Source organism: Pelecanus crispus, chromosome 11, assembly GCF_030463565.1.
Source record: "Pelecanus crispus isolate bPelCri1 chromosome 11, bPelCri1.pri, whole genome shotgun sequence".
Lineage (NCBI taxonomy): Eukaryota > Metazoa > Chordata > Aves > Pelecaniformes > Pelecanidae > Pelecanus > Pelecanus crispus.
This window is the reverse complement of record NC_134653.1, coordinates 17,193,609-17,315,504: the sequence shown is the minus strand read 5'-3', so window position 1 is coordinate 17,315,504 and position 121,896 is coordinate 17,193,609. Positions and strand designations below refer to the sequence as shown.

Below are 121,896 nucleotides of genomic sequence, written 5' to 3'. Positions count from 1 at the left end.
GCATGCCTGCATTGTCTTTGGTGTGGTCTGGGTTACAAACTGTGTCCTGACAAAGGCCACAAGGACGTCAGCAGGAGCAGAGGTACCCCGGTGTCAGAAGGAGATGGTCTCCTCGAGGCAGTTCTTCCCACCAGCCCGTGGCTGCGACTTTATATTTTGCGAGCTGCAGATGACCCAGCAAAACTGTAAGCTTGTATACGCTGTGCATTCTGAGTGTATTTGGAAAGGAAAATGTCCTCATTTGGGGGAAATCTTACGTGTTGCTTCCTCGTGGCTGGACCCTGATGTAAGTGGGACTGCAGAAAAGGGGAAAAAATGACCCAATAATGTCTTGATGTTGCAGCAGGTGACTGCCCGGCAGGTTTGCTGCAGTGCTGTGCCATAGTTTGGATCAAAACTGAACAGTCTGCATGTGGAAGACAGCCATGAAGGGAACATTGCATCTTGTTCAGACCAAAATTTGGAAACTGTCTTGTCATTACTGATTGCAGCGTGGGGCTTCAGCAATTTCTGGCTGACAGGAAGGAAACCTGTAAAGTGCTTAAAACAAAAAAATACAGAATCACAACACCCAAATGCTGTGTTTGGTTTCCTAAAATGGCCAGTCAGAATCTGATTTCATCATTCTGTGAAAGATATAAACATGTTGAACATCAAATCTAAGTTATGCTATATTGCTAGAAATTTTCCAGGAAGAACTGGTGCCTGGTGAGATTACAAATGCTGTGGTTTGCTATTTTATGGGTGGAAAATGAGTTAAACCTTCCATCACACTGACGCTTAAATGGTTTCTGTCACCAGTTTTCATACCTCCGACTGTATGTGGTTCTCTGTGCTTGTCAGGCAATTCTAGCTGACTGGTAATGATAGTTTGTCTCTTGGATTTAGCTGTGGCTTGGCACTAACCACTTGCTGCACAAGTTTCACTGGTTTGATTCAGATCAGATTGTAAATCTGCGCTGTAGCTTCAGAAGAAAAGGAAAGTCAGTGCCCAATGAAGGTGAGTAAAGCTGTGTTTGTCCCGAGTGCAGCGTTGTTACTGTGGGGACAGGTTTTGATCGGAGACTGCTCGTAGCTTGTCCCGTTGCTGGGGGCAAGTAGCCTTTAAAGCTTGGGGAGCGACGGAAGTGCACACACCAGCAAAGTCGTATGGAATGCAGATCCTGACTGTACTGCAGTGCTTCTTGGGCTGTGTGGGTTCGGTTTGGGTCTGCTGCATGCATTTTATAATTATTTCCTTTTCTATGAAGTCTTTTTCCCATGTTTTCTCACAGTGAGGCCTCCAGTCCTGAAGCAGAGAGCTGGTGCTAGCTACGAGATCTAGTGCATGCAGTGTGTGTTAATAATGCAGCAGCACACGATCCTGTCATTGCATATATCCTTGCAAGGTGCCCAGATGTGTTAAACTTTCCAGTGAATTATTTTGTGTCCTCTGCCAGCAGGAGACAAAATGCCGGCTGCTAGAGGACAGTAAAATCATCTGAAATGCACACTATCATTTTCTGCTTGTCTTCAATTAAACTGATTACCAGACTTCTTTGTTGTTCAGAGCTCAGACCGTTTCACATGCTGCCAGCATGTACTTTGGCAACTGCGGGCGATGGGATTTCCTGCATTGTTTGAGTCTTTGCCATTGACCTTTGTGGTCATTGTTCTGGCACTGCCTCTGCTCTGGCAGGGGTGCAAAGGGCATTATTCAAACCCTGGAAGAAAAGAGAAAGAATTGCTTTAAAGGCATTGAGTGCTCTTTGTAATCCGTGGCTCCTAGGGTCATTGCTGCAAAAGAAGGGGAATTGCTGGGGCTGTCAGGATAATTACCACTTTTTTTATTGTTCTCATCCCAGTCTGGATGACAGTGGTGTGATTTATAGTGAGTCATAAAAATAGGCTTTCCATACAGCATTAAGATGGTGGCCCTTTTGGACTAAGTGTGGAGAAGCCTGGTTTTGGTTCTTTTCGGGAAGTCTCGTAGGTGCTGGAAGCACTTGGCTGTGCCCTGGAGTTTTCCCGGGTCTGCACTGGGGGCTGCGGACAGCTCTGCTGGAGAGGCCGGTGGGGTTGCGCTGGAGCCCTGTCGCAGCCCGTGCTGTGGACGCTGGTTACCGCAGTGCTTGAAAAGATCCACCTCTCCCTGCTGCTGGAGACAGGCACGCCAGACATACAACGAGCCATCTGCCTCATCGCAAGGGAGGCCACGTGACCAATTCCTGCTGCCGTCCCCATTGCTGTGACGGTGGTTGCTCTGCTCCGGTAAATCATTTGCTCAGCCTGCACCTGGAGCCTTGTACCTTGAACCTGCTGGAGGTCAGGTGCTTGGCTGGCTCCAGTAATGGAGCGGTGCTCAGCTCGCCAGCGTGATGGCCGGGATGGGGGGAAGGCTGAATGCACAGCTCTTCCTTTTCTTCCCCTTTCCATCTGGAGCCTTCCTACCCATATCTCCTCTGTCAGGTGCCTGCGGTTGGTCTGGAAACAGCTGGCCTCATGAAGGTGTCTCTGGTGTTACTGGTAGACTGATGTAAAGGGCAGATGAGGTCTTTGGAGTAAGGTCTTTGGAATAAGATATAACTTCTACATTATTGATTTAATTGTATTTGCATGGGATCGTGCAGCTTGAATTAAATTGTCTGGAGCGAGATCATGTACTCGATGTGCTGTCATAGAATAACTGCCAGAGTGCTCGGGTTGGAGTAAGTGCTTTGTAACTCCAGCCTTATAAGTCCAGCAGACACTGAGGTTAGCTAGGGAATTGACAGCAGCGTGCCAGGCTGTCCCACTCGCCCCATGCACTCAATCCCTGCCTTGCCGTAGGTCTGTCTCCCCTGTGAGTTGTACCCAGAAGAGAAGAGGCCTCTGCATCTCTTCCCTGCGGTGGGACAGGAACAGCCTGGGGAAGTGAGACCCCCAGTCGAGCCGCAGCTGTCTGAAGGAGCCTGGCCTCCCAAGGGTGACTCTCATCTTGTGTTTCTCTGAACCTGTAAATGAACTTGGGCATGAAACGTGAGACGTAACGAGCCCCGTTATTGTTGGAGTTGAAAGCCCAAGCTCTCTGCGTTGTGTGCTGGTGCTGAGTTTAAGCTATTTTCTGCTGGGGAAGTAAATTGCTCCAGTGGACAATCCAGGCATGTGACTGCTGGGGCACAGTCATGGAAACTTGGCTCAGTTGTCATGTTTATTTGCTCTGATATAACTTTTTATGACACTGCCATGCAGCTTTTTCCAAGGCTACTGGAATGTGTTATTCTTTATTTCTTCCTTTCCGCTATTTTTTTAAAGAAGCACTATCAGAGAAACTGTATGTAATACTGATTTTTATTGTTGTTGTGGGTAATGAGTTACAGGCTTCTGTAACTGACCAGGGCTTTTTTTTTTCCCTTTTATAACAAGTTAGCACAGAACCTCTCTGTTATTGTAGCTGTAGCTCAAGATTATGATTTATAGCAGGAAAAACTAAAATAGCAGTTGTTAGCTCTTCTTCCATTCTGATGAAATCAAATTTGCCACATTTTTGTCTCAGCTTGTGCCTTCTTTTTCCTCCAGGGAAGGAAGTAATCACTCTCTTGCCTTCTGCAGGGCTCAGTTGCTGAACTTAACAAGTGGTTTCTCCTCTGAGAAGGTGTTGAATAGCTTTGGTTTGTTCCTATGCAGAATATGCTAGTGTTTGTTTCTCTCTCTGTCTCCTGGGGAAGTTCAAGTGCTCATTACAGTAGGGAACGGCCTTATGTTGGGATATAAAGGTGAGGAGTGTTTCCTTTCACCTCTCCAGCCAGGAGTCAGGCTGACATACACAGGAGGTGGCAAGAAGTCTTTGCAGCAAAAGGAGCTTTTGGCATGTTTTTCTTGAGGGAGACCTATAGACAAGTCGGTCCTTTCCGTGTAGAAGCTGTAGCCTTCTTTGTCTGGGTCTAGCAGAGCTGATTTCTTCCTTCTCTGAAGAAATAGTGCTATTCCTGCATCCTGCAGTCTCTCCCCATTACTAAGTAATGGGAGACCTCCGGTACCAACGGTGCTTTGTATCCAGCTCTGTGACAATACGCTGATTTGCTCACCTCCCATTAAATGTTTCCAGCTTGGGTATCGGGTAGTAACAGAATATTTTTGTTGGTTTTTTTTGATACATTCCAAAATCTGTTTTAACTGCTCTTTCCATTGTTGCAGGTGAAAGGGAAGAAGGGTGTCTGAATCACTGATGAATGAGCTGCAATGGATAACAAAGACTCAGAAGCTGAGATCCACCCTCTGAAGACTGAGGATGTAAAAGCTCAAGAGAACCATGAAAACTCTGTGGAGAGAAGAATTGTCAGCAAGCAGTCATCACAACTGTCTCGGCTGTCCCGGTGGCGCACTGCTGCCTTCTTCATCTCATTATTTCTGTGTCTGATAATTGTGTTTGCTTTCTCATTTATCATTCCTTGCCCAGAGAGGCCAGTTTCAGAAAGAACATGGTTCCGGAACTACGACAATGCAGGTGAGCTTGCTGTAGCGGAATAAATACTTAGCAACAGTCCTTTTCCTTTGGGTGCCACGAATTTGAATTGTGGAGCTCTACCTAAGCACAATCTGAAGCCAGGCCTGCAGGGATGCTGCCCTTGGGAGCGAGAGCTGTGAATACCTGACCTGATTAAGCAGTGGCCCATCATAATTGGAGTGGCCTTCCAGGAGGTGTTTACAGGATCTGATGGAGAAATTAGATGCTGCTCTGAAGTGCTAACAAGGTAGCAGGTTGGCCTCATTTGGAAAAAAAAAAAAAGGGGGAAGGGTATCTGGGAATAAGTATTTGTTGAAGTTTGGTCTGTAAAATGTTCCCTTGAAGTTTCAGCTGAGGTTTGGAGACAATTAGGCATTTTTTGCTGTCAGTGTGACTTTCTAACGACCTTCTAACTTTTCCCCATGGCTAACAGAGGAAGGGCAGAAGAAGAATTGCATCTTGTTTTTTTTATAAATTGGACAAATTTATAGTTGCTTTAGTCGGCTCTTTAGGCTGGGTACTGCTCCCTGGTGGCTCAGCATTTGCTTCTGTGAAAGCTTTTCTTTAATCTTATGTGCAGCGGGTACATGCTGGTTATGCTGTAAATGCAGAGATAGTGCTCACCAACAGGGACTGAGCTTTGTGTGTTAATGCAGAAATCCCAAGTTCTGCTACTCTGAGCTGAAGAAGGCTGCTTTTAGCTGAGAGTGAGAAAGATGGAGTATCTGGGGCTGGGTTTCATGGGGTTTGGTTTTGGGTTTTGTTTTTTTTTTATATTTCAGGAATAGCAATCCCACACCAAGACCAGAGCTCTTCTTTGTTCAACATAGTTCAAATTCTGGCTGCTTGGCTATAAAAAAAGACAAATCCTCTGGGGGATAGCAGATTTAAAAAATCCTTTGGCACTAACTTCCAGTCCTTAGTACTCATGTAGACGGCTTTTTGTAATACAAAAGCCAATTTGTCCTGATGTTACACTGTCAGAGATGGAGGCGGTGAGTAGGTCTCTAGGAATTTGTGTTTTGCTCCAGCTAGCTCTGCTGTTGGTTGAGGCAATCCTCACCGGTGCCTGGCTTGTGATCTTTTTTACAGTGGCCTACCAGTTTCTTGCTATAGAAGATGTGAATGAAGACAAAGTGCAAGATGTCATCTTTGCTTTCAAAGCTAGCAACGGCAGCAGCAGCTTCAACAGATCCTGTCTGGATGAAGGTAGCTGATTCAGAAACAAACCCTTGTAGTAAGGGCTGTTCTTTCTCTTTTAGCTCTAATTAGTGAGGCTGCTTTGGGACTGGGAGAGAAAACTGGATTAGCTGGGTGGGGAGAGCAACGGGGTGAGTCCCAGGTCTTGGGTGGTGCGGAGCCGCAAAGGTAGGTGTAGGTAGTCCTCCCTCTGACATCTCTTCTCTTCAGGTCTGCCTTCTCCATGTGCCTTTGTTGCTGCTGTGTCTGGCACGAATGGCAGAGTGCTCTGGGAGAGGCCTGCTGGTGAGGAGATTGAGTGGATGGAGTGTGGCATCAAGCAGCTCGGGGGGGCTGAGGTCCCAGGATGCTTGGTCGTGGGGAAGCCGGCATCTCTTACGGCAGCTGACCTGCGGACAGGTGAGTGATGAGCAGAGTACTGCTGCCATACAGGGTTGGTGCTACTTGCTTTCCTCACCTGGTGACCTTCAGACCTCAGAGGCTGGGGACGTCAGCGTGACATGACTTGCTAGTACATGAACAATGGGCACAGGGTATTTATTATCCTGAAAACCTTGCCAGAGCCATTTGCTGGGCTGTTGAGAAGCGCCTGTTCTCTCAGCCTCTCTGTTCCAAAGGCTGGACTCTGATGTGGTGGCTTGTGCCAGCCACTGTATTATAAGAACAACTTTTCAACAGCTTTTGAAACAGGAGAAGCAGTCACTAGCTGTGAATGTTACTTTATACTCTCAGGGGTTGGATACAAACCTGCAGTGTTTCTCAGTCATTTGTGTGTGAGTGCTAGGAGTGCCTGCAGTGGCAAGAGGAGTGGGAATTTTAGGGATTTATGATTTTGAAGTCGTCAAGGAAGGCACTTAGGATAAGTACTCACCAGTTTCAGTAGTCCAGGATTTTGCCTGGTTCCTCTGGAAAGCTGCCTTCATTTCTGAACCTATAGGTGGAAAAATTCGTCATATTGCCTAACGTGGGGTGAGGGTAAAGAGTGCCTGTACTTCTCTAGGAACAGGGCAGTGACCATCTATTGCACCCTGAACTTTCCTTGCTGATGAAGCCTAAAATGCATTTCGGTTTTGGGCCTCACAGTTTCAAAGGTTCTAAGCAATGCATGTTCTCCCTTGGAAACATGCCTAGGATCCCATCCTCTGTGTCTGGTATTGAACCCCTCGCATCCTATTTTCCAAAAATTGGGAGAGGGAAATAGCAAGAGGTATAGCTCTAAGGAATCTGAGGAAAATCTAGTGTAGCTTTTAATTTCCAGTGTAGATGGAAAGCTTCTGTACCAGCTGAGATATCTTGGCACCGTTTCCCTCATCAGGCTTTAGGACAGGTTATTTATAGACTATTAATGAAGTAGTTGCTTTTAGGTCAAAGCGTAGAAAGGTGACTGCTGAGGCAAAGGCATGTAACTAAAGACAGCCATAAAGAAATAGCACAAGCAGAGAGAGAAGGAACCAGGCTAAGCCACAGGTCACAGCAACAGTATGGTAAGAAAACATTCCATAGATAAATTAAAAGCAAGCGATGAAAAGTTGTTTCAGATAGAAAAGTGAATAACCCAGAAGTTGACATATTTGATACCTTTTTGCGATTAAGTAGGTTAAAAGGGGTTTCTTAGCATGGTTGACTTTTACTGGGGGTTAGGAGGACAGATCAGAATAAAATGTATTTAAATAGGCTAAATGTATTTAAAGTGGCAGTCTGACATCACATTGTGCTAAAAACAGTAGTCAGAACAATCTTTAGCTGTTAATGATTCATCCTCGTGGAGGATTGGTGAGATTCCAGGGCTCTCAGGCTGCCTAGCCTCTGCCTGTAGGAAGATTGAAGGAGAGGTAGGCAGATTATCATCTGAAAGTGTCTTATGTGGTTTTGATCTTTAAATGCCATTAAAGTTAGTGCTCTTCTATCCGTTCCAGTTGTGTGAAGTCTTGCTTTCTTCGTTGCCAGATAAGTGACCTGAGCAAACAAGTGTAGGATTGCCTGCTTCTGTTTGTGTGGGACTTCTAACGTTCATGCATGTTTATCTTGCAAGCAAACTGGGACACCAGAGTTTAAGATTAAGGTCCAGGTCAAAGCAAAAGCCTATGTAGCTGGGTGTTCCACCTCTGCTGGTGCCAGATGCAGAGTCCTGAGGAGAAGAGGGCAGGAGTAAGTGTATTGTCACACCTTCTCTCTTTACCTCATCCTCCAGCAGCCTGCATTGTGAGCCTTGTGAGCAGTTCTGGTCCTCGCTGGTCTCCTAAGGGATATGGCAGAAAGGGGACCACGATGACCAGATGTATGAAATTGCTTCTGTGTAAGAAATCACTAAATAAACCAGAACTCCAACTTGGAGAATGTGTGACAGGGAAAAAAGTCTATAATTATGAGTGATAAGAACAGGGAGTGATGACTTCCTGTCACAACTCTTCATTGCTCCATGGTTCTTTTATCAAGTGATAGGTTCAGAAAAAACAAAGGGGGATACTTCTTCACATCGGGGGATACTTCTTCACATCCACTGTATGGTGGATGCCAGGAGCTTACAAGTGTTTAGTATACAAGTGGGCAGGGGCATGGGAGAGGGGTCTAACACTGCTCGGTAGAAAAGACCTGCCTTTAGCTCAGATAGCTTGTGAGCTGCAAACTGGGAGAGCACAGTCTTCGGATGTGCGTCTGGACCTCATCCAGCCTGAAGCAGGCAATCCTGCTTTGTGTCCTTTGCGTCTGCTTGAAGTGAGAGCTGAACTCTGCCATCTAAGTCCTAGTTTTATTATTCCTTCCAGACCAAAAAAAAAAAAACAACCAAAACCCCCAAACCTTTCACCCAGGTTAGATTTGCTGTCTAGGAACTTGTCTAATTTCCATCTTGGCTTCTGTTGCCATGCTTCTGCTGTGACCTTGGGCTCTGAGGAAGCACTGTAGCGTTCTGGATGTCCATCTCCCATTGATGGAGCAGGATGGGACTGGATTCACAGTTTGTGCTCTTTGGGCGTTGTGTTAGAGCATGAAAGCTTCTCAAGTCCTTTGTGTTGAATAGGTCTCACTGTTACCTGTTTCTATTAAGTCAGACTGCTCTTTTAAGAGAGTAAGATGCTTCCTCCAAAACTATATCCACTGTCTAACCAGCAAAGAATAGAGCCTTATGCATTGAAATGCAAATTTCATCAGCCTGGTCTTACTGTTGGACTGTGCTGAAGCCAGGATATGGTTATTTAAAACTTAAGTTCTCTCCTTCCTTTGCCTGCTTGTTTTCTTCGGGGGTAAAATTCTTTGCCTTCCCATGATTTCCTAGGGGCACTCTTCTACTTCACATCTGTTGTCATAGTAACAAATCCAAGTATTTTTTTCAGTGTTTCAGTAAAAGCTTTGGAGGAATCCTACAGGAAATACAGCCTGCCTTAAATTATTGCAGACAGTGTCAGGTAGTAATTCCTTGGCCTTCAGTACAACTGCCTTCCTGACAAAGAACAGATGATTACTTTGCATTCCTGAAATGGTAATTGCTGTCTGTGATATGGTTTTAAGGGGATGGTAAGCATTTCCCCTCTGAGGACCTAGCTAGTCACTTAAGTCTTCCTTAAAAAGAAAACCCCCCGCCCCCGGCCTTCCCGCCCCCCCCCCCCCCCCCCCCCCCCCCGGCAATTCCACTGCAAATTCCACTGGGCAGTGAGTGGAAAGTGGCCAGCAGCCCTGGGCTGTGTATGGAGTAAAGTCACCCAACTGGCCTGGAGCTGTTGAAGAGAAACTCGCCCCCACAACACCATTTTTCAAAAAACAAAGCTCTGCTACCTCTATTTACAAACAAGTTTGAACATGCTGTGCATGTTCTTTGAACAAGGGAGAGGTGGAATATGAACTGAGTTGCCGCTGGTCACATCAGCGTGGAACATCTGCAGGAGGCAAGTTGCAGCAAAAAAGGTTTTGTCAGGAGTAGCTGCAACACTGTGGTCAGAATTCATCTGCTTTATGGTCTTAAAATGTCTGTGCAGATTTAAGTACACAGCAGCAAGGTTTTAGATCACAAAAAAGGATTCTCCATGCCAAGCTGTTCTTTGTGCTCAGGATGTTAAGGTGCATTTGTGCAGGCAGCTAGAATTACTTTCCAATATAAATTGAAATTGTGAATACTGGGACTCATTTGAAATGCAGAAATGCAAGGAAGTACACCATGATGAGCATAAATGTGACTGGCTTGTGGTGCTGATGGGCTGTAAATGGCTGGTTACTGCAAAGTACTTCGAGGAGCAGGGACCTTAAAAGTCTTTCAACCTAAAGTGCTTTCAGCGAATGTTTCCCAATAACTCTGTCTTCTAGGGGAGGTTCAGTGGAGACAGTCCAGTGACTTTGAAGCTAATTATACTGTGCTGACTCCCGTGTCAGTGATTCCAGATGTGGATAATGATGGAGTTCAGGACCTGATAATCTTTATTGCTACAGGAGATAAGGTATGTCACTCTGAAGCTATGATAAACCCAGTGGCCGAACCACAGGGCATGGCGGAAATGTTACTTATTTTGATCTTGTAGTCTAAGAGGAAGTATCCAGAGTCCTCTGATATATGTGTTTGGGGTAGATTCTTTCCCACCCTGCAGAGATGTACTCCCAAATCAATGCAAGTGTTTTATGGTTTAAAAAAAAAAAAAAGAAAAAAGCTGGCCAGGAATCCCTTCCCCTTTTCAGTCTGCACTCCTCACTGGTTGTTCTTGGGCTGTGTGTGGAGTGAGCCTAGGCGAGATGAGCTTGCAGTTTTCTGGGACTTTGCTCAGAGAAGTGGAAGTGAACAAACCCTGACAGGTTTGGCTCGTAGATCAAAGCACAGCTGACAGCCAGCACTTTTGTACTACCACTGCCCTTTTCTGATACCTTTCATATCTCTGCCTGTGGTCTACTTTGCACGGCGCTCTTCCTAATATCACTGCGCTGGTTAATTCTGACTTGGGTTCATTTAGTGAAATAGCTGCTAGTTGTGTTTTTTGCTTTTCCCATTCCAATATTGCTTTTCCCATTTCTTAGAGGGTGAAACTCATGTAGCTAAAAGTGGTTTTATACTAAAAGATCTGCATCCATGATTGAGTGGTACAGCGTCATCTGCATGCGCAATCTGTCCTGCTTAAAGCATACAAAAGTTATGGTTCCCTGCAAGTCTGATGGGAGGAGTGGGAGCCCCTTGTCCTCATACCACAGTACTCCGTAAGCAAAGAGGGTTTTGCTGTCCGAGACGTTGTTGCCAGAGTCGTCAGAAATTCTATCCTCTCTGACTCCTACGGTTCTCTTCTGTTTTCTTTCCTCCTTGCTTTTGCTATCCCAGTTATCTCAAGCCTTTTTTTTTTTTTTTTTTTTTTAATCTTAGGTGGCCAAGAAATGTTTGAATGTAGTCTCTGTTCTTCAAGACTGCCTTTTGATTTGTTTTCCGTTTAACCTCTCTAGCTACCTTGGTAGGAAATCCCTTCCTCCCTCCAGACTTGGCAAGCACTCTGTCAACTTAAGTACAAGTACGTTCTTTTTTGAGAAATCATGCAAAATGCAGGAAGCTTGAGTGGAGCTCTGCAGCTTGGAAAAAGGCATGCCTGTTGGAAGGGAGATTCAGAACTTCAGTAAATTAGCTTTATTGCTAACAAGGGCTGAAGCTGAACATTACATTATACTGGTTTTTCCTGAAATGGCAGAGCTTTGAGCAGTCTGTGGGGAAGGGTCTGTGTGCAGCGGGTTTAGATGGCAGCTTTTTCTGAGTGTCTTATTGACCCCTGCCTGCTGCAAGCTTCAGCACAAATACATCCGGGAAAATACGACGTTTTTCAGGATACATTGCCAGTAGCCATGCATAGAGGTATTAAGCGATGCAGTGAGTAAGGTGGTGTGTATTCTCACTTGCTGTATGAATACCTTTGGCTGTTACTGTTCCCGGGGTAGCTGCTGAACGAGGGCTTGTGAGTAAAGGTGAAGCTGATCTACAAGAGCTGGTATGTGTCTCCTCCCAGTGCGGGAGGCTGGGAACAGCTGGTGGATGTGTTGCTCTCCCTCTCCAGCTGTGTTATTCATTCTCCCTAGCAGACTCTATCCCTTATTCACCTGACAGACTCTCCAGATTCACTTCGAGAGCAGCAGATTTCCTTCTCTTTCCCAGTCTCTCCCTGTCAAGGAAGAAGGAAAGATTCCTGCCTGACTCAGCATCTCTGGTGGATGCTGTTTGTCTCATTCTGATGTTTCTCTTTTCCGTAGTGTGCACTGCTCTCCCCAGACCATAACTGTTGCCCAGACATTTGAATCTGATCCGGGTTTTAGCCTTTATTCTTCTGGGTGAAATGTTTCTAGTGGATTCTGTTACCCTGCACAAAGAATATGAAGAAACCTGTCGGCTCTTTTATCTGCTTGGACTCATGTCAGCCTTAGGAGGAGTAGATTAGGGCACTTAAAATATTTAGCAGAGCTGTGTGTGAAGCCAAGTTTCCCCTATGTCCATATGCTGCTTTGTTTCTGCCTTCAGGTCCTCTCCATCATTGTCACCGCTCGGCAGGCTTGAATTGATCTTCACTGTCCTTAGCAGAGCTGGGACTTGCTGTTTGGTGTTCCCAGCCTGCAGGGGAGGTGGTTGGCAGAGGTAGTAGAATCTCGGGGCAAGTGGCTGTGCTGGAAGTGGTTTTCAAACTTGCAAAAGTATTCACAGCAGAGGGATCATCTAACTCCTGCCTATACCTCCAAAACCAGGGAGAGACTTTTCATCTGAGCCTATGCTGTTCCCATTCAGCTGCTGTTCACTACCAGCTGCTCAAAAGCTTTGGAAAACTCTCGAGGTGGAGCAGTAACGGTGCGATGCAGCTTTAACCATTTTTTTTTTTTTTAATCCCTTCCCTGCTTAGATTAAGACCTTCATCCATTCAGGAGAAAATGGCAAACAGATTGGCTCTACTGGAAGTCTGAATGTGGATGGGAAAGCTCGCTATATCAAGCTGAACCTGGACTCCTCCTCCTACTTCCTTTTCTATACAGGTACAATTCTGTTTGTGAGTTCAGTCTGAAAGAGTGATTATAACTGTGAAATCAGGATTACTAAACAGTTGTCTGAAAGAGCGTTTTGCTTTCTTAAAAGTTGTGTCATGCTTTCACCTAGCAAAAGAGCTATTCAAGGCCAAGAGAAGGGGAGGTTTCTGCTTAAACTAAGGTTTGTTACATGCTCTAGTAATTTTATTTGAAAAATGTTAAGAATGTAAGGTTTAAGTAGTCATTTATAGCAAATGATTACTGTGGGAACACTTGGATAATGAACAGATAAGACACTAAAAGCATTCAAAAGCAGGCTTGAGTCTCAAAATATCACTACAACTCTATGATGCAAGCCCTAAAAATATAGTTGATCTGCCAGATCTGGAAAATCGTAGAGTTCAGAGCAAGGGCAGGATAACTTATCTTCCTCATTCTTGCTTTTTTTGCGCAGAAAACTCTCTCTATGCATATTCCCTGAAAGATCTCTACAGTGCAGCAACTGGGATGGAAATCAAGCTTCCCAGCCTTGAGCAAGATCCTCAGTGGGAGAAGAACATTGACCACACCACGCACCGTTTATCCCTTCTCAGGTGTGAGATTATGTCTTGGTTGCTGGTGGATTGGAGGATAGTGGTGTTCCTGACAAGATGGCCTATTGTGGCTTTGTTCTTTCCTGGCTACGTGGCTTTTGGACTAGGAGCACATCCAAAGCTCGGGAAGAGGGCTGGTGTTGATGGCCTGGTCAGGGTTTCACAGGAAGGGAGGGAAAGCAGGCTGGGGTTTCCTATTTGTATTTACCGTGCAGGGAAAAAGCCAAAAACCCACAGTAAAAGCATCCACAGTCCAGAAAGAGTAAACATTTCTCTGCCCTTGTTCAGCTCTGGAGACATTCGTTACCTGGCAAAAATTCCTGGGCGATCACGGGAGAACATCTTGGTTGTGAACTCGGAGATGGCTACGCTGATCAATGCACAAAATCTTCAGACTTTGTGGACCCTCAACGTGTCCCGTGTTGTGAGGTAGTGTTACTGATGTGGGCTGGATGAGGCATTTCCAGGATCCCAGCAGCGGCAGTGTCCTGGCAGATGTTATGTTTTTAATTCATTTGAAACATAAAAGCCTGCACTGTGTTCATATCTGGATCGTGCTATTGTGTCCTCTGCTAGCAAATGTCAGATGCCACTTCAAAATGGAGGAGCCCAAATCTTTGATTCTTCATTCTGTGCCTGCTGCAGTATGGCTGTCTTAGGACTGGGCTCAGAGCTGGGAGGGGTACCAGGCTAACCTAACATAGCAGTCGAGTTCTTACAGGAGAGTTGTTGGGAGGATAGAGGCTGCTCTGAAAGAGCAAGGTATGCCCAGGTCTTCCTGGTGTGTTATGATCTGTCCGTTCTCTTTCTCTCCCTTAGTGAGCCACTGCTTGGTTACTACAAACCTGATGTTCTTGGCATTGTCCTCGAGAGTGAAATTGGACCCAACAGAAAGAAGGTTTGAACACTCTTCCTTTTAACTTCCCTTTTCTCTGCACATCTCAGGTCAAGCAGGCAGAGTCAAGGGCAGCTGGTGGGATGTTCCCTCTGGCTGATTTTAGGAAGTTTTAGACTGGGAAAAGATCTCTTTCAACAGGTTATTGAAGCCAGATCAGGCACTTTAATTCTCTTCTCAGCAAGAGGCTTCAATGACAGAGCTTTGAACCCCTTGAAATAGCTGCAAAACTTGTGACTTTAACATGGCCCACCCCAGGTCTCACAGCTCTGTGATGCTCAGCTTCAAGTATCTCCTCATCTTCCCATGTGTCAGATACTTTTTGTCATAGACAGTGTGGGGTAGAGACAGCTGACTTGACTTCTCTCTCATGGCTTGTTAGAGCTCTTTGGTATGAGTTCCTTTTCTTTCTTCCCTGCTAGGTTATGATTGTTGAGAGTGGATCTGGAGCAGTCCAGTGGGACCTGAAGCTGAACTCAAGAGCAGAGAGCCCTGGGCCAGCCACACTTTCTACTGCTGATCACCGGTCCACCTTCCTCATCTGGGGTGAATACCAGGCAGCAGGAAATGAAACGGTGAGTAGTGTTGCTGAATGGTTGCTGTTCTCCAGACTTTGGGCCAGAATTGGGTGGAGCTACTCCCTTTTCCCAGCATTCACATTCGCATCGGTCTGTGCCACTAACGCTGCGGCCTCCTGCACTGGGTGTGGGGCCACTGCCCAGTCAGGTCTGCTAGAAGCAGGCAGACCTCTGTGTGTGATCTGGTCTGTACTGGGTCCTCACAATGTCCATAGCAATGTCCCTGCTAGCAGCTGGTAGTGCACCAACAGCTTTTGTCGTCCTCAGCCTGGCTACGTAGAGAAAAGGGACTTAGTGGCTTTATGAACAAAGTCACTGGATTGCCCAGAGTCCTGCCTTAGTGTGATACTGTAGGTGAGGCGAGAGGCTGCTGGCTTGGTACCTCTGAAGTTCCTGCTGTTTGGCCTGGAGCCTCCCGCAGCAGTACTGCACACAGTGATCTCGCATGGCCACGTGAATATCCTCTCTCTGCGCCAAGGCAGCCTCTGGCTGCCTCAGTGCATGGCTCAGCTGCGTAATGGAGCCCTCTGGGGCAGTGGCGGGCCACGTTAGTGACAGGTTGAGTCTTGGAGGATGCCTGAGCACCAGCTGAGCTTCCTGTGCTTTCCTCACTGACTCTACCAGCCCTAAGGCAAAAATCTGTCTCCTGCCTGTAGCAGACAGGCATACTATTTGCAGGAAGCTTGGGGTGGGGAGGAGAGCACCAAACAATAAGCAAAATCCCAACACTAGTACTAGTGGCATCAGACAGGATGAGTTGGGCAGACAGGGACAAGTATCTGTCTGGATATATTCTGTTGAGCATGAGTAATCGCTGAGCCTGGTGCTGGTGTTGTCTCTGGGATAACATGTGGGTCCATGTCCTGATAGTGTCCTGTTGGTTGCAGAGATCCAGAGCTCCTCTCCAGAAGCTGTATCTTTTCCATCCTTCCTACACTAATGTCCTGTTGGAGCTCCGCAATAGCACAGACCAAATAATTGCATTCAATGGTAAGTCCTCTCCTTCCAGCCCTCCAGCGAGGACATGCAGGAGGACACTGGCCTTCTGGTACCTCCTGGACTCCCTGGGTGCACGGTGTTGGGTCTGGTGGCCAGTCTGAACAGAGAGACCTTAGGCTGGGCTTTTCTCTCTGCTCTGCGTTACAGCCACACTGTTCGAGCGGAGCCGTCATGCCTGCTATGTGTTGTTGACGGGGCCTCAACCCAGTGAGGAGCCAGGGTCAGTGTCTCTGATGAAGCGTAAGCTCAAAGAGGATGTCTCCGAGAGCAGGGTGATCTGGCTGAGCCAGGTGGCTGTGGACAGCGAGCAGTACGTCCGGGACCGCCTCTACAGGATGCGATTCCACAGCCGAGTGTGAGCTTGCCGAGGGATAGGGAGAGGCTGCCCTGGCCCGGGCATCTCCAAGCTGCCTCTCCTCTGCAGCTGTGCTCTTAGCAAATCCAGATCACGAATTCAAATGGGAAGCTGCCTTTCTCGATCTGCAAACCAAAGCGTGGCTGGTGGAGAAGCACCCCCAGTTGTCTGGGGTCGCCCAGGCTGCAGGGGCGGCTGCCAGTGCATCTGTCCTCAGAGGTGATAGGACTTCAGTGCTTGGCCACCACTGAGTGTTGTCAGCTCCAGGAAGAGGGCTTTCCCGTCAATCCTTCTGTGCCCGCAGAACTGTGCTGACTCAGCCTGTGTCTGGAGGAAAACACATGCTTGCTGGGGATGCCAGAGTTGATTATTTCTTGGGTGCTTGCGTGAGAAGTGGAGCTTCGATGTGTGGTGTTAGATTTCCTTTGAGTCAGCTCTCCTGGCTGTGGGAGAGGTGGATGGCTGCAGGTTGATTTGCAATTGCCCTCTCCTGGATTTGGGTCCCTGCTTCGGTAGTCATGGGGTGTGTGTAGTGATAGACCCCTGCTGCAGCTGATGATGTGGCTAGGTGTCACCCAGGCCAGCAGAGCACAGGTTAAAGTGTCATTCTACTTAGAAAATGATCTTTTCTCCTAAACAGCCCCATGTGCCCCACTCCTCAGTTGCAAGCCTACCTGTGTCCATCTCCTCTGTTGCTTTCTTTCCAGCCAGGCTGTGCAGTGTTCGTGACACGGAAAGGGAGCTGGTCTCCCCCCTGATTTATGCATCAACGTTCCTCCCTGTCCCCATTACAGATGATACGAAAACCACCCTGAGTCCAGGCTGGCTGGTCCCTGCCGGTGTGGACACCACCTCTCCTGCTGGTTTTGAGGTGCCAGGGGATCTAGGACATTTTTTCAGAGTAGAATTGCACTTTAACCTTGCCTGGGAGCTGGGCTTGCTGCCCTGGGGAGCCCTGTACCCGAGTGGCAATGCTAGCTCTCCTGCAAATACTCTTTCAGTCTTGCAGCTGCTAAGGAGCCTTCTCTGAGCACTGTCCCCTCTGCCAGCAGGTGGGCAGGCTGTAGGACAGGCATGAGCCACTTAGGGAGACAACGTAAGCTGTCTCTGCAGCACAGCTCCAGAGAGAGCTCTCTGCTCCCTCCCTGCCCTTGGAATTGAAGTGATGCTGGGTGAGGATCTTCAGGTGCTGTTCTTTCTGTCAGCCTGGTAGCCCAAGGGAATGGGATGGGTTGCTGTGTGAAGATGATGTCTCCCCTGGAGCCTTCTGTAGCATGGTGTGTATGCTCTGCCCTGTTCCTTGCTGGGCACCAGTATGGACTAGAAAAGAGGTGCAAAGCCTGGAAAACGGTTTGAATCGGCTGCTCAGTCCTGAAAGCTGCAGTCCCCACACCAGCCACACTGAGACACAAGCCCTGTCCTTTTGCTGCTGGGTGTCCATCTGACTGGTGAGAGGAAGGTGGACAGGAAACACACTCTAAAAATAACCTCTCTCGAGTTTTGTGGTGCTGGGAGGGGGTTTGGCCATTGCCTCCCTCCCTTGCCTAGTCTCAGATCAGGGTGTGTGTAGAAATACTGTAGGATGAGAAACTTAAGCTGGGTTGTGTAGGGTCGAGCATCAGTTCTCTTGTGACAACTGCTGAGCTTTAACCTGCTGCAGGGCAGCTCCTAGCTCCGGCAGCTGGCGTCACCCAGGCTTATGCTCATGCCCACAGCTTCAGGTCTCCCAGTCTTGCAGCAAAATGAGCTGCAGCATCAGCGGTCTGCCTGGATGCTTACCTCCTGCTTCCAGCTGGCCCGGTAGTTGCCTAAAGGGTGCTCTGGCTCCCTCTGTCCTGTGACCCGTAGCGCAGTCAGTCAAGGGAACCATGGATGATGAGTGCTGCTGGCCTCTGCAGAGCTGTGCTGCTGGCGGAGCACAGTCCTGGGGCGTCCAGGCTGTGCAGGAAGCTGGGGATGCTCCCAGGAGAGCACTCCACAACCCGCAAAGCACCGTGGACTCAAAAGTGGTGGGTTTCCCTGTCTGTTCCCTTTCCAAGCTGTTTTCTGAGTGAGTCTGGGGATGCAGGGAGACTCCCCTGCCATCTCCCCCAGCTTAAGTTGCCTCTTTGCACAGCACGATGAAGACCTGAAGCCTGGCAGCCTGCGCCAGTGTTGCAGGGATCACGGGCTGTGTCACAGCTGCAGAATCCGGGCTGTGAGGGCCATGTTCAGCCTGCCCTTCCGCCGGCTGGGGCAGAGCCGGGAGCGTGGCTGCAGGAGCCTGGCAGTGGGAGTCCCAGGCTTGCGTGCTAGTCTGATCTGTGTGTTGGATGCAGATTGTATCCCACTGAAATTCCCCTGGCAGGGAGCAAGGTGCCTGGGCCGTATTCTCACCACAATCGCAGTGTCTCAGCTCTCTCCCTTCTCTGATGCCTACCCAGACCTGACCTTTCCCATGGGCACACTAAATGTTCTTTCAGGAGAGCTGGATTTTCGGCTTTGGGGGGCTTTTTTGGCTTTAAGTTGTCCATTAATGTTTCCAGATACTTTGGAAACGCAGATTTCCCTGTGGCAGCTCAATTAAACGCATCAGTGCCAAACCAGCACCTTCTTAACAAAGCAAGTCCTTTTCCCAGCTTGTTTCCCTGTGTAATTGGTTTTTTGCAGTATTTAATGAATGAATTTGTGCCTTGATTCAATAACTCAGATGGGTGATGATGGCATATATCACTGTGTTATGTATTAGTGTGGTTTTTAACACTAAGACTGTTCGGTTTGGTTCTTTAACTTATTGCAAATTGTGCCCTATAAGACTTGGTCTAACGGGAATGGTTTCAATAAATCCTCTTTTGCATTGTTTGTAAATGGTGCCCTGCTTTTGTTGTTGCAGCTGAGGTTATGCAAGACTTCGGGATTTTTTTGGCAGCCCTTTGTGTGACTTCCCGAAGGCAGAAACCCCCTTTTTTGGGAGGGATCCAGGTGTCCTGGTGATGCTTTGATGGCTGAGCTGGCCACGGCTCTGCCCAAAAGTGCTGCTTGCTGCCCTGTCCCGCTGCAGGCAGGTGATGGACTGGGAGAAGGGAGCATGCGGAGGGAGCCTGGAGTTGGATAACCTTCCCTGCCCCCCACCTGGGGCTCCGTGACCTGGTTTTACACCCCGGATTCCTGCTGCAGTCCATCAGCGTGAAAATCTCACACTGGGGCTTGGATTTGGATCAAGCCGGAGGGAGCCGTGTGGCAGGCGGTGTCTTGTGGAGCATGGGACCATCTGTCGCTGCCCGGTGGCTGCCAGTGCTGAGGTCCCAAGCTCCATCCTGTGACTGAGGCTCCTGCAGCTTCCCCTGGCCCAGGGCCCCTCTGCCTCAGCACTGAGCTGAGAAAACCCCCCTGCTCCGTGCCAGGGGTCCTGAGCTCTGTGGCAGGGAAGGATGCTGCGGTCCCAAGGATCCCAAGCATCCATGGCGCTTGGTTGTTCAGGGGCTGGGGACATCCCCAGCCTGCTGCGCTGTGCGAGTCCCTGAGTACATGCAGGGTGGGCTGGGGTCCGAGGCTGAGCGCTGGCGGGCACCAGCCCCCCTCTCCTTTATATAACCGCCAGCATTAATCCCCTGCAGCTGGGGCTTGGCTCCAGGGAAAAGAATAATCCTGCTGCCAGATCCTCGGCCTCTGCTCAGATTAATGGGCAGGGAGAGCAGCTCAGCTGCCAGCCCGCGGGGCCCTCGCAGCCCGGGTTTGCTGGCCCGAGGCACCTCTGGCGCGGTTCAAAAGGCCTTTTTGTCCTCCGTCTTCCCTGGGGGCTGTATGTGGGTGCACCAGTGGCTGCAGGGGCCGAGTGCCAGCTTGGCCATGCCATGAGGGCAGCTGGGGCTGCCAGTGGGGTCTATTTTTGCCCCTCGGAGCAAGCAGAGCTGTGGGTGGTGGCTGCACCATGGGCACATGTGCCTGGGGGGCCTGGTTCCCCCCCCCCCCCCCCCCGGGGTCTGCACCCTTGCTGGGTGCTGCAGGCAGGGGCAGGGGTTGCTGCCAGCCCAGGGGAGCACAAGTCCAGCCAGGAGGGGTGGCCACCACCCTATGCACCCCCCACCCCACAGCCACCCCCCTGGTCACCCCTCCCTGAAAACCACAGGAGCCACAGCGTTTCCCCATGGGGGCTTTATTGTCTCCGTGGCTTGTGCCCGGGGGGGCAGGGGGAGGGGGTGGCCCTGCACCAGGCCAGCTGGGTGTGGGCTCCCCGAAGGAAAGGAGGGTGCGGGGCCGTGAGCAGGGGATGCAGCAGGGCCAGCCTGGCCCGGGGTGGGGGCTGCCAGTGGGGCATATGGCTTCTCTCCTTCAGTGCTACTGCCGGCAGGGTCCTGCGGCGGGGCCGGGGTGTGCTGGGCGGGGGGCTGCGGCTGAGCTGGAGGGCACCAGGCGGGGGGCTCCCGTGTCTGCCGGGGCCCTCAGCTCTCCTCCTCAGGGACGGGGGCAGCTGCGGGGCTCCTCTCCTCAGTGTCACCTGCGGGCAGGAGCAGGGCCGGGCTGGGGCTGGAGTGCCGCTGCTTGCGCATGAAGGGGAAGATTCTGTGGGCAGAAAGGGGTCAGCGCCGGTGGGGACCACCCCAGCACCCCAGGGGTGCAGCCCCTGCCCTCACCGCTTCTTGGTCTCTGGGGGGATGACAGCCTCGGCCAGGAGGTTCCTGTAGAGCTCCGACTTGAGGAACCGCGGGTAGGAGTCCTGGGTGAGCAGAGGCATCAGGCTCCTGCCCAACCCTGCCCTGCCCTGCCCAGCCCTGCCCTCACCCACCTTCTTCATCAGCATGTAGATGTGCATCTGGGCGTCATCCATCACATAGCGGTGGGGCGTCTTGATGCCCTCCAGCGTCCGCTCCATGGTCTTGCTGTCAATGTTCACCCAGCGCGTGGCCCCAGGAGCCAGGAACTGCCTGGGGAGTCGCAGCCTGTGGTGAGCACCTGGACCCACAGTGGGACGTAGCACCATGATGGCCTGGCCCCCCGCCAAAACCCTTGCCGTGCTGGCACTCACTGGTAGATGGAATCCACAATCTCAGGGATGCGGGACTGCTCCCCGTAGCGCAGTTCCTCACACGCTTCCCAGAAGCTCAGGTTCTCAGCTGGGGAGGGGGACACAGTGTTGGAGATGGGGACGTAGCCCCCAGGCCATCACTGCTGGGTCCACGGCCCAGCCAACTGTGGGGCCAAACCCCCTGGGATGAAGCCAGCTGGTGCAACATGAGGTGGTGGGTCCAGGGAAGCAAGGATGTGGTGGTGGGTCAGGGGGCTGCCAAGATAGCTCAGGCAAGAGGTGCTGGGATGCAGTGGTGTGTTTGGGGATGCCAGGACAAGGCAGTGGATTAGGCGGTACTGGGACATGGTGGTGGTTCTGGAGGCACTGGGACAGGCTGGTGAGTCTGGGAGGTGCTGGGGTGGAATGGTGAGTTTGGGGCTGCTGGTATGGGACAATGAGTCAGGGGGTGTGGGGTTGGGGCCACTCACCACTGAACTCCTTCTTGAGGAAGTCAAGGAGCTGTGCCCGGCCCAGGGGGTCAGTGAGGAGCTCACTGAAGTTGAAGCCCCAGCGCTCCACACGCAGCTTCGTGGGGGTCGGCACCCTGAGGGTGACACCGGCATTGGGGCTGGCAGCAGGCAGCCCATGGCTGCAGCACCCTGTCCTGCAGGTTGGGGTATTGGGGGGGGGGTGGGGATGCTGGCAGCCCCCTGCATGGGCTTACGTGGGGGCATTCATGGTCCAGTACGTGGTGTCATCTGTGATCCAGGGGTTGCTGGGCAGGCAGCCAGACATGATGGGGTCGTGGGGCACGTACTGCTCATTGAACTTGATGTACCTGCCAGGAGTGGTGGCTAGAGGCGGCCAGGGCCACCATTCCACTGCTGCCACCAGCCCCAGCCACCATGGGGACATGGCAGGGACATGCTCGGGCTCTGTGATGACCACGGAGCCTCGGCTGTGCTCTCTGCCGAGGGCGACAGCAGCACACGCGCTGCGGTGCCAGCAGCCAGCCGCAGGGATGCTGGTGCCCCATCGTGCTGACGGGGACCCTGCCCGTGGCTGGGGCAGCCGCCGGCCACTCACCCCTCAAGGCAGATGGAGGACTTCACCCTGGTCCTGGCCATGGCCTTTCTGCAGTACTCGATCTGGGGCCGGCCGCAGGGGAGATGTCAGGTGTGCTTGGCAGCCCATGCCCCCCGGGAGCTGCCCCCGCCCCTCACCCCACTCACCTCCCTCTTGTAGTAATCCATGTTCTTGGTCTGCAAGAGACGCACGGGGCTGGGTGAGGGCATGGCGAGGCTGGGACATCGTGCCCACCAGCCCTGCCCGGTGCCACCCTGGGCAAGGACCCAGGCACCCAGACCCCCTCCTCGCCCTGGCACCCCGTGGCCCGTCCACATGGCCTCCAGCCTCATCCCTACACCCCTCCTGGCTCAGCTGGCACAGCCTGTGAAGTGAACCCCAGCATTGACCCCCACCCCAGCATGGCACCGGCCATGGGTTAGTGACACTTACGTGGGCAGAGGACACAGCACATGGCGCAGAGAAGAGAAAGCAGGTGGTTAGTGAGGATGGGCTGGGCGGGGGGGCTGGGGCAGTGTTAGTGGGGTCACGACATGGGGAAGGGCCTGGCAGGGGCTGTCGCACCCCAGGGTGCCAGGACTCCTAGCAGTGTGGCCACCCCATGGGTACTGGGGTGCTGGCACGGAGGGGTGGCAGGTGCACGGGCAAACACATGGGGACCACACTCCCCTGCCCCTGGGTCAGCTGAGGCAGGGGGACAGGCTGGACACATGGATGTTAGCAGAGCTGGGGTTCCCCCCACCCCCAAATGTGGGCACAGCCTGGGGTAGGACAACCAGGCACCCACTGGGGTTGCTCAGCTCAGCACCCTGGCACAGGTGGGTGGCTGCGCCCTACGCCTGCCAGCAGCTCCGGGGTGCCCGTCCCCCCCACTCACCAGCTGGACGCGGGTGGTGTGGCAGTTCCTGCGCGCCGGGCCCTGCTCCAGCACGTTGGGGGCTCCTGGCTGCAATGAGAGCATCGGGCCAGGTGCTGGCAGGAACCCCTGTGCCCCCCAGCCCTGCTCCCCGGGCCGGGGTCGTGTGTGGTGCCAGTGCCCTGGCCCTCCCTGCCTGCCCAGGGCTGCACCCACCAGCCTGACACCCCCTGCCCACCCCTGCCCCATCCTCACCGGTGGCCGGTTGACGAGCCAGTACGCCTGCTCCTGGCAGTCGATGACGATGCGGTCACCCTTCCGCCGCTGCTTGGCTGCCCTGCCCGTGCAAAGGCAGTGGGGAGGCGTTGGCACCCTGCCTGCCCCAGCACCCAAGGGTGCTCTGTCCCCAGTGGCTCCCCAGGGTGCAGCGGTGCCAGGCCATGTCCGTACTCACCGGAGCTGCTCCCGTGCCTGCATCACCACGAAGTCCCACGTGTGGTTGATCCGCTTGTGCAGGAGGTTGTAGCTGTCCTGGGGAACGGCAACAGTGGTGTCATCCCCGTGGGCACAGCGCGACACCCATCCCCATGCCTGGCTCTGGGTCCTGTGGCTGCTCCAGCACAGGCAGAGCCGGTGCCACCCTGTGGGTGAGCCCCTGCTCCTTGCTGATCTGAGACCCCCCCAGCTCATCACAGGTGGGAGGAGGGCACCACTCACCTTCTCATGCTCGATCAGGTCACCCTGCTTGCGGATGTTCTTCTTGGCCAGGTAAATGGCTGTGAGAGGAGTGGTGGCACCTCAGGGGGAGCCAGGAAGGGGCTGCAGCCTGCAGCGGTGCCAGTGGCACAGTGGCACCTACCGTAGTCCAGCTCCGTGGCCGGCCACTTGGTGCTGGTCCAGAAATAGGGGGTCTGCAGGGGGAGGGGGGAAAAGGCTGAGGTGCAGCGCCCTGGGGTGCCGCAGTGCCCGCACTGCTGGCGGGGCCATACCTGGAAGCGGTAGGGCGACTCGTCTGCCCGCAGCACCAGGCTGCGGGGGTCTTTGAGGGGGTAGATGTATCCATGCTTCACGATGAGGTTGCCAAGGTGCAGCGACTCTGGGGGAGCGGGAGCGGAGGCTGCACAGGGGCTCGGCAGTCCCGGTTGCCCCAGCAGTGCCAGCTGCCCATGCCGGGGCACTCACCCTCCTCGGAGATGCCGTACTTCTGGATGAGCCACTCCACGATGTCATTCCCTGGGGACCAAGGCAGTTAGCAGAGTGCAACAGGGTCCCCCGGATCGGGCATGGGGAGGTTCCTGGGCTGGGGCACCCCAGCACGATGCAGTGGATGCCCAGGGGGTCACGCAGGGTGACGGGGCCCCTGCCAAGGACATGCTGGGCCGCCCGCCCCAGCGAGCGCCCGCCCCGCTCAGCCGATGCATAATTGATCCCAGCTGCAGTGCTGAGCACCCACGGGTGCAGGGAGGCGAGTGGCGTGGGGTGCCACGGGGCTGGGTGCTGGGTGCAGTGCCAGGGCTACCCGGACAGCACCCACATGCCTCCCCCACACCCCATGTGCCTCACAGGGTGCCCAGCTGCGGGGACCCACCTGTCATGGCATGGGGGATGACGGTGATGAGCAGGCGCTGGTTCCTCATCTTGATGCCCATGTCAGGGTCCTGCATGCTGACGATCATCCGCTCCATCTGCCGGGCAAGCGCCTGCCATGCTCAGCCCCTGGCTGGGGGCACCGGGCCTGGGCACAGCCTGACTCCCCCCGCCCCAACCCAGGGCACCCCGTGCTCGGCCCGGGGACAGCCTGGCACCCCGCAGCCAGAGCTGGGGCACCCAGCAGCCAAGCGAGCGTGCGATGCTGGAGGTGCGGGCACCCAGCCCTGGTTTTGGGGAGCGAGCTCTTGCCGGGGCTGTGGCAGTACCCCGGGCAGGGGCTGAGCACGTAGCTCCGGGGCGCTGCCCGTGGGTGTCCCCTTGTGGGGCGGTGCCGGCGTGGTGCCCGCTGTCCCGCCGTGCCCGGCGTGGTGCTGGTACCCGGTCCCCGGCGACCCTGACGCCCGTGCCGCCGGCGGTGCCCGGTGCCGGGTCCCCGATGCCCGCGTTGCCCAGCGCAGTGCCGGTACCCGGTCCCCACGGTCCCAGCACCCGGTCCCCTCGGTACCCGGTCCCCACGGTGCCAGCGCCCGGGCACCGCGGTGCCCGCAGCCCGTGCCGCCTGCGGTGCGCGGTGCGGTGTCCAGCGCGGTGCCCGCTCCCCGTGTGGCCGGTGCCGGTGCCGGTGCCGGTGCCGGTGCCGGTGCCGGTGGGGGCTCACCTTGCGCAGACAGGGCATCTGGAGGCGGGGGTGCCGGCCGCGGGGGCCGCCGATGGTCATCGCGGGCGCGCGCCCCGCGCCGCGCCGCTCCGCCCGGCCCCGCCCCAGCCCCGCCCGACCACGCCCCCCCGGCCCCGCCCCTCCCGGCCCCGCCCCGCGCCCCTCTCCCCCCCCTCCCCTCTTCCCTCCCCCCCCGCGACTGCCGCCGTCTGCGCCCGGCGCCCCGACGGGCACCCCGGAACGCGGCGCCCCCCGGCCCCGGGACCTGCCCTCGCCCTGCCCACGGGTCCCACGGACCGGCCCCGCCGGGACCCGGCCCCCGCAGCCCGCGCCTCCGGGACAGCGGCTCTGCCGGCCGGCTCGGGGGAGCGCGGGGCTGGCCCCGGGCCCCGGGGGGTGCCCTGGCTGAGCCGGTGGGCTGCCGGGTGCGGGCGGGGGGGAAAGGCTGTGGCTGTTGGAACGGCTGTGCGGGCAGGGCGTGGGCAGGGTGCAGGCAGGGTGTATGCGGGGTGTATGCAGGGTGCAGGCAGGGTGTATGCAGGGTGCAGGCAGGGTGCAGGCAGGGTGTATGCAGGGTGCCGGCAGGGCGTGGGCAGTGCGGAGTGAAGTGCGGGCGGGGTGCGGGCAGGGTGTAGACAGCGCGTTCGGGGTAGAGGCAGGGTGGACGAGGTGCTGGCAGGCTGCGGGCAAGGAGCGGGCAGGGTGCGGGCAGCGCGGCCCGGGTGCTTGCCGGGTGCGGGCAGGGAGCGGGCAGCGCGGGCGGGCGCTGCGCGGGCGCGCACGGCGGATGAGCTCACTGCAGTCTCGCCGCCCATGAGCGGCGGGGCTGGAGCCGCCCGGCGCCGAGGGGCGGGGGCGGGCGGGGGCGGGCAGCGGAGCCGCCGCGTCTGCGGGAGCCGCCGCCGCCGCCCCGCCGGGCAGCGCCGGGGAGCGCAGCGGGGAGCGCCGGGGGAGCGCGGCGGCGGGGAGCGCAGCGGAGCAGCCGGCACCGCCGAGCGCGGCGGCAGCGGGCGGGAGGAGCGCGGCCGCGGGCCCCGGCGGAGCCGCCGACAGCGGCAGAGCCGCGCCCCGGGCCCCGGCAGCGGCCGCCCCGCCCGGCCCCGGGGGCGCCGGGCCCGGCCCGGCCATGCTCGGCCTGGATGTGTGCGAGGCCGGCGGGCAGCTGCTGGAGCTGCTCTGGCTGGCGTTGTGCTACCGAGGTGAGCGGCGGCGGGCCGGGGGAGCGCGGCCCCGCAGCGGGAGGCCGTCGCCCGGGTGCCCCGGGGGCGAGCATCGCCTGGGGGCGGGGGGGTGGGGTGGGCATCGCCCCGGGGGGAGCCCGGCCCCGGCGCCCCGGCAGGTGAGCGTCATCCCGGGCACCAGGTGCGCTCCGGAGTGAGCCTCACCCCAGGCCCCGGGGCACGGGGGGGACCACCCAGCCGCCCCCCCTCCCCCCCCCCCCCCCCGCCACCTCGCAGCCCGGCCTGGGGCACCCGGCGCACACCGCCCTGTACCCTGCCACCCGTGCGGGGCTGGGCGAGCGCGTCCCTGGGCTGGCAGCCAGCGTGGCCGGCTGCTGCACGCTGCCGTGACAGCCGGGCACCCCGGGGTGCAGGGCCTCTGCCTTTGCTGGGGGCCCGGAGGTGCAGCAGGGCCATCGCTCTGCGCCCTGGTCACCGCCACTGCCCCAGGGACTGGCGCAGCTGGCCCTGCTGCCTGGGGGCTGAGCGTGGTGGCCCCTGCCCTGGGCTGTGCACCCCACATGTCCCCGGGGACGGGGTTTCCAGCGGCTTGGGGAGCACAGCGCTTGCAGTCAGAAGGGCAACAGGCATGGGGGGGCGATGCAGTGCGCAGGGCAGAGCCAGTGGCCGTGGGGACATCACCCGTCCCTGTGCCCCCCACAGCCTGGCACCCACCGGAGCCGCTCTTTGCCCCAGAGCTGTGCTTTTTTCCCTGCAGCCGCTGACAGTTTGGGTTTGGGGTGGGAGATGGGGCTGGTGGCTGCCCAGCGGGGCTGGAGGGGGCCACGGGGTGGTGACAGGGACCTCTCCAGGTGATGGGGCACAAAGGGTGCCTGCGGGCCGCAGTGGGCTGCAAACACCCCCCAGACTGTGCGCACCACGTAGGCACCATCTCGTCTCGCTCCATGACCGTGCGGAAATGCAGCCGGTGGCAACGCCTCGGGTCTCAGCTGTGCCACTGGCCTCTGGGGACACGGAGCCTGGCAGTGTCCCCACGTCCCTGAGCAGGGCGACAACTTGGCTGCCCCACGGGAGGATTGCCCACATCTGTCCGTGCCATGTCCCAGCTCAGCCACCCCCTGCCCACCAGTGCCTTTGTGTCACAAGGCAGGGGGTGTCCCCCAGGGTGTCCCCGGGGCGGCGGGACTCCCACTGCCTGTCCCCTGCAGACATCATGGCTGACAAGGAGGGGGTGACGCTGTCGCTGGAGGAGGAGGAGGATGCCGACGTGGCCCTGGCATACAAGACACCGGAGAAGAAGAGCCTGCAGGAGATCCAGGAGCTGGACCCAGGGGACGAGAGCCTGAGGAAGTACAAGCAGGCGCTGCTGGGTGCCATCCCTGCTGCTGTGGGTAAGGCTGGGGGCTGCCCGCTGGGGCTGGGCACCCTGGCACCCCGGCACCCCAGCCAGGTGATGCAGCCCTCAGCAGGTGCAAGGAGCTCAAGCGTCCCCAGCACCCGTGGGGCATCCCCAGCAGGGAGGGCGCATCCCAGCTGGCATCGCCTGTGGGTGTTGCCTCTGCCCCCCACCTGCGCGGAGACCCCGGTATCCCCCTGCTGACATGGCTGCCCGGGGACCCCGGTTGCCTTGGTTACGGGATCACTGCTGCAGTTTCCATAGGAACGGTTACAAGGGACCAGGAAATTCATTGGGATGACAGAGACTGAGCAAGCAGCCACCGAGGCCCGGGGTGGCACAGCTGTCGGTGCCCAGACGGTGCCCCCCGCTCTCCATGACACCCACAGCAGCCACCCCAGGCTGGTGCTGCCCTCGGTGTCTGTGGGGCCTGGGCCAGGCTGGGGTGCTCTACGGGCCCAGCACCCTGGTGTGCTGGCTGATGGGTGCATGACAGCTTGGGGGGATGGTGTGCAAGCTGGTGAGGTGGGTGCAAACCAGTGGGGTGCATGAGGCGTGCATGGCACGTGTGCACACTGATGGGGTGCAAGTGGGCTGGTGGGGGTGCAACCTGCTGATGGGGTGCAGGTTGGGCTGTTGAGGTGCAGTTAGGCCAGTGCCCTCCTTGATAGATCCTTTGCCTGCCTCCTCCTCTCCACCCACCCTTGGCCCGCTCCCGAGCCAGGGAGCATTGCACCCCGGGAGATACCTGTGGCTGGGTCCTTTTAAATGTGGTCTTACCCCAAAGGCGTCGATGCTCAGGCTGGGGCTGGCCTGAGATGCCCCTGGTCTCCTGCACCCTGCCTGGGCTGCCAGGCGCTCGCCGGCTCCTATCACCCCCACCATGGGCACTGTGGCCCTTCATGCCGTTTAGGGGGCGTGGGCAGCCCCAAAGTGCCGGTGGTGGTGGGCTGGGTGTGGGTGGGTAAGGTCTGCACCCTGCCGTTTGTCCCTAGATGCCAGCGTGCCTAACGTGCAGGTGACGAGGCTCACCCTGATGTGCGAACAGGCGCCAGGGCCCATCACCATGGACTTGACAGGTGAGCAGTGGGGGCACTGATGGGAGGAGGAGGAGGGGGAGGAGGAAAGGGTGCCAGGCTCATGGGTCATCTCCCCACGCAGGAGACCTGGAGGTGCTGCAGGGCCGGGCCTTCGTGCTGAAGGAGGGGGTGGACTACAGGGTGAAGGTGTCCTTCAAGGTGAGGCGGGCGCATGGTGCCCTGTGCCCACTGGCTGGGCACAGCCCTGCTACCCTCACACCCTGGGGTCCCTGCTCCCCATGGGTCCCTTTTCCCATGTGTCCCTATCCTGCGGGGTCTCTCCTGCCACCCATGGGTTCCCTGCTGCCCCAGGGTCCCTGCCACCTGGGGTCCCTTCTGCCCTGGAACCTTTGCCCCCCCCCCTTCACACTCGGGGTCCGTGCCCGTCTGGGAGTCCTGGCCCACCCTGGGGTCCCTGCCCTCCTGGGTCCCTGCCACCCTGGGAATCCTTGCTGCCCTCAGCATCACTGACACCCCAGGGTCCCTGCCACCCCGGGGTCCTTACCGCTCTTGGAGGTCCATGCCACCCCTGGGTCCCTGCTCCTCTCAGGGGTTCCAGCCACATTGGGTCCCTGCCTTTCCCAGAGGTCCCTGCCCCTTCCAGGGGTCCTTGCCCCTCTTGGGGGTCCCTGCCACCCTTGATCCTGCTCAATGCCCAATCCTGCCCAAGCAGCTGGATCGTGGGGGGTGTGCAGGATGGGGCTTTAGAGGTGGGTCCCCAGGGTGGGGGGCACCAAGCCATGGGGAGGACCCATGGCGCTCCTGCCCTCTGCCCGCAGGTGAACAGGGAGATCGTCTGCGGGCTGCGGTGCCTGCACCTCACCTACCGCCGGGGCCGGCCCGGTGAGTGGGGCTGGAGGGCCAGGGTGGTGGCGGGGGGGCTGTGCTGCCCCGGCCCCGCTCACCCATCCCCCTTCTCCCCTTCTCACCCAGTGGACCGCGACGTCTTCATGGTGGGCAGCTACGCGCCGCGAGCTGAGGAGTACGAGGTGGTGACACCGGCGGAGGAGGCGCCGCGGGGCTGGCTGGCACGGGGCTCCTACCGCGTCCGCTCCCTCGTCACTGATGATGACAAGACGGAGCATCTCTCCTGGGAGTGGGGCCTCTGCATAAAGAAGGCCTGGGAGGACTGACCCCCGCCACCCGCACCCCAGTTCCCCCCCCGCCAGCTCGGGGGTGCGGTGCCTGCCATCCCAGGGGACACCTCACCAGCACTGCTGCGCTCACCCCGGTCGTGTGAAGGGTGGTGGTGGGGGGTCCCTTAGTGGGCAGGTGCCCACGGTCGTGGTCTTCGCAACCAAAGTTATTTTTAATTGCTGTTTTTTTTTAAATACTGATGTCCGCCTGGTCCCTGCGGCGTCCCCATTGCTGGGGCCGGGGCCATGACCCTGCCGTGGCGGCACTGTGCTCAGCTGCCCGCCCGGTTGCAGGCTGTGCTCTTCCATCGCCATTAAACCCTACAGACTGGTCTCTTACTGGTGTGTCCGTGCCCCCATCACTTCTGCCCGTCCCCCCTTTTCCCTGTCACTATCCTGCTGACAGGGCTGGGTCCCACTGTGGGGATGGGCGGCTGGAAAACAGCCACCTGGTCCGGCTGCCTTATCGGCGGTGCTGAGCAGCCAGTAGCGGAGAGCCACGAGCCCCAGGGGACTGGCACCACCCGCCCTGGGGCCCTTATCTGGGTCCTCTCCCCCTGGGTGCCGGTTTTGGCGACAGCGGCAGCACCATGTGGGGCTGTGGGACCTGGCTGGTTTGGCTGCTGATGCTGTCATCGGCCTGGCTGGGCCCGGCATTGGGGGGCGAGGAGGAGGATGGGGAGGTGGTGGAGGAGGAGGAGACGCTCTCCGATGAGCTCAGGGAGGAGGATGGCATCCTGGTGCTCCACGAGCACAACTTTGCTCGTGCCCTGAGTGAGCACCGGCTGCTGCTGGTGAAGTTCTGTAAGTGTCCCCCTGACGTGGGCAGGGCATATGTGGGGCAGGGAATATGGGTAGGGGGTACAGGCTGGGGGCGTGCATGTGGGCAGAAGCAGATGCATGGGCAGGGGCACAGGTAGCGACATGGGTGCAGAATGGGCCACAGGGTGGGGGTGGGAATGGGGCAGGGGCATGGGTACAGGCAGGGGTAAGGCTGTGTCTCAGAGGGGCAGCAGGGGCACAGCACGTTGCAGGGCAGGGACATGGGGCAGGGGCTTCAGGCATGGGATGGGGGCAGGGACACAGGCAGAGGCATGAGGTGGGGGGGACACGTAGCAGAGACATGGGACATGGCAGGGACATGGGGCAGGGACACACGGTGGGGGTGAAGGACATGGGCCATGGCACAGGGGACACAGGCAGGAGCATGCACTGAAGCCCACCAGGCTTGCGCAGCATTTATGTGCCCTGGCCTCCTCTCAAGCCCACCCTAGGGACCAGGAACAGCCCAAAGCTGTCCCTACTGCTGATGCTGTCCCCTGCCTGCAGATGCACCATGGTGTGGGCATTGCCAGCAGTTGGCCCCCGCCTTTGCCCGAGCGGCCACCACGCTGAGGAATGAGTCCAGCCCAGTGCGGCTGGGCAAGGTGGATGCCACAGTACAGGCAGCCCTGGCCAATGAGTTTGGCATCACCTCCTACCCCACGCTTAAGCTCTTCTGCGATGGCAACCGCACCCACCCCCTCGCCTACACCGGTAGGGCTGTGGCACCATGCAATGGCCATGGCACCCATCATGGGGGACACTGTGACGGATGCTGGGGCAGGCTGGCGTGCAAGGATGGGTGGCAGGGGGTGATGGTGAGAGGGGTGGCAATGTCCTGATGGGGTTTGCAAGGTGGTGATGGTGGGCAGGTGACAGCACGACGATGGTGCATGGTGATGGCAGGCAGTGCCACGCTGGTGATGGCAGGTGGGTGGCCGGGGCTGATGGCACAGGGAGGGGTACCTGGCGAGGGGTGGCTGGGGTGATGGCGGGGGCCCCGTTCTGTGTGCTAGGACGCATGGACGCTGAAGGCATTGTGCACTGGATGCGGCGTCGGGCCGGCCCCAGTGCCACGCTGCTGCAGGACACCGACACCGCTGCTGCCTTCGTTGGCTCCCAGGACTTGGTGGTCGTTGGTTTCTTCAAGGTGGGCTGGGGCGGGTGGGGGCCAGATCCAGGCCGTGGCTGTGGCTGCTCATGGGGTGGCCCTGCAGGACCTGGGGAGCGAGGCGGCTCAGGTGTTTTATGAGGTAGCCAGTGAGGTGGTGGACATGCTTTTCGGCGTGGCTGAGGCAGCCGAGCTCTTCCAGGAGTACGGGCTGTCGGCTGACACCATCTGCCTCTTCAAGAAGGTGAGGGGGTGGTGAAGGGGTGGCGGGGCCATCCTGGTTCCCCACTCCCAGCCCTCACTGGCCCCTGCCCCGGCAGTTTGACGAGGCACGGACAGACTTCCCTGTAGACCTGGAGCGGGGGCTGGATGTGGCTGAGCTCACCCAGCTGCTCCGTGTCCACAGCCTGGAGCTGGTGATGGAGTTCACCAATGAGGTACAGCCTGGCTGCAGCCCTGTCCCATCCCTGCAGGGGCCATGGCCCCTGGCCCTCACCCTCCTCCTGCTCCCCAGACCTCCAATCAGATCTTCGGTGCCAAGATCCCCCATCACATGCTGCTCTTCCTCAACAAGTCATCGTCAGCGCAGCTGGCGCTGCGGGATGGCTTCCGGGCGGCTGCAGGTGCCTTCCGGGGCAAGGTGAGGTGGTCCCATGGTGGGGACATGGCAGGTGGCCGCAGGGCACCCTGGCAACAGTGCTGCCTGTACCCAACCCAGGTGCTCTTCGTGGTGGTGGATGTGACTGGGTATGGCGCCGACGTCCTGCCCTTCTTCGGCCTGACGCCCACTGATGCCCCCACCCTGCGCCTAGTCAAGATGGAAAACAACCGCAAGTACCGGATGGACCAGGACACCTTCTCGGGCACAGCCATACACACGTTCATCCAGGCAGTGCTGGATGGCAAGGTGAAGGTGAGTGATGCGGCACCGTGCCAGTCAGCACCAAGAATGCTGCCTTGTGGTGAGCAGTGGGCTGTTAACTCTGAAGCCTAATGATGGCAGTTGTGCGGTGGACACCAGCCACCTGCTCGCTGATGCTTGTGCTGCCAGGCCTGAGGATTTGGGGGGGGCTGTTATGGAAAAGGAGGCAGGAGACCATTGATGTGAAGATGCACAGAGCTGGGATGGTGGAAGAGGTGGCTCGAAAGGCAGCACAGGAGCACCCCTGGCTGCAGGCTGGGGGCCCCTGTCCCCATCCCGTGCTGTGCCCCATGGGGCCCTGGGACCACTCGCCCCAGGCTGTGGCCACCCCGGCTGTCCCTGCAGCCCCACCTGCTGAGCGCGGAGCCCCCTGAGGACTGGGACACACGGCCCGTTAAAGTTCTGGTGGGGAAGACCTTCGAGCAAGTGGCATTTGATGAGACCAAGAATGTCTTTGTCAAGTTCTGTAAGTGCCAGGGCCGCCTGTGACCCTCCCCGAGCTCTGCACAGGGCTCAGCCCCTACCCTAACAGCCCACAGCCCTGTCCCCAACCCCTTGCCCAGGGGATGCCACACCCTGGCCCCAGCAGAGCCCTGGTCCCCGGGCTTGTACTCCAGCACCGTGCCTCCCGCAGACGCACCGTGGTGCTCCCACTGCCAGGCGATGGCGGCTGCCTGGGAGGAGCTGGGTGAGCGCTACAAGGACCATGGGGACATCGTCATTGCCGAGTTGGATGCTACGGCCAATGAGCTGGAGAACATCACCATCAATGGCTTCCCCACCCTGCACTACTTCCCCGCAGGGCCAGGCAGGAAGGTAGGTGGGGGCACGTGCGGGGCCACCCCGGCTCTGCCAGCACTCCTCGTCTCCCTTCCATCCCGTGGCTCCAGATGGTTGAGTACAAGAGCACCCGAGACGTGGAAACCTTCTCCAAGTTCCTGGAAAATGGGGGGACGCTGCCTGAGGAGCCACCTGCGGTGAGTGAGGTCCCTCGACCCCAGGGCCAGGGACCCCTGCCCACCCCAGGGCAGCTTCCAGCCTTCGCTGGGCAGGGGGACAGATCCTGTGGGATGGGGACAGGCACAGGCTGTGTGCCTGTCCATGCCTCACTGCTGCCTTCTCCAGGTGCCCAAGACCCCTGAGAACAGCACAGGCAGGGAGGAGCCGAGTCCGCTCGGGACAGCCGAAACCCGGGATGAACTGTGAGCCCTGTCCGCCTCAGGCTCATGCTATAAACAACCTGGAAATGGTGCAGGCTCTGCTCTGTGTCTGTGGCTCCCCAGCATGTCTTCGGGAGCACTGTGCATCTTGGGGGCACAGCAGGGCTGGTGGGTGCCACAACAGGCAGAGCCCCCACGGCCAGCTGAACCCGGGGCGGGTGCTGCAAGGGGCCCGCTGCCTCCCCAGGGGGTGCTGAGCCAGCACGGCCCTGTGTGTGCCATGGCACTTGTCCTGGAAACTCTGCAATTACATGGCGAGGACATGGCTCTGGGGGGGACCTCAGCGGTCTCCATGCTGGCCCTCATGCCGGGCTGCCGGGGTGCAGGTGATGAAGGGACCAGTGACGGTCTCTCCTTTGTGGCTCCCAGGCAGCCCTCCTGCCCCAGGCCTGGGCTTCACAACCGCGTACCAGCCCCAGGAGATGCTGTCACAGCCAGGGAAGGCAAAAAGAGCCCAACACAGGGCTCCACACACTCCTCTTAAGCCTGGCTCACAGCCTCTGGGACCACCCAGTATCCCCTCCAACCCCTGGCACCATCTCCTCTCCCCTGGGCCTGCTGCTCCCAGACCATGGGTGATTCCTCCAGGGGCAATGCCTTGGTCCCTGTATCTGCCCGGCCACCCCTCGAGGGAGCCCACGGCTGCCGCAGCCCTGCCACGTGCCCAATCCTGCGGGCCAGAGCAGGGCCATTTGCCTGACCTGTCCCATCCTCTGGCTGCCCCCGCCAGCTGCCAGGGGCCCGGGTGCCTGCTCCGCAGGGAAGGAAGAAACCAGCAGGTAGTGGGATGTGGGGTTTTATTTCATTTTATCCAAGTACCTTTGAAAAGATCATTGTACAAGTCAGCACATGAGAATGCAGAGGAGACATCGCCGGGGCTGCGCGGCCGCTTTACATATTTACAGGGGACCCCCTGAGAAAAAAAGGGGGGGAGATGGCAATCCCAGGCATGTTAACAACCTCACCAGACACAACACCATCAGAAAGTAAAAAAAAAAAAGGGGGGGGGGGGGGGAATGCTCATAACGCTGTTCCTGGGCTGAAAACAATTGCAGATTTTGCTGGACTTCACGTAGTGTATAGGCAAGTCACAGAACCGTGTTTTAAAGGCACTCGGTGACACATACAACAGGCTGAGTTGCATCCTGGCGCGGTGCACAGGGTCCCCGGCAGCTCCAACACGCTGCTGCGGCTGAGAGCAGCGCTGGGCAGGTTGAGAACCCACGTGGAAACCCCCGGGCTTCGGGGGCCACCCCAGTTTCTGTGGTCAGGCGAGGGCTGGTCTCTGAAGGACCCAGTCTCTGCAGAGCCTCTGCAGAGCCACGGCTGCACCGGAGCAGGGCAGGGCCTGGGCTGGGGGACAGGCAGGGCCAAGGGCAGGGTGGTGGGAGCGCTGGCGCAGCCCCCAGCTTTCTTGCGTCCGAGTAAGCCCAGGAGGCTTCCCAGGGTGCCGGCTGCCCCGCTGGGTGAACCTGGCCCTACACGAGCCCCACAACCTGCCGTCAACAACCCCCCTGGCTCTTGGCAGTAGGCTGCAGTGCCTTCATGCTGCCTCCCCTGAGACACGGAAGCTGACAAAAGATGCAGGACTCATAAAAAGACATTTTTTTTGTCCTCACCTTTAGTGTCTAATCAGCTTCCTCCCCTACTACGTTCCTCTTAAAAGAGTCCCCTGACCAAAGCTGGAGCTTGGCACCAGGGGCCTGGGCACGTCTGCGCCAGGCACATGGGTGCCAGCCCTCTGCAGAACTGCAGCACCCTCCTAGGAAGCGAACCCTTCTCCAGGGCACACGGGGCAGGGGATGAGTGCGCAGGCCGTGGGATGCCAGCACCCAGCCTGCCGCCCTGGCTCCGAGCTGGTCCTCGTGCTGCAGGAAGCCCCCAGCCCCAAGAGCTGGGACCGACCCTTCCATCCCTCAGGGATTTACTCGGTTGCAAGAAAGCTCAGGAGGTAAATAAAAACATCCTACCACGTCCAGCAGCTGGGACTGCCAGTGAGGCGAGAGACTGACTCATTCCAAATGGCTCAATAATCTTCGGAGGTGAGCTGGGACCACAGCACCTCCAGAGTGGGGCTGCCCCTTCCACGCCGGTGGGGGGGAGAGTGGCTCTGCCCTGGCAGTGCTCCGAAGCCATCCACACCGGGGGGGCCAGGGCAGGGTGCCGTGAAAGCGAGGAGCAGACGGAGTCTGGCGGATGGCTGTACACTTTGGGCGAGTTCTGCAGTACCTGTGTTTTACATTTACATAAGAGCACTGTGACATTGGAAATATTTTCCTTTTATTACAATATATCAAAAATATGCAGCTTTAGTAAACAAGGTCATATTACACTTTCTAATGCACTGTACAATGCTACATTACACTTATATTCGGTATGGAGAGGGAGCCCAGGCTCCCACTGGCATGCTCATGGGTTGGTGTCCACCGCCAACCTGGAGCTTGCCCAGGTCCATGCTGGAGCAGGCTGCTGCCCTCTGCCCTGGGCTCGCCTGGTGCCCGTGGCAGTAGCACCACCAGCATTCGCCACAGGCCCTCTCCTCCGGTCCCAGAGTCTTTCACAGTCCTGTCCTCATGCCTCGGCAGCCCTGGAGCTTAGTCGATCTTCTCCACCTTCCCGATGATCTTCTCTTCGAAGATGGGCAGGATGGTGTCATCCTCCCGCACCTCCTCAAAGACCACACCACAGTCAAACTCGTCACTCACTTTTTTAAAGTAATACCTGAAAAACCAGAAACATGGGGGCAGAGAAGAAAAAAAAACAGGTGAATGGTCATGGGCACCACAGTCCCCAAACCTGGGTACAGGCCTTCCATGGCCATGAGGTCGTGGTGCATGGGGAGCTCCCCCAGACATGGAGGCAACTGGGGCCGCACTTGTGCCCCTGCCCTCACCCAGTGAGCAAAAAAAAAGTGGTCAGGATCCATGCTGGTACATTCAGGAGCTCCAGCCCTGAATCCAAGCCCATTCACAGCTCTGTCAAAAGCAGTAGCTGGAGGCACCCATGTTGGTGGAGCATTTCTAGGCAGGCTTTCCCATGACAGCTCCTACTTGGAAGGGGGAACGTGGAGAGCTACACACCCCATGCCTGGCTGCTTTGGGACTCTGGCTGGACCCAACCTCCCTGTCCTCACTGGAGTAAATTTTGGGAGGAGCCAAAATGGCTCTGGAAATTGGAGGGTTTCCCATAGCACCACTGAGCACCACCGGCTGATGCTGCTCCTCACCAGTCCAGGACCCTGCAGGGTCCCTGCAGGGCAGCTCAGCAGCTTCTGTTGAAGGTGCAAACCATGATGCAGGACATTTCTGCTACAAAACCCAATCTCCCTTGTCCCTGTAACCTGCCTCTTCAACAGCCAACCTTGGCTGTGCTGCAACATCCCCAGTGCAGCATGCCCTGTGGGAGCCCTCCTGGAAGGCTCCAGGACCTCCCTGACCTACCTCCACCATGCTCCTTCACCTTGGAGGGGGCAACACTGCTGTGTCCTGGCAGCGGCATCTGCCAGGGGTCACTGACAGTCTGCTGGCACCATAACCGCATGCAGGGAGCAGCCCTTACCTGTAGTTCCCTTTCTTGGTCAGCAGCTCCTTGAACTGTCCCAGTGTCACCACACGCCCTTTGACGAGGGTGCGGTAAGGGATGGGCTCTCCGCAGAAATAGTAAGCGACCACAATGTTCTCGCACGGCTGGGATGCGCCGCTGCCTGGTCTCTTCTGGGGCTTCAACCTGCCATGTAAAAATACAAGCGACCTGCTGAGTATCAGCCCACCTGCCAGCCCATCTGCAGAGCCTGGATGGAGATGCTGAATTAACACACAGGGCCCTCAGCAGCATCCTTTGCTCCAACCACCAGCTCTCTTGACACACAGCTGCATGCCGAGGCCAGTGAAGGAGTGAACAGCACTTGGAAAGACTGGATGGCAGCTACAAGGAAGGCGCAGGTTCTAGCTTAGCCCCTTTATGCTGAAGAAATCCGTCCCTAGGTTTTGAGAGGGGATGGCCCTTCCCGCAGCACCGCCAGCCTGGGGAGTCATCAGTAAGCTCTGGGCAAGGCAGAGCATCCCAAGCCCATGGCAGCAGCCCCACGTCACCATCAGCACACTCCTGGTGCGCACCGAACACGCAGGGCTGGATGCGCGCCTGGGGACAATAACGCAAACACTGCTCAGACTGCTCTGGATTATTGCCGCTGTGGCCAAAATAGCTCAGCGCAGCTTTCTGCTGACCTACATCTCCAGGGCTGTGCAGACAGGACTGCTCCTGCTCCCCGCGGCTTCCCTGGGCACCCCTCCCAGCTGTAGATGGAGGTTGGAGGGGATGGAGCTCCCAGCGGGATGTGCCCCAGAGGCTTTGCTGCCCGTCCCATCTGTGCAGGGTGGCAAGGCAGCCGCCATCCCCAAAACCTCAGTGACTTTAAATCTCCTGTGTTTTCCTGACTCTCAGGATGTTGGTCTGGTCTCTGCTTCCAGCCCACAGACCCGGGTTCTGCTACGTGGTGCCATCACTAGACTGAAAGCTTCAGCGCAGTCCTAACCCCATTTTCAGAGGTAGACAAAAGTAGCAATAATAAAAATCAGGGTACTTTGCTCTTCTGTAGAGCCTTTCATCTGGGGTGCCGTAAATGCTGCATAAACATTGCAGCCTACACAAATTGGTAATTTGGCATGTGTGGTCTAAGCCAGAGGCAGTCTTCTCTTTCAAAGTCACATAAAACAAATTCGGCAGCTTTAAAAAAATATTTAAAAAGCACGCTGGATAACAAAGATGATTTTGTATTTACGTGACTGGAAAGTTGCTATAAAAACCAGAATTTGCCAAGCACATGAGGTAATCACAGTTTTGGAAATGACTCTGACCCTAACCTTTAAACATTGGCTTGCGCGCAGAGCACCTTTTTAATGGCATGCCCACATAAACATTGGCATTGCAAACCGAGACCAGACACAATCTTTTCACCTCTTTCTAAAGGCATGAGAGGTCTAAAGTTCAACTGAACAACTCTCCTGGTGCCTGCTCTGCCTGGGAGACCTTTGGAGAAGATGCAGCATCCTAAGAAGCCAGGGTCCACTCCTGGTGCCAGCAGAGCTCTCGGAGCCTCTCCCATTGCCATATCAAAGCACAGGATGCCCTTTAGCTAGAAAAACATTAAGGAATTGAATCATCCTTGGGAAAAAAAAAGAGGCATTTAAAGGAAAAATGGGTCATAAATTCAGGCAAATTCTGTGAACCTTGTGAGCCAGAAGTTAATTGAAGGGGTTTGGAAAACCTCAAAGTCCCTAAGCTTCTCTTAATCCTGCTAGAAACAAGTTGTGACTAAGAGAGAGCTGCTGCATGGCTGCTGGCACCCAGGGACCTGGGGACACAGCTACGTGCCCTGTGCAGGCAGCAAAGCCAGCTCCCCTGGGGCTGCTGTTTTCCTTCACCCGGGGAGATGGAGAGGACACCCTCCCTCCTGCCCCGAGCTCTGCCACGGTAGAAGCAAGAGGGGGACCATGCCGGTGGCTGGGAGCCTTCCTCCTCCTGCCACATAATCCCTCCCTGAAAGGCCATTTCTGAACGTGCTCAGCCCGGCTCCAGTGCTCACCTCTTTCCAGAGCAGAGATGTACCCGAAAATGATGCCTGAAACAATGCCCGAAAACAGAAACTCTGCACTGCTTCACAGAGCTAGAGTTAAAAACAACCCCCACGGTTTTGGATCCCCTGCTTTTGCCATAAATCAAAGCAGGCGTGGATGGCTGCAGCGCCTCTGAGCTCCTGGGGCTGAACAAGGCTGTGCAGCGGGACTGGCCGGCCAGGAGCAGGATACATGCGCATCCCAAATGGCAGCCATCGGTCTCTAGCAGGCTGGAGGAGGGCTGATGAATAAGGAATCACTGAAAATGTAATTTTCCAAGAGTTTCTCTCAGGAGAGCAAGACAACACAACTGTCTCTGCCTTTGTCATTGCCAAGAGATCTCCTGAGACCACAGCTTAACCAAACAGGCCACCAGACCATGTCTGAGTTCTGCCTCATTAAAGCTTCCTCCTGCACCCATCTCCTGGGTGGCAGTGTGACCCAGAAACACAGCCAGGTACCACCACCCTTTTGGGATCAGCTCCCTTTGCTGCATTTGTCACATACACGAAATGTTACCTGGCAAGGGAATGGCAGCACTCATCTGACCTATTGCATCTGCACTTCACCACCCCGTTATTTTTCAGCTGTATAACCCAGTGCTGCCGTGCTAGGGAAACTAAGTCTGGGTTAGAGCACCAATCCAATCTTGCTGCGACGCAGAGGCAAAGTGCCCAGCTCACTCCAACTCAGCCCTGGGACTGGAGAGCTGTGGAAAGCCTGAAATGCACCCAGCAGATGTTACCTCAGGAGGTGTCCCAGCGGCAAGCTCTGCTCCTCTTCCGGGCTTGGCCCAACCCAATTAATTCCACACCAAGCTCATGCTAACGTTCTCACTGCTTGCAAAAATCTTTTCTCTGAAGAGCTGGTACTAATTACTTCACCCAGCTGCGAACATGAGTGAACTGTGACACTGAGCTACAGAAAATAGCTCAAAACCTGGCTGTGCATGGAAGAAACCTGACGGTCACTGGGACACCAATGCTGGGCACGCTGGATCTGCAGGTCATTCAGTACTGGACACTTAATCCTGTATTGCTTGCCAGCAACAGCCAGGTATTTATCTCAGAGATCCATGTCCCTCCAAATGCTGCGGAATAGGGAGAGAAAGGCTTTTTCTGCAATAGAAGTGTGATTTCTGGAGGAATATTTATGATTCCCCAGCCAGAGCAGCGGGCAGTTAGCTGGGGATGGCCACTGCTGGCAAGGGCTGTGCCGGAGGAGAGTGGCTGGTGAGCCAGGGAACCGTGCCGGCAAGGTCAGCTTGGCCATACAAAGCTGGCACAGTGCACTCTCCTCCTGTGGCCAGCTCAAGCCTGCACCTCAAGGATACCTCTGGGCTCACCTCCACCTCCCCTGCCCTGTGGCTTCCCCAAGGCTGCCGATGAACCTGGACACAGGCTCCAATTTCCCAGAGCTCTCCAGAGCTCCTGACTGAAATAAATGGTGTTTTCACATTAAATCCCCTGTTTCTCCTCAGCTCCCCAGCCAGCTTTGGGTAGCCTCTCTCTGAAGAGACTTGGGGTCTATTTTGAGGCAGGCTCCGGTGCTAACCATAGCAGGAGCTCTCTAAAAAGCTGCTAGCTCAGGCGTTCTTCAGCTGGAGCATCCAATCCTGTCAAAACCCAGCAGAGAGATTTCAACATCCAGAAACCCCTGGCTCCCTGGGGACCGCTGCATCCATTCTTGCTTGCTACTGAACATGGGCACGTTTGCTTTTCATGAGCAGTTCCCCCCAGGGAACATGGCTCCCTGGTTTTCCACGCATGGGGCAGGTTGGGGGGATCCCTGCATCACCAGGAGAAGAGTCGGACCTCATGGGGAGGCAGTGTAAGCAGAGCAGCCCAGCACTGGGACTGCTCAGCCTGTCCTCCCGTTGGTCTGCATGGCATTTACCACAATGCCATGGGGTTCCTACAAAAGCTGTGCTTACAATACATGCCAAATTATTATTAGAGTATTAATTGCATATGCATATAGCCCATGCTGGTGTTTCCAAAGTACGTATCTGCATCTAGACATTTCTGGGGAAGGTGCATAAATTTAGTACAACTACAAACGACTCTACCAATAAACCCCATTCAATTATACCAACTGAAAGGCAGATCAAATAAACTTGCCTTAGCCTGACTTGGGAGAGCCCTCTAACTACCTGGCTTTCAATCAATGCTCTGACATAAATATGCAGAAGTCTGCTACATGGTCACCGCAAGCAAAAATAATTGGAGCTCGGCAATTAAAAGAGCTTCTTTTTAAATTCTGCTTGTGTTTTTAAGGGTCAGACGCCAAAGTTTCAAGTTTTCAGAAGACAGCTATAAAGTGCTGGAGTAACTACACGTAATTCCCATTGTGAAAGGCTTTTAATGGACAAAGTGCTTTTAGCTGTTAGTAATTATCTAGCACTTCCAAAACACATTTCATCTGAGAGCTCTATGTGCCTTGCAAATAATCTTCCCTGAAAGATAACACAGGAGCAGAAGAATTAGCTCTGCAACAGGTATTAAGCTGAGTCACAAAAAGATGCAGTGACTTGGATAGGGCCGTGCAGCAAGCCAGTGCTGCTGCAGCGGGACTACAGTACAGTGCTCCCATCCAGATGCTACGAGCAGCCTTTGCCAGAAGACTGCAGGAGATGTAGATAAAGAGCAAATACATATTCTTCTTCTGCACTTAATTTTGCTGCAGCCTGCTGAATTCTGCTCCTGCACCAAACTTTGAAATCATTGTCCGAGTGTGAATGAGTGGAGAGTCAGCGGATACCGGGGGAGAGAGCCCTCCCATACCATGCCCCTTCTAGACAGGCTCCCCCTGCCCAGCTCCTCCTCAAGCTCTCAGCAGCCCCTTCCCCACCCTTCCAGAACCATTTCCAGCCTCTTCATCCACAAACCACAAGCCCAGGCCCTCAAGGTGAGTTTCGGCATTTACATCACCATGTCACAGGGACTGGGGCAGATTTCTCTGACCTCTATGCCTCCACCCAGTTGGTGCTGGGAGCTGGAGACCAGAGCACAGGGCAGTGGACATCTCCCTCAGCTGCCCACCTTCAAAGCAGTTGCCCCTTTCCCTCCCATGTACAACCAGACCCTATCACCATACCTTTGTTTAAGGGGGAGTTTTCCAGCCCTTTTTTCCTCCTCCTCCAACCTCCTGCGAGCTTCTTCCAGCTGGGTGAGAGGGTTGGGGGCTGGATTGGGCGGCATGGTGGGATCTTGGATGAAGGGATGAGAAGGCTGGACAGCGTTCCGGAGCTGGGCACTGACCCACGGATGCACTGCAACAGGTCGCTCAATGGAGAGGGGTCGGACCATATCATGGGACAGTTGCTTCTTAGCACCTGAAGAGCTACACACAAACACAAAGGTTTTACACAGACCGCCGAGCCGCTCTGGACAGGCACGCAGTCACTCCTAGATGGACCTACTGCTTCTGCAGCTGGACACGGACACCACTGGAAAGCTCCTTACAGCATGGCTTCCAAGGGACAGGGGAGCACCATCTACCTCTAGAGAAGATTTCAGGACAGCAAGTCCTGAGACATCGGGGTGAGCAACCCAGCCCTGACACAAACCCCACAGATCTGCTTAAGGGCTCTCATCAAGTCCACAATACATACAATAAAACCAGCAAAAGGCAGCTCCACCATTTGTGACATTCCCCGAGAAGATGCCCTCCCATGTGCTGCTGACATTCCCAGGCTGGGAGCCTCTCCAGGAACCGCTTTTTGGCATCTCCAGGAAACGGGATGTTGCAGGGATGTGCTCGTACTTCCCCAGCTCCAGCAGCAGAACCTGCTGCCTGACTTCACGGTGGCCTGGCAGTGCCCATGGCTCTGGCACTTGGTCTCAGCTGCCTGCAGTGCAACCCACCCTGGCCTCTACAGTCAAGCAAGAGAAGAAACCACCAGCAGTTTCAGCACTCAGCCACCAATGCAGATACGTCAGAGGGGACGAGACCCCACATCCCTCTTGTTGACACCTGGCAAGCACTGGTTTTTGCCAGAGACTGACCAGACCATGATTAAAGATCCGTGCCTGCAGGAGATCTGCTTGACTCCAGAGAGATTCCTGAGACAGTCATGTCCTTGGCTCCACTCTAGGCAGGTGATGCCATCCCAGAGGATGGTCCCAGCAAGCCGAAACGCTGGGCAACCCTGAGGCGTGCTAAACTGCTTACTCAGGACCAATGGCGCCAGTGCAGCAGGTCCAACATTTCCATTAGCACCTTGCAGGAGTAACAGGCATTTACATACAGCAAATGCTTAAAGGAAAAATGCTGCCTACTGTGTGCTGTGTTATCCGCCTCGGAACCACAGCAACAATTTGTGAGATTCCCCTGGGGCTGCAACTTCCCCGCCATGGCCACAAGTCATCCTTCAGAAAAAACTGCTCTTACAGCCCCTGAGCAATCCTTAGTCTCCAAAGGGTGTAAACCCTCTTGTCTGGTGGATTCTTGTCTTCCCAGGATCTCCAGGAACAAGGCAGACTGCCGGACAGCCTAGACACACATGCCCTGTGCAGGGCATGCAATACAACAGTGTGAAGACCCCTCGCTCTGCCAGCCCTTACCCATGGTTTGTTTTCTTATGCCTGCTGATCTCCTTCTCTCCTTCTATGATCCACTGAAGGATCTTCTGGTTTCTCTCCACGTCTTCAGGAGATCCTGGCATCTCATAGCTGGCACCATCACTTTTCCCTGAATCGGTCTTCTTAACATTTCTTTTTGAGAGCAGACTTGCTTTCCCACTGCAAGAACAAAGCTTGAGACATTAGCACTTTTGCCTAAGCCAAACCACTGCAGACCACGGCACAGGATGGACATGTCTATCTCCAGACATATTCAGCCCTGCTGGGGTCTGGTGCTGCCTGCAGTGCAGACGTGGCCCTGGCTGCCTTCCACAGCCCCCTGCCTCTACCACAGCTCAAGCCAACTGTGCCACAGTTGAGGCTAAGAGCAAGACTGGCCAGACCTAGGCACAGCAGGCTTTTCCGTCCAGCCACCTGCGAGGAAAGGAAGCTTCTCCTCTGGTCAAATGAGCCACAGCAACATGGCAAAAAGCCCAGCAGATCTCCTGCCACATGAACGGCTGTGTTAAATCCCTGTCTGTTTGCTCAGAGAAGGAGGTTCATCCTGGTGCTGCAATCCATCATTCTGCCTCTCCATGCCAGACCACTGCTTGAAACCTGAGCCCTTCCCATCTCCCCCAGATTCACTGACACCCCAAACTGCTGATTTGCCAGGCCCAGCATTTGCTCCTCACACCGATTTGAACCAAGGCTTCACATCATGGTTGTAGAACACATCCTACCAGGGTGGGCTGCCTTCCACGGGCTCTCACGCACTGGGAAGCCCAGCCACCTCAAACACTGTAGCCGGACGGATGCCAGGCAGTAGCTGACACTCTGGCTATGCTTATGGCTGCAGCAAAGGCTCCTACAGAAACCCCACCGCTCCTTGCCCACATCCATGCCCAGGTGCCCAGCTGGGCAGCCCCATGCTCATGAAGCCACACAGAGTTCACCCATGCTGAAGTATCATTGCCACAACCTGAAATTTCATGGGACCCCCACCATCCTAATCACTCACTCGCTTTACTCCATAGGACCTCCCTACTTTTGCTTCTGTGCGCTCACTAACACACATAGGAAAAATAACCTTAACACCACAGAGGAGTAACAGGCCCTCAGACAGCTTTGCTGATTTTCTGGGGAAAAAACCTGGAGAGGGGTTGCTGAAAATCTACAAAGCAGGGTAAACTGACAACTTCTCCGCTTCTCCCTACACGAGGACTAGTGGGTATCAAATGAAATTCTCCAGCACCAGGTTCAGTGCAAACAAAAAAAAAAGCCTTTTTCTGCAGGTTGTAATCAATCTGCAGACATGGCCGTGGGGGCCTGGGAGGATAGCAGCCCGGCTGGGTCAAACAAGGAGCCAGACAAGCCACTGCAAGAGACTGCTGGCTGCCAAACAAGACTGTTCAGATACAATCTCTTGTCTTGTGAAGCTCCTAACCCAGGGACTGTCAGGAACTGGGAGTCTGTGCCAGAGGAAGGACAGCTCTGAATATGCCCTCTTATAATCCCCTTAAATATATGCTGTAGTCAGTGCTAAAGAGAAGTCCTGTGTCTAGATGGGGCTTTGGGTTGACACAGCATGGCCATGCTCATGCTCTGTTGAAGCAACAACCCTTTCCCCATAGAAACAGGGCAGATTTAAGTGCTTCTCCCTCCTGGAGAGCAGTTTGCTTTGGCTGCCTCTGTACTCTGCCTCCCTCCTGCCAGCCCAGAAAGCTGGTCCTGCTCACTGCAGACCCAGCCACCTGCCTTCACTAAACATCCCACCCCTCGTACGCTGCAAAGCAACACCCCAAACCCACAGCCTTGGGGAGCCAGCCGCGCTCAGGGTGAGCACAGCTCTCCCCTGTGGCTGCTCCATCACCATCCCTTATCCCGGGCAGCCCTGAGCTCTGCTCTCATCTTTGCAGTCATCCAGTAACAGGACTAGCAAAACCCACCACAGCGGAGAAGGAGCTTTGCCCTCTCCCCTCAGCATGGGGGGGATGGAGGAATTCAAACAGCCAAGGGAAGATGGACAAAAGCCTGCAAGGCAGCAAAATGTCTTTTCTGGGCACAGGGTCCCCTACGCTGGAGAACGTCCCCTCGGGACAGGATGCCACAGCAGCACCGCAGCATCCATCGCTTTGTCAGGAAGAGAAAGGAGTCCTTCTGGTGAATGGGTTAGGCCTTGCAATAAGGAGGGCTTTTTTGTCCTCTCATAATCACCTTAGAAGACCAGTTTCTGTTACCCAGACCCCAAGACACAGCCCTATACTTAGCAACTACTGATGCATGGGGAAGTAGACCAGCATCGGCAATTTCTAAGCACCTCCACTGCTTTAAGGAGCAGAAAACCTACTTTATAACCAAGGCCATTAAAAATCCTGATTAGAGGGCGTCTTTCATCACCAGATTACAGAGGTGAAAAGGAGTCTGTAAGGTTATCAGGGGGCTTATCCATTTCTTAAGGGAAAGAGCAGTGGGAGACCCTCAAACCATGTACCAGCACAGGCTTTCACAAGAAAATGTAGTTCAGCCACTGTTTCACCAACATGCTACAGTCCGTTTATGAAAGAGCTTCCTAGAGAAGCCATGGCTCTGGGACTCCTGTTGGGTGTGGCCTTGACTCACCTGTAGCCTAAAGAGTCCAAGGGGACAGGGGCCATGCCCAAGTTTTCAGTGTAGTTTCGTGACTTTGTTGCATAGTTATGTGAATCTACATTCCAAGCAAAGCTGTTCTGCACTCGCTGTGTGGCCTCAGCCTCAATCTGCTCTTTTGGTTTCATCACACTGTGGTGATGGATGTGGTGGTAGACATGTTTATGGTGGTATAAGTTAGCTGCATCCAGTTTCATTCCTGATTTTGTTGCGTGCTTGCCATGCCCTGGAGGAATTGTTCCTAGTGTCCCTGACAGCTTTCCTAAGTGGCCGCTTTCTGGGGACCGTGGCTTAGGAGAGTGGCGGCCAGGTCCTGGAGACTGGCAGCCTGGTGTTTTCATCACACGCTGTACGTGTTCATCGAGGATGCTTTCTGGGTTTTCTTCATGGGCATCTCTCATCTGCATCCCAGCACAGCCCATCTCAGAGTAACGAGGAGCAAAGTGATGAAAGGCTTGGGCGGAAGGCATCTTGTGGCTAATGACCGAGGGACCAGAAGAGATATCTGCATCCTCACCTTCTTCTTCCTGCAAGAAACACAAGGACAATGAGAGAATGACAGCAGAGTGGTGAAAGGGGTCCCTAGTCCCACCTCCCACTTGCAGCAGGGGCTGCTGCCAACCCTTGGGTCAGGCCTGGTTTAGTCCAGCCAGACCTTGAAAACCTTCAAGACGGAGTTCTGCCACCCCTCTGGAGACCTGTCCCAGACTACGCCACCCTTCTGCAGAAAATTTCCTAATGCTCAACCCAAGCCTGTGCAGTCTTGCTGCCACTGAGCAGAGCTGCTCAGGTCTCTGCACCTGTTTTTTGAGCGCCCATTAGCAAGGGTCTCCACACATTACCCAAAGAGACCAAGGCAACCTCTGACAGGCAGCCCACACATCACAACCAGGGTTTACAGATGCAGCTTTCTGACAAGCCTAACAATTTAATCAGATGTATGATTGGGCAGAACCTTACTAAAAAAGCTCCCTAAGTCCCTTGATGGTGGTTCTGTAACAACCAGCAGCGGAAACACAACTTACTGCACTATACTTACGACTTCCTATGAGCCTTCGATAAGACACTGCTTCAAAGCCCATCAGATAAAGTCCAAAGTTACAGGATTGTGGCAAAACATTTCTTGAGTCAGGCAACACCAAGGGGGTTTCTCACCCGAATGACTATTTCACAAGGCAAAGCCAACAGCGAGCTTGTAACAGGAGGGAGCGACTGAAGGTCGACAGCAGCAAGAATGGTTTTGAAAATCAAACTCATTTATTCCAGGCATGCTAAGGCTGGAGTGAAACACTTCACGCAGATAAAGAAACGGGTTGGAACTAACTGCTTGTTCTTGTAGTTCACAACGGTCTACAACACGCTGTTAGCGACTCTTAAGTCCTTGCCAGGAAGAATAAAACTCCTCTATGCTGACAGCCACAGTTTTGATGCTGACAAACTACTTTATGCTCCAACATAAACTCAGATATTTATGAAGTTTCTTTATTGGAAGTCAGGATTCCTATTTTTTTAATTACATAAGCAGGATTCCAGCGAGTCCTTTAATCCCTCTCTCTTCCTCCTTTGGCACAGTAAAGGAATCAGTTGCAGCACAGGGTATCTCTGCCCTGCCAGATAAATGCATCTGCTAGAAAACACTGACTCCCATCAGCTTTGCCTGTCAGATGTCATCATCCATCACTTGCTAACCAGCTGCCAACCACACAGCAAGAAAGCAAATAACAGACTTCCTCCCAGTGTCACACCTGGGGGTTCAAACCTGAAGCAGGGACAATGCCAGGCTTTGAAAATGCCAAAGGCATGGGCGCTGCAAGCCTGGGGGTGTGACACAATGCCCACATCTGGAGGGGACACACCACTTTAACTAATCGCTTTGAAGAACTTCAGAGGCACCGTTCATCTACAGCCACAATGCTGCAGCCTGCCAACTGCTGTCCCTGGGCACCTAGCTCAGAGACAAGAAAAGATGAAGCATGTGCTGACTAAATCCCTACCACTGGGGTAAGCATTTATTAGCAGTTTATGACAACTCAATGACGTGCTCAGCACTTGGGAGGCTTTTAGGTCTGGTACCTACTTTCCGGAAAATTCATAGGTTTAAACACCAACTAACGTGCAGGGCAAGATCTGACCCTAGCACAGACCTCTGAGCAACGGCAGCATGTCCCTTCTCCTCAGAGCCCAGAGCTCCAGCAGTGCTGTCACACCAGAGCAGGGTGGCATGAGAGTGACAGTCCGGGTTGGTACAGCCAAACGGGTGCCTGGGATCTGGGAAATCGTCTGGCTGCCTGGAACTCTAGTTTGCTGGGACCTGGTACTTTGCTTTGCTCCAAGACTGAGATCAGGGTGGGTTAAGGACAGGAGAGGGATGCATTGACTCTCAGTTTGCCTTGGCTCTCCTCATCTATGTCACTGAGCAGGAGATCTGGACCCCAAGCAAGTCCTCAGGCAGGAGCAAGTGCTGCTGGGGTTGCTGGTGTGCAGGCAAGCCCTGGGCAGCTGGCTTCCCACTCCCTAGCACTGGTCTAAGCCTTGCACCAGGTAGGAAAGCCCTAGCAGTGAGAAAATGGCAGCTAATGAAGGAACTGGGGTGCCTGTCCCAAGCTGCCCTCTCCTTGAGCAGGGCAATTCAAGTCAAGGCTGCAGATACCAATTCTGCTCCATCTTCTCACCATGCTCAGTCTGCAGTGAAAAAAATGACATATGGCATGAGGCTGGGGCAGTCCAAACTGGGATTTTAACACAGGACTTTGGATATGGCAGAGTCAAGCCTTGGCTCAGCTGCAAGCACTGGTGCATTGCAAGGTGCTCCTTGCCGGAGTTACCCGGTCACAGTCTATGCCTGGCAATGCAGCAGCAGCACCCTTCCCTCCCACCCAAACCTGCCCGCACCCAGCTTGCACAAGCCTGCTGCCTAACTTGCATCCCTTTACCCACGAAGCACCCTCACCCTGCCCATGGCTGGCACAGGCAGAAGAAAGGGAAGATGAGACAATGACACAACCAAGGAGGCACAGGCAAGAGGCAATAACTGCAGCGTTTTACACTAAAGAAACCCGCAGGTCTGGGGAGCAGCCTACTCCATGGGCTCAGCTTTCCTGGACACAGGTGGCGTGGGCTCTGGAGCCATGTTTCAGCATCTCGCTGCGGTGAGCTGGGCAAAGCTTGGCGGCATGCACAGCCTCTAGCCAGGCAGGGAAGCCCTGGGTGCCATAACCACTAGATGGTGCTTTGTTGACATAATATTGTCAGAAACCTCTTCCATCAGCTCCCAAAGGCAGCAGTTAGAGAGGTGAAGGCTTCAACTTTGCTGCCTGCCTGCTGAGCTATTTTTACTCTCCAGCAAGGCTGGGGGTGCCCGTCCCTTTGAATTAGAAGGCTGAGATGTGCACTGATGAGCTACGGGAAACGGACACCTTGCTGCAAACCTCCTCCTCTGCCTTCTCCCAGTCCCACCCATCAGGCTGCTGCTGGTCGGTAGGGCAAAATAGCTCACCTAACCACAAGTGCATTTTCGATCATCATGCAAATTATTTCCCTCTCTAGTTAGGCAATGTTTTATATTCAAATAGCAAGAATCTCAGAGGTGGCTTTGCTTCTCCTGGCTTATTTGCAATTCGCTCAGTTCAGACAGAGTGATCTGCATGATATGATACCAATCTGCATGATATGATACTGCAGCTTCCATGCACAGACATGAGGCTGAAGTGGCTCAAAAAGGAATAAGGGAACACGCGTATCCTCTAATCCTCTCCCATGTTGCTCAGAATAATTAATGAATTCAGAGTCTGGTTTTTTTTGAAAAACAGAAATCTTATAGTCTTTTCAGTAAAAGGCATTTGGCTTTAAATCAGATGCCTCTTCTCAATGTTACTGCATGATGTGGCTTTGAAAAGGAACCTGCAAGCAGCTCAGTATGGGGGAGAAAAATTCTTTTTTCCTAGCTTTTGTAGCTTCTCTGCTACGCTGATAACTGCCTAGTGTGACTAACGCTCACGATTTTCCCTGTGTGGCTGTTCAGTGAGACATGCAGACCTGGTAAGAGGTTACCCCGTAGTCCTGGTGCTCAGGTCATAGAAAAAAGCCCTGTGATCTATCAGGATTCAAGCTCTCCTCTTGCTGATACCAGCAGCTCCGGCACCTTAAGTGCTGACCTAAAAAAGCTACAATTGCTTACTCGGAGTTTTTCCTGAATGGCTAATGCCAGATGCCAGCCAGTCAATGAAATACATTCTGAAGACAGCAAAGAGGTTTAATACATAGCATTAGCAGGAGTCCTGGGCTTAAAAATAGATTGTCACACAAAAATGTGTTTAAACAGACTTAAAATTATTCTCTGGCACATAGGTATTTGCTGATTTTATGGTATTGCTACTGGCAGCTTCTTCAAGGAGGCAGAGGGCTGGGATAATGTAGTCTGTCTAGTACAGGTGGGGGCTGCAATGGAGCCACTGGAGGAGGGAGGAAGAGTGCTTAGGACTGCGTTAGCAGAAAATGTTGCTGGTTACATTGGCTTTGTCTAGAAAGCAATAGGTACCAGACAGGAAAATAGAGGAATCACAAAAGAACAGGAATCCAATCACAAAATAGCACCTTGCTGGCCTCTTCTGGATGGATGCTGGATGCAGAGGTGCAGGGAGTTTGCTGGACAACGCTTGAAGCTGGGGGGAACCTCACAGATCCTTCTGCCTTCCTCACTTCTCTGCATTTGAAATGCAGATGTGATTTAAAGCTAATACTACAACCTACAGCTGTTTTCTGTTTAAAGAGCTACTAGATGAACATTTAAAAATACTCTAATGGGGCTGAAGGGTCTGCCCTGGAGCCCCAGAGGTTCCACTTCTCTGAAAGCACAGAGCTAGCCAAGACAGGCACCAATACCTCTGCTTTAAGGGAGAGCTGCAGGTTACTAAGCACAGAGCCTTCACCTCAGGGCCACGGCAGCTATCAACTGCAGAGACCCACAATTTCATCACACAGGGCTGTAGTTATACTGACACTGGTGATGTTCAGTAACGCTGTGGTGTCCTCTGAAAACTCTCTTGTATCCCCAGCACAAGATGTACAGGTACCCATGAGATGCGGTATCTCAGAAGAAAAGATATGGTGTGAATACCGTTGAACAGGGTGCCTCACACAGGTAATACTAGATGACCAATACCTCATTCTCTCCCTTTTGGACCTTGTGGAGCTAAAGGCCTTGCACGCTTCCCTTGGTTCATCTACCAAGTCTTTGAGCTCTGAAGGGCCCTGGTGGTACCAGGGCTCACAGCATGCAGTGCCACGGGCTGGCTTTCCCCAGCCACCCACCCATGTGGATGGAGTCAGTGTGTTTCTCTGCTCAGGAGAGGGTTTTTGGATGCTATACTTGATCAGTTCCAAATTTTCCAGGGATGTGCTAGGCACTGATGGGCAGAACCCTTTTGGCTATGGTGGAGAGATGCAGACACACCTCCAGGCATAACATCACCTGCCATCCGGTTACCATTTGTGGGGGAAATAGGGATCACACAAATCCCCACAAGGGAAGGCGAACCCCTGTTACATAGTCCCCATCCTCGCATGGAAGGGACTGCTCACGAAGTCAGGAGAGAGAGGGTGCAAAACAAGATGACAGAGAGCATCCACAGCCTCTAACTGGTGGCAGAAGTGGGCACTGCTGTGCCATAGCTGGGATCTTACAGGGAGGGAGTGCTGGAGGTCACACAGCCCTGCATGGATGGGGGAACAATACCATGGCAGCTCCTGGGGCAACGGGAGCCTTCAGGAGCCTCTGTGCAAGTTATGACCATGGCTGTTGGAGCAGGGAAGTGGTCACCCCGGTGGCTTCCACAGCAGCCAAAAGCTCCCTGTGATGTACAGTACGCAGACAGACTCCCAGGCTGGTAGAGAAGGCAAGGAGGTTACTAACCGCTCGAACACGTTTAAGGCGCTCCTCTAATTTCTCCTCTGCTTCACGTTCCTTTTGTACTTCTTCCAAACGATTGATCAGTTCTGCAGCAAACTTCTCTGGTTCAACGTGGATATCCTTTGGCATTCGGTATGTACGCTGGAGGAAAAACACACCAGGGGTTAGCAAAGATGCGTGAATGGATGGATGTGCTTGCTGTTCTCTCAATGTACACAGAGTCAACAGGAATATCCTGGTCTCAAAGGGTAGGAAAAGGACATACGGACAAACCTCTCAAAAATCATGCTTGTAGTAGTGGTGTTTTCTCTTTGATAGAAAGGAGGACTCTTACACACACTTACTCAGCTTACCGCAGGTGGATCAGCATATGCCAGTCGATCTCTGCAAATCTAGCCCATAGCCACAAAAAGGAGTGGAAATCCTGTCACCTCTAAGACATCTTACTTCCCCCTGTCTTCTGCTACAACCCAACCCAGCCCAGCCACAAAAGGCCACGATTCCCATAAAGCATCCTCTCTTACTAGAGGAATCTGCAGGATCGCATCTCGGCTCTTCGGAGCTGTGCAACGATCCCTGCTTGCTTTATCAATACATCAACCTTACAAGCGCAGAGATACAATTTTTCTGCTTGTTCTGGGTGAACAAATGAATATTTACGGAAGTTCAAGGGCATTCTCGGTTCCTTATGCTGAGTCACTTTGTCCCTAAATTCCTGAGCTCTGGGATAAGAAGTTTGTGTACTGAAGTATGAAGCTATCAGCCGCTGTATTTTCCCCCTCATTTTTATCCATTCTGCATTATTTTATTAAAACAGTAGAAAAAATAAAATGACACAGCAGAGATAAAAATTTAATTTGGAGGAAAAATATATGGAAAATTCAACAGTATAAAAACCTGCATTCAAATATTCCAATACCAACATGAGAGAAATATACACTTAATAGGACCAGAGATAAAAATAAATGTGAAGACATGAGACAGTTCACAGAAAAAGAACCAATGCAGCACCAGAAGCAGTCATCGAGCTTGAAATCTTTAAAGCAGGATGAGAGACCACCTGGATTTACCCCAGACCAGCCAAGAGATCAATGTAGAAGACTAAAATAATGCTTTGCCTCAAAACCTGACAAAAGTATGCAAATCATATTGTTTTTTCTCTGTCAGCTGCCAAGTGGAAGGCAGAGGAAGAAAAATAGAGGCAGTAAGTATCCTACTGATGGCACCGAGAAGCTGGAGACATCTTTTATGACACCCAAGTTGGGTTGTAGAGGTCTCAGTTAAAGCACCGCTTGTTTTGTTTGCCAAGAGCAAGATCCAGCCAACCCTGCCAGCAAATCTCAATTCCAGTGCTCACTGCTGTTGCCTTCTCTTCCACGCTGGATGGTGCTGGGCTGCAGCATCCCTGGGGACATCTGCAGACACAATGCGGCTTTGCAGGCAAAAGGACTGCCTGCTCTAGCACTCACTTTCTGTGACAAGCAGAGGTACTGACAGCTCCACGTGAAGCTGTCCCAGGCAGGACTGACCCATCCAAGCTGGGAACAGCCCCAAAGAACCACCCTCTTCATCCAGGGATGCAGCTGCTGGAGAAGGCATAACATGGGGGAGCTACCAGGTGGCTCCCACCCTGGGATGACAGTCTTTGCTGCCACCAGGACCTCCAGACGTGCAAATCAATGGCCTATATAAAAAAGAAACACTGCAGAAAAAGATTTTCATCAACAAAAATGATGTTTAGTCTTGAAATACTGGCACAAGGGCCAAAGTGGCATGCTTCGTCTCAGCGCTTGGACCTTGTGTTGTGCAGAAATGGGCCCCAGATGTGCTCCATCATGGGGGATGACGTGGCAGAGTTGTTCCCTGCTCTGTTACTCCCTGGGGAGCTTCTAGGATCCAAGTGATGTTTCCCCATTCCCCCCATGTAGCCCAGGGGAGCATTTCTGGCTAAGGAAGTCTGCTTTCATCAGAAACCTCAAACCCATGACGACCACCATCCATCTCATGAGGCAGCACCAGCGACTCCCGAGGAGGGATATTTCTTTCTTGCTTGACAAGTCGCAACCTGTCAGGTGATGTGTTCACTCCCTCCTGCCACCTCAGACATGCCAACTCTCCCTGCGGTTGTTTATATGATGGCAGCACCAAGCCCTGCTCCGTTAGAAACTTAATGAACCTAATGAGAGGCAGCTCAGCGCTCAGCAGTTACAGTCTCGGGTCTCCCTGTTGCAGCTACTGCAGCGGCTTTGACAGAAAAGCAGAACCGGGAAAGAATTTCCCTTTATTTTAATAGCCTTTGATGCAATGCAGCATCCCAAACCAAAGGTTCTCCCGAGCCCCCAGCAGCAGCGGGTGTAAAGGTTGAAGTTTGCTAACCCGCGTGCTCAAGTCCTGTCAAAATAAGGTGGTTCCCTCCAGGCCCAGCAATGCCTGAAGACCACAGCTCCATCTCTAATGAGGATCTGAAGACATTCAGGGTCACTGCTGTATCCAGGGAACTTAAGATGAGACGATTTTAGTCTTTTACAACTAATACTTCAGCATGTTTACCCACAGTCTCTCAAAGCCTGGAGGTGACTGAAGCTCAACTGCAGAAATGAAAATAATCGAACCCAAGAATCTTTAGGATGAACTCATTTTCCTCTCTCTTTGGTAAACTGCTGCATCTACAAAACCCACTGCCCCGTCCTTGGAGCTTTCCCCTCAGCACAACAGCTTGCAGAGGTCCTCAACAGCCTGTTTGACGGTGCAAGATGCAGTCCTCTCTGTGAAGGCATCTCTGCAAGGGTCTCCCTGACCATCCAAGTTCAGTGCAACTGAAATAAACCTCACTTCACCCCACGGATACCGGTTGCACGTGCCCTATGTTGTCCTGGCGGGTACCCGTAATGGTGACTCACAGAAAGCTGGCAAGCAGGATGATGCTCTGAATATTGCCATGGGTCTGACTTTATTCCTAGCTCAAAGGATGAGCTACACAGACTTCCTCAAAACTAAGAGTATTGCGGAATAATGAATGCAAATTCCCCATGCTGAAATAATATAGATAACTGCTGAGGGCTCTCTCTGTCTCCCTGGACAGCAAACATGGACAGCATTGACCTGGTTCAAAAGGCTTAAGACAACAAAGTGTTTGAAACTTTTATGAAATGATGAGCCTGACTTTGGAAGGGAGACATGCTCCATCAAAAACCAGCCAGGCTGAACCTGTGCCCAGAGGAGAATCCTTCAGGGCTTCAGGATTTTGAACCTGCCCCTGTCTTCCCATAGGCATACAGAGCCCTACCAAGGGAGTCGTAAATAAGCTGTTTATTGTTCTGAAATCAGAATGACTCCAAATGCTTTTGTTCCAAGTAAAGGGTGCAGCACTCTGTGAGAGCTGGCTGGTTTTGGAGGATCCAGCCCTCTGGTCTGGACCAGAATGAGATCTCTGGCCATTCTGGGTCAACAATTCAGAAAGGAAGCACTTCATTTTAAAGAATTGTTTTATCTATAACTGTTTTACCTAATGTTTTATTTAATTACCTATCTGCTTGCATTTAATGCCACTAGTTCAGACAGGCCTGTCCAGAACCAAACCATGCCGAGTTGGGGAGGTTGCAGAGAACAGTGAATGGGAAGCTGAATGTCAGATGGGTTGGCAAGAAAGAAATTGCTTGAACTGGTCTGGATGGAACAATCTTTCCTAGTGACAGCTGTGAGGAAGGATTTCTTGGGGTACCTATCATCAGAACACTGTCCTCTGTCCTTGACATGCTACATCTCTGAAGCTCTGGTACCTTTGGGAAGAAGCAGCCTGCTAAGAACATGCAAGATACACAAGGTCTCCAGTAGTTCCATTCAGCACCTGCTATCACATTTTCTCCTTCAGGTCTTGAGTTTTGATGGATTTCACCTTCCCTGAGAAACTGAGGTTTGAGGATCAAAGTTGCACATCAGAACACACCGGCATCCTAAATGTGTGGTTTTACTATGATCTATACGTGAAAAGGCTGAAAGGGAATAATCTCACTGCAGCTTGCGGGCTCCCCTTGGGAAGAATAAACCTCAGCTGCTCTGAGATGAAACAGTAAGTTTTCCAATATTATCACTGGGTAGAAGTCTCTAACCAGTCCCAGGGATCCATGGGTTGGGCTGAACCATTTCTGACAGATCTGACTGGTCCAAAGAATTCTGTGTTGGTAAATCTCCCTCTTCTACAGCAGGTTTGATGCCTCCGTGGTGCCTGAGTGGCTGATGTTAGATCAAAAGTCAGTCTAGGAGATGAAATGAAGATGGCAGGCTAGAGAACCCAAGTGAAAAGAACTTCTGAATGTCCACGTTTCCAAGATTAATAATGCATTCTACTGCGACATATATTTTTAAAGGACAAATGGTGTTTCCATACCGGAAACACTTATGGCAGAGCTCATGGATAGCTGGATTTCAGCATCCACTCTAGCAGCATTCAGGGATTAGCAAGGAGTCCCACTGCTGCAAGGTGTTTGAGGAAAAAGGCATAAAACAGCTGATCGGAATTCTGAGCAGGTTCCAATCTCGCAGGAGCAGAAAGCTCATTTAGCTGTAGTTATCCAGGCAGCATGAGACCAGGGCTCCTCCTGTACCCTTCTCACTTTTACAGCATTGCAGAGTGGTCACTCAAAATCTTCTGTTCCACTCAAGAACACTATGGAAGCCACCTCTGCACAGAGGACATCCTTCTGGGAAAGTTCAGCAATCAGCTTGACCCACTCTGCTGCTGCTTCTACTTTTTTTCTTCTCACGTGGGAATATTGTAAAGAGCTGTAGCTTCCTTGACTGTGTGGCAGGACAGGAGAGCTCACACCTGGTGATCAAGCTACAGCAAGAACATAAAAAAATGGCTTCTTTATGCAGTTAAACAAACAAACAAACAAACAAAAAGGAATCCCAAGTCTTAATGACTGAGGTTGGATTTTTCTGAATTTGCTGGGAAAAAGGAGCATCTCCCATCCTCTCCTGGGGACAGATGAATGCCAGAGCCGGGGTAAGTACAGCGCAATAGCACAGGTATGGCCCTGCATTCTCTGGGTTTTCACCCTTCCTTTGGCAACTTCCTTGCTCTTTCCTTCCTTGGTGCTCCAAGACTCTGCTCGAATCCAAGAGAGAGATGGAAAACCACATAAAAAGCAACACTCACCCGCCATGTAATGGGTTCCTGTGAGAGGCAGAAAACAAAGGTCTCATTGCTTGCTAGAGACTGTCACCCACTGCATTCCTGGGCAGAGCGCCATTTCACAACACACAGCTTTTCCCAACTTAGAGCATTGGTGAGTTTGTAAGTGTGTTTTAAGTGTGCAGAACACAGCCATGCATGCACCAAGATCTCCTGCTGCATAGCAGGGCACCCTACATAACCATCACATGCCTTCATTATTTGGAGGCAGAGTGGCTGTTGAAACTAGCGGGCAGTCTCCTATGAACATATAATCACTACAGTTTATAGCTTCTGGACTTTAACTAAAGTGCTGCTATTAAAAGCAATAGTTGTTCTTCCAGAATTTTGCATAGTAGCCCCATAACTCATTTGTAAGGGAATGGTTAAGGTCTCTAAAGGACTTCTGAAATGACTTTTCGGAAGTAGGAGGTTCTCTGCTATCACTAGGAAAACATGCCATGCATTCTGCAAGCACTATCAGTATGGACTCTGGCTACACTGGTTAGATATGAGTCCATAAAGACCTTCACTCAAAGGCTGCAATTTAGTAATTGCTACACGTTTAAAAGCATGCTAACCACCAGGTCCAGGCAGCTGATGGAGACTGCTTTAGCTACAGGCTGCGAGATATCCTAACCACTGGCTTTGGAAAGCAACACTTGAAGAAACATTTGCATGGCTCCTTGCTAATTGGGGAAGTTTAATTCAGTAAGCGTGCAGTTAAAGGTGATTTTAAAAGACTAACTTAATAATATTTCACACCGGTGTTGTCAAAACATATTGTCTAATTACCTTCTCCTTTCTTGGCTGATTGATAAGCGAGGGCAGAGCAGTGCCTCTCTGAAGTCAATGCCAATTCTGTGTCAGTAATTGGCTGGCAGGAGGTGCCAGAGTGTCTGAACTAAACTTTTATTCCCTGGAGAAAGTCTAGAACTAACTCGACTTCTTGGTCCTCCGCTCCCATATAAATATGCGTCAAGATGCCTTTTTCCCTGGGACTTAAAATTACAGTGCAGAATCTAATGGGAACAGTGGATGTTTCACAGAAAAATCCTTGTGAAGCGTCTGTGTGTAGTTTAGGATGAATATGTAATTCTAAAAGACTGTGTAGATAAGTAGGAGAATATAAAAATTTATAAGCAGCAGGTGGCCAATTTAAACCTTGGTTTTTTTCTCCCCCTTTTTTAACTCGTTTCCAAAAAGGTCGATAAAATTTAATGCTAAGTAAAACTAATTAGCCTGCAAGGAACTGCTGCTGGAATGACACTTATTCAGTTCAACAAAAGAAATGTTTGGCAGATGGAAGTTCGTTAAAGCAGAGCTCACTATACATATTTAATGCTCCATACTCTGAGTTTATAACCTGCAGTTCATCGAGGCATTGCCAGTGCACACGATCAACAGAAAGCCACTATTATTTTTATCCAAAAGGTAAAGCCATTGACAAGCTTTGAAGTCAGAGAATATTCACTCAGTAGTTCCCACTGTTGGGGAACAGCAACAACAACAACAACAAAAAATAAAGGCCAAGCTTTCAAACTTCAACTCTAACAAAGCCATGCTTACAGTAAAAATGGCATCAAGTGAAATAAAAAGGCACCCAGCCAGCCTTTTCAACAGCGACCACACTGTGAAAGCAACTGTGTGAAAAGAGAGGTGACTGAGCAAGGATGGCTAGTGAGCGTCCGCAGCCAGGGCTTTTATTGTCAACCCAGTGATCAAAGCACAGGAGACCCTCTTAAATCTAAGGAAAATAATCTAATTTAAAAGGCAAAACAAAGAGTCTTTTTTTTTTTTTTTTTTAAAAAAATCAGATTAAAACAAGGGCGTATTTCTGCTGGTATTGTGCTGCACTGAGCAGGCAGGATGAGAACAGCTGCGTCAAGTTTGAAGGCACTTCTGGAAAAAGCAGATGGAGGCTTTTTTTCTCCCTATTTGATTTGTGCTGGAGTCCAGCTGTCCAAAGGGGAAAGAAGCACCTTTATTCCCTGCTACATATTAAATGTCACCTGTAACTTCTGACAGAAAGAAAATAATAAGCAGAGCTGCAGATGGTGGTGCAGAGCCCTGGCAGGTATGTTTATCTTCCAAAGCTGTTTGCTTACCTGGAGCAACCGGGGAGACGGTATCAGACAAATGAAATACTTACACCTGCACCTTCTTTGCTCTCCTGCCTCGTACCCCCAGGCAGGCTTCGCCAAGTCCTTGACAACAGGTTACAGCTCCTTTTGGTTGCCCACTGAAGAAATACTGCTCAGGACAGCTGCCTTTCTCCCCAGCTGACCCTGGCTGAGAGCTACATCAGCCTCCATGTCCAATGGCCTCCTACACCTTCCACAGACACCTCCAGCTCACCCGAGGGCATGTAACCTCCTTGCAGGTAGATGCCAGCCAGTGCTTCCATTCTCATCCAGGAGAAACAACCGGCTACTGACTGAGCGGTTAAGAAAAATCATGCATTTTGGGCAGCCCTGCACGATGAGTTTGGCAGAAGGCTACCAAGCCCTTTCTTAGCATGGTGTATTTCCATCTTGAAACATCCCCAAATGAATACAGCACTAAGGGGGGGGGGTTAAACTTGAGCAAGCAGAGCAACTGTGTGCTAGAGATCTCACATATTTTGCATATTTACATCTGGGGAAGGACACAGTGCTACTTACAGGAATGTGAGGTAGTGGCACACGTCCATTTGCTTTGGCACTTTCTTGCATCTCTCTGCGATGCTGCTTTCGGAGTCTGTACGGTGGGATCCCATCTCTGCCAGAATAAAACAACAACATGCCCTGTTTTATTGCCTTCTTCTGATACATTACGTTCATTTAAGCCTCACCACTGCAGAGTGGAAGGTAGGAAACCCCTTTACATTTGAGAAAGGCTTTGCACACCCAGGACGAGCGCAGCAGAGCAAGAGGAATCCGTGTGGGGAACGATGCTCGCCCAGGTCCCCGCACCAGCAATGCTCTGGCACTATGTGCTGGGGGGACTTACATGGCACCCGCGGGGAGTAGAGTGAGGCAGGACTCCTGCGACTGCTGCCCTAGGCAGAGGGCAGGGAGAAGGACTTGGACCACATCCTGGTACCTTTTATAGTTGGTTGCTTTCTATAAATGAGCCTGTAATGTACACAGTAAACCACAGGGCAGGCTAGGAGCAGGGGGAGGAGGAGGAGGAGTGGGAGCTCAGTGAGCATCTACACCAAGGGGAACTCGGTCAGGGAACAAGGTATATATTTTTAAGAGAGCGTGACATCTTCTCAAATGGCTTATCAAAGCGAAGGGGTAGGCTCTGCTGCTCTTAAGACGATCCCTAGCTTAGTCTGAAATTATGGGCTTGATACTGGAGTTACTGTGTGGAAGAACCTAGCCCTTGCCCCAGAGGAGGCTGGACGAGATTAGGAAAGGATGCCACAGGCAGTGACACCCAACTGAACCAGCTCTGCTCGGGTTTGTGCCCTTGCTGAAAAAGCTGGTGACGGAGGTCTCCACAGAGGAAGGAGACAGTGGTGGCAATGATCCTTGGTCCTGACAGACCAGGAGCCGGGTCCGTGGTTCTGCTGTGAGCTGGGGGATGGTGTGGACCTGCTCTGCCAAGCCGCACACAGCTCTTCTGCAAAGACAGGGGCATGGGTGCACGGTGGGTCCCTGTGACGGAGGTTCAGGGGGGTCAGAGCCACCAGGCTTCGCTAAGTACCCCTAATGGCAAAGCATCACTGGCTGAGTATGACTTCAGGTGAAGAAAGGAAAGACATTTTTGTTCTCACCATTGTGACCACCCTGCTTACACCTGGGAACAAGGAGAATGTGAGTGAAGTGGAGCCCAGTTATGAGATAAGGACATGGGCCCATCTCCTGGTGACACCAGGTTATTTTGAGAAAAATCAACAAATGCAAAAAGAAATGCCAGCCTGGAGCTTGGCAAATTGGAGCTTTCATTTTTTGTTTTACACATTTCCCTGATTCAGTAAAAGTAACTGCTCGGGAGGGCCATGCAATGCCACAGAAATGGGTAGAAATGAATGGAGGGATTTGGTTAGTCCAAAGTACCAAATAACTTCCATGCACACGTGCTGTCTCCTTCCAACCCCGCACCATGCAGAGCAGTGTAAACGAGCCAGTCCCAACACATCTCACAATGACAAGATGTTTGCATAAGCCAAATGTACTTAGCACCTACCCCCCTCCCCAACTGCCAAGCACAGCTGCTTCCCGCGAGCATAAACCAAACAGTTTAACCAGCAGATTTTTTAAAGTGCTATTTGGCAAGGGAAACACAATTTACTGCGGTGTTTTGCCTGCAAACCTCCCAAGTTACAAGCATCAGCCTGTGCAAGGATGGTCATGATCAGCTCTCCCATTTCCATCGTGCCTGCTGCCCTGCTGGCTCCCTGGAAATGTGGGTACAGGCAGAATCGCCACCAAATTACATCAGAAGAATGCAATTTCATGCAGTAACCCAGGCATTCAAAATTAAACACCATTAAAATAAAATAAAACCCATGATTAATGACAAGTGCTTTTTAGTACGAAGACAAATGAGAGAACAGAAAATTAGCCAGGCTAATTACAGCTCTGGCTAGTGGCTGCAGGTAATGCGGGAGGAGGAAGAGCGTGTCTGGGAGCATCACCTCTGCTGCGCCCGGCAGTGACACGTTAGGGGAGCAGAGCAACTTCCCCAAGCATTGCTATACCAACAGGCAATTACGATAGCTTTCATTAGGCAGCTTCATCTTCTTTAATGATGAACTTCCATTTGAAAAATAACTTAAGAGTCACAACAGTTAAAGAGTTTCATCACATCACGACACGGCTTTTTCCGGACTGGATGGCAACAAAACAACTGGCCATTTTTACAGGGGGATAAAAAAAAAATCTGGGGGATTATTTTAGCCATTGCTGGCTGGCATCAATAGACAACATTTCAGCTTAACTGCCGCACAAAATCCGGGCGCCAGAACACAACTCACACGCTAAAGCCACCCGGCCATTCGCGGGGAAAGTGGCATTATATTAGAAGGTGCAATTTTTCTTTCTTTCTCTCTTTTTTTTTTTAATTCTCCCCAGCAGCAGTCCCAGCGGAAAGAGCGACTTTTGTTCCCAGCACAGTAGCGAAAGGCTGATAATGGCCTCTAATCTATCCGGCTTCAAACACATGTTCAGCCCCGCTGTGCTGCCTTTGATGTCATTTTAACTAGATTCCCCAATGCCACCTCTGAACTTGGAACATTCCTTCATTCAATGTACTGTGCCAACTCAACCAGAGGAAGCAAATTCAAAGATAAGCACTTTAATTTTATCCCAACAAAACCTTATTCAATAGATGGGGGGAAAGCAAGGAAAACCAATACCGTACTTTTGTTTTCCTTTTGTCAGGTATTGCTTTGACATATTTTCAATAGATAGAGAAATAATATCTATATATAAAAAAAAAAAATCAAAACTTTTTTAGAGCACATCTACTTTTAAAATAAAACTTTCCCAAACTGTTTTTCCTTGTTTCATCACGTGATTTTCTCTAGCACCAGAAAGCTCTGTGCTGAAATGCAAAGGGGGGAGCAAGAGTATTTCTATTGTTTATTTAATGATAATGCAATTGGTTTGCTACTGGGGAAATGTGGGGGCTTCCTCGCCTCTCCAAACTGACCTGCAAGAGCCTCTGGTGAGCAGGGAGGTTTTGCTGTGGCTCTGCAGTTGGACTCTTCTAATAAGGGCTGTCTTTGCGCCTCCGTAGACAGCCTCCAAACCCAACCATTAAGCCTAACAAGTTGGAAATCATCACTGAGGATCTTTTAAATTAAAAAGCTGTTAAACTTGTTTAAATATAGCAGAACCCAAGGTCATTCTGGATCACTGGCTGTAGGAAAGACAGGAAACAAATCCACAGTGAAGCTGATATTTTCTACCAATTATTCTTATCAAAGCACCACTGTCACCAAGAGACCTTTCCCACATGAAGAAGCGCAATGGGAAAATCACCAGGCATTTTGGCCAAAGGCCAGCCATCCGAGGAATAATATTTAATCTGCAAGGTTTTTAGAAGGAGTAACGAGTGTCCTAAACCCCTTTGCTCTGAGGAATGTCCAGCCTTACTCTGGGGCAGGTTTGACTGGAAGTGGGAAAGAGCAGGCATCTCTCTGGCACAGCCTGGAGCCATGGCCCACCCAAGCCCACAGGCACCAAGGGCTTCCCAAGCACCCAGGGGAAGGCCAAGCTCCTCTCCCAACCAAGATAAGCCAGGACACATGAGAAGGCCCAGAGGAAGTAGTATTGTTGTTTAGTTGGACCACAACACTGGGCTAAAAAGGGGACATTACCTCATTTACCCATCTAAGCTTTTGCAGAAATAAAGACAGACATGGACTTAAGGCGTTTCTATGTCTGAACTGGACTATCACATAGCGATTTAATGCATTTCAGCTTCTGCCTGTTGCCTTCCTACCTAGATTTGCCTTAATTTCCCTTGAACATCTGTGTTGTGACTACCCCTCCCACCCAGAGGCCATCTCCTCTGCTTGGGAAAGATGCTATCCATATGCAGGGTTATCTGCGACAGCAAGAGCAGTTCAGGACTGCAGGGTAAATGCTGCTGCAGGCCTGGGGCAGCCTCTGAGCAGCTTGGTGTGAGGCAGAGCCCCAAAGCCCTGACCCACCCCCGAACACCAGCAGCGAGCGACTCAGCCCCACCTGCGGCCACAGCACGCTTGCCGGGCCAGCGCTCCTTGGAGCCTTTCACTGTGTCCTCTCCAGACCCTGCCTCCGCATAAACCAGCTAAAACAACACAGCTGCCGGGCCGATTATAAAAACAGGTTTCAGCAGAGAGGACCAGAGCTGTTTTGCCTACAAGGGCAGAGGAATTTGTATGACACAGGAAGACTGAAAAATAATTAGCAGAGCACAGGCATTTAAGAGCAATGTTTTTTAAGCCACTCAAAAAGCAAACTCCTTGAACAACAGGGACTGAAAACATTTGTTATATAAATTCAACCCATTACAATAATATTTACCAGTGCTTGGAAAGACATTCTGTTGAAAGGTTGTCTTTTAGGCAAGTGTGCTTGTAGCTGCTACCACAGAAATGACTTTTAAAAACACTTAGGTGAGCTGGGCGCTCCCAAAAAGCCTGTGCCTGCTTCCCTTCACCCCAGCTCAGGAGGCCGGACAGCCAGAGCATCGCCCAGGTCTTTGTTAGCAGCTTTGCATAGCTGAGCTGTGCATGCAACCACATCCAAACCCCGCTTTGCCATGATCAATACAACATCAAAGCTTGGACAGGAGCTGGCAACAACTGCAATACATCAGAGTACAAGCTACTGCTCAGTGTGTCTGCCTTCTCCATTGACTTGAGTTGGCCAACACTGGAAGACCAACCCTTGCATCAAGCCATGCTCTCTGTGCGCCTGCCTGCTTTCCTGGTTTATAAGCACTCCTCAATTAGCCAACGTTTGCATCCCGATTGTCTGGACACATTCTTCTCTAACGGAGGGTCAGGGAGGTTTCTGCCTTGGGATCACACCCTGTTCAAGCACTGCCTTGGAGCAGAAGCCAGATTTTTTCATTATTGAGCTTGACTGCTGTATGTAAACAGCAGACATAGGGAAGAACCTTGCTCATCAGCAAACGAGGCTTTTATTGCCATTTTCCTTAGAGAAGGCCTAAATTCAAAGCACTGAGACATGCAAGTCTTGTCAAGCAGCAGGAGTCTCTTCTTTAACTTGTGTCTGGTTGTTCTTAATTTTTGCTCCCTTGAGCAATTCTGCAAAAATTCCTTTGAAACTCGGGAGGCAGATAGGTTCAACAATGCCATGTAAAAACCGAACAAAACCTGGTACTGGAGTTTTAAAGGACATAATGAAGAGCAAGTGTTGAAAGCAGACAAGAGTCTTTGTAAGCCAAAGGTCAAGGCTGTATGTCCAGAATCCTAATCTGAGGATCAATCTGCATGCATCCAGTTTGAGATGCACAGAAAGGAAGATCACAGGTTTGCCCTTATGATTTTTGAGACTTACTTAAAATGAACCACTGAGATTGGGCTAGTTATTAGCAGACGGCAGTGCATGTATTGGCGGTAATTAAAGTCCTAGAAGCAGCCTATGGTGGGCATAGAATGGATAAAATGCTTAAAGGAAAAAGGAGCAAAGAATAAAGAATGCATAGCATGGTCAAACAGAAATTATTCTGCCTGTGAAAGAAATAAATTATGGCTACTGAAATAAAAATTAGGAGGGTGAAGAACTCTGGCATAAATGATCACAACTTATTGCAGGTATAACCATCAGTGCAACCCCATGAGCCCACTGGACCAGTGGAAAAGGAAGTGCTAAAAGCTAATTAATTTTGAAAAGTTCTTACATCTGTCTCTCCTGATAACAAGAAGTTACATGACCCCTGCTAGCTTCAGAGTACTCCTCCATATAAATTGATGAATATGAAGAATTGCAGAAGGACGTGGCAAAGCAGCTGGATTTGTACCAAACTGAGCCTTTAATTAGCAGTCCTCTACAGCTTTCTGTCCCAGGAGCATCCTCTATCTCCCATGCCGCTTTGGCCAATGTCTGCCTCTTCCATTTTGCAACATGACGTGGATAAGGTGTAAGGAGCTGGTGGCACTGAGTGGGACGGACTCAATAGCTGCTCCTAAATGGCTCCAAACCTCCACAGAACCAGAGACAAGCATGCTACCGGCTCACATAGAGCCACCACAGCAGACACAGAAGACCCCTTACCATGTTGCACATTCACCAGCTCACTGTGTTAACTGAGTGCAGGTAGAGAACTGTTGCAGCACCCATTAACAACATCCATGACACAGATTGGAAAGTTCCTCCAACAAGGTCTGACAGCTCCTGACATTCACACTGACACTAAACGAGCCTCTTGGAGGACTTTGTGTTTACAGCACTGCCATTAATAAAACCCTCTCCTAATTCTGTAAACCTGTCATCTTTCACTTGAAGAATCAAAGGGTTTCTGCTCTACAGAAACACACTTTGCATTTGCACTGGTAAAAGCCAGACCAGACACTGAACATCTTCCCCCAAATCCTTTTTTTTCCATCACAGAGATGCAGTCACAACAAAATCTCATAATCCCTTTTTTCTCCCTTTGCAGACCATCTTTAAGCAAGGTATCTCATGGGTGAGATACAGGGTGCTGTCAGGAAGGTAGGAACTAGAAAAAAGCAAAAAAGACTTGGCGGGGGCTTATTGGTACAAGCTGCATTAAGGTACGGTGGTCACCAGACATAAACTAGAACTTGTCAGTCACCAATCCTACTGACAGCAATTGCAGACTGAGCACAGTTTGGCAGCAAAAAACCTCCAGAGGAGAAGTACCCAGGTAAGCAGAAAGCTCTGTCTGACATTCAGAAGATACTACATCTCAAATCACTTACTACAAAGCCATCCAATATTTGCAGTATTTCTTGCACCTGGCAAGAAACATTGCAGGAACTCCAACAGAGCATTGTTTATTTTAGTTCACTCAAACCATTTGATGTTGCAAATGTTCCCAAGACCAGCAAGGCTGAGTAGCCTGCACAGTGACAAAACAATCCCGCTTGAAAAGAAAGCGAGAATGATCATGACCGTGGTCTAGTCAGATATTCCCCCCAACACCAGCTGTGGCAAAGCCTCCCCCAGACCAACACACTAGCAGCACCACTGCTAAATAAACAAACACACTACTGTCCCACTTATTGTCCCACCAGACTGGAGTTACTTACACGCTGCTGTCTGTCAGCGACATCGTATCGGCATCGCTGGACATGCTCTGCTGCTCGCTGTCATTGGCACTGGTTGCTGGTGCCAAAGCGTAGCCTGTGTTGACATAGTAGGGGTTAACAGGCTCTCTCCATGACCCATGCCTGCAATAAAAATGAGAGAGTCAAATTAGGAGGACACAACCTTGACCATACTCTGCATCACTGGGCAGAAGGACTCTGCCTGGAGCCCCAGCATTGGTGACAGGCTACACAGACTAAGCCATGTTAAGTTGCACTGATAGAACCGCAAACAATTTGACTCATAACTGGAAGCAAAAGAGAATTCATGGAGTAATGAAGATGATACTATTAGAGTTGAAGAAGAGAGGGAACATGACTATATGGAAGAAGTCCAGTTCCCATCAGGATTTATTGTGTCCATCGGCTAACTGCTTAGCATTGTCATTCTATGAGCAAGGCAGGACATCCAAAAGCAATACCCAGATAATGACAGCATTTTTCTTAGTCATACCAGGCTTCTTTCTACTCTTCCAACTGCAAGGGATGTGTAGCATGGCTCACCCATTCTATGCTTGCATTTACACCCCTCCTTACTTTACTCCAACACATTTGCCAAGGGAGGGAGGTAAAGCAAGAAATGGCTGTTGCTTACAACGCAGTACCTAAAGCTGACCTTGAATGTCACACTCGGGTACATCAAACACTTGCAAATTCCACGAGGAAGGACCATCTAATCGCACTGGCTTTTCCAATGGACAATCTGGCCATGGATGCAACCACATGCCTTGTCCTGCAGACAGGTTATTCAAGTCCACATGTGAGCAGGCCAACCTCCTTCTCTTAAACAAAATGGTAGAAGAGAGAGTGCCTGTGTGAGCTAACTTGGGAAGCGAGTTCCTTGCTCAGGAGGAGACCTGCATGCACTAACAGTGAAGCAGCCTGTGAAACTAGCAGGCAAGCAGCTCCTTCACACTGACTCTGCCACTGGCATAGAAAAGCTACTGCTGCCAATGCACCTCCAGCTCTGCTATACCACAGGACAGTCAGGCCACGCAGGCATCTCGTTGTCACTGCAAGTCATTTTGCAATTTGCCAGAAGGAGGAACAAGCTGAAACATTCACACCAACACAGCAACACAGCATCATTTAATCCCCCAGTCTCGCTGCCTACCCCTCTGCATGAAGAGCAGCATTTGTAAGATATCTTGAAGTTGACAAATTCCTGGGTTTTCCAAGCTCTGTTACCAGCTCTGAAAACCAGAGTCCTGTTTTAATTCGGACCACAAAGCTCATCAGCATGATCTTTTATTTAGTAACTCAGTAACCGGCACCTAGTTGATGCAGTTTGTAATGGACCTTGAGCAAACACCTCCAAGGAGGGCACATCATGCAATTTGTGCTTCCCTGTTCTGCTGTGAAAAGCTTTTCTGGCTGTACTGCAGTGGTCCAAGTCCTACAGACAACAGAAAACAGTCCCTGCCCTGATGAGTTTACATTTAGATAAGACAAGGAAACCCATCAGAAACGCACAGATGGAAGGACTGGAGGCGAGGAAGACACCAGCAAAGGGAAAAGTTGGCAGTTTCTGCATATTTGCACAGCGTACAAACGCAGGATAGCCGCTATGTGAACTGGGACTAGCTGACAATCCATTTAAGGTAGAGGTCTTCAGAATGATTTATGTATAATATAGTACTCGGTGTACAAGGACGGAAGCATTACCAAAGTATTTTAAAACCTGAATTCGACAGGGCTATAGCCTTCAGCTAGCACACTGCTCATAGAGCTCCTATTCACCATGCCCTTCTGCTCCTAGAAACAGAACCATTACAATTTTCCTTGTAATGCAAGGGGTCATGGATGTTTGCTGGTCACTAAGAAAAATCATATTGTTTTAGGTCCATTATGGGGTCAGTTAGAAACAAATTACCCTCCTATTCTCACAAAGAGAAAAATAGTATTTTGCTTGCCACAAACCAACAAAACCTCCAAGCTATTTCTCCTCAGAGGACAATGCTCACTGTAGTTGCCGAGTGGTGCAAAGAGCATCCAAAACTGAGTCAGTTGAGGTTTTTCATGACTATTTGAGGCAAAGGGAGCCTTGTGAGGTTTCTCCACACTTGGGTGCAGTACAGAGCTGGTTGGGTATGAACACTTACGGGCACCTTGGGATGGCGAGTCACCACGGATGTCATCTAGCACACAAACTTTCTGTCTGCCACTGTAAATGTGCACTGGAGCAACCTTATTTCTATATTCCATCAGATTTCAGAACAGCTTTCTAGGGCAAATACTCATAATTTGAACAAGTTTGCCCTAAAAAGTAAGCCATAGTAAGTGAAAACCCTACCAGTCCCCCTTCACTGGTTCTCCCCTTGCATAATGGTCAGTTCTGAACATCAGACGAGTTCTGTGCAGTGCAACCCTCCTGCCAAATCCGATATGACAGCTGCATGATGGAGGCTGATACAACCTCTTAAATTGAGGCAGGAATGATGCATAGCTCAGGCCTTCCCTGCGGGCAAAGAGAAGGATGCTTTTTGGATAACCCAATTAAAATATAGCACCAACTTCTAGTGGACCTTCTGCCAGGACTCTCTGGAAGAGAAATGGATTATTCTAGCAGTATATTAAGAAAGCACTATGATATATAGAATAAAATGTACAGATCAATCCACTTCTCCTTTCTATCTGCTGATACAAAGACAGAGCAGCAGAGAGCATCTGAAGAATTTGTTGGATATGGATCTGAGATGGCTGAAGGAACCAAGAGCAAGTAGATGGGTGCCAGGTAGTCCCTGGCCCCTCGGAGGAGTCAGGATGACGGACTCTCTTGCAGCACTCCACAGCTGTGGGCTTCCCACTGAGGATGCAGGCAAGAGTTTGGTCACAGCTGTTGTATTTAGCTAAAATTACGCACTTAAGCATGTATACAACAGGGATTACTTCCATTTTAGCTCTGCCTCTAATACATCAATGCAAATGTAAACTTTTGGTAAGCATAAGTAGATGGAAAGGGTATAGGATTTCAAAGCAATCATAGCAGGTTACATTACTTTTGAGGAATCCATCTGTATTCAATCCTTCTCCTAATGTTCCCGCTCCCTGACAACTCTCTTCAGCTGGCTCGTATCACTATTTGAATGTTTTGTGCCGTGCCTCTGAAGAACGCTTTCAACATCTATTAGGAGGAAAACATTAAAGGAACGTGGAGTCTAACAAAAACCCCTGGTCACTTCTGATCTGGGAGGGGAGGCTGCTTTAAAAGGGATACTGGCACACTCAGAGAGATTTGAAATGTCAGCTAAAAACCTCACATACAGAGCTCTATGTGCTGATAAGGGCGATAAAAGGAAAGGTGAGCATTTAAAGTTAGACTTCACAAAAATTCCTGCAGACTTCCGGATTTTTTTTTCTTGATGGAAAGAGCAATGACCAGTTTTGAAATGAACAGAGAACATTTCACTCTGCAGAAATAAAGCTGCATGTCTCTTCGGCAGCTCTCAGTTGCTCAACCCTCAAAATAATCACATAGGGAACAATTATAATAGAGATCACAGTGACCCAAGTAAGTCAACCTGACCAGATGCCTTTTCTTTGCATCAAGCCCTCCACTGATCCCTGTCAATTCTGGTAACGCTGACAAGGGCCAAAACTGTTGTAGAAAACCAGCAAGCATCTCCTTAGGGCTTTCTTCTACCTGTTCAGTTTATTTTGCATGTTGTCTTAGCTGCATCCCATCCCCAAATCTCCCACTCCTCCAGCGAAGACCAGCACACAGCACTCTGAACATTAGCACCGTCAGATCTCAACTTAAGTGAGAAAAGAGGTGAGGTCCTCTTCGGCCCTCTTGCCCTAACTGGAGTTCCCACTGCACCGTGAGTTCTTAAGGGCATCCTTCTCCTTCCAGCCTGGGATCCCCAGTCTCCTTCACACAGGTCCCCACTGATGGCTATTTAAATTTTAAATCAAAGATGCAAAATCCCCAATTTTTGCCAAACATGCTACTCTTTGCTCTTTGCAAAAAGAGCATGCTCTGGCTGGCGTGCTCTAGGGAAGCATTGCACCACCTTCAGAATCCACAACAGGAGAAAGGTCTCACAGATACTACCTGCAAACCAAAATCCACGTGGCACTCCCTTTGGTTCTCAACAGTTACATACCTCCTTCATTGATGTTTTTCATGAAGCATGGAAAAAAAAAACTAAGGCAAGAAGGAAACTTCCCTGGAGATGAAAGACCCGTAGGCAACTAATTTCTGTAGAATTTAAATTTTCACTGGAGGGAATAAATTGCACAACACTCTATTGGCAGGTCTGTGAGACATGGTCTTCCCAAGTCTGCTAGCAGTTCCAGTGTGGCTGGAGCAGCTCCCAGTCTAAGAGGGAAGCTGATCAGATCCATCAGTTTTCATTGGTACCATCTCCTCCAGCTCTAGCACTGAATTTTTATGACACTAACATTTTCTGGAAGAAAATTTTAACTCAAAAGCATTGTACATGTGATAGAAACCAGGCAGGCTGGCAGTCCTCCTCTTGCAAGGGTCCCCCACCCGCCTGACCCTGAGATGAGCGCATCCCCAAACTGCCTGGTGGCATGGTGAGGCACCTCCAAACCCCTGTAACTATCAAGGAAGCAGCTGTTTGAGACACTAGATCAGTTAACCCAAGAGATAAAGACTCAGCAGGAAGCTGACAACCACAAAACCCCAACACATTCTGCCTACATTCCCCCTAAACAGCTCTTCCAGAAGATTTCCTCCCTGGACATACTCTGAACCTTTAGTCACCAAGGTTTGGGCGAGCAGCTCGTTTTTAACATGGGATAAATCCCATTTTCTAGACAGCCTGAGCCATGAGGCAGCTGATAATCACCCAAACTTCATGAGTTGTCTTGGAAAGCTCTGAGCTGCAGGAGAAGTGGGGCCGGGGGTAAGTCCCAGGGAAGGACACCCCAAAATGGGCTCTGCAGAGACTCAGGATCTCTCACCACAGCTGCAACACCCTTCGTCCTGCACAGCAGTGAGGAGCCTCATGGCAGGACGTGATTCCTCCTTTCCTCTTTTGGTGGGCCACATTTGAGCTGAGGGTTGGTGCCCAGAGACCACAGAGTAGGGCTGCAATTCAACAAGACCCACTTACCGAGTCTCTGTGCTCCCACCCTACTTTTTCACACCAACTTCTGACAACTTAGTTTATAGTCCTGTGTTTTTAAAGATGACTATTTCCAGAACTACATTTGCAGGAGGGAACCAGAACTAAGCCCTACATTTATTTGGTGTCTCTAGTCATTTTGTCTTTGTGATTAGGAGGACGCAGTCTAATGGTCAGACATCCTTCCAGCTCATTATTTTAACATCTCCCATTTATTCAGTGTGAAAAAATTAATTTTTAGTTTTAAAAAGTTATGCACTTCCACTCAAGAAAAAAGCAGCTTTCAAAATGACAGCTCGCTGAGTCTCTGGCTGGCCAGACATGATCAGAGCTCTTACTTCCCATACTTACATCTACCAACAAGCAGGTGACTGTTACATCCTTCATGTAACACCGCATTTCATTATCACAACCAGTCAATCAAATGAAAAGGTGCGCATGTTAGTTTACACTGTATGAGCCGAAGCAAATCCCCTCAGCATATTTAAATAGCACATGCTGACAACAGTGTCCGAGCAGCAGGGTCACCTTTAAATGAGAGACTGGAAGAGCATACACCAAAAAGTCTGACTTACAAGATTACATTAATCTACCACCTGAACAGAAAAGTCTCAGTTTCTAATCCACAGTATCAACAACCATCGCAAAAGTTGCACTGTACTGGTTATAAAACTATGAGAAATGTCCCAAAGCATTCACAGCGTTCCCCAATACATCATTATGGGTATGTTTTGGAGCTAAGAACAAAACGCATGTGAAGATGCAAAGCTGAAAACCTTTACTCCTGACTGGATTTAACCTGCACTGAAGATGCAAAGTCTGCTCAAGAGGATAAAATTGAGGATTTAGCTGATAATTTGATTGCAAATCCTCGGGGTTGCTCCACTTAAAACTCTTCCCAATTACCACAGGTACTCAGACACTGCTGTGCATCTCAACTTTATCACTGCCAATGTCACATGTGTCCCAGGCAAGGGCAGCCTCTTGAAAGATCACATCAATTCTGGGCAAGTTAATCTGTTCTTTGAGGTCTCCAGATGGCTCTCGCCAAGAAAGTTCACTTCCAGCCCTGCAGCCGGCGAGCGCAGCGGCCCTGGCGCTCTGCAGAGCATTACAAAGGAACCAGATCAAAGTTGTGTCTTACAGAAAAAATGAAATCTGAAGTTTGAAAAGCAACAGCAGCCTGTCACTTGTGGGCTTAAAGACGACTTCTGTATGCTCCAGCTATCAGGGAATTTATGATTACAGTCTGGCTTTTAAAAGCTGATGAAAAAACCTACGCTCTTTAGCGCTCCTTGCCTTTGCAAATCTGTATCTTCTTCCGTGCTTATTCATCCTCCTACGCTGGAGGAAGAAGGGAAATAAATAAAAACTGAACTAGAAGTACAGATAAGGGCTCCTCTTCTCTTTTATTCTAAGGCATTCAATTCCATTTTAGGAGCACACGGAGATTATTTTATGGGGAGCTTGGGTAATTATTGTGAAGTATTAAAGTACAGTTACAAAAGCTAAACCCAAGATCTACCAGTCTTCAGTTTCCAATTTCTCACTCCTTTGCATTTACCAAGGACATACTACTTCTCAGGCAGGACTAAGGAACAGAAGACGCATTCATTGAAACCAATAATTTAGATCATAGGATACAGCAAGTGGGTGAGAAAAGTGATTTAGAATTTGTCAGAATCTAGGAAGGAAGCTAAAACACAGGAAATAATTTGTTTGCCTTAGGAGGCAAATAAAGACTAGATAGGCTAAATATTGTGGCTTTATTGCCCTATCACCATACTAACCTTCTTAGGAAAGACTTTCAGACAGCAGGATGCAACCACTGTGTTCCAAGGAAACTGCAGAACAAGTCCCTCAACATTTCATCTGACTGTGCATCTACAAATAAGCCCTCCCAGCTCCTCCTTCCCAACAGAAGCAAGGCTGTGCTCATTCATCACCCCAATGTAATACTGTATTTTGTCTGCTACTTATAGATTTAAAATCCAAACTGTAAAAATCTAGTTTTGCCACACAGTAAGTCAAGTCTTTTCTAAAAACAATGCACATCTTCCCTAGAATGCAACCAAAAGCCTCATTTATTTAATAGCTCAATACACAAGAAATGAATTAAAGATAAAATATGGGCAACACAATTAACAGGATGCTTCGATCATCTTACTGAAATAAAGCAAATGTCACAGAACATTTTGTTCTGTATCTAACAGTAACAGGTATTTGCTTAGACTCATTTCAACATATTAGTCTGAGTTTACACAACAACAAAGTTTGGTTCATTTTTTTTTAAAAAATGATGACCCGATTAATACAAATCCTTATCCATTATGAAAGGTTGATGTTAAAATGAGGAAATTTTATATAAAGTATACAGGATATCTGACTGCATTAATTGTGATTGAACAGGAGCCTTACTGCTTTGGAGCAGCCTGGCTCCATCAGTCATTCAAAAGCCTCTGTAGCAACTTAAGATGCCACAAAACCAGGGCAAAACCAGCATCCCCTGTGTGCATTTTGGATATCCAGGATACACTGCTCCCACCCATAAGCCACACTTGCCTGCACGCCATAGCCTTTGTCAGACAATACTCCACAGGAAAAAAAAGTATTTTTAATATTTTATTGGAAGGGACAGAATCAAACTTGCACAGGGATGTGCTGAACAACCACACGTTACCAGAAAAAGTTGCCTTAATATCTAAATTTGTGACTGACATTAAAATGCATCCCAAATGCAGTGAGAGGACCTTGACCCTGAGGACCAAATCCTCCTGACACCTCCAGAACAGAGACAGGACAACATGCATAAGGAGGAATGTCAGAACAGAAGCACCAATATGCTTTAAGGTCATGTTTTGCATTAAACCAAATATAAACCTTTTCAAATCATAGGGCCTGTCTACATGAGCCTTGCAGCGTGCCCAGGAGCTCGGGTTCCCATCCCCAGGCAGTGGATGCCGTGCTCCAGCATGCTCCCTTGTGTGTTCCAGCTGCCCAAAGGTTTGGGTGAGAACCAGCCCATGGGAAACCCTCCCGAAACAAGTGGGACCCCAGTCCTCACTCCCCACTCTCTGACCCTCCCAGTGTGTTCTCCTTGGGCCACGGGGCTCGCTAGGGTGGGCACAGGCAGTAATGTGGTCTCCTTTCCCCTCGCTTAAGCTGAGAGCTGGGGAAAATTCAGCAACAGGCTGATAGGCAAGACCCTTCTGCTCTGCTAATTGGCTTCTCAGAGTGAAATGACATCTATGTTTAATATGGCAAGTGATTTTTTTTTTAATATATATATATGCTTAACTGGATGAACACACACAGTAGCCATTTCAGACAGCATGCAGCAGTGCCAGCTCCCACATCTCTGCTTTCCTGGGTGATTCTCTCAGATAAATTGGGGCCGGTGGAGAGGAGAAACCCTCTGCAGAGAGCTATGGGGGTCTCTGCACAGGCTCCTGTGCCTTTTCCCTGTGGTTTCCCTTCCCTGGTGTCATGGTTTAACCCCAGCCAGCGACTAAGCACCACGCAGCCGCTCGCTCACTCCCCCAGCCCTGGTGGGATGGGGGAGAGAATCGGAGGAGTAAGAGTGAGAAACACTTCTGGGTTGAGATAAGAATAGTTTAATAATTGAAATAAAGTGAAATAATAATAACAGCAGTAACAATATAATAATAATAATAGCAATAATAATATACAAAGTGATGCACAATGCAATTGCTCACCACCCGCCGACCGATACCCAGCCAGTCCCCAAGCAGCGATGACTGCCCCTCGGCCAACTCCCCCCAGTTTATATACTGAGCATGACATAAGCAGTACTTAGCAACAACTAAAACATCAGTGTGTAATCAGCATTATTCTCATACTAAATCCAAAACACAGCCCTATGTCAGCTACTAGGAAGAAAATTAACTCTATCCCAGCTGAAACCAGGACACCTGGGAAGGCAGGCAGGGCAGCTGGGAGACGTAAAGGAGTCGCAGAGGAAATGGTTCTTCCCAGAAGGGGCAACACAACTATCACATTGCAGATGTAAAAATACCAGCGAACCCTCCAACCGTTCAGAGCCTTCCATGTCACACCAGGCGAGTGACCATCCATCCCTTCCTCCCACCCTGCCTGCAGCCCAGGATGCTGCTTCCTCCGCAGATGAAATAAGCAGCTGAAAGCATCTCCCAGCTTTCCAGCCGTGGGCTGGCCATGCAGACACCCATGCAACACGGCTTCCAGCCCAGAGCATCCCCCTCACCCGCACAGCGAGGGCCTTCATGAAACAAATTACTTCCAAATGCCTGTCTCTGAGGTGCGGGGAGCAAGGGAAACCCAGGTTTTATACCTGGGTCTGCTCATAACCTAAAGAAGGCAGCAGTTCCACTTAAAAACAGCACTGCCTGCAAAATATCAAATTTATCCCGCAATTTCAACAGCTTTTCTTCATTATTTTTCATCTCAACCAAACCACAAATTTACTTAATGACTAAACCAGGCAAGCGAGTACTTTGTTTTCCAGACAGCGGGAACCTTTCTAACGGGATCCAGGTTTTCAGAAAACACGTTTACCTAACATCAGGCGAGGGAGAGGGTCCATTTCTGAGATGTGTTTGATGCTTTTTTTAATTTCCCCAAAACCACCAGCATCGTAGTCAGGGTATCTCTGGGTACCAAGCCCAAGGAGAGGCGTTGAGCAGGGTGAGAAGGAATACAATAAGAACACAGTGTTCCAGGAATGACTGAATAAAGGCAAGAGCATGCTTTTGGCTAGCAGGATTCAGCGCTGTAACTCCGTCTGCTGCTTTTCTTCTCCGTCTGAAGCAACGTTGTTTGTCCATGCTTCTCTGAAATGGAAAGTATTTCCTCTTGCCTGCTCGTTCCAAGGAAAGATCTGAGGAGGCCTGGTATAACCAGGCAAAACTGGGGATTCTCCAGTGCCTCGACTCTTCTTTGCCAAAATTTCTGCTTCACAAGAAAGGGCTTACAAGAAAGAAATTACGAGCAGATTTCTCTGCAAGCTCAGTAACTTAAGACCAGGGCCTGTAGGATGAGTAAATTTTTGGACGGGAACAAAGCATGTAGCTTTGGCCAGTGACTCCAGACCATTCCACTCCTTCCTATGCACCTACAGAGCCTCTGGAGTGTTCAAGAACATGGGACAGGGCATGGGCATCTACAGGTACGTGGACCACAATGGGAATGGCAGCCACTGGAATCAAAGGGCCAATAAGACTGCCTGGGCTCAGTCCTTAGATCACCGACGCTTTTCAGGAAGGCATAAACCCCAGCGCTGCAATCCATTGTCTGTACTGCTTTCAGGGATAAATTTCCTGATACTTGAATCAGTGGTGTTGCTGATGGCTGAAATGAAAGGGGAAGATACGCAGCTCAAGGGGGCTCTATCTGATAAAGACAAGTTGCAGCTTTGAAAATGAACTGCTTGCTTGTATCACTGGGCCATGTAACATAGGCTGAGCCACGCAACTGCAGACTTGCTAGTCTCACTTAAATCCTCACTGAAACAATGGCATGAAACTCAATAATAATTACGAATTTATTGCCAACAAACTTGGTATTTTAATGAAATCACAGATTTGGATGGCAGAAGAAACTGGCTGATGTAATATTTTGAACATCTATGAGGCACCTGACTTGGTGCCTGAAAACAACCCAGGTTTGTTCCCAAAGACATCTGACGAAGCCCTACTAATGATGAGGTGGGTGGGATTACTGAGGGACGCATAGCAATAATCCTGCACAAAAAAAACCCAACTTTGTTTCACTGAATAAGGTCTGGCTCACCAACACACATGAAACGAAGAGGTCTGCCTCCAAGCAGAGTTGCTTGCTCATGTCTTAACTCCTACAGAAAGGATCCAAGAAACTCCCCCAATTGAACAAGAACCTTTGAGGTGACCGAACTCCGACCTCAGCTGGTAACAAAACCAAAAACACGGAGGGCTGGCAAGACCTGGCAGAGATAAAGCTGAGAGTCAGGATTTAACAGTGCTCCCAGAGGGGAGATTCAACTGATTAGAAACATCCTAATCTTCTCTCTCAGTGTATATTAAAGGTCAAGAAGTGGGATCAGATATTGGCAGCACATGAAAAAACAACTCAGTTGAGCAAAAGACCTTCACAAAGACGTTTCATACCTTCGCATTAAAAAATCCTGCAAAGCCTTATTTAACTTTACTTGTAATAGGGAACACATTTAAGTTTAAAGTCAAGAGACCGTTAGATCAGGACAGAAAAGAAGATTCCCCTCCCCCCCCGACTTCTCCAATCAGTACTTTATAATGAGCAGGAATTCATAAGCATCAGTTGACTGCAACCATGATGGATAAGTAGGTCTCAGAAGTACAGCACCATGAAACAGAGCTTCTCCAGCAGTCCTCTGGAGTCTCACAAGCTCCCCAAATGGGGTCATTAAAGGATACTTGTTGGATCATGTTAACAAGCGGCATGCTGTATCAACAACAAAATACTGGCAAGCTGCAAAAAGCTTTTAAACTTGCTCTATCATTTACTGCTCAGCTCTGAAGAGATGTCAGCATCACAGTAAATGTATGAATCATAACTCGGTCTCCTGGTCTCTACTGGGAGCCCGTAATCTGACATTCCCTTCTCAGCTCAAACTGACCTGGCTGATATAATACAGTGGCTGGGGCAAGATGAGGGTGGACTGAGTCATGCTATCCTTCTGGCAAGGTCCATTGCAGGCTGACAGCAATGACAAGTCCCCAGAAGAACTGTAATAACAACAACCAGAAGGAATGAACCATGCAGAAACTGTGTCTAAGGGAGACAGATGCTGTTAAAAAGGATCTTTCCTTTTCTAGAGATACTTATTTTTTTCCTCTTTTAAGAGTTTAGCAGACTAACAGCACATAACTTGCTGCTGTCCCCAGAAAATAGGCATACAGAGGGCAGTTAGTCTTGTGAAGATGCTATAGACAGCCTTCCTTTTAAATAAGGACTAAAGTAACTTTTCCTTAGATGGTGCAGAACGAAGTCTTCACTCACAGTCCTAGTTTTGGGACAGTCACCGAACCTTGCACCTCCAGCAAGACCTGGAAGCCAAACCATGAATCGCTACATCAAGGTCACACAAAGTCATATTTAAAGATAATGAATGAAATCAGCTGATTCAGTTTTTCATTTCTTGTGGCTGTAGTTTTACAAATGGATCTAAATTCAGTGGCTGACTGGCAAAGCAAAAGCAATGAATTCAGTGGTGAGAAAGACAGCAATCAGCATCTGAAGCCGGCTGACACAGGTTGGTTAGCAATCCCTCTTTACTGCATATACCTTGACCATAACTAGAAGGACCCCGCTGGGCATGCTCCGCTGCTGAAAGTGACAACATCTCCAGAGGCATCACTAAATAGTTTGAGGTGCAAGAACCAGTTCACCTCATTTAAATGGATATTAAAATGTAGTGAAAAACAACTAAAGAAGGTGGGGAGTCGGGGGGAAGAGTTGCTCACAAATTGCACAGGAGCTCACACGGTAGCTCCTGGGACACTGCAATACCAGAAGGTCTGGCTAATCTCCAGACCAGAGAGGACATGAAATACCTTTAACTGTAGCGCAAGAGTGTTAGGGAAGCTGTTGGGAAGCTTATATTGGGAAGCAGTCTATCCCGTTACTATGCCTGGCCACTGCTCAGGGAAGTCCAGTGCTTGCTTCTTCTCAGTGCACTCTACAGCAAGTGAAACTTGCTTGTTGTTATTTTTGCCTTACGCAATTTTCCTGTTTTGGTTCTCATCCATTAGAACAGGCAGATATATGGGCTTTTACCTTTATTACACAAATTCCACAGTATCTTTTCATCTGGTATGCATTATTCTGGGGATATATATGAAGTACCGTGTCCATTTAAAGTGCTGCAAAAGAGCTGTTTGAACTCTCGTTCCATTCCTACGTATCTTTATACAATTAAAACCAGTTGATGGTTCCATTTAGGAAAAACAAGTGACAATGCAAGTAATGTGCTTTTTGTTCTAAATAAATTAGCCACTGTTCAGATAAAAGACAGCTGTATTTTTACTTCAGTTTCTTAAAGACAGAAGGCCAGGTGACCAAAGTCTGTGTGTTTCTGTTGATCTCTTTCTACTTCCTCCAGAAATTCTGAGTACAAGGTATTTGCTGACACCCAACCAAATTCAACAGGGGAGGGAGGCCCCAAAGACACTGCGTTAATTAGTGAAAACAGGAAGGTGTGGAGAGACTCTTAAATGCTCTGAATAACGATGAGGCTGTGGCCAGTTCTCAGCAGAAAACCTACATGGAGAAGAGATCTTACAATTGCCTCAAATGCAAACAAAGTTTCAGGTCCAGCTGATGCTTTCCCAGACACTGAAGTCAGCATGGGCCCATTGTAAAAGCCACATTTTGGGAGCCCCAGCACCAAGACCTGGTTTAATTCTGCATTTTGGATGGCCATGGATGGGCCCCAAATCACCACCAGTTGACATGATGCTACTGTTTTCTTCTTCTACAGCAAGTGGAGCCCAGAGCAGAGCACCACGGCTAGTCTGACCCACTGCCACACGCTGCAATCATCCCAGCCGCCGTAATTAGAAATTAAATCCTGCAGATGAAGGAAAAGGCTGGGTTTTGTGTAGGGCTTGGAGCCCAAGAGCTGTGAAACACTGAAGCCCATCTGCATGACACACACACCATCTGTTACAGAATGCGTATGTGCCGTACTATACATACAGGATTTCATTGACCATGTAGGTAATAGAAAAATGCCTCATTGCTTTAGATGTTTTGTCCTTAAGACAGCAGGGAAAAGCAACCTACAGTTTTGAAAAAAAATTATCTTCTACTCACCTCTCTTGTGCCCATGGATCACGCTATCTATTACTGATCCTGTACTACCTCTGCAGAACTTCATCAGCTCAGGGCACAGGATAAACAGATTGATATCCTTATTTTCCCCCTCTTTGTACTTTTATGTCACCCAAATCTTATGCTGAATGCAGCATTATTCACTTGGTTGGAGATTCTTCTATGGTAATTTTCAGAAGTGAATCTCGTATTTATTTGTGATGCTATTCTGGAGGAAGGAAAAGCTATTATTCCTCTTATGTACAAAAAGCCAACTGCAATGTTGAAATAGTCAAAATTTTCTCAAAATGTGGATGCTCAATTTGAAATGCTCTGGGTCGAATACTCAGCATTTTTGTAAGACTTCTGCTTGATGCATGCTCAGCACATGAGTAAGACTGACACGGGTCTTAAGTTGCACACAGAAAAGCTAAGCCATGTACGACGACTCTCTCCCAGGGAGAAGAGCTGTCTTACAGGTTGTCTCTCGCAGAAACCAGCACGGAAGCACCTGTGTTTTTCTGCTTCCATCTTCTGCCTCTTCCACTGCAAGGCATTTTAATGATGCAAGAGGTAGTGCAGGTGCCCTGTGCACCTTCCTCCCTACCTGCTCTGTTAGTTCCCCCAGCACTGTTAGCCATCTCATGTACTGAACAAGCAAGAGTCCTAAAGAAAAAGAGTCTATGATCACACATCAACAAATAGCTGCAAGAGTAGAGAAAGATATGAAATGCCACGTGATAGCATCATGCATCAGACTTACACTGTCCCATGTCTACATGGGGCAAACAACGCCAGCCCCTGTCTCCTGTTCAGCTATATGGGTTCAGCCATACAGTTCGGGTCAGCTCGCAGCCCTCCCCCTCGGAGGCGAACAGGGTTTCTCTCCTCTAACCTGCCATTCATTTGCACAAAAGGGAATTTTATCCCATTATCAAAACTGGCTGAGATTAGTGGATAAGCAGTATCTTTCTCCTGCGTAATGGGCTTGAACTAAGGCTGAACAGGCAGCTTCAGCTGTAGCACCTGAAAACTCCGGGAAGCACTGGAAAACCCCTTTCCAGTTTTAACATTCTGGTACAGCCTTGTCTCTTGCAAGCTCCCAAGATCACCTGCTCACCATTGGAGGATCTCACCCTCCTCACCTCCTCCGTCACTGCCCAAAAAGCCTTTTTTTTTTCTGAGTTCCTTTCTGGAGGATGTGAGAAAAGAGCTGGCTCACCTAATAATGAGCGTTAGAGACTCCAGAATCATCATCATCAACAACAGGAATTGCAGTTTCCAGTCTCTGAAGTCTTAGCCATGAGCATTGTCAGAGCAAATACACTTTTCAGATACTCTGGAAATTTTAAACCATCTACTAGAGAGTTTGTGCAATTTTCACAAGCTTATAACTTAATCAAATCGGACAGATTCTCACATGCAAAAGGTATGTTCAAGCTGCCAGCGCCCCTCCCACCTCCAGCAACCCACATGCCAAATGATACATCCCTGCTTCAAAGTAGGAAAGCTGGAAGGTTATCAATGAAAAGTAAATTGTAAGACTCTGACATGAGCAAAACAATGTAATTTCCTCCCCCTCTGTTTTTGCTAAAATTTGCCAAAACAATTCAGCCTTAGGCAGAATCTCAGAGTGGAAGAATACCAAACAACACAGTCTGATAAAGATATGAGCAACTACAAAAAAGTTTTATATAATGGGAAATGTTAGGCAACCATGACTACAGCCATTGCTGCCAGCTCCACCTATATAGTAAATGAGTGATATTTTAACATCGCTATTAACTTCCCCCCCCCCCAAACTACAACCGAGTCTGTAACATGAGTCATAATATCCTTGGCATACATTTTGATCGCAAAGTTGATGAAAGCACCCGTCCCTGAACCTGTGTGTGAAAACCATAGATGAATTAATCAAAACATGCAGCAGCTTGTGACACTGATGTCTGAGCCTGCACATTTGCATCTGCAGTTGTGAGACTCTTGCATGACATGACGTGACAGCACAGAGACTTGGCTGCCAACTTGTGCTGCCAGTACCTTGTCACATCCAGGGAAGAGAGAACGATATTTGCCAGTGGTTCTTATTTTAGGACTGATCTTTCTGGACTATGTGTATATCCACAGTACGATGTAAAATTCACACCGTGAATAAGTGAGCAAAGAGAGACTCATCCGTTTTGTGTGTGCATGTTGCTAACACAGCAACTGCTCAATGGCATCATCTTCTGTGCTCAAGATGATAACAGATATCTATATGTGCTGCAGACATGCGTTTGTTTTGCAGCTTTAGGCAAATGATAAATGAATTTATGACTATTGCCAACTTACGGAGATCCTCCACGTGCAGGATCACTTCATTACTTGCCTGCGGGCGGCAGGTTGACTGCATGGTGGGATTGCCTGCTGAAGGGCCATAATTCCTGACCTCCAAATCTTCCACTTCACAACTGCTCTCAGTCTCACCACTGGAAGTCTACCTCAGTCCAGATGAGCAATGAGAATAAGTAATCAGGCTGCTTTCTCCAGTAGAAAGAGGGTTTTCCCAAGCATCTATTTCCTGACACTAACCTCGCAAATCTCCCCCTCCAGGAAATGTTAGGGAACAGGTTGGGACAAAGAAATATCTGCACATTTCCTTGACTGGGGCCAACCCCAGGAGATCAGGAGGCCATGCATGTCTGTGAACGGCTGTCCCTGGGATCAGGAAGAAGAATCTTCATTTACTGTTGGAAATGCAGTTGCACCCAAACAACCTTTTGGGGATTTTATTCGCTGCTGCAGGCTGAGGAGATATGGGGCCACAACAGCGCTCAGGACACTGCTCACGAATACCTGGGCTTCATTTTCAGGAAGAATGCCATTGCTGAGGAAGCATTCTGCCTCCCTGGTAGTTTAGGGCAAGTTCATGAAATGATAAAACACTGACACTGACCTTCACTGAAAATGTGGTAAGAATCCAGAAGAGTGAATATACCCCCAGAACAGTGCCTGCTCAGCTGCTAGTCTTAGAGAGGAGATGTTTCCATCAGTCTTAAAGAGGACCAAGGAGTATGATTTGATCAGCAGGAGAGGATGTGTTGGTGATCAACAGACCCTACAAAATCTTTGCTGATCCTCATCGCTGTCACTTTCCCAAGCGATGAGGACTAGCAGGCCAAGGTGACCTGCCTGGCTGAAATTCAGCCCAGGAAGGCTGGTTGGACAGTGATAAGAAAGAGGTCTCTTCAAACAGAAGTCTGAAACGTGTGGAACTTTTAGTTCTAGAGCAAGAAAAGATTTTGACCCAGTTTCAGATTTTAAGTCCATCTCCTAAACAAAAGCAGCTGAAGTTTAAATGAGCCAATTATGCAGATCATTACGCTGCTATTACACAATTCCTTCTAATCCCTGAAGTGTGGAAGATGTGCCAACGCCAACCCAGGCACATCTTTGTCATTTCAGCTGGACTTCTAGCCTTTCCACTAAGGATTTCATTCTGCTAAACCATTCTTGACAAACGCCAAACACTAAAATCTCCCAAATATTTATTGTAATTTCTTTGGCCACACTATCACAAGTGCCTAAATTCCCCTTCTCAGTTGGAGAGCTATCTAGACCAGAGGTCTCCAAATCTTTCAGCCTAATAAACATCACAAAGGCTCATGAGCCCCTATGAGTAGTAAGGGAGAGATTGTTTGTGCCACAAAAGGAACAAAAATGACCAGCCATCCCCTGCTGGCTATTCTCCTCCCCTAAGAACTTGGTCTAATCCCCTCCACCCTAGAGCCCTTAAAAAACAATGTGCCAAGGAAAGGGAGCAACTGCTATGCATACTGATTCCCTCCTCCAGCTTGGACGTGTCTCTTGGAGGACCACTGCCAGCCAACTGCTAAGAGCAGCCCCCTCTGAGATGCTGTGCTAAGACAGAAGGTTGCTTTTCATCCCCCCCTCCCCGCCCCCTGTCTTAGGGACTGCCCAAAGAAGCTGTTGGGCTGGTTGCAGCTTTCCTGGGCTCATGCAACAGCAGAGCTCTTCCCACCTCTTTGGGTCTCCAAAGCCCAGCAGATAAAAGGGCTGTAGAGCAGCCACAGCTCCCACAGCCACTCTTGGACCCTCCTCGAGCCAGCCCAAGAAGCAACTCAGGCTCAGTCAAGCATTTTGGGGAGAAGACAGAGGATGCAGTCCGAGGAGCACATTTCTATTTCTCTTCCAACATTCAACGTGCTAACACAGCACCCTTTAGGTGAAGAGGTACACAAGCTCACTGACAAGCCATGCAGGGAGCAAGAGCCCAAGGTACCAAGGGAAAGGAGGAAGATGTGCCAGAAACATGGGGTTATAGCAGCTCTCAAAGCCACCCCTGTGTGCTCAAGAGTGCCAAGGCCAACCCTGGAAGTACTGGTGTCTCGAAAAGAAGCCACAGTTGAGAAGGTAATATTATAAACCTATAAAATAAGGTTTTACTGCTGCTGACTAGCTGGGACATGCAGAACATGTGTTGCAGGGAACATAGCCTGATTTTATTAGCAAACACAAAGCCATTCATGCAGAGTGGCCCAAACAGAGTGGGTTGAATTAAGAGAACAATAGCAGCTCATCAGATGGCCCTTTCTTTCACATATGTCTTCAACTTACTACGCTAGCAAATACTTAAAGCAACTTGGAAATACATTTTCATCTGAAGAGCCTCATGTTATTAACACATTAGATTAAAATCAAAATAATTGAGAACGTAACCTATTCCTGATGCCATTCATTAAATGACTAAATCTAAACCACCAGCATTCAGTCAGCCTCCCCCTCTTTTGGAAACTCACTTGCAATCAAGGATTATTTGCCAGATGTAGCCCAAGCCAGCACTTTGCAGCTCTGCTGAGACTAAACGGGACAGTCTTTCGGCACTAAACACAACACTGCCTCACTGCCTGAGTGCGTGGGTCACAGGAGAGCTGTGGACCCCTCAAGTTGTCCAGGGGAAGATGTGCTCAGGCTCAGACCAATCTGAAAGGAAAAAAACCCCTTGTTGCGTCAGAGGCTAATGCTAACCACGTTTAAATTCAATCATGGATTCCAGTTCCCCAAATAACAAAACAATAGACACCAAAGAGGAAAAGTGGAAACTGCTGCTTGGAAGGAGGCTTGCCACGACATGCTGGCTGGAAGTGTGCTGGGACTAAATCCTGCTGCAGCTGGGCTGGGGCTGAGCACGCCCAGGCAGCCCGCAGGAAAGGCAAGGCTGGCTTCCCCCTTTCGGAGCTGCCTGCTGGTCCATCTGCCTCCCTCCCTGTTTTCATCTCCAGTTCTCCTTGCAGTGCCTGGTCGATGCACAGTATTTATGCTGCTCACACACCCCAGGGTGGGAGGGATGAGAACAGATGAGCAGAAGAGACAGGGGACAGCATGGAGATGGCCTTGGGAAGGACGGACTTCATAGTCACACAGCAGGCTCTGCTCTGAATGTCCTTGCAATGGGCACCCCTGTAGTGACTTTAGGATCTAGAGCTGCCCTGGTCTTGTTTTATGCCTAACCATTTTTTAAGGCTTTGCTTTGCAGAACAACCAGGTAGGTAAGCAGAGATGCTACTGCTGCTTTAAAGCTAGTGTGAGGAACAGCCTGCCTACTGTTCATGGCTTAAATTACAGATTTGCCACAGGACACCAGTACAAATGATAAGGCAGCGGCACCCTGGCTTAACCTTTGCCAAAGAATTCCTAATCTTCTCCAAGATTAGACTTTTGTTCTTCTTAACTGCCAGCCCAACATGCTACTAGACTGCATGGGGCCAGGCCCACAAACACAAATTAATTACATCAGCTGTAATTCACACCTCTGGAGGCTTTTGAGGGGACTCGTAAGTGCTTTTGTGCAAGACAGTTGGGGGAATAAAAACTAGTAGTGTATCACATTGAAATACAGATTTGTGTTCTGGAAGGAGCACCACATGGGTTAAACCCTAATATCCCAACTGGTGAATTCAAGCAGATGCAGTTTGTTTCAGTGCTGGTCTGTGTGTCTATCAACAATAGAGAGTCCAGTCGGATGCCTCTAGGATCTGCAGGAGCAGCAATAAAACGGCTGTAACATGAGCTCACCTCATCATTTCATCAGTCCGCACCCCAGAATTCAGTCCCTTTCCCCCACAAGGGCTCAGAGACAGAGGAGCTTCCTAGCTGCTGCAGACAGCCGCCCCTGCCCACCATCAAGCCACGCCAAAAGGAAGCTGAAAGTTCACTAAGGAAGACACTGTTCCTTGAGGGCTGGAAAATCCCATCCTAATGCAAATTGTAATGCCGTCATCCCCCCACAGACAAGCAAGCAGGGGCCTCACAACATGACCGCTGTGCAAACAATAAACAAGAAGTGTTTCGGCTACAGCAAGTTTTCAGTATGACCTTGAGGCGAGCAATGGCGAGCCTCTGGAGAGCAAGCTCGGTATTACCGCTTTGGCCAGCAGCAGCAGACCTGCGGGTAGGACAAAGCCAGGTAACTGCGCAGTTGTTCCCACTGCTCAGCACCGCGCAGGGAAACTCTGAAAGATTTAGTCAATCCCAAATTGGTGCCGCACAGCTTTCAAGGGAGAAGGACAAACTTATTTTCCTATAATTCACTGTAAAGAAATTGCAGAGCAGCTCAGTTCGCTTAGAGAAAGACAATTCCCCATGGCACAACGTGATGGCTGCAGCAAGGAGGAGACCCAGCCGTGCCTGAGCAGTCAGCATTGCTGAAGACATGCAGATCCAGACCCTAACCCACGCAGCAACAACATCCAAAGGGAAATCATGCTTCAGTCCTCTCCCTGCTTTCTTCTTCCTCCTTCAACTTGGGGACTACAGAGAGAGAAAACCACCAGGAGCTTAATGATGGATGGACAAAAGCTTTTCATGTATCAGATGATTGCTACCTGGAGGCTGATAAGGGAGACAGTGACCCTAAGCTCATCCTGCTGTAATGGCACATCAATGGCAGGACTGGGCGTGGGAGACAAATTTTAGCCATTTTTGCAAGCTTAGTATTCCTACAGTGACCACATGCTGCACAAGAACAACCTCCAAGCCAATTAGAAAATTAAAAAACCAACCCCACACTAAGGGCTAATTGCTTGAGATAAAACCACCACTTATCTCCCAAATGATTTTCCCTGACCCTTTGGTGCATGGCAGTTCTCCTCTGAATAAAAACGTGAGCTATTTACCCAGGGTGGGATTTTCATGAGGGCCTGTAGGCGTGTCAAGGCAAGGTCAGTAAGGAGAGAGGGGTTTTTTTAAGTTTAATTTTTTTAAGGACAACAGTGACAGCTTGGAAAAGCTAGCAAGCAAGCTTTCAGGCCCTCAGATTACCCTCCTGGTCTGCAAGAGAAGCAAGAAACTGAAAGTCAAACACAGGCTGAGAACAAATGTTCCAAGTTAAATATGTTAATCAATTAGATAATTGGAGTGAAAATGCTGCTCAGTGCCCCTGAAGAGGCTGGGAGAGTTTAGTGGGGGGAGATGTGGCAAAGCTGCAGAGGGAAGAACAGCTGTGCTCCACGAAGTGCTGAGGTTACATGGTGGTGAAGCATTAAGGCATGTCAGAAAACAAATATCCTTTCCTGAATTTGAAATTTTTAGGAGCAAGCAGGGAAACACAGCTCACAGGCCCATCTTCAGAGGCACCTTCTAGGTGTCCACTGTGAATTGGAGCCAATTCTCAGTGCTTGTCCCCCAGAAATACACAGTTTGCATCCTGGAGCAACAACTGGGTGGGTCCCCATGGTCTACCTCCTCCAGACCTTCCAAAAGCAAGCTGCTTTCAACGGAGGGGATTCTTTGGGATGGCACAGAGCTCCAGGCGTGCAAGGATCCTGCAGCTCCAAGCCTGGGCAAGGACGGCGACCACCTTTCCCTGCAGACCCTGCCCATGGACCATCGCAGCTAGAACAACACGATGACTCTGCCACAAGGCCAAACTCTTTCTTTGCATAGCCTGGAAAGAATCCCAGCAATTTCAACGACGGTAATCTCCCTGCCTGCCATCTCCTGCAAATTTTCGGCGCGGCTCCTTGACGCTGCTGAATGCTGGCTCAATACCCTGCACGAGCAAGTTATTTCAAACATTTTCAGCCTCTGGTGTTGTGTGCTGAGGTAGAGCTGGGCATGAAGAAAGCATTCGTTAACTCTGTTTTACTCGGCAAGTGGAACAAATTTCATCACCCCCTACAAGTCCATTCTGTTTTCTATTTATATCGCAGCCATTTGGTGCAGGACTCAGGAGCAGCAGGAACAGGTGATGTAATGCACTGTACAAACAGCATTCTGTTCATACAGTGGGAAAATAAAATGCATTCTCTTGGTTTCTTTGATCACGCTTAAAACAATCAGATTAGAAGTCACAGATAACCCAATACATGCTGGAGATGAAAGGACTCTGGAGAAATAAATCACCCGAAGTTAGATATTAAGCAAGATTTCTCTCTCAACAATCAACTTATCTGCGGAGAGAGGAGGAATGACCATGTGGTTTCAAAATCCTGCCAGGCATTTTATTTATTTTTATAATACCATAAAGCTACTCCACCCACTTTTTCAGAATGAACGTTGCATTACACAACAGATCAAAGGGACTTTATGGCCTAAATTAAGCAATAAAATAGTTGAGATTGTGCGTTATGCTGAAAATTGGCCGACTCCTGGTGCCTGATGAGATGGGAGGTGAACACTGTGTGTTCACAGCACCTGAAGAAAGCTCGGGGCGGCATGGCCTGAGGTATCAAAGTGTGCAGTGCTTGCATTTAATAGACCAAAGTGAAGTTCAAGGCCTTCAGTGCCCATTGTAACCTGCTCTTGCCCAGGGGACGGTACCAACCCAAGGCATGACATGGGATATCTGTGCTAGCACGAAGAGCTGGTGCATTAATAGGATATGGTCCTTCATGCCCATGACCTTTAAGGTTCAGTTTATAGGCAAAGCTCCATCAGAAGCTGTGGGCTTCATGGATGTGGTTCCCCATCTTCAACAGCAAGCCATGCCTTGGAAAAAGGAGATGGGAAAACCCAGGGGAAAGCCATTGGTAGGTCTGCAGCATGGAACCAGAAGATGGAATATGTAAGAGTGGTGTGTTGGTGCTAAGTGTTTATTTTCCAGCTCTGTCTCACATCCTTACACAGAAAGGTGAGAAATGAGAGGCTATCAAGACAGGAGAAAGTTGGCAGGTCCATCACTCCAGAGCAGAGCAGGGGCTGAGTTTCCACTGGAGCAGCTCGGGAGATGCAAGAAAAGTCAGCTTGCAATGAGACACGAGCTGGCAGGTCCCACACACACCCCGGTGCATGTCCTTCCCTTCCCACTCTCAAAACACTTTTTTAAAAAAAAAAAAAAAAAGACAATTTAATTAATTTGGGCCCTATCATGATTTTCTGTAGCCTGACTCATCGTGTTTGATCTCCCAATGCTGGTGAGAGGTGTTTGAGCTTGCCCTTGGAGCCCCTGGCACTCCAGCCAAGCACCAACAATGACTAGACAGACTTCAGTGCCACTCCTTCCATCTATCAATAGAGTCACTGTTGGGCAAGCTGACTCACCGCTCTCCCCGAGAACTGTTCGGCACCGGTTCTCCATCAAAAGAGCAAAAATAAAACTAAATAATTCTGTGTTTGCGGAAAGTTAGTTTAGCAAGAAGAAGGTTCTTATTTTAAGGTTTTGTTTTTAGGAGGTTCCTCCAAAGGAAGCTTGTGCTGCTGATTTTGGGCAGCAGAATCAGCCAGGCGCTCCTGGAGGACACTCTGAAGCAGCTCCTGCGTCTAAAGTCATGCTCTAAAGGCACAGTGAGGAGGATACTTAAACCTACAAACTGCACATAAGGAAAACACATGTACACAAAAGTTCTGGAAACCCCCAGGTATGGGAGCAGAGCTGTCCATAAACCAGCCTGTCTTGGCACAGCATCTCCCAGGGCTGCATCAGGGAATGAGAGGGCTTTTCATTTTCCCTTGACATTGCTCCACCCCCTTACACCAAATGTAAAACCCCAGACTAGCCATGTCAATCTATGTTACATCTTCCTCCACCGCTCCCCAGAGCTGCGCTTGGGCTCAGCACAGCCAAGCCTGGGTGGAGACGAAGGAGGGATGAATGTACCCTGCCTGACACTTTTGTTGCTGCGAAACACAAAACCCACCCAGAACTACAACAAAGAATTTCCCAGTAATGTCTAAGTCAATTAAGTAATAATGTTCAATGCCCCACCAAGGACAGATGCAGCTTGGGAAGACGACAATGAAAGCTTCAGCATTAGCAACCATGACACAAACCTGGGGAGATGCAAGTTTACAGGTAGACATTGGTCATGCAACATACCCCGCAGCCAAGTCATCCCAGCATCGCAGACCCACATTCCCAGCCCATGCCCTGGTCCTAGAGGAATGCCAACATGACTGGGTCAAGGGCAGCTGAGCGGCAGCAGCAAATGGGACATGAGGACCAACTCCCTGTGTAGACATGTTGGACTGGGTAAGACATACTTTCAGTCTGCAGTAGATCCAAGTTTGGTATGGCCATTCAAGACCTATTCGCTGCTCTGCATCCAGGTACCATCACACACCAATGAAAACTGAGATTCTCTATATCTATCGACTTCCTTCAGGCTGCCAAGCTTTAATCAACTGATTTCTCTATGGTATTCATGAATGTCAGCAAGCTCTACCACATCATCTGATTAACTGCATTTAAGCAATTAATTCCAATTCAGCCTATTCCTCCTGAAACTTCATGCTATATGTCAGAATGAAGAGATGCCACCACCTTGCTAAGAAGATGGTAGCTGTTTGAAGACTGTTTTAGGAAAGTACAAGCAGACTTCTGCACGACAAGACATAAAGATGGTATTTAAGGCTTCTAGGTTCTTTGAAGGCCTCCAAGGACTTTACAGGAGAGACCAGTCCCAATACAAACAAGTCACCTGATGCAATTACAAGTCATGGTGGAGTCCCCAAACTTATCTCAATCAGACACTCTTGATTTCCTGTTTGTGGCATTGACAAATAAAAAGCTCTACATTACATGTAATTATACTTCACAGAGGACAACAATTAAGAAATAGCCAATTACGTTTTACAAGCTCAGGATAATCAAAAGCTTCCTCAAATATCTAGAGTTGCAATAAGCACTTAGAAATGGCAACTCCCAACAAATTGCAGGTAATTTAGAGCAATTTACACAGATGACATATTTCCCTATCTGTACTTAAAACCTTCAAACTCAGTTCTGAAAAATACTGCAGGAGTTCCTGGAATGTATCACTGCTGATTGCTAAAAATAGTGCATTGCCCATTCCCACCTTCACTGGCCTCAGAGGCCAGATGCAGGACCTCTGGTCACCACGCTGCAAAGAGAAATTCACCACCAGGAGAACAGATTTTAGATCAGGTATTTAAAAACATGGGAGGATCCTAACATGCGTACCAACAAACACCACCAACAAAACCCCCACTCCTTCTGTTATTTGAAAAATATGCTCAATTTCAATACTGCATAATTTGATTTAAGCCTTATAGTTTTTAAAGGAACAGTCACCTGATTTATTTGTAACCCAATGCTGTAGCTCTCACGCAATCGATGCATGAGAACCAGGATCAAACAGCAAATTAAAATCATTAAATGATTGAGAGGAAAGGAAACGTATCTTTCTCATTTTTGAAGCTTAACCTTTTAGACAGCAGATTTAAAAACACCCCTAGAGGTGCAGAGGAGGAGAGATGAACAAGGATACGATCTAGTGTATATGGCTGTAATAGTATGGCAGTTTCATCCCTCACTTTCAATGCGTATTTTTTGGAGGAAAAAGAAATTATTTTCGTTGCCTATGTGGCTTGGGTTGCTGGAGCTGCACTTTTATCTCAGAGCAGGGCTCTCATTGTATTTCATGATTCTTTCCAGTGATGGCTCCCTGTCTCCGAGCCACCAGTCCAGCTGTTAGTGCCATTTCTTCAGTTGCATGAGTATATGAATTTCTGCAGCGCTCATTTCATAAAAGCTGATGAAGTCCTTCAGCCATGCATGTGACAGAGGAGGATCTGCTTGGCAGTTAACTACGAACTAAAATCACAGTGGTATGGGTTGAAAGGGACCTCTAGAGGAGTAGAGTAGTCCAACCTCCAGTTTGAAGCAGGACTACTGTCAACACCAGGTCAAGTGGCCATAGCTGATGTACTTATTAAGAACATGCGTATTTTAAGAAATCTGGTGAGAGAAGTAGAATTATGATCAGCTATGCTGAGATACTAGAACAGCCTTTTCTGATCTTGCATCATAGGGACCACAGGAAGAACAAGGAGGAGGGATTAATTCAAGGAAAGCCAACAATGTGCTTGAAAGAGCCTGGGACAAGCTTTAACACACTTCTCTCCAAGAAATGACGCATGCCTGTTTTGTCTATATGGGAAGCTGGAGATAGGAAGGCCAGTAAAGCGCTAATAAGGCACTCCTCCAGGACTCAGAGGGCACTCTGACCTCAAACTGCTTGCACGGTCAGCAGGTCCCCAGCCAACACAGGGCCACACCATCTACTCTCTTCTCTATTCCACCTCCTCAAGCTCGGATCGCTGCAGGTCGCAGATTGCAGGCAGTACCTCCCCACCACCCTCCCCTCCTTCCCTGCTACGGCACTGCTGCTCTGATGCTCCCCATCTCCACGCTCCCCTCAGCACCTAAGAAGGATTTCCCATCCCTGAGGTCCCCACCACTGAAATCCTGCTCTCCATTTCCAAATTCACGCTCAAAATACAATAATACAGAGGGAACTGATGCACTGAGTGCTAGGATAGTGAAAGGTGAAATCCAGCAGCCTAGCACAAATATAAACCATGGTTGCAACGTCAGCTAGGGAGGGGGAGTCGGTGCAGAAGGGTCCCTGGTATGAAAGGGAGAGCTTGTGAAAACTTTGGCTGTTTAATACACAGTTTAGATCTGCAACACGAACAGCTCACCCTAAAAAGAAGGAAAAATTTATTTTCAAACTCTATCTCCACCGTAACCACACTGGCAACAATATGGTTAGAAAGAGACCTCTCTACCATGCTCCAGGACTGTTTCACTTGTCGTCTATGCCAAACACAGAGTAACCTGATGTTATGAATCCTGTTCACACTGAGCTATCGCTCAGGACTGCATATAATCCCATTTGACAAACCTGCCTGTTTTATTAACTTGCTAAGTACATGAGTTAGATAATTTCAGATGCTTGCTCTTACAATCCTGATTTTGCCTACTTGGCATATCAATGTATGTATGTTCAATTTAAAAAGAAAAACTATTTTTAAAATTTAAATTTGAAGGGAAGCAGATTTTTCTGGAACAAGAGGTTTGGCTCCAGTCCCACACTCTTTCCTCAGCTCAGGCTTCCAGGATGATTTCCAAAGCTGGGAAGTGAGAGGATTATGCTACTTCGTGCCACCCGAGGCAACACACTACACCCAAGTGCACAGCCCAAGATGGGCTACCTGGGAGGGTTTCTGACATTGCTGGTGCCAAGCCACAGGCAGCAATTAATAAAGAAAAAGGGTTGCTCGTAGCTTGACTGCTGGCAATGTGGTTGATGGCTCCAGACAGAAGAACCTACATGAGGCGAGAATGGGAGCAATCCACGTAGAGCTGACTCAGGGCGTCACCATCAGGGACCAAAACCTAGATGACCTTGCTGAGCCCAAGCAACCGCTGCCTCTCAAGTGTATCCTACCATTGGGGAGGCAAAGCCAGTGAGCTGTAGAAAAGCATACACCCTTCTCAGCATGTGGAAGAGCTGCGGGCAGGCACTGGAGGACGGCAAGGCCAGCATCCTCACTATAAAATCAGTGGGATATCGGCTCACTCGCTACAGCTCCAACGAGCCACCTCTCCCAGGCTGAGAGTGCCCAAGTCAATATTTGCAAGGGGCAGCCGTCTCTCAAGGAGAGGAGCTCTAGCACTGCATCAAGAAAGGAAAACAGATCAACATGGGGCCAGCTGACTTTTCTGCCAAGACTTCTGCAGGATCAGAAAAGCCTCCTTGAGCTCTTGATTAAAGCTGCAGCTGCAGGCAGCAGGGCTCAGCAGGAGAGGAGCTAGAACAAGCGCTGGCGTTTCTGCCTTCCTCAAATTTGCTCATCTCTTCCATCCAAGCAGCGTGATAGAGCAGTGGAGCTTGACTGGTGAACTGTCCCAGGGACTGAGGGCACCCTGCTAATGTCTGGATCAGAGATGCAACTCATCAGTCTCAGAGATCCTTCCTGTCCTCTCCCTGCTCTGCTGCAGCGGAGCAAAGCAAAAGGAAGCGCAGGCTGCAGCAGGCGTCTGTGCTGTGCCATGCCTCTTGCTGGAGGAAAAACGCACCCTGAGCCTGATGAAACTGCAAGGCGTTGGTTGCTCAGCAGTGACACCCACTGCAGTGCCGGCTGGCCTCCCGGCCACGTGGGCAAGAGCCCTGCCCTGCACGGATGCTTATCTGGGCCGGTGAGTCGGGCAGAGTGCTATGTTAGCATAAAAACAACAACAACCCCGAACAATTTTCAGCCAGTTCAGTGTAGCACATTCCCAACTTCTTGGCAATCACAGAGAAGCATGTGAAAAATGCCCCTCTTTCAGCACAGGCTACCTTCTCCTGAATACCGCAGGGCTGAAAATAAAAATACTCAGTTTTGCCCAGTTGGGCATGAAACAGCAGCACCTGCAATGACACGCCACAAGGACAAGCACTGTACCTTCCAATGCCCGTAAAATCAGATGTGGTCAGTCTGCTGCATCCCAGAGGGACCATCCAAAGGAGCTTCCCTCCCTTCTTCCCTGGACCGCTACAATCCATACAAACAGATACTGCTGGAGGGACATAAAAAGAGAGCAGACATAGCCCATAGCTTGGCTGCTGTGGCTGCAGGCACACAAAGCTGCTCCCCAACCACCTCTCTACCAGTCCCATCAGCGTATTTGCATCATCCAGCTGCTACAACCTTTGCCACCCAAACCTACAGAGAACAAATCTGCATGAAACAGTTATTAAAACGGTGTGAGCCTCAGCACCCTCCCTGTCCTAGTGGCAGCCACTGCTACAACTGGTTCCACCTTACCAGCCAAAACTCTGGAGATGGAAGGGCCAGCAGAGACGAAGGTGTGCTGGGTTTACCTTTGAAGGGATTTAGATCTGGAGCACTCAACACTGACAAACTGCTGAGACAGGCATTTACTCAGGTGTAGAAACATCATGGATGGCAAATGCCACACTTGCAAGAATTCTTCTCCAAAGCTTAAGAATAAATTCAACATGTTTTAAAATAATTATGGATGAATCATTCGGAAAAAAACTTTCTACATTTTATCTTCAGTGGCTGACACTGATTGTGCAGCTGTTTCGTTTTTAATATAATTACATATTCCCACCTACTTGCACTCTTAGCATGTAGCAGAAAACCTAAAGCATAGGCTGACATTTCCTTTTGGCCTTTGGAAGAGACAGAACAGTTAACATAAAACTTAATTTATTTGAGGTGGGAGGGGGAAAGAGAGGCTGCAAGTTAATTTCCCTTAGAAGCCCGATGGTCCCCACCCAGAAACCTGCACACAAAAGAATACTGCCTTTTAAACTGGTAGGTTAGGTCTGAGACCAGAACGAAGGTTTGTCAACCATGACAAGCTACAGCTTGTTTAACAGTCGACCGGAGGGTTGAAAAGTCTAATAAAACCAAAGGGCCTTCCATAACAAAGCTGCTGCCACTTAAGGAGAGCATTCACACCCATTCAGTAGGGTTTTTTCAAACATGCAAAGGTATTTGGAGCCACTAAAATGAGCAAAGACACACCAAACCCCAGCAGCTAGAAACTGAAGCTGGAAAAAACTGAAGCGAGCAATAAGGAACACACCGGGAACAGTGAGAGTAACTAAGCATGGGAAGAGATAACAAAAATGCTGCATGACTTCCCATCACTTAGATGCCTTTCTAAAATAGACACTTCAGCCTGACCACAAGTTATTGTGCAAGAATCACTGGGTGAAGCTGCATGACCTGTTATCTCCAGGATTACCAAAGGAAAGTTTTTCCCATGCCCATTTGGAAAGCTTTCTCTCTTCAGAAGGAGGAGGGTTTACAGATCAGTTTTAGCAGGCTCCTCCAGCCTCTGCTGGGGAAGACCCAAAACCACTGCTCGTGGACAGCAGGATGGCTCAGGCTTCTCAAATGCTTCCAGTTGGGCTAATTTCCCCAGCCAGCAGCACTCAAATCACCCCCAGGTCACAAACTTCACTGCATATATCTGGAGGGGAAAACCGCTATGATATTTTACAAGGTGACAAATCCTACGCTGCAGTGACACATCCCCACATCCTTTGCTGCCCATTTCCATCTTGTTTCAAGCTCATTTTTTGCCAGCACTGGCCCATCTTGAAGAAAAGAGGGTCAAGCGAGCCTTTTAAAAGTAGCTTTTCCCAAGAGAGGAAAACAAAGCTTCCCTGAATGTGCAGATGTTCAGACACATTAAATATAAATACTTCCACAACAAGGAAGGCAGCTTCTCCCCTTTCTTTTCCTGGCAGAGCCTTGGACCAAGCAACAAAGGGGTGATGGTCTTCATCCAGCGCTAGCAGATCAGCAGAAGACACATGCTGCACACACCTGAGGTTGCCAGCGTACCCAACGGCTTTCTTTTGTGGCTTTGCTCAAGAAGGAACATTTTTCATTTCCTAAGACATAGATGTTATGACAGTCACATGGATTGAATTAAAAGTACAAAGACAAGCCTTCTTAGCCAAAGACTCCAACTTTTTATTGAAAAAAAAAACCCCAACCCATGACCTATGGAAATCAAATCTGGGTAGGGCTATAAGGGGAGCAAGAAGGTTCCAAGGTCATGTTTTACAATCTTTTGAAGTAGGAATGAAGCCGATGTCCGAAGGAGGCATTTCGTGCTGCAATCTGTACAGAGCTTCCCTTTCTTCAGCACACTGCAAATGTTACAGTGCAAGAACTTGCTGTCTTTGCTTGGGCACTCTTATTTATACACAATAAAGCCCTTGTGCAGGAGATCAAGGCTGTATTTCATTGATTTGACACGATGGTTAACCTGTGAACTTTGCCCCTCCTAATAGAATAATTTCTATTTGTTGATTCCTCTTTTGGGATCCTCAAGGGTAACAGTCGCTTCAGCCCAGCTCTCATTTGCATGTCTGGTGCCAAATGGCTTTACAGCTCTTACTTCCGCAGGGCAGAGCTGGGAGAAAGTTAATCAAACCCAGTAGCTACAGCTGGATACTGAGTCCCTGCACCTCTCTCCCTGAATCCTACCTGTAATTCAGAGGAGCTCTCCTGCTACTCAGCTCTGTACTTTGCTTGTGAAAACTTGGAGAGGTCCCTGGCAACCAAATGATTGATCCCAAGTGAATACATGCACTGGACAGAGGTCCCAAAGCAACCACTGGGACCATGCTGGCAGCAATGGCAGAACAAGGAAGCCCCTCTTCCAGATAAATCTTACCCAGTCTGAAGAGCTGATTGCCAGCCAAGAAAAAGACCAAAAGTTATGATTGAAAAGGGTAAATCTGTTGAACACTAAAGGCATGGTTTTCCAGCAGAGCTAACCCACTCTAAATGAGGACTGCTGAAAAAAAGGGAATCCCACCTCCCCATGCCTACCGTTCTTCTCCTTCCAGCACCAGCATTTCTCTGAACATACCCTGGAGATAAATGACAAAAACCCTAAACCTCCAGAAAAAAAGAAAATTAAAATGGACAGAGGGAGAGGACTGAGACTCTCCAGTCTACAACAGGAGAGGGAATATGTAGGGGTCAGAGGTTGAAGGAAGAATAAAACCCAGTAGCTTCTGGTCATTAGCTCTGAAGGTAGGTTCAGGGACTAACACGAGGTCCTGGTGCTAACCAGTAGGTCTCACTGGGGTATTTCAAAGAGGTTTTTTTTCCTCTAGCTATAGTTTTCCCTCCCTCCACTGTTTTTCATCAGGACAGGTGAAAGCTGTTCATCTATTAGCTATTTAGACCAGCTACAGACCTTCTAAAAGCTGGTACTTTAAGGACAGGTTGTATCTTGGAGGCCACGGGACCAAAAAATTCCAGGTCTTACCACAAAAGTGTACTCTGGAGTCTTCAAAGGTAAAATCCAATTCCATGTGGGTTTTATAGAATTTGGATAATCTGACTTAAAACTGCAATGGTTCTACTTAAATTCATCACTGCCATAACAATAGCGAAGAACCTGGACCAGGGGGTGCGAGTAATGATGGTTTTGCTTTTATACACAAGTGTGACCTGCTGCAATTTAATTTCTGAGCATGACTTCGGGCAAAGCAGCTTGCTCTGGCATATGGCAGAGGGGAATGAGAAGATGCGTGCCTCCAGAAAAAACCTTTCCTGAAGTGCCCAGATGATGAGCAGGGGTTTCAGGGCTGCACCAGTGAAGAGGCATCTTTGCCCCCAACGAGCAGAGACAGGCGCTGCAGCCCCTGGAGCAGTCCAAACCTAAGTCACATGTGAACTGCACCAGTAGGAAAAAAATGAGCCTCTTAAACAAATCACCCCCAAAACAGCTGATTGCTGGCGTTGGTGTATTTCCAAGAGGATTGTCATCTTTGTAGAGTCCGAAGCTGTGCTTCCAAGTGAAGCAGGCAGTAATTAGCTAATTAACTGGCATTAGGACGGATGGTGTTGGACCCATACTATATCTGATACACTCAAAAGCGTAGCTCTCCTCCTGTATTGTTGCACTTCCAAATCACCTCCACTAACCTAGCAGCAGAGCTATGGCATCCTATTGCCATGGAAGGGGTTGATAAGAAGGCACGAAGGACAACTGGCCTCACCCACGCCGGGATGGCACAACACCCGCTGCTCCGTGCCACCAGGCAGAGCGAACCCCTGCTCTCAACCAAGTGTCAAGTCTTTTCAGAAGGATGCTCAGAATTATATTCACCATATTCACCAGTAGTTTGACTTTTTAATCATTTCAATTACTGTGACTAAACCCCTTCAATTGGAACAAAACTGGGAAAAAATAACCCCTCTCCTTCTGAAACAGCCTGCCTAGCTTAACAGACCATACCAAATTGTGAAGGTTTTTGCTTTTGTGGGCTTCACATATTTCATTTAATGTAGATAATTAACCTCAGTTTCTAATTTCAAATCCTTCACATAAGGAAGTGAAGTGATTGAATACATTCACTGACAGACGGAAAATTAAAATATTACTACAGCTTCTGCATGTGGCTCAAAAGACAGGGCCTTGCAAAAGATCTGTCTTCTTTTATTTGACTGATTAACTGTAATTTGCTTAATGGATTTAAGGATGAGCCTAATAATCCAATGATATTTCCAGGAACTGATTTAGGATAGCAGCACCTCTGTTCTGAGTTTTTTTTTTAACTCGGCAATTTTCTGCACTACACATACAGCCACTTCTGAAACCAGCTTTCTCCACTGATTCTAATAAAATCAGTCCCACAATTTATTTTAGATGCACAGTGACTGCATGACCGGCCTTGCACCATGGAGCCACAGTGCTGTAACTTCTTGGAGCACCTTCTGAAGGCCCAAACCTAAGGATGACCCATGACCATGGCATGGTCTGGCAGCCAGCGACCCAGCCAGCGGGCAGGGAGGACTTCTTGCACAGCTTGGGAAGGTGCGGAAGTCAACAGCTCTAACACAAGGTCAGTATGTGTTTCCCCAGCACCCCCACACCCTTCTCAGTCCCTTTTCCACCAAGAAACCCTGGCATAACAGGATTTCACAATCTGTCTCAATAGTTAATAAATCCAGGATCTAACAGACTATTAAAGGAAAACATCCAAGAGGCAGTAATTTTTAAAATGTCCAATGGTAACTAATTATTCAAGGGATTAGTCCATTATAGCGACAACAAAGAAACTCTTAAAACATAAAGCCAAGTTGAAGTTGAATGGTAGATCAAAACCAAGACGTACCCACCCCGTGGCCCACCTCCTAGGTGCATTTCTCAGCGTCTTTCTGAAACCAGGCAGAACCCAAAACAGCCCAACTTCCAACCTGGTTCTCAAAACACGGTATCTCATGATTTGTGCCATCACTGTAAGTGCACATCAAAATAGGACCGTCGCCAGCACTGGACCAGATGAGCCATGGGTCTTTCTAACCCAGCCGTGAAGCCCTCCAAGGATGGAGATCCCCTCCTCTCTGGTGACCCATTCCTGGGCTGCATCATGCTCCTCATGAAGATTTTTTTTCCCCCATGTCCAATCTGAACCTCCCTAGCACCAAAAAGAGGAGGGTATAACTCCCCTTTCGTTCTTTTAAAGAGAAAAGCTCTGTAATCAAAGTAAAACTCAACCATAACAAAATAAGGTAGTTGCTTTCTGGAGGAGGGGAGAAAATGCTATTCATTTATCAAAAGAGAGTGCTAAAAGCTTAACTACCTGTCTTTAAAAAGAAGCCAAAGCACTGATCCATAACCAAACAACAAATACACCACTTCTTCATCTTGATTTGTGTAGAGGCAAAGCTATGGGCACAAAAGGTACTCTTCAAATAAAATCCATTTTAAAACTTGGCAACCTCCAGTATAAATACTTTACACTGTTAATATAAGCATTTCCATGCAGAAGTTTCATCAGCTTAACAATGTATTTAAAAAAGCTGGCTTAACTTCTGTGCAAAAACACCATCAGTCTTTGTCTTGTATATCTTATAGCGCTCTAGTCACTAAATTACCACTTTGCGCTATTAGCATCAGACCCCACCTCCCTGTTAGACTCACTAACTTCTCTCAAGAACAATGCAGAACCAAAACTATTCTTCTGTAATTTATTTTCTTTAAATTTGGAAATAGCCACAGACTCCAAATAGGTTTGTATTGATTACAAGTGGTGTTATGGGCCCAGCAATTTTAATTCCAGCTAAGTCAAGGTAAGTGTCCAAAACTTTTCTGTCTGCCTTTACATATGCGCGTAACATTCAGTAGCTGCTTTTTTCCAGCAACCGACCTCTCATGAAGCTCCAGCAGCCTAGCTCCAAGATGCACATGCTGCTTCTCCAGTTAAAAGAAGCATTGGTAAGACAGTAATGCATGCCTTAAGCTTCCTAAACACAGACCGCTCCTGCATCAGCGTTTGTGATTTTGCATCCCCAGTTTTCCACCCGTTCGGTACAATTAACACAGATTCCTTCACCACACAGTCTTGAGTCAGAAGCGTGCAATTTAATATTTAATTACGAATGAAGCAGCAAACCTCAAAATTAGGTCTGCCAGCTAAATTTTACCTTCTTCGTGATGCAGGCCCAGCTTCTGTCTGCTGGACCCTTTATGCTGCCTAAGCAATGGAGAGATCCTGCACCTTCCCTGAACCAGCGTACACTGCTCCTCTCCATGTTCATCATTGCACCATCTCAGACCACAGGTTGTCACATCCCTCTAAAAGCTCCTTTAGCTGTTTCTCCACTTGCTTTCTCTGCACACCCTGTTATGCAGAAGTGCTGGCTGTATGTTTTGGGCACAGCTGCTCTCAAGTGTGTCCAGGGAGGCTGCCAGTACGTGGGCACAAGCATGAGGACTCTCCTGGTGATTTCTACCAGCCCTGGTGGAGAACTGCGTCACCCATCCTTTTCATTTGAACCACCAACACTTGTGAAATGCCATGAGCTTAGTCAGCTCAGCACTCTGCAAATTAAAGCTTAGATCATGTAGCCAGCTTCCTTTAAAAAAACCCAAACCACATGTATATCAAAGCCCCCGTTGGGAAATTTCTCCATCTGTACCTATCAGCTCCACCACAATATTTCCTAATGTCCAACAATGGGAGACCTCACCTACCACCGCATGTCCTCTGATCATCACCCTCCAGGTCTCCTTTTCAACATGTTGTGCACTTCATGACACGGGTCAAAACCCAAAAGAACTGGCAGAACCGACCTACATCTCCCGGCCTATTTGGTCTTTCAGAAGAGACAAAAGCAGAGCTGCTCACACGTAACACTGTACGCTCTTCTTGCATTCCACCACAGGAAGAAAGCAAAGGCAATGGCTGTGAACGCTGCTCCCAACGCTTTGGGAGTGGGAGGGGAACCCCTTCTGATGCAAAGCTAAAGAGATGGCAGAAGAAACCCACCCCGACAAAAGACACAACTGCGACCTTTCACCACCAAACACCAAATTTCCATTTTTTTAAGACGTGCATTTTCTTGGAGTGCTTCGAAAACCAGGCTACAGGGCAGTTCTCAGGCACAGGTTTAATTTCTGCTCTTCAGATCCAAGGAACGCCGTCCTGGCGTGTCAGAAGAAGGTTAATGAACGATTTAGCCGCCCTCACAACCATGTTAGTGTCACTTTCGGAAGCTGCGAGTTAATGCCTGAGATCTTCGGGGGTTACCCTCTTTGAAGTTCACTGATCCATAACCAATGTCCAATTAATTTGCAGGAGCCTAACTATAATGACTATTGGCCTTTTCCTACGCATACAAAAACACAGTGGGTAACGGCGATGCTTTTGGCTTTGGGATAGTCTCACACATGCACATGCACATTTGCACACCTTCAAAATATCCAACACTAATAATGGGTTGTCTTCTGCCATTTGAGGAATTTTTTACGTTTGCTCTCCTGAGAGCAGAGCTACCGCGTCAAGATTTATGAACTTTCTGCTGCAAAAAATTTGGAGCTGATTCAAGATGCTCATTTGCTAACAGAGAAATACTTCTATTGCATTTGCTCAGATTCCTCTTTATTTAGGGTTTCCATGGAAGCCAAGGAATAGAAGTTCAATCTTGGGAAGATTAAACAGGCCCTCAGATATAATGCAAAACAGCTTATTTCAACATTCCCTCAAGAACAGAAACAAGAAATTCTTCCACACATAGACAAAAAAAAAAGGTTTGTGGAAGTTTTCAAAATAAATTGGGACCCAGCCTTTCAAATGCTGCACACGCAGCTATCACTTCTTGCTGCAAGCAGCTCTGCTGGCTTCCAGCGCTCTTACTCAGGTGAGAAAGTAAAATCAACAAAAAGGTCTGCAGGATAAAGATGCTATGGTTTAAAAACCAGCTTACTCAAGAGAGCTATTGCTATACAACATCCGGGAAGTAAGTTAATTCAACCACAAGGTCTCGCACAAAGAGGAACAATCATCTCATAAATTAGTATCTCAGCAGATTTTTTAGAATAAAAAATGCAGAGATTATCGCGATGCTCTGGATGCTACTAGAGCTGACACACCAACATTTAAAAAATAAAATAAATCACTTATCTTCAGTTACTCCAGGCTGAGAAAGGACTCCTGCACTGGTGAGAATGGTAAATGTTTCCATGCCTCCCTACCCAACAGGTCAACAGAGCGTCAGTAGCCACAATGACAGGCTGTTGGACACTACAAATTAATAGTAATGCATTTTTTCTGACCTCCATCCCCCAGGTAAAGATTTATTTCATGTTGTTCCAATCTGGTATGAAAATGCCCAAGACTGAGGAACTCTACTCCAAAATGCTTCTATTTCACAGCACATTTCTTAAACCATTTTAAAATCTGGCACAGATATATTTAGGTAATGGGTAAAGTGCATTTTTTGCTGAAGCCAGAGCTGAGAAGTGCAGTGTTGCATGCAGGTTTTTGCTACCTGCTCTACTAAGGAAACTAAACACAGCTGAACCTCAAATAACTTATTTTCAATCTTAAAGCCATTATCGCTTAAATAAAAAGTTACTTAAATTGCAGACTTTTCTAATCCTTCGCTTATGGTGAGTACCTGACTGCTCAGTGAAAACGCACTTCAAGAAACATTCAAGGTTTTTATTAACTCCACAGGAAAGTCCCAGGACCCTGGGACTTTGTTTTTCCGACTCCTGATTAAAACAGCGGGAGTCCACATGAATTCCCCCTTTCCCCCCCCCCCCCCCCAAGAGCTTCACATGCAACATCCCCTCCTCAAAATCTGTAAGAAAACAAGAATCAAACCAAAAACATTTCGCCAGCTGAAAGGCGCCGAGACCTTGCGCGGGGCGGGATGCGTTTCCAGCTGCCAGCCTAAAGGGACGGCCGGGGGAGATTAAACACAGAAATGCTTTTCATAAGGCAGACGGCTTTGAAGAGGACAGTTCAGCTACTTCATTTCGTAATCTTCACAAAGCGTCAGATTTTAGCCTAAGCAGGTCTTAAAACAAGGAGATTTTATTTAAAAAAAAAAAAAAGTAGGAATGTGTTCTGGCCGGGTTCTGTTGATTCAGCAAGGGTTAGACACACACACGCTTATTGATCCCAGAGAGCTCCCTGCTAAGTTAATTGTCTGGAATTTTAACTGAGCTCTCAGCAAGTTTCAAAATCCATGTTGGCTGGAAGTGGGTGGGGGACCCAGAAAAAAAACAGACTGCAAAACTGTGCAACTCCTCCAGTTAAAAAAGCCCAGCAATTACTTTGATGAAGGGAAAAGCTGCAGCAGGGAATGGTTTTAACTGGATTCAGTGATTCTGACTTTGACACGGCTAGAATTCAGTGCTGGGAATCTCGTGTGCAAAGCAGCACCATTTTCAGGGAGCTCTGTGATCCCCGTTTGACGCATATAAACATTACAGAGGTGAGGGTACCTCCTGCAAGCTTCCTGCAGCCTCTAGTTCTGGCTCATCACAACAATTTCCTGGTGTATTTACAAGAAGTTTTACCACGCGCTGTACTTGCCAGTGTTCCTGTAATTGAACACTGCCCTGCTGCCGGTGCAGGCTACGGCCAACCTGAAACTGCAGCTCGCTCGACTCCCTGCATGTGCATGAGGACTGTCCACGGCTCTGCACTGCCCACCAAGCCCTACCTGCCTCCAGGCCACGTCCAGCAGCAGTTGCACCAGGTAAGAAACGTGCTGCAGGGATGATTCGGGGCAATCAGACAGGAACAGCCAAAGACATCTTTAAAATAATCTGCGACTACTTTCAGAAAAAGCTCTGCATTCCACCGAAGCGCCCACATGACGCCATCCCATACCGATGCAGATGCTCCCCACCACCAAAGGTCCTCCAAGGCTTTCCATCGCCCGCGCGCCTGCGGCAGTGCCCCGATCCATTCCCCGGAGGCGTCCCGCAGAAGGGACGCTGCCCCAGCGCTCACCTACCTGAACTCCCTCCCCTCGCTGTAGCGCCGAGCCGAGGTGGCGCGCTGGGTGGCCGTCTCCAGAAGCAGCTTCTGTGTGAGCCTGCTGGAAGGCGCCGAGTCCCTACTGGCCTCGGGCTCAGCCTCTTGGTCACATTTCCACTCCTCATCCTCGTTCAGGGTCGGCAGATAACCGGGTAGCCCTTTACCTGTCCCAGACCCTGAGCTCGGATCGCTATAAATTTTTGGACTTTCCCCACCTGTCCTTGTGTATTCCAAATAAATATCTGACTTAAGGAACAAAGGGTAGGTATTGTCTTCTATCATGCACTGAATCTCTGTTTGGGCCTGGTCAAACATGTCAGGGTCAATCTGCAGTTTCATGACGCAGTCTTTGATGAAGCTTTTTGTGGCCGGTTTGATCTGCCGGGACACAATGCCATTGTTGTCGAGGATGTATTTTTTATAAATGGCTTTTGCCAGCTTGAGTCTTTTTTCCTCATTAGACGTGCACGGCTCCAGCTTCCTAAAGCCGCTGCAGGCAAACCAGAAGTCCAGCAGATCCGCGCAGTCCTCCTGTTTCAGGAAAGTCCTGAAGAGGTTGATACCGTCTTGATCATCCAGCAAGGAGTGCAGCGACTCGGCCCACTTCAGGTAGGGTGGAGTTGGCGAAGCACTCCCCTCAGGCTCGTACCCCAAATCCAAATCAGAGCGCCTCGGTGTTGCTGTGGACGTCTCATTTCTAACCACATCACTTTTACCGGAGTAGAAACCGTGGCTAACTGGCCTTGGATCCGTGGACACGAGTTCCCCCTCCTCACCAGGAACTGGTGGCCTCGGAGCATCTTCAGTGAAGCTTCCTCCAAGGTCCAAGGGGAAGCCTTTCCCCTGGATATTCATTTTTCTGGTCCTTGTTTGCACAGGAACAGTGGGGGACGAGCTCAAATCTCAAATCACCAATACTCGTAGCTCTAAGGTGAACAAGTTTGTTCGGCTGAAACAGATGAGAAAAAAAATAAGCAAGTATCACTGTAAATAAACACTCTAAGATTACAAAACACTAATTTTGCCCTGCACCATTACTGTATTAATGCCTCTTTTTCCGCAGAATCAATGGCAAAGCTCTCAGCAACTTCAGGGAGCACAGAACTGGGCTCAAACCAGGCACCCTCTAGAAATGACAGTTACAGAATATCCCAAAACTTTACATCCAGCATTCAGCATCACTGATACGGCTGGTGCTACGCTAAAACAGTGACCAGTTTCACAACACTGGTGGTTTTACAGGACCCTGGGATCTGGCAGTCCCCATATCCAAGAGAGCTACACTCGGGTACCACGCGGTGCCACAGGACACAAGCCATCTTCTGCGCTGCCATTAAACTCCTCTGCACAGCCTACCTGGACAGCACATGCACCGGGTCATACTAACACTGCATGTTTTTATCTGGCTACTGATCTAGCAAATTCTCATCCCCAAACAGGAATTTAAGGCTTGTGAAAAATATTTTGAAAGAACATCCCGTTAGTCCCGAAAGCGAGACTGCACCTTAATCAAACACAGGTGGCTTTCGTACGCTCAAGTGACATACCAGCGCCACATTCCTTGCAAATCTCTGCATTTTAGAAATACATTGCATCGCCTCATCTAGCTCTAGGGGAATCCAGATGCATCGTTGACCCCAATATTTTGGGCATCTGGACTGCGTTCTTGCTTCAAATGGGCATGTTAGCACAGGAGCTCAGGTCTGGCACCAGTTTTCATAGGCAGGCCATTGAGAAAAGGTTTATTTACACGAACAACATAGCATGCTACGAGCCTGGGAAAATTTCAGGTCATCGAAGGAAGATGAGAAAAACACCTTGAGAAGGAAATCTGATCAAGTGCAATGTCTTTAACGCAGATCAACGAGTCAATATGGAGGATGGGAGGCATGGGGAAGGCAGGCAAGGACTATCCCAGGGCTGCGACTTCCGCTGCTCACCAAGGTAACTTCGTGATTTAAAGACAGCAGCAAAAGCCTTGTTTTACAGAGCAGCGTCAGCCTCAGAGCCCCCGGTACCGCAAGGCACCAGCTGCCCAACGGAGCTCCTTGCGCTGGCTTGACTCAATTGCGTGCGAAAATACACCCGGGAAGCCGCATTTTAGCTCGGCCTCCCCCTCAAAGCTCACCCCGCTCCAACAAACACATCTCTGGGACGCTCTGCCATCTTCCCACCATTCCCTCCCGCCGGCTGAACCAAGAACGGGCGCCTACGCCGCGCCCGCCCTTACGGCCCACCTGCCCGTCGCGAAACAACGGCCCACCTGCCCGTCGCGAAGCAACGGCTCACCTGCCCGTCGCGAAGCAACGGCCCACCTGCCCATCGCGAAGCAACCCCGGCGCGGCCGGGCGAGGCCGGCGGGCACGGCCAGGCCGCACGTGCCCGACCTGCGCCACGCAGCCGCAGGAGCCCGCGCCGCCCTCGCGCCCCGGTCCCAGCCGCTGCCCTGGCACCAGGGCAGCGGGGCTGGGTTTTCGCACCACGCTGCGGGTTTTTTGGGTCGTTTTCACCTCGGTTCTGGATGCGAGCGCCGGGCTCGCGCCCACCTCCCTGGCCAAAGTCGCCGGTCGCCCCTGCCCGGGTGCTGGTGACCCCCCCTCGGGGCAGCTCCCCGGCCCCGGGGCAGCGGCCCCACAGCCACGCCGGTCATTGTTGCGGCGAGGCGGTGCTCGCTCCTCGCCCCGGCCGGGGGGAGCCCCGCGGGGTGCCCGCCGAGAGCGGGCGAGCGCCGGCCGGAGCCGGCGGGGAAGAGCGAGGCGCCCGGCCGCCTCTCTCCCCGCAGGGGGACCCCCGCCTCACGGCCCCAGGCAGAGGCAGCCTCGCCCCCGGCCCGGCCGGGCCCCCGCCGCCCCCCGGGAGGCGCCGGGCCGGGGCGGGCTCCGCGGGCAGCCCCGGCGCTGACAGGGCGCCGCGCGGGGCCCCCCGCCGCCCCCGGGCAACTTCGGGGGAGGCGGCTCAGGCGGGCCCCCCCTCCGCCGCCGTCGCCGCCCCCGGCCCCGCTTGCCCTCCGCGGCGCGGCCCGGCCCGGCCCGTCGACAGGCGCCCGCCCCCCCGCGCCCAGGGCGGCCTAGCGCCGGCTCGGCGGCGCCCGGCGCGGCCCCGCGCCTCCCGCCCGGCGGCGGCCTCCGGCGCGGCCTCGGCGCAGGGCCTGGGCTCGGGGCCGCCTCCCCGCTCGCTCACTCACCCGCACCGAGCAGCAGCGGCGGCGGCGGCGCGGGGCCCGGCCCATGCGGCTCAGCAGCGGCGGCCCGGGGCGGCGGGCGGCGGCGGGGCGGCGGCGGCACAAAGCGGGCGGCCCGGGACGCCCATGGCCGCGGCCGCTGGCTTGTGGCGGCGACAGGGAAAGAGCAGCAGCTAGCCCCGCACCGCTCCGCTCCGCCTGCGCCGCTGCCTCCCAGCGCCGGGGAGAGCGGCTCAGCCGCGCCCCCCGCGCCCCCGGACGGTACTGCGGGACCGGCAGCCCGCGCCGGCAGCCGGCCGCGGGGGCGGAGCGGGCCCGGCCCGGCCCGGGGGAGGCGGCGCTGGTGCGCACGGGGCCCGGGGACCCGGGGGTGGCGGCGGCCGGGCAGGCAGGGGAGCCCGCAGCCCCGGCAGCCCCGCTCTCGCTGCCAGGCCGGCGGGGAAGCGCACGGCGCCTTCCCGCCCGAGGAGGCCTAGAGCCCCGCGGAGCCCCCGGCGGATGGCCGAGGGTCCGGGCACGGCGCTGGGGGCCCCAGCAGAGCCCCAGGCGGGCTGGCGCCTCGCTCAAGGGCTGGGCAGCTCCAGGGCTCGGAATCGCGCTGGCCAAGAGGAGGCCAGCAGAGCTCCTCCGAGCATCCTGGGCAGGGGACGGCCCGGGAGAGAGGGTCACGCCTTGGAGACTTCCAGGGCCTGGACAGAGGAGCTGGCTCGGCTCGGCTCGGAAAAGGCAGCCACCCCTCAAAGCCGCCGTGGACCTCTGCTGCTCCGTCCGTGATCGAACGGCAACGCCTGCAGCCGAGCTCTGCCCCGGAGAGACCACGCACCGGCGGGCCGGGGGATGGAGGAGCGCGGCGGCTGCTCCACCCGCGGCTCTTGCCTCCACGAACCCCAGAGCTGGTTTGGGAACCGCGGCGTGTGTCCTGCTTCTCTGAGCAGGGCAGTTCTGCGGCAGGGAGAAATAAGGCGGCTTGCCAAGAGGTGGCACTATATGGACTGAAATGGGTCAGACAACATGGAGACTCCCCAGAAAAGCGGTGGGGAGCGTGTCTTACCCCGAGACGGAGCTTCTGGCCTGGCAGGGGAGCCTGGCACTGAGACCGCAGTGCTGTCCCAGAGTGATGGGGAACATTGCAGGAAGGAGGAGGAGATTACCAGCTGCAGAGAACGAACGAGAGTAGTGCGACGGGGAAATGCGCAGCCTGCTTCTTCCCTGGAAAGCGATGATAGACTCAGAGCCCTGGGACTGAGCCAGGCAGACCCCCAGGTACCATCCCAAAAGCTGAACATGCAAGCAAGCCCCGAGACAGTCCTCTCAAAATCAGAAACAACTCAGAAAGATTTCTGATAGGGATGGTTTCTGGTTTTTGATGCAATTATTCTACTGCATGTGCCTGTTTCCATGCATTTAGGGAACACTTTCAGAAATGTACATTTTTTCCAGCTTTCTGAAATGCACACAAGTCCACCCCGGGCAGTGGCGCTCACCTTCCTGCCCCAGCACAGAGCCCGGCAGGACAGTGCAGCTCCTTGCACTCTTTCATGTGAACGATGCTTGGAGCTGATTTACATGTAGCACTGCAACACTGATCTCGGGCATAATACTAGAAAAGCTGATGTGGGATTCAGCTGGTAAAGAATTAAAGGATGGGAATATAATTAATGCAATCAGCCTGGTTTCTGGAAAATAGCTCTTGTCAAACTCTGATGTCATCCTTTGAAGAGATTACAAGTTTGGCTGATAAAGGTTATGGCATAGAAATAATAGACCTAGACTCTGTTCAGGCATGTGGCTTAATCCATATAGTATTCTGATTAAAAATTAGCACAATGCAACATCAAGAGAGACACCTTAAAGGGACTGGGAGCTGGCAAACCGACAGCCATCAATGAGGAATCCCTGCAGAATGGGAGCGCTCTCAGTGGGTGTCCAGGGGTTGGATGGGAAGCCCAATGCTATTCAGCATTTCCATCAATGGTCTAGAAATAGATTAAAAAGCCCTGCTGAGAAAAACACCGGGGCCAGGGAAATGAGAGGGGCGGGAGACATTGACGAGGTCAAGACAGCTGTAGAAAACTTCATAAGCTGAGTCCTGGGCAAATAAAATGTGGTTGAATGTGAGCAGCTGCGAAAGGATCCCCCCGTTGCGCACAGGGCCCTTCTGCTGGAAACCCACACTCTGGCAAGGACGGGCTCAGGGGAGGGACAGGGTGGGAGCGGCAGGCTCCCCACAGGGAATGTCCTGGCTGGGACGGGACAGGGCTGGGCTGGGCTGGGCTGGGTGCCACAGCAGAAGGACTACCTGCACCTGCGTTTCAGAAAGGTTGCTGAGAAATTAGAGAGGTGGTGGAGAAGAGTTAAAACTGACACCTGCTTTGCAGGGGGATGCCTGAGAACTGCAGCCTCCTTAGCTAGTTCAAAGGAGCACCAGAGATGCCTCGATTATAGCGCTTAGGCAACTTCATGGGTGAGAGATGATCAGGCATTAGAGAGCTTTTCATCTCCCAGAGAAAGGCCCAGCAAGATTTCACGGCCTGCGCTGAGTTTGCGTGAGAAACTGGAGATGGATTTCTCCGTGGCAAGGGGGGGATCAAGGAGGTGTGGGTGAGGAGTTTGGGTGCACCAGGATGCAGGTGGCTAAAGTGCTGGGGCCTGGCATGCCCTGGGGCTACTTACTGCTCCTTTGGGCCAGGCTGGACCTGGGGCAGTAAGAAAAGTGCCAGTGGCTTCTCTTGCACCCACTAGCTCCCAGCCGTGTTCCCCTGGCTCAGGGGGCACAGCCTGGGGTGAGGAGCCAGCTCCAGCCCAGCCAGCGGGTCCCTTCCAGCAGCGCAGGATCACTGTGTGCATGCTCATCCTTGTGCCCTGAGAAAGTGGAGCCAGAGCTGCCCTGTCCAGCAAAGGCAGCTGCCCCTTCGTGGGCTGGAAGAGGTGAATTCCCCGCAGGCTGATGCCAAGCCCTCCCGGTGCCTTGCCATTTTCTGGTCCTCTAGCAGGGCTGAGCAGGGCTGGGAGAGCCACGGGCTCCCTCTGGAGCCCCCTCCCTGCCTTTCGTACCTCAGTTTGCCCATGCTGAGGAGCCCGGTCACTGCACTTTGCCAGAGGCCAACATCAGCTCCCTCCAGATTTATCTGGGGACAGCAAACAGGTGAAAAAAAACAAACCGAGCATCCCCGGCTACGTGGGTGGGGAATCAGCCTGCGAGGTCTTTCAACAAAGAGTAGAGGCAGATGAAACAAACTGGATCATTTCTCCCTTCTTCATCAGTTGGTAGCGTAGCCCTGCCTTATACCTCCCCAAAACTGCCACAGCCAAGATGCCAGTGGTGTTTTGGTGCAGACCTGGTGTCAGCCTGCATCCAGGGCTGGTCCCTGTGCAAGCCTGGGATGCTGTACGCTTCCTGGCTCCTGGTGCACACATTCATTTCTGCCTCGAAGAGCCAGCAAATGCTAGTTATATAGGAACTGCTCTCAGCCTTTGGTCTAAAGAGCCTGGGGCTGTATCCAAGCAGCCTGACACTGTGCATGCAACGGTTGCGTGGTGCGATTCGCAAAGCCTCCCTGCAAGCCATTCACTGCCATTTCTCAGAGCTGCAAAGGGACGTTTTCTGCTAGCACCATCAGTTCCCTGCCAGGTTGGCTTGGGAGCCGCAAGCCTTCCAGCATCACTTCTGCAGAGGCTGAGAGCGCCCGGTTCAGCTTCAGCACTGACAGTATTCATCTCCAATTAATTCTCCTCTTTGTAGTGACTCACTGGCTTCCCCAAAGCAAGGCGGGCCTGACCCAGTGCTGATGTTTGATGGTTAGTGGGCTGTTAGCATCCAGCGTACCCTTCTAATGCAGAGATGCATGTGGGTGAGAGCGGGTGTCCCTCCGGCGCGGACAGTTTCAGGATGAAGCGCACTAGATGGTGCTGTTCAACCTTTGGCTGTGATTTAAAAGGACCCTGCAAGGTCATAAGTGGTGCCAAATTTCAGTTTTATTAAAAAACCTTTTTGAAACTGGAGGATAAATAGAAATAACCTGAAGTGTGGGGTCCTACACTGATTGCTGTGAGACAAAGGGCAGCTCACCCTCAGAGGGACCCTCTGCATGCTGCGTCTCTGCCTTGTGCCTGCAGCACCCTCACTTCTGAGGCAGGAGTTAGGGTTTGGCTATGTGAGCAGTGATGGCAGAAGGGGCTGCCGAGAAAAAAATGTCCTGGAGTGGAAGGGGAGGCTGATAGCTCTCTCTTGGACCATTGGCAAGATGACATTTGCAGAGCAGGACCAAGAAGTCAAGATAGAACTATTGGCATTATGCACCAGGAACCGAGGGCACCCCAACGAGCCCAGCTGGGATGAGGCACCCGCAGCCTAGTGGCACTGCCATGTAGGTGATGAGCAAGTGGAGCCACAGGACATGGCTGGAAGGAGAACAAAGCCGAGAAGTGGCCACAGGTATGGACGGGCTGGGGGCTGGGAGCCTGGACCTCCTGTCCTGCTGGGCTGGGAGGTACTGAGCACCTCCCCACACGGGCAGCGAGGATGCCCGCAGGCAGCAGAGCCAGGGGCTGGGGGTGAGAGCTGAAGCAGACAATGCTGGTTCGAACCTTCACAGCATCCCTTCTTGCAGGAGGCACTGGTCCAAAGATATCTCCCCATCCTGGCAATGTCAGCCCCGCCATGGCATCCACAGAGCAGCAGGAGCTGCTTTCCGAGTGCCCATGGTATACGGGTCCTGCAGGCAGCCTGACGTACTTCCTGCTTTGGATTCCCCACCACAAAAGAGGCAAATGCACCCAGATTTGTCAGCTTGCCTTGGATTTGCCTCCAGTGCTGGGCAAAGAGGGTGAAGCACCATTTGGACGCCAAGCTTATGCCTTTTTGCTCAGATGCTGCTCTTTTATAAAGGCCATGCCTGAGCCTGCTGTTCCAGGCAGGTGGGAAGGGTGCAGGGCTCAACTGTCCTGGGTGCTCAGGTCCTTCCCCTCCAGCAAAATCATCCCAGTTTCCCAGTCAATTCCCTTTCCCACATGGGTGTTCACTTGCAAATCCTCAGGGTACTCTGGGGGTCCCTGGGCCTCCCCCTGCAAGGTACAGGGCTGGAGCAGGTGGATGGGGCAAAGGTTGTACTGCTCATGAAAAATAAGAGAAAGTCCAGCCCTCCAGCCAGGGTGGCCTCCTTCGAGAAACATAACTGCAGGAGGGCCTAGGCCAGCTCAGGCAGCAGTTTTTGCAGCTGCCAGCATTTGCCCGTGGTGGTGCAGATGCCCGTATGGCAGAGGGAAGCCCCCGCAAGTTACCCAGAGCCCCTGCAGCATGCCAGCACCCTGGCCTGTTCTCCACAGGGTCTCGTTCTGCCTTGAGCCCCAGCAGCATCCCCACTTGGTGTTTCCCCTTGTGCCCACCCTGGCATCAGCCTCCTTCCCCCAGCTCTGCCTTGCTGTCCCCTGACAGATTACGGAGCCCCTAAACCTGGTGTTTCCCCCCGAAAAGATTACGGATGAGCTCATGCCACGCCTTGGGAGGCTGCTCCGGATGAGCTGATGACCCGATAACCAGCCAGCTATTTCTCTCACACAGTAACAACATTTTGGGGTAGGTGCAATTTCCTTCTAGAAAATAATCTGTAATTGATGAACCGTCCAATGATGCTCTAGGGGTTGCATAAAACCTGCGGCAAAAGCTATGCGACTGAGGCTACAAGTGAGATTTAAGGTTGAAATTTAAGTCCTTAGACTTTGACATCACCTGGGCAGGGACCTAGCTTCTTCTGGGACCTCACTCAGGGTGGGAGTAGGTGGTGGGTGGCTGCTGAGCCCATCCCTGCTGATGCAGCATGTGTCCCAGCCCTGCTCGGGAAAGGAGCCGGCACTGCCCCTCTGGGCCACGGTGCAGGAGAGGAGCGCACAAGCCAACGCCAGGACCTTGGTGTCTCCCTGGCCCTCCACCTGGCCCCCGTGCCACTTTTCAGGAAGAGTTGCCCATGTCCAGCAGACCAAAGAGAGCCTGCCAGACTCCTGCCGGATCTGAGACCCCGTGACTCCCCTGGTTTTGATCAACCGTCTCTGCCAAAAGCCATCACATACACACTTGTCCAGCATCGCCAATGCCCAATGCTCTTCATCACCAGCCGGTGAAGGCGGGCACCCCTGGGAGATATCCCGCCCCATGCGGCTTCCTGCACCCACCTTTGGGGTCCACCCCAGGCCTGCGCCCTGCATGCCTGCCTCTCCATGCTCCAGACCACCAGGCTCTCTGCTCCTCTCGGGGGGCCGGGGATGGGACGCCGTCCACGCGTGTCCCAGCAGCGCCACTCTGCAGAGAGAAGAGATGTCAGCTCATCCCCGCTGGGACCACCCTGCCCAGGAGATGCTTGCAGGGGAGCCAGGCCAGGTGGGGACACCCTCTGGTCCCCACTTGCAGGAGGGGGTCCTGCTCCCATGGTCCTGAAGGACACACTTCATATCTTGGCCCTCCATGAGATGGAGATGTCTGGAAGGGGCTCTGCTCTGCCCTGAGCCATACTGGGACTGTCCCCTCCCTGAGCACGGGGGCTCTGGAGCAGTTATCACTACAGAAATGGTCCCACCTTACAGAGCTGGGGAGGGACAGAGCAGTGGTGTTGGGGGGACATCCCTGTCCCTGGTCCCCAAGCCCCACTGCAGACCCAGGGCTCACCCACCTACCCCAGGGCATCTCTCGCTTGTCCTCTGCGGCTGCTGCTCTTGGTGTCCCTGTGGTGGGACAGGACAAGGTCGGGACATGGTGGGCACCATCCCTGGGGAGGAACGCAGGGTCCAGCTGGTGGCTCACATTGTCGACAGCTGCATTGAGACAGCTGATCGCTGCTGGCAGGGTTGTCCCAGAGCAGCCTGTGCTAATTCAACCTGTTTGAGCCTGGCAGCAGAGGCAGATCTCCTTTATCCAGCCATCAGTGATCCCGACCAGCTGGCCTACTGGGGGCTAAGGGAAGGCTGATGTCAAGAATCCTGCTGGAAATATCGGTTGCTCTGCTTTTGCAGATCTGTTTTGCAATACCAGGCAAGATCTTCTGGCTTAGATGTGGTCCCTAGCCTCGCTGGCAAAAGCAAGCTCAGCGATGCCTTGATGTCTGTCCTACAGCCTTGCAGACTTCCAGCCTGACTGTTTTGATAAGATCCCTATCAGCAGTCTGGGTTGGGGAGCAAGCGCTTGTTCCCACACTCCTGGCTCACCCGTCCTGGAGGGTCAGCTCTCCCAGGGAGCTGGCAAAAAGTTTTGTGATAAGTAAGGTCTGTTGACCATGTTTTGGCCAACATCTGGTGACCAGGTGAGGGCCAGTTGGATGCATACTGCTGGTTTTTCAGTTCTTGTCTGGGACGAGGCTTGCTGACAGTGCATCTTCTTTGACGAGTTTCTTCCCAGAGATGTGGAAGATGGTCAATAAGCTCTCTAACATGCAATTTTGGTTTATTGCGAGTCCACCTAGTGGCCCATGGGTTTATGGCCAGCTTTGCCAGGCACCGTGAGGCTTGTGATGACATCTCAGAAACACTCATGCACCCAGGACAAACTCTGGAAATTATTTTACCTGCGGAAGTACCTGACAGGTACAGTTCAGGTCTCAACTCGCCATTGCCCTTCTCCAGGAGAGCTCCTAGCCCATGAAGTGACAACAGCAGCTGAGTTTGTGGCTGCTGTGTGCAGGTTCAAAACCCAGCCAGGCTTTGGCTGGAGCAAAGGATCCTTGTGATCACATCGGGTGCTGCTGAGGGAAGCCCCATAGTATTTTGGCCCCTTATTTCTCCTGCAGAGTGGTTTTCCTCACCACTTCATGCCTCTCAGACAGGGCGTTAGATGCTCCTCTGAAAGATGCTGTTGCCAGGAGAAGCATCATCTCGGAGTGCTCAGGCAGGCCAGCAGCCAGGCTGGGAAGCTGTTTGCAGCTAATTGCTGGTAATGGTCTCCTGGTGGCTGCCCACTGGCAGGCAGACAGGATGGCCACACTTGTGGGAAGTCAGAGCCTGCCAGCCAGAGCCCTCGCTGGACTCTTCTGCAGCACAATGTCCTGCACCAAGAGACCGCGTCTGCTCCAGACCAGGGGGACAAGCCAGTTCTGGCTGGGGGACCCCTAGTCCTGGCAGGGCACTTCTGGGAGCCCCCTGCTCTTCCAGCTCTCTGGTAATGCAGCCACAGAACCTCCTGGGGTCTTTCCCTACCCCTGCTGGGGCTCCAGCCTCCACCACTCCTTTCCCAACCTCCCACTTCCCAGCAGCACCTCCAAAACGTCCAGCCCTGGTGGGGGTTGCCCTCCTTTGCCACCTCCCCTTTGAGGTGGCCCTTCCTTAGAGCAACCATCCTGCACCCATCTCCCCAGTGATGGCCAACCCTCCCGGCTGAGCTGCTGGATGGGACCCCTGTGTCACCAGCACCCAATCAGGGCAGCCAGGGCTCAGCACAGGCAAGTCCTGGAGCCCCTCCACCCCTGGTGACCTGCCTGAGGGCTGCACCACCTCTGGGAAAGTAGGTTTCTCTGCAGTGTTCCTCTTCCATGGTGGGAGCGAGGTCCTAGGAGCGACACCAGGAGAGGCTCTGCACTGCTGGATGCCAGCTGAGATCCTGACCAGCTAAGCCAAGATGCTGGACCCAGCCCAGCAGTGACCCTGGGGTTTACCTTCTTCCTTCTGCAGAGAAGAGCAAAAATGCACAGATGTCATGAGGAGGAGGCCCTCCTGCTGCACCATCTCTGCTGTGGCTGGAGGTCTGCAGACCAGCTGGAGACACCCAAGTGTTCAGGGGCTGGTGGGGCTGTAGCTGTGGGAGGAGGCTGTGTGGGTGGGCAAGCTGGTGAGGGCTCTGCTGCTCCTCATTAGTGAACTGATGCTGCACTGAGCCACAGCTGATGAGCTGGGGGTGCTCAGTGAGTGCCATTTATTCATGCTCTTATGGAAGAGTTCCTCAAACTCTTCTGCTGCTTTAGCTGCCCCAGCTCAAGCCCAGCCCAGGAGATCATCCTGGGGTTGACTCATCTCAAGGCTTTCCCTTACCGAGATGTGGAGAGCATCAGAGTCGTCCTGACACATAACTGGAGAAATTGCTCACAAAATCATTCACTGTGGGAGGAAACTTGGAGAAATGGGGGGGGTCTCTGTCTTTGGAGGTGACCAAGATGTGCTCCACAGCCAAGACAAACCTGCCATGGTGCTGGATGTCAGCCATGAGATTCCCCGTCCCCTTCTGCCAGCACTTCTGGGACCATCAGTGGCCCCTTTCTGCTCGTGCTCCCCACTTGGTAGCTCTCTTCCCTGGGTGTGAAACCTCAGGCCACCTCTCTCCTAAAATCCCCTCTCCTTCCCGTGCCACAGGTGAACTGCAGCAGAGCCAAGTCCTCTCCGGGACAGGATGGCTGGGAGCCAGGGGAGATGTGGGCTAGCCATCATGAGCATCCCATGGCCCTCTTCTTCCCTGGGAAGGAGACAGCAAGAATCACTCGGCAGAGATATAAGCATCAGGCTGGGCAGGTGTTTCAAGCTTTGCTGTGTTCCATCTCTTCCAGACACCAAGCCTTGGACCATCTTCCATAAAGTGGTGCTGCTTCACAGCCCTTTGGCCCCTGTCCCCATCAGGACACGGAGGCTGCTGCCGTACCCTGCTCTGCAGGGCTGGACCCACCTTCTGGTGTCCAGCCTGCCCATTTGCAGCCATTTCACACCACTCGTGCTCGTGCCAGCCGTGTCCTTCAGCCTGCTCAGCTCTTTCCCCTGGTGGGAAGACAGCAGCCCGATCCCCGCGACCTCGGCTTTTCTGATCTCAGTGTGCTGGGGTCTCCTGGTCTTCTCCCAGAGGATGTATTCCCCACTCTGACAGTCCTGCTGGGCCTTCTCTTATTAATGTATCTCCTCTGCCATAAGTCCTTCAATGGACAAGTGTTGGCTGGTGTGGTGACCAGCCTCAGGAGAACCCATGGCTGGCAAACACAAGCAAATCAGGCCTCATATTGTGTTTCATCCTGATCCTTTATAGTTACAATTGGCCAAAGCACAAGAAATCATGTTGTGGTGGATGTACAACACCAAATCTTGCCAGACCTTGGACTTAGCAGCTTCCCCTGCATGCCAAGGACATGCTGTGGAGAACGTCTCACAGAGAAGGTTGACATAGACTTTGATTGTTCCCACACTTCTCTGACCCCCTGGGACCATGAGATAGGGTGAGCACCCATGGGCTGTGTCTGGAGATGACCATCTTGTGGGCAGCTGTCCCATGACACGCCAGCCTATGCTGCAAGCCATCCCAGCCCACCTGAGCCTTCTCCCGTGGTGCAACATGGAGCAGAGGTGCCTGCAGAGGAGGTCCATGGCTCCCTTTTCCCAGTGGAGAGATATTTTCAGATGTCCAATGCTGAACATCTTTAACTCAGGCTATTTAGCTCAGTCTCACATTCAACAGCTGCCCAGAGCCTGGGACCTCTCCAGCCCCTGCTGTTAAACTTCTGTCTGATGAAAACAGAACATTTAGCCTGAATTCTCATCCTCTGTCTCACAGGTGGTTTGTGTTCCTGGTGTGTCGGTCTGGCCTAGCAGCTCCTGTGCTTGGTGGACCTCTGGATGTGCCATGCAGAGAAGTCAGAAGTTTTTGAGGATGCCTTGGTGATGGTTAGAGCAACGGGCTGGGTTGGGTAACAAGGGTCAGTGAGTCGGGTGCCCTGGCAGCCCCCAGTTCACTCCAGCCTTTTGGAGAGCATCTGCTTTCACGGGTGGCATCCAGATCCCTGATCCCCATCCCTTGGCTCCCTTGGTGGTTTTCAGGATGGATCATTCAGGGCCGGTGACTCATGGCTTTGCACTCTGTATGCGCATCCATTCCCTGCAGAAATTTTTGAGCATTGGCCAATTTAACCACATTTGAGGAAGACTGTAGTTCTGGAGGACTCCAAGTACCGGTGAGTGCAGTGATAGTGGAAAAACTTGACCTGGGGCTTGCAGTATCCCTTGGAGGCCATTTCTTCTGCTTCCCAGGCCACTTACACTGGTGCCACCCATCAGTGCCCCATTAGTGCTACTCCCATGGCTGAACACCCTGTGCCCACCTCAGGGAGGATGTGGGGGTGTGGTGACACCCCCTCCCCTCCCCAGGAGAGGGCTCCTCTCCTTTGCTGTCCCTTGTCATGAGGACAAAAGCCCGGCCAAGCCCTCTGGGCTCTTTGAAACAAGCCCTTTTGGTCCTTCCAGTGCTGTGTCTCCATGAAGATCCTCATGGATCTGAGCCAGCGGCCTTGAATAGCACTGAGCTACCCATGATGTGAATAAGGACATTTTTGCCTCAGTGGCATCCTGGGAGGACCATGAACTCCTGAGTGAGCTCACCCCACTGGAGACCCTTGTTCCTTGCTCTGTGGAGGTCTCTGCTGCTCAGTCCTGTTCTCATCCCATGGCCACCAGTGCCCATCCAGCCAGGTGTTTCACAGTCATTTTCAATCACCAGCTCAGTCTGTGGACCCAGCCTGGCCATCCATCCCCTCCTGCCCTGTTGTGGACTGGGCGTAGGCCCCCACCCAGCCCTGCCCCAGGGCAGCCCATTGCTCAGGATGGGCCATACCTGTGGCCTGAAGGAGCTGGGTGGCCGGTGTCCCCTGCTCACCTCCAGCAACCCGAACAGCAGCTCGCAGCTGCCGCCTTGACCCATCTCAGCTCAGTCCCACCAGCTCCCACTTCCTCCTGCCAGAAGACCCTGCATCGGCTGGGCTGTGGCCAAATAGTCCGCACGCGCGTCCCACCTGCTCTTTGCCGGCGATGTTTTTTATTTGCTCTTCAGGTTCCTCAGCTCTGGTCTCTGCTTTCCCCGGGTTTGGAGGACAAGGTCTACCCACGCGCTGCTCTCCACCTTGCAGTGCCAGCCCTTTGCAGCTCTTTCCTTGCATCAGTTGTATC

The 121,896-nt window shown here is 51.2% G+C and overlaps 5 protein-coding genes across 7 annotated transcripts; 3 read left to right on the top strand and 2 right to left on the bottom strand.

Moving 5' to 3' along the window:
* The first annotated feature begins 2,687 nt into the window (after positions 1–2,687).
* On the top strand, positions 2,688–18,864 carry FAM234A (family with sequence similarity 234 member A). Its single transcript, XM_075718259.1, has 12 exons — positions 2,688–2,944; positions 4,156–4,465; positions 5,558–5,674; positions 5,876–6,064; positions 9,962–10,092; positions 12,505–12,634; positions 13,080–13,218; positions 13,507–13,647; positions 14,038–14,116; positions 14,536–14,688; positions 15,579–15,681; positions 15,838–18,864. The coding sequence occupies exons 2-12, from the start codon at positions 4,201–4,203 to the stop codon at positions 16,047–16,049; spliced, it is 1,659 nt and encodes a 552-aa protein (XP_075574374.1). The 5' UTR covers positions 2,688–2,944; positions 4,156–4,200; the 3' UTR covers positions 16,050–18,864.
* A 1,602-nt stretch (positions 18,865–20,466) lies between these two features.
* Positions 20,467–25,342, bottom strand: RGS11 (regulator of G protein signaling 11). The gene is made up of 17 exons (XM_075718697.1): positions 25,283–25,342; positions 24,563–24,659; positions 24,157–24,207; positions 23,964–24,070; positions 23,834–23,885; positions 23,692–23,750; positions 23,429–23,505; positions 23,230–23,311; positions 22,996–23,064; positions 22,265–22,294; positions 22,119–22,180; positions 21,757–21,870; positions 21,521–21,636; positions 21,051–21,138; positions 20,811–20,949; positions 20,659–20,741; positions 20,467–20,587 (listed from the first exon to the last, which is right to left on the bottom strand). Exons 1-17 carry the CDS (start codon positions 25,340–25,342, stop codon positions 20,467–20,469), a joined length of 1,407 nt encoding a protein of 468 aa, XP_075574812.1.
* Positions 25,343–26,095: 753 nt separating this feature from the next.
* On the top strand, positions 26,096–30,071 carry ARHGDIG (Rho GDP dissociation inhibitor gamma). The gene is given in 8 exon segments (XM_075718395.1): positions 26,096–26,300; positions 26,303–26,338; positions 26,341–26,481; positions 27,672–27,854; positions 28,855–28,938; positions 29,021–29,097; positions 29,718–29,781; positions 29,872–30,071. Coding segments are annotated over 8 exon segments (990 nt in total).
* A 593-nt stretch (positions 30,072–30,664) lies between these two features.
* PDIA2 (protein disulfide isomerase family A member 2) lies at positions 30,665–34,135 on the top strand. Of its 2 annotated transcripts, none has more exons than XM_075718394.1 (11): positions 30,665–30,878; positions 31,404–31,610; positions 31,913–32,046; positions 32,114–32,251; positions 32,328–32,444; positions 32,522–32,647; positions 32,726–32,920; positions 33,275–33,395; positions 33,564–33,745; positions 33,820–33,903; positions 34,055–34,135. In XM_075718394.1, the coding sequence occupies exons 1-11, from the start codon at positions 30,665–30,667 to the stop codon at positions 34,133–34,135; spliced, it is 1,599 nt and encodes a 532-aa protein (XP_075574509.1). The 2 variants fall into 2 exon arrangements, with proteins under 2 accessions (XP_075574509.1, XP_075574508.1); XM_075718393.1 differs by having other exon boundaries at positions 33,820–33,906.
* A 2,272-nt stretch (positions 34,136–36,407) lies between these two features.
* On the bottom strand, positions 36,408–116,258 carry AXIN1 (axin 1). Of its 2 annotated transcripts, XM_075718333.1 has the most exons (10): positions 116,176–116,258; positions 106,804–107,775; positions 67,778–67,918; positions 60,720–60,816; positions 52,887–53,024; positions 46,949–47,502; positions 44,330–44,506; positions 42,861–43,106; positions 37,708–37,875; positions 36,408–36,870 (listed from the first exon to the last, which is right to left on the bottom strand). In XM_075718333.1, exons 2-10 carry the CDS (start codon positions 107,679–107,681, stop codon positions 36,744–36,746), a joined length of 2,526 nt encoding a protein of 841 aa, XP_075574448.1. In that variant the 5' UTR covers positions 107,682–107,775; positions 116,176–116,258; the 3' UTR covers positions 36,408–36,743. The 2 variants fall into 2 exon arrangements, with proteins under 2 accessions (XP_075574448.1, XP_075574449.1); XM_075718334.1 differs by lacking the exons at positions 36,408–36,870; positions 37,708–37,875; positions 42,861–43,106 and adding an exon at positions 43,119–43,638.
* Between the last annotated feature and the right edge of the window lie 5,638 nt (positions 116,259–121,896).

Coding starts and splice junctions, on each gene's coding strand:
- FAM234A (XM_075718259.1), top strand. CDS start 4,201: ATGGATAACAAAGACTCAGAAGCTGAGATCCACCCTCTGAAGACTGAG. Junction 13,648..14,037: donor AACGTGTCCCGTGTTGTGAG/GTAGTGTTACTG, acceptor TCTCTCCCTTAG/TGAGCCACTGCTTGGTTACT. Junction 14,689..15,578: donor AGGCAGCAGGAAATGAAACG/GTGAGTAGTGTT, acceptor TGTTGGTTGCAG/AGATCCAGAGCTCCTCTCCA.
- RGS11 (XM_075718697.1), bottom strand. CDS start 25,342: ATGACCATCGGCGGCCCCCGCGGCCGGCACCCCCGCCTCCAGATGCCC. Junction 22,181..22,264: donor TGGATTACTACAAGAGGGAG/GTGAGTGGGGTG, acceptor GGCCGGCCCCAG/ATCGAGTACTGCAGAAAGGC. Junction 21,637..21,756: donor TGGACCATGAATGCCCCCAC/GTAAGCCCATGC, acceptor TGTCACCCTCAG/GGTGCCGACCCCCACGAAGC.
- PDIA2 (XM_075718393.1), top strand. CDS start 30,665: ATGTGGGGCTGTGGGACCTGGCTGGTTTGGCTGCTGATGCTGTCATCG. Junction 32,445..32,521: donor TGATGGAGTTCACCAATGAG/GTACAGCCTGGC, acceptor CCTGCTCCCCAG/ACCTCCAATCAGATCTTCGG. Junction 33,907..34,054: donor TGCCTGAGGAGCCACCTGCG/GTGAGTGAGGTC, acceptor TGCCTTCTCCAG/GTGCCCAAGACCCCTGAGAA.
- AXIN1 (XM_075718333.1), bottom strand. CDS start 107,681: ATGAATATCCAGGGGAAAGGCTTCCCCTTGGACCTTGGAGGAAGCTTC. Junction 67,919..106,803: donor AGCGAGGGGAGGGAGTTCAG/GTAGGTGAGCGC, acceptor TTTTTATTGCAG/GCATGGGTCATGGAGAGAGC. Junction 37,876..42,860: donor AAACTCCCCCTTAAACAAAG/GTATGGTGATAG, acceptor TTTACATGGCAG/GTTGAAGCCCCAGAAGAGAC.